This window comes from Perissodus microlepis, chromosome 9, assembly GCF_051167445.1.
Source record: "Perissodus microlepis isolate ML-2025 ecotype Zambia chromosome 9, ASM5116744v1, whole genome shotgun sequence".
NCBI lineage: Eukaryota > Metazoa > Chordata > Actinopteri > Cichliformes > Cichlidae > Perissodus > Perissodus microlepis.
This window is the reverse complement of record NC_140469.1, coordinates 28354676-28498854: the sequence shown is the minus strand read 5'-3', so window position 1 is coordinate 28498854 and position 144179 is coordinate 28354676. Positions and strand designations below refer to the sequence as shown.

Genomic DNA, 144179 nt, shown 5'->3' with positions numbered 1-144179 from the left:
GCTAATTTAAAGAGTCAAGTCGGTAAAAGTAGATAAATGTTTTAATAAATATACATTTTACAGCATTTTGTGAACATACACAAAAGTGGCCATTTTTGGCAACGAACAAGCTGAGAGAGAGTTTTATATTTTTTTCCTCTCCATGAACAAAAATAATAGTTCATGATAATGTTGATGTTAATGAATTAGATGTGCCAGACTCTACTATTAATAATACAGCAGTCCCTCGTTTATCGCGGGAGTGACTTTCTAAAAATAACCCGCGATAGGTGAAAGCTGCGAAGTAGCAAACTGTATTTTTTACAATTATTATAGATGTTTTAAGACCGTAAAACCTCTCACTACACACTTTATACACTTTTCTCAGACAGGCACGAACCTTTTCACACGTTTCTCTTTTGTTTAAACACTCTTAAAGTTCAAACCTTCATAGAAACATAAGTCCAGTATTACCAAATGAAACCATGCAAAACGTTTCGTCGGCATTGTTGTGTTGAGGAGAAAACTTACAAACATACAGTAGGCCACAGCACTTCAGGGTTACACTGCTCGCGATCAAATTCGACAACCTAAAGCATTTTGTACTGTACAGCAGCGGTCTCCAACCTTTTTTGCACCACGGACCAGTTTAATGTCAGAAAATATTTTCACGGACCGGCCTTTAAGATGTCGCGGATAAATACAACAAAATAAAATGATACAGACAAAGAAAAAAACTGTGGTATTTTGTAAATATAATAATAAACGCGCATTCACTGTGTAATTGTGTAACTTTATTAGCAGCGTACTCCTGAAACCAACAACGCTGAGAGTAACATCCTCCTCTCTGCTTCTTGATGCTCTCTAGTCGCTATGGTAACGCGTAAATAGTTCTTTCAAAATAAGACACATGACTACAACACGAGAAAAGACCCAGGGAAACCAACTTAACGATTAAAAACCCTGAAAACCATACACTTCACACCCGAGCCTCAACTCTCGCGGCCCGGTACCAAATGAGCCCGGGTGTTGGGAACCGCTGCTGTACAGGAGACACGGCACTAGATTGATTGACAATGGTCTACAGCAATCAGAACGCACAACACAATGTGCTGTAAAAAATAAATAAATAAATAAAAAACAGCGAGTGACCACTGTACAATAATTTCCAGTAGCACTGCTGATATATGAAATGGTGAGTTTTGAGGTTGTCTTCAAACAAGTGCATTGTACTAGAAAAAGGCGTTTGAAGGATAAAAAATGTAAAAAGTAATGACTATTTTAAATTTATGAAAAAGCCTTTATGTAGAAAAAGTAACAAAAAAACAAAAAGATAAAAAATAACACATGGACACTTTTGGCCACGAACAAGCTGAAGGGATGGTGATGTTTTCTAAATAAACTCAGAGTATTAAAAACACTTAGAACCAAATTTATTTATCAGCAGCATCACTAGTAACAAAAACACAATTTAGTTTTCGCTGTAAAAATCGATTAAACTGAATTTACGTGTTTCCATTTACTGTGGAGGTCACGTGTTTCCTGTTACTGTGGAAGTCACGTGTTTCCAGTTAGTGTGGACGTCGCAATATGGCGCTCCCCGGTGGTTGCAGCCAGGTGCTCTTGTGATTTGCGCAGACAAAGCTGGATTTTCATTCAAAGAGAATAAAGTAGCAGCAACGTTTGGATCGATATCTGCATCGATCTGCCCACCCTTGTCTCCTGGATCGTAGCTGAGATCAGCGTGAACCACGTGGGTCTCTGCTCCCTGATCTGTTTCCTGTGTTTGGAAAGAGTTCCAGCTTCATCACGGAGTTTCTCTCGGTTTGTGGGCTCATCTAAAGGTAAGCACCGAGCTAACTTTACTGTGAGTTCAGTTCATGTTGAGTTTAGCTCCTGAATGAGGTCTTCTGCTGCTCTCCTCGGTGTCTGTTCACAGTTTATTGTGAACACGTTGAGAGAAGAGTGAGAGAGTGTTTGGAGAAAAACACCAACTAATCATTAGCTCAGCATGCTGGGAGAAGTTGGAGCAGAAAAGTCTTTTCATTGTCCCTGCAGCTGTTTTTCTGCATGCACCAAACCTCTACAGCCTCATTTCTATTTGAAGTGATAACAGGAAATGGATGAGAGCGATCTGCTGCAGTATCAGGGTCACAATAAACTTTATTGTCCAGCTGCTGTGGATGAACACATGAGAGGAAGTGAACTCCTACAAAGTCTCATTTTAATGAGTCTGGCTGCTGTAAAGTGATGAACAGGAAGATGTTAACAAAAACTAATGAAACAGAGATGAAAGTGAACAGTGTTCATATTTGAAAGCACAGAGAATAAATATATATTGCGCTGGTTAATGTGCACGAGAGTGTAAAGAATGTAATAATGTCTTCCTGTGTCAAACACAGCTGCAGTCAAAGCAGGAAAGAAAGCTGGTTAAAACTGTTGAGTGTGTGAGTTTAAAGGCCCCATCATTAAAGCACAGGTAGATCTGAGTATAATTACAATTCTTCATTCTATGAAATGAATGTTCAGCATCGAGTGAATTCAGATGTTCTGTTCAGTTTTCTTTCTATAGTGAAAGTTCACAGCAACAGTCGTCTTAAAGGGCTTCATATTGTGATCCACTGTATGGTTTATGATGGAAACACTGAGTCTTGTTCAGCTGCTTTGTTGGGGTCTGTATGTTAAAGAGTCTGTTTACATGGTGGAGGTGGTGGGACTGGGGGGCTGAAGGAGTTGAAAGTGTGGGGTGGGGGAGTAACAGGTCTGTCCCTGTTTGTGGAAACCACAGGAGGAGCTGTTGAGGCTGTTGCTGGGTGTGAATTGTTGATGGAGTCTTTAAACTTGTAGTTGCTGTTTTCCAGACTGAAGCAGAGTCGTTAGCTGAAAACTGGTTTTAGAGGTTCGTTCAGGACACCTTCTCAGGCTCTTACAGCCTTACCTGTATCACAACAAAGTGTATAAACCCCAATCCACCTTTAACATGGTCCTTCTCCCAAACCTTCAAATAGGACTTTCTGGCCCTGTCATAGTAAAGGGCTGCTTAGAATATTAGAGCCAATGTCACAAAGTTCCTCCTGAAGTATAAGTGAGTGAGAGAGTTTCCTCACTTTGCAGCACAACACGTCTCACAAGATTTCTACAAGCAATCAGAGTGAAATTTGTACTTTGTGTTGTCAGATGAACATATGAGACACTTTGACTCTTCAGTGCAGTGTGGAGCCTAACAAAGATCTGTTTTGTGTCCCAGCTGATCAGCAGGAGGAGAAGAGTCTGACGGAGCAGCAGAGGAACATTTTCAGCCATCTGGACTCAGCTGAGTCACTACAGAGGAAACAATGAGCTCAACACAGAAGGTGAGGAAAATATCACAGTTTCACCAAATAATCAGTCACGTCTAAAACTCTCATACTCCCAACCTGTTATATGACTGTGTTGTATTTTATTATATATGCAATCACTTCACTAAATATTCTGCCTCAGATTGTTTTGCAGCATCTTTCAGTTTATGAAAAAACATAATGTCACATGTACAGACCCAATATCTGATTTCCACACATGAGGACTTACATGTAAGCTTTAATCTCCAGTTGATCGAATCCCACTGAGCAGTCCTTCCCTTTAAATCTAACCTCTCTTCTTCCTCTCCTGTCCTGTGTGTCTTATCTTTCTCCATCTCTGAGTGAAGTTAGCTCTCTTTCTTTTCTCTCCCTGTGATGTACAGCAGCTGGACCTTTAGCCAGCAACACACTGTGAGACAAACTGCACACAAACAGTTTGTGTGTTTGCTGATGTTTGTTGATAGAAACGCTGCATTTGAAATGACCTGTTTGTTCAGGTGCTGTGCAAAAAAGAAAGAAGAACAACGTCTCACTTTAACTCCTGACTATGACTCACAGTTTTGCCTCTTTCATCTCTTTTTATGTTTCATACCCTGGTGATTAGTACACGATCAGGATTGTCTTTCATGTGTTACTTTTCCCATTTCTCAAGTTGGTTTGATGTTTGATGCCTGCAGTGATGAAATAAACCCCTCAGATGCCTTAAAAGTAACACATCTGTTTTGTAAATGTAAGGAGTACAAGATACAAATTTCTTTTTCTAATGTAGGGAGCAAAAGTAAAATATTTTCCTTCACTGAATCAACTTTTAAATGTTACATTGTAATTATTAATATTGAAAAATGACAAAATGATAGAAATATATAATAGGAAACAGGAAACATAAAAAAGTATAGACTTGGTAAACATTCATTACCTTTCTGAGTGTGTTAGCATGCTAGCATTAATAACTGTGTACAGCAGGAGGGATGGGCATGATCTTAGAGTTTGAACAGTCATGAATTATTTTTAACACCAGGTTGGATGTAATGTGTTAGAACTACCAGCAGGTGGGGATAAGAGACCTTTGAGGTGTTTGGTGCCACACTCCACCTTCAGGTTTAAAACTAGTGTTAATGGAGGGAGTTTGAAGGTTGAGTTTGTTCCACGACTGCATTTCACTCACTGCCTCTGTTTGTATCTCTGTCACTGCAGGACCAACATGGAGCGAGAAGTCAGCGCTCTCAGGAGGCCGACAAACCTCACAGAAGAAAGGGAGAGAAAACACACACCTGTGACGAGTGTGGGATGGGTTTTACTGGGAAGACTTTACTAAAACGTCATCAGGTCATCCACACTGGAGTTAAAGCGTTCAGTTGTGACTTGTGTGGAAAGTCTTTTACCTGGAAGAGTGGCCTAAAATCACACCAACTCATCCACAGTGGAGTTAAAGCGTACAGCTGTGATCAGTGTGGCAGAGCTTTTACTCACAGTAGGAGCTTACAGAATCATCTAGTTACCCACTCTGGAATTAAGGCATACAGCTGTGACTTTTGTGGAAAAACTTTCAGCCAAATAGAGAGCCGAAATGCACACCTACGCATTCACACCAGACATTATGTGTACTGCTGTGAACAGTGTGATAAACAGTTTATAACGGGCACACAGTTACAACAACACATGTTTACCCACACTGAGGGACGACCTTATAAATGTGACCTGTGTGAGAAGGCTTTTAAATCTCCACGTTACCTGAGACAACACCAACAGATCCACGCCAGAAAGGGACTCTACAAGTGCAGTTACTGTGAGGTATGTATTTATATTTGTATCTTGTCATTTTAGCCTGACTGTTTGGAACAACTCTGCTCATTAAACCGTGTTAGCATGTTAGCATTTCTACTGCATGAAAAAGTAGCTCTGAGTGATTATTCAGATTTTCATTTCAGTTATGATTTTTAACAAAAATTATAATTGCAGTGTCATGAGGGTATTACTTTCTTTCTTGTCCCATTCAGCTGAGTATTATAACTGCAAAGTTACAGTATTGTTAATGCAGTACTAAATTAGTATTATTGCAGAGTTACATTAGTAGTTTAGCACTGTGTTGGTACCCTAAAAATATTAGCGTGGTAGTGCTTCAATGTAAATCAGATGTTACTGTAATATTAAATAAGTATTACTGTAGTATTATGGTGGTAGTATTGTAGTTATTGCAGCCCAGTAAACTGAGTGTGTTAACTGAAACAGTAAAATGTAATTGGACGTCTGCAGAGATGCTCTTTATTTCAGGCGACGTTCAGGATAAAAATGTTGAAGGACTGACTTACACTGTCTTTGTGTCTTTGTTTAGAAGCAGAGCGACACAGATGGATCCAGTTCTCAACCCTGTCCTCGCTGTGGTGGTGGGAAAAACTTTCGTTGTGACCTTTGTGGAAAAACTTTCCGTCGAAAACACACCCTAAAAGTACATCAACGTAAACACACTGGAGACAAACTGAAATACTGCAAAGAATGTGGGAGAAGCTTCACCACATCAGGTAGATTAAAACAACATGAACTCATTCACAGTGGGGTTAAAAAGCAACTCTGTGATCAATGTGGGACATCCTTCATTACTGCAAGTGAGCTTAAAAGACACAAACGAGTTCACACAGGAGAGAAACCATACAAGTGCAGACACTGTGACAAAAGCTTCTCACATTCAAGTAGTCGTAACTATCATGAACGTACACACGTGGAAGGAAACTACAGCTGTGACCACTGTGACAAGAGCTTCAGGAATCTCAGTTCATACTCCGAACACAAACGATCCCACGTTACTAATAAACTGTTTCACTGTTACCAATGTGCCAAAACATTCACTTCATTATCTGCTCTGTGCAAACATCAGTGTGATCACTCAGGGCTGAAAACACTCCCATCACAGTGAATCTGAAGAGACAGAAAGATCCTCTTCTGGTTTCAGGGTCAGACTTAAAACCCTTGAGATCAGGCTCCACAGAGTTCAGATGTAAAAATGTGATGAGGCATCTGTGAATGAAAATGTTCTTCTAGTGTACTGAGAAAAATGAAACAGGTGATGAGTAAGATAAACATGTTAAACTGTGTTATAGACAGGGATGCACCTAACTGCTGCGCAGGTGCGTATGTGTGACAAAAATTACGAATGCGTTGTGACACTTATGTTACCAAGCGCCTTTGCGTACTCGACCATCTCATTTAACCTTAAACATGTTGCTGCAGCTTCTTTGGTGTTTCGCCACCACCTAAGAAACACCAACCAGAGCCGAAGAAAAGACTTTTTTCGAAAAAGTGACTTTGGGGATGCTTTCCGATGGATCTGTGGACATCACAAAAGTCGAGCAGGAAATCATTTACATTGTGTCTGTGTCCAGCAAAGGAGAGTTTAGCCCTGACTTTCTTGGACTGATTGAACTGGGTGCTGACCGCACCGCGTAGGGATGGACTTGTGAGACTTCTTGAGGACACAGGCTTGGATGACTGGACAACAAAGTTGGTCGCTGCGTGCACAAACGAGGCTGCTATCAATGTGGCTATGTTCAGTGGCGTTGTGCCAAAACACCGGCAACTTGCTACAGTTGGAGACTCCCTTGTGCACATTCTGTGCACAGCACACACACTGGAGAATTGCTTAAAATCAGTTGATCACAAGGTTCCTTACTGTGAGACATTTAATCGCTGTGTGGTCAAGCTGCTGCAGTTTTATTTGCAAAAAAAATGTGGAGCAAAAAAAAAAATGCTACACTGAAGAAGCTGTGTGAAAAAAATGGGATCCCCTTTGTAAAACAGGGTATATTTCCTAGTACCAGGTGGTCTTCATGGAGGTCATTTGTTTCGTACCAGGTCGCGAGAGTTGAGGCTTGAGTATGAAATGTATGGTTTTCAGGGTTTTTATCGTTAACTCGGTTTCCCTGGGACTTCTCCCGTGTGTTATGAATAAATTTTAAATATTTACATGTTACCATAGTGACCAGAGAGCATTAAGGGGCAGAGAGGAGGATGTTACGCTCAATGTTGTTGGAGCATTTCAGGAGGAGGCTGCTAATAAAGTTAGTGAATACAGGTTTATTATTATATTTACAAAATACCACAGTTTTTGTCTTGCTCATATCATTTTATTCTGCTGTATTTATCTGCAACACCTTAAATGCCGGTCTGAGAAAATATGTTTTGACATTAAACTGGTCCGTGGTGCAAAAAAGCTGGGGACCGCTGGCTTAATACATGCTAGAAACCAAAGACACAACAAACTCAAAACGCTGGGTCAAATGACCCAGAACCATGACAAGGACATCTATATAGTCTATATCTATACATAGTGTTGCAATGCTACAAAGGAACTGCAGTGTTTGGAGGAGTTAAACATGCCAGCTAACGTTGGTAAATGGTAAATGGCCTGTATTTATATAGCGCTTTACTAGTCCCTAAGGACCCCAAAGCGCTTTACATATCCAGTCATCCACCCATTCACACACACATTCACACACTGGTGATGGCAAGCTACATTGTAGCCACAGCTGCCCTGGGGCGCACTGAAAGAGAACGTTAAAATTCTGATTCAAAAGTTTCCATTTAAACTGAGAGAAAAACGAAACAGGATCTTCAAGAGGACTGGCCAAACAGCATGTTTCCCAGATTTTGGATAACAAATGGAGTTTCAGCTGTGCAAAGGGTCATAGCAAAATGTTTATTCTGTAAACTGTATGGAGGAAAACCCAGCCAACAGTACAGCGTAGTATTGTAAAACGGTATGTAGTAGTGTTCACTTGCATGACAAGCAGAGCCGTGCACTTTGAAGGGATTACTTTTTAGATACTGACTCATGTTTAATGCAACATCACAAAGTTATTGCTTGTCATGAAGTGAAAACCAGCTCTCCCTCCAGGACTATTTGACAAAAAAAGACTTTTTACTCCTAGAAAAAGGTGGAAAGAAATCCATTACATTTCAGACCTCTCTGGAAACTCTGGATTTGAGAATATTTACCATTGCTACAAGAATGACAGAAATGGATAAAAAGGAAATGTTGTTTTGTGCCTGGAGATGTTGTCATGGTTAGATCCCAATGTAAAAACCTCGAGGGTCTTGGGTATTCTGAAAAATTATAACAACCTTTGCAGATAAGAAAGGTCTGGTACGTGTAGTTCGTCTTCACACAAAATCAAACGTGATTGAAAAACCTGTAACAAAAATTACTTTTGTTATGTGAAGCTACAAACTGATGAACTAGATTACTGGTAGAATGATGTATGAATGAAACATGGTTTGCCCTCTTATGCATATTGTATGAATGTATCATGACTTATTATGGCTCCTTTAAGTTAAAAACCACTCCTGCATGTTTTAGTAATAAAATCTTTGATCAGTTTCATAAATTGTAACACTGCTCATTTTAAGTGTTTTTCATTTAGTGCAACAGCTGGATATTAAACTCATAATCAACATAAGCAGCTGTTTGTTTTCATTAGTGTGTTTTCACTATGTTGACAAAACAGAACATAAAATACTTAATATAGCCATGAGATGTGATTTGAGAAGTATTTTGTGTATTGTGTAGGAAAAGCTGCTATGTACCGGAAAAGCTGAGCATCAAAGTCAGTGTCCAGCCAGAGACGTCTACCTCAGATAAAACTGACATATTAGATATCAAATAACTGAAATGGCTGAAACTTTAATCCCAATGTAAAACAGAAGAAAGTTCCTCCATCCCTTTAACTGTGTTTTTTTTCTGTACTGTGTCATAAATCTAGAGTGAGAACAAGAGTCTGATACATGAAAACACCCATTCAAAGGCATTGTGTAGTGCAGATTAGTCTGTGTTAGTCAGATGACTTCAAAACACAAATCTAAAGCAGGTTTTCCATCTATGAAAGTTCCTGTTCTGATGAGTCGAGAGACAAAATAATTTCAGCTGCTAGTTCAATTCCAGATTCTTTGGTTTTGTTGTTTAAGTCTTTTCAAGTTTCTATCAGTGCAGTTTGAGAATATTGGAAAAAACTATTCAGTGACAGGAAAGAACCAGCGAGGAAAATCTGAGAATATCAGGAACAACGTGAGCGTTCAAAGCTGTCATAGAAAATGTTTTTAGTTTAAGGTCAAAAATATATATGAAAAAAATCTAAAGTAAACCATACTCATTAAACTCAACATATTATTACTGCTTTGAGAATTACATGGAAAAAACAATAACAGATGAAATACTAATTCAAGATTAATGTAAAAATGTCAATATAAAGTTGATATTTCATGTAAAACTAGATAGTACAGAATTAGTAAAAGTGCACGTTAAAGTGAGATTTTGTTCATGTTTATCTTGTTTTGTTCACACATACTTGACTCGACTCGAATTGTAATTCCTTTATGATCACGTTGTTCTAAAAATTCCCTAAAAAGCTTCCAGTTAATCCAAAATGCTGGAGTGAGAGTCCTGACAGCAGACAAATCATCTTTCTACCTTGTTAGCTTCTCTTCACTGGCTCCATGTTAAATCTAGAATTGAATATAAAGTCCTGAATAATCAGGCCCCATAATTTCTCAAAGACCTTATACTGTAGTACCGTATGATCCCAACAGAGCACGTCGCTCTCAGACTGCAGTCGTACTTTTGCTCATTCGTTTTGAAAACTAGAATGAGAGCAGAGCCTTCAGATATCAGGCCTCTCTCCTGTTGAACCAGCTTCCAGTTTGGATTTGGGAAACAGACTCTTCTCTCTGCTTTTTCTTCCCACCATCACAAAGTGTTTGCTCATAGGGGGTCATCTGTTTGTTGAGGGTTTTATCTAATACTGCAGCGGTGCAAACTCAAATAGCTGATAATGAAGAGAGAAGAAATACTGATGCAGGCATTACCAACAAGATGGATCGGCTCGTGTGGCGTCAGATGGATTTTTTTTTTCCTCAAAGGAAAACTGGCCTCAGTGATTCCTTGAAAGTCAGTGTTTCTGTTAGAAGACTCTTAAAAACAGTCACATGCTGTGTATTTATTATGAAGCACAACTTCCACAGCTCGTTGACTTTCTATGACATCCTTAAATCAGTTTACTGTTTTATATGGATGGGGAGGAATTCACATGAGCAGAAAGGAATAATTTATTCAGTTATCAAAGTAAAGAACAGCAAGTCTACAAGATGATCGAGGAAAACTAGAAACTAGACTCATTGTACAGAGGAGGTTGTTACTTTACACCAGGGATGTCAAACTTATGGCCCGCAGACCATATCTGGCCCACGATGCAATTACATCCGACCTGCAAGATAAATTCATACATCAGTTATTAATGGCACATCGGTAAATGGGAGCCGCATCTTCAGCCCTGCTGAGAATCCATGCCCATAGACTTTATTTTGATTGGTACACCATGCGGCCATACAAAGGCAAAGACTGTTGGGTCTGTGTTTTCACAAGCCCCGCTGGTTTAGAAACTTATTCTCGTTAGCGACAAAAACAAGACGAACATCTTTTACTTGCTAGCAAGGGAGGCCCCAGCCGGTGTCTCAGAAAGCATTCTGAATCCTACCGCAAAATGACCCCAACGACGGCCTCCGCTTGCTGCCTTTTATTGGGAAAACAGTTCACACAATACACATCACAGCAAAGCACCGCCCACATGGTTCTAAGACAAGGCACTATGTGTGTGTATGTGTAAACATCTGTATGCATGTGAGAATGTGTGTGTGTGTCTCTGTGTGCGTGACTTCCAACTGTTTCTAACAACATCCTTAGTCATAATCTCCCCCACACCCAATATATGGTTCAATTCCTGTATTGGTTCACCATACACAACACAGTGAAGCCATACAAAGGGCAGGAAGCTTACCAAACATCAAACAAACCTTCACAAGGATGTGCTTGTGATAAAACACTACAGCCCCTCCCACCCCACCCCCACACCCCCAGAACCTCGAGAGGCTGGGGAGGGGGACAAAGGAATTCCTTTCATCACAGAGTTGAAACAATGTAGAGATGGCAAGCATAAAAATGACAACATTTAACAATTCACTTTAACAAGACAAACTGGGATCATGTCATTATGAGAAAGAAGGAAGGGGGGGCAGACGCTCCAAAGACAGCAAGTGCAGTGGTACAGGCCAGGTACACAGAGAGAAGACGAGACCGATTTAAATGCAAGCATGTTGGGAAAATGTGAAGAAACAAGTGTTGTAACTTTATTGCAGTTTATTGTTTGATAACAGCATTTTGGTTATTTTGTAAGTGATTTAAGTGTTAGTCGCATGTTTAGTGAGAGCTGTTAATTATAGATTTAATTTTCTGCTAAAGGGGAGCATTTAACAGGTATTTTCATTAGAAAACTGCGTTTCCCAGAATCCTTTGTGCTAGACGAAAGTTATTCTGGGTTTTAGCTAGCAAAGAAAGTTTCGGGAAGCCATTATATGTTGCTCTGATGTCGAGCAGTTTATTTGTTGTACATTCCCCTTTTTGAAGCCTTATATAAAGACTATCGTTTCTACAATTGATGTCCGATCCATTTTTTTGGCTAGTGGATTCGCCACAACAACAAGCAGCATTTCAGTGATATTGGAGGCGGCAAAGCTGAGTAGAGAATTTATAAAATTAGGATCTGAATACCTGTTTTTATTTTTTAGCCATTTTCCATTGTAGACAACAACGTTTCAAATTCATCCAGGCCTTAAAGTTCATGTGTGTTCTGCTTAGCAGTAGGAAATCAACAAAAATAAGGCTTTTATGGTGTAAAAAAGAAAAAATTGCTTTCTTGAAAAGACCAAATTTACAGGTTAGTAGAGGTGCAACAGATCACGGTTGATCCGAAATCCGATCCCACGCCACGATTCGGTACGCACGTGATCCGAAGATTCGAAAAAGAAAAAAAAGGTATGTGTATGGTGTGCGTGGTCAGTCTGTCAAGCAATAGTTATGGTCAGTGCTAGCAGTCCAAGTGCCGGAGCAGAGGAGGTTGCGGCATTTAAGCAGCACCATTCTCTCCTGAAAATATCTTAAAAGTTTATTTTGTGACCCAGACAGAGTAATATTTCAAACTCCGCCACTCTGTGTTCCTCCGCAACTGCCTCGTTTGAGTTTTGGATGAAATGGATTCTGGGATATTGCATTTTGTCATTTCGAGCTGATTGGTACGGAGCCCCGGAGGGGACATGGGAGAAAAAAAAATTAAGACGGACTTTTGCGAGATCTCGCAAAACTAACTCGGGATCTCGCAAAAGTTTTGCGAGATCTCGCAAAACAATCTTGGGATCTCGCAAAACTTTTGCGAGCTCTCGCAAAACAAACTCGGGATCTCGCAAAACAAACTCGGGATCTCGCAAAACTTTTGCGAGCTCTCGCAAAACAAACTCGGGATCTCGCAAAACTTTTGCGAGATCTCGCAAAAGTTTTAGCCGCATTCTTCCCGTTAGCTCGAAGCTAACGGGAGGTCGAGACCTCCCGTTAGCTTCGAGCTAACGGGAGGTCGAGACCTACTACAGCCGGGAGGAACACCGCTTTCCCGGCACATCGTGCCACCGGCACACCGGCACATCGTGCCTCAACCTCCCGGTTGGCTTCGAGCTTCGAGCAAAAGTTTTGCGAGAGCTCGCAAAAGTTTTGCGAGATCCCGAGTTTGTTTTGCGAGAGCTCGCAAAAGTTTTGCGAGATCCCGAGTTTGTTTTGCGAGATCTCGCAAAACTTTTGCGAGATCCCGAGTTAGTTTTGCGAGATCTCGCAAAAGTCCGTCTTAATTTTTTTTTTCTCCCATGTCCCCTGCGGGGCTCCGTAGATTGGCGACCAAAATAGCCAATCAGATTTTTTTGAATCCTAGTCTTTGATTGGCTGGTTTTGTGGCACAAATATAACAGTGTACAGAAAGAGTTGATCGCGCACGGGCTGAAATGTTGAGAGCGCAAGCAACACACTGCGAGCGAGCACAAGTGCAAAAACTGAGCAAGAGGGGCTGCTATTGTGTGTGTGTGTGTGTGTGTGTGTGTGTGTGTGTGTGTGTGTGTGTGTGTGGATAATAGCAAACACTGAAATAAATTTTTTGCACGGAGCAATGAATTTTGTTCACTCAAATTCAGCTTTTCTTCGCACAAAATAAATTTCTCCTCAAAATGCTACACTTGAACCTGCAATTGTTTTTTTTACGTGCGCTCAGAATAGTGGCACAAAAATAACGCCATAGTTGTGGGGATAAAACCAAACCTACACTTGGACCCTGAAATGTGTGAAGATCTAAATATTTATCAAAGTCAGATTTATAATATGTGATGTATAACTGTGTGTTATAGGGGAAAAACCAAAACAAGTGTGCGTATGGAAAGAAACAACAGAGTAACAGAGACTAATGAAACATTGCACAGACATACAGAATCCCATTTTAAAAATCAGTCACTCCTGTTAAAAGATAAGATATTATTAGAATACTTTCAAAAAGCTGAAAATGAAGCTTTACCTTGCAATAACACACCTTGGAAACTCTATATATAAAAGGAAATTCATAAATACATTAATAAAAAATCATCTAAAATCAACTAATCAAACTCAGCCAGCACAATAAAATGCACTGAAATTGATCAAAAACTGAATTGATAAATTCCTATTTAGAGATCTCTTCAGTTCAGTGATGGTGGATTATATTCTCTTTTCAAATCATTCGAAAAAGCTTATGGGATTTCCATCTCACCCAATCCAGAAATTGCAGTTTTTGGCTGTGTACGTTCCAGAACTATCCCTGCGACTGTGCGGGTGCCAATCGACCTCGGAATGATGATTGTGAAAAGACTTATTCTAAAGGAATGGAAGTCCGCTGCTCCTCCCTCCTTCAGTGTCTGGCTCAATGACATGTTATCAGTCATTCAGCTGGAAAAAGTTCGATACCTGCAAACACCTGCAGCAAATGTTTTCTCAAAATCCTGGACTCCGTTTTGTACTCATCTTGAGAAAGCTCACGTTGTATAAACATGTACCATGGCACTGCAATTTCCCTGTTTATTACATATTCATGACATTTAATTCATTATGGATACTGGTAGTTTCCAATTTTAATGTTTTCTTTCTTTTTTTCTTTTGTCTTTCCCTATTGATTATTATTATTGTGCTATTTCTTGTCCTATCATCTCAGCGCCTGAGCTGTATTCGTTTGTTGATGGGGTTTTCTATGCTGAAAAAATTAAAATAAAATATTGAAAAAAAACATCATTCGAAAAAGAGAAGAAACTGTAGAACATGTTATATTACACTGTGAGAAGGTAACTGATCCAAAACCTCAGTAACATAAAAATGAAACTGGATCTTATTGATTTACTGCAAAAGGACTCAAGAAGTGAAATTGATCAGGCCTTATTCCAGTTTTTAAAAGAGAGTAAATTGTTGCTGGTTGACGTTCCAGTTCACACTCCACACCAGTTGGTGGCGGTAATTCAACATTTTGTTGTTTGACAACCACAAATACAATTTCTAGTAGGAAGAAGAAGGGGGGGTGGAACAAAGTGAGGACGCTCCACGAGAGGACGTGTTTGCACACAGAGCTGCTTTTTCATTCAAGGAGAATAAAGTAGTACCAACGTTTGGATCGATATCTGCATCGATCTGCCCATCCTTGTCTCCTGGATCGCAGCTGAGATCAGCGTGAACCACGTGGGTCTCTGCTCCCTGATCTGTTTCGTGTGTTTGGAAAGAGTTCCAGCTTCATCACGGAGTTTCTCTCGGTTTGTGGGCTCATCTAAAGGTAAGCACCGAGCTAACTTTACTGTGAGTTCAGTTCATGTTGAGTTTAGCTCCTGAATGAGGTCTTCTGCTGCTCTCCTCGGTGTCTGTTCACAGTTTATTGTGAACACGTTGAGAGAAGAGTGAGAGAGTGTTTGGAGAAAAACACCAACTAATCATTAGCTCAGCATGCTGGGAGGGCCGCAAACCTTCTCCCAAACCTTCAAACATGAGTTTCTGGCCCTGTCATAGTAAAGGGCTGCTTAGAATATTAGAGCCAATGTCACAAAGTTCCTCCTGAAGTATAAGTGAGTGAGAGAGTTTCCTCACTTTGCAGCACAACACGTCTCACAAGATTTCTACAAGCAATCAGAGTGAAATTTGTACTTTGTGTTGTCAGATGAACATATGAGACACTTTGACTCTTCAGTGCAGTGTGGAGCCTAACAAAGATCTGTTTTGTGTCCCAGCTGATCAGCAGGAGGAGAAGAGTCTGACGGAGCAGCAGAGGAACATTTTCAGCCATCTGGACTCAGCTGAGTCACTACAGAGGAAACAATGAGCTCAACACAGAAGGTGAGGAAAATATCACAGTTTCACCAAATAATCAGTCACGTCTAAAACTCTCATACTCCCAACCTGTTATATGACTGTGTTGTATTTTATTATATATTATGTATTTTTAAATTATGTTTGCAAACATTAAGAAATCAATAGCAATTATTATTCTTTATTATTAGTAATAGTAGTGTTATTAATTAAATTTTCATTCAATTCAGTGTTACTTATACAGCGCCAAATCACAACAATAGTTGCCTCGAGGTGCTTTATATTGTAAGGTAGACCCTACAATAATACATACAGAGAAAACCCAACATTCATATGACCTTCTATGAGCAAGCACTTTGGCGACAGTGGGAAGGAAAACTCCCTTTTAACAGGAAGGAACCTCCAGCAGAACCAGGCTCACAGAGCCTTCTTTACTTAAGTAACAGTGAAAAAGTACAGGCTAGTAAATGTAATTAGAGTAAGAAAGTAAAAGTAGCTTCTTGAAGAACATTTTTATCCAAAACTAACTGAACCTTGTGCTTTATTAATGTAATAATAAAATAAGATTAGTAGATGAAATACAATAAAACATACGTGTATTTATTGTTGCCTACATTGTAGAGGGTGACTTTGCCTCTAAACAGGAACATGAGCAGGGAAGAGGTTAAAGTGGGATTGAGCAGGTGTGAACCCTAAAATCAGCTGTAGTGGCTCAGCGTGGGGAAAAGAATCACAGCTCACAATAATTTCTGTTGAGAGCTCCAGTAGATTTTCTTAAAGTACAGGCTGTGATCAGCTGACCTGCTGCTCTCTGTGGATGTACACAACTGAATTCAACCAGATGTCAGCAGATGTTTCATGAGCTGTCCTGGCTGATTTCCATCCTCTACACTGACAGTACACTGTCTTTATATTAGACACTATACTGTTGGTATGAAGGTGGAACTCAGTGAATGAATGTCAGCATCATGAGCTTCAGTTTAAATGAATCTCTGCTACACTTGATGTAATCTAACTCTGACATGAGCACCACAGTCACTGTGCACCAGTCACACACTGTTCTTTACTTTAAATCCATCACAGTTCAGCAAACGAACCTGTTTATCCTGCACTAACCTGCAGAGGATCTTCATGCAGTCTTTAAATAACACAGTTAATCTGCCTCAGATTGTTTTGCAGCATGTTTCACAACCTGAAAAAACATAATGTCACATGTACAGACCCAATGTCTGATTTCAACACATGAGGACTTACATGTAAGCTTTGATCTCCAGTTGATCAAATCCCACTGAGCAGTCCTTCCCTTTAAATCTAACCTCTCTTCTTCCTCTCCTGTCCTGTGTGTCTTATCTTTCTCCATCTCTGAGTGAAGTTAGCTCTCTTTCTTTTCTCTCCCTGTGATGTGCAGCAGCTGGACCTTTAGCCAGCAACACACTGTGAGACAAACTGCACACAAACAGTTTGTGTGTTTGCTGATGTTTGTTGATAGAAACGCTGCATTTGAAATGACCTGTTTGTTCAGGTGCTGTGCAAAAAAGAAAGAAGAACAACGTCTCACTTTAACTCCTGACTATGACTCACAGTTTTGCCTCTTTCATCTCTTTTTATGTTTCATACCCTGGTGATTAGTACACGATCAGGATTGTCTTTCATGTGTTACTTTTCCCATTTCTCAAGTTGGTTTGATGTTTGATGCCTGCAGTGATGAAATAAACCCCTCAGATGCCTTAAAAGTAACACATCTGTTTTGTAAATGTAAGGAGTACAAGATACAAATTTCTTTTTCTAATGTAGGGAGCAAAAGTAAAATATTTTCCTTCACTGAATCAACTTTTAAATGTTACATTGTAATTATTAATATTGAAAAATGACAAAATGATAGAAATATATAATAGGAAACAGGAAACATAAAAAAGTATAGACTTGGTAAACATTCATTACCTTTCTGAGGTTGTTAGCATGCTAGCATTAATAACTGTGTACAGCAGGAGGGATGGGCATGATCTTAGAGTTTGAACAGTCATGAATTATTTTTAACACCAGGTTGGATGTAATGTGTTAGAACTACCAGCAGGTGGGGATAAGAGACCTTTAAGGTGTTTGGTGCCACACTCCACCTTCAGGTTTAAAACTAGTGTTAATGAAGGGAGTTTGAAGGTTGAGTTTGTTCCACGACTGCATTTCACTCACTGCCTCTGTTTGTATCTCTGTCACTGCAGGACCAACATGGAGCGAGAAGTCAGCGCTCTCAGGAGGCCGACAAACCTCACAGAAGAAAGGGAGAGAAAAAACACACCTGTGACGAGTGTGGGAAGGATTTTACTGGGAAGATTTCACTAAAACGTCATCAGGTCATCCACACTGGAGAGAGACCGTTCAGCTGTGACTTGTGTGGAAAGACTTTTTCCTTGAAGGATTCCCTAAAATCACACCAACTCATCCACAGTGGAGTTAAAGCGTACAGCTGTGATCAGTGTGGCAGAGCTTTTACTCACAGTAGGAGCTTACAGTGTCATCTAGTTACCCACTCTGGAATTAAGGCATACAGCTGTGACATCTGTGGAAAAACCTTCAGCCTGAAACAGAGCCGAAATAGACACCTAAGCATTCACACCAGACATCTTGTGTACTGCTGTGATCAGTGTGGCAAACAATTTACAACAGACTCAAGCCTGCAACAACACATGTTTACCCACACTGAGGGGAGACCTTATAAATGTGACTTGTGTGAGAACACTTTTAAAGCTCGACGTTACCTGAGACAACACCAACAGAGCCACACCAGAAAGAAACTCCACAAGTGCAGTTACTGTCAGGTATGTATTTATATTTTTATCTTGTCATTTTAGCCTGACTGTTTGGAACAACTCTGCTCATTAAACCGTGTTAGCATGTTAGCAATTCTACTGCATGGAAAAGCAGCTCTGAGTGATTGTTCAGATTTTCATGTCAGTTATGATTTTTAACAAAAATTATAATTGCAGTGTCATGAGGGTATTACTTTCTTTTTTGTCCCATTCACTTGAGTGTTATAACTGCACAGTTACAGTATTACTAATGCAGTATTAAATTAGTATTATTGCAGTCAGTGGTACATTAGTAGTTTAGCACTGTGTTGGTACCCTAAAAATATTAATGTGGTAGTACTTCAATGTAAAGCAGATGTTACTGTAATATTAAATAAGTATTACTGTAGCATTATGGTGGTAGTATTGTAGTTATTGCAGCCCAGTAAACTGAGTGTGTTAACTGAAACAGTAAAATGTAATTGGACGTCTGCAGAGATGCTCTTTATTTCAGGCGACGTTCAGGATAAAAATGTTGAAGGACTGACTTACACTGTCTTTGTGTCTTTGTTTAGAAGCAGAGCGACACAGATGGATCCAGTTCTCAACCCTGTCCTCGCTGTGGTGGTGGGAAAAACTTTCGTTGTGACCTTTGTGGAAAAACTTTCAGTCGAAAAGACACCCTAAAAGTACATCAGCGTAAACACACTGGAGACAAACTGAAATACTGCAAAGAATGTGGGAGAAGCTTCACCAAAATAACTGACATAAAACGCCATGAACTGATTCACAGTGGGGTTAAAAAGCACCTCTGTGATCAGTGTGGGTCATCCTTCACCACTGCATGGGAGCTTAAAACACACAAACGAGTCCACACAGGAGAGAAACCATACAAGTGCAGACACTGTGAAAAAAGCTTCTCACATTCAGGTAGTCGTAACCTTCATGAACGTACACACATGGAAGGAAACTACAGCTGTGACCAGTGTGACAAGAACTTCAGGAATCTCGGTTCATACTCCGAACACAAACGATCCCACGTTACTAACAAACTGTTTCACTGTTACCAATGTGCCAAAACATTCACTTCATTATCTGCTCTGTGCAAACATCAGTGTGATCACTCAGGGCTGAAAACACTCCCATCACAGGATCACAGTGAATCTGCAGAGACAGAAAGATCCTCTTGTGGTTTCAGGGTCAGACTTAAACCTCTTGAGATCAGGCTCCACAGAGTTCAGATGTAAACACATGATGACGTAGCTGTCAATGAAAATGTCCACCTAGTTACATTTTAACCCTGAGGGGTCAACGGAGGCGCCAGCGTGTCAAAATCACGTGAACAGTTTAAGATGCAGCAACAAGATTCAGTGACCCAGACTCTCCGTTTCAACTTGGGTTTAAAGTTCAGACTTTAAAGTATATATCAGTTTTTAAATTGTGTTGATAGTAGAGATGGCACAATACCACTTTTTCATGTCTGATACAGATACCAATATCATAAATTTGGATATCTGCCGATACCGACATGAATCTGATATAGTGTGTTTTTTAATTAAGAAAACTGTTTTTTAATACTCAAGTTAAAAATAAAACACTAAAGCTGTTCTGTTATACCTGTATGCAAAAAATACACTGCACCCAAAATATTTCATAGTTCAGCAAAACTGATCAATCTAATATACTTAAACCTACTCCATCCTCCCTATTCATGTATTTTAAAGAGTAAGCAACCTAACTAATAGGGCTCTAAAACTCCCAGCAAAAAAATAATAATAATAGGGAACCACCCACCCTCCACCTCTTGATTTTTAATTGACTTAATCAACTTTAATTTGATGCAGTGTGAAAAAAAATGCACAGAAATCAATTATTTTTCAAGATTAATTAAATAGATTCAACATCTTTCTTCAATAGAACTGCAGACTGCACATATGGTATCTTCCCAAAGGAAAAAGTAGTAGCTTACTAGAGTATATTAGTCTTAATAGTTACTATATACAGTAGTGGACTTCTATACATTTTACATCAGATTAAAACTTTGAGTGTAAGATTCGGATAATTATTTATTAAAAGCTAGACATTTTAAATGAGAATAAGAAAGAAAAGTATGTCTTTGTGCCCCCCTTTTTCCTGTTAATGCCCTATCGGCCCCCCTGGCTAAACTTTGCTAGATCCACCCCTGCACAGTTAGCAGCCAGCAGCTACGTAGAAAAGGATCCTGGTGTAGAACGTAAATAAATTCTAACAACAGCTTATCAAGCTTAAACGTGCTGCAGTTGTTCAGCTGCTGGTTTCCTCTTTCTGGCGCGAAGAGGGCGATAAACAAGGGACGGACTCGCGACAGAAAAGCCGATCAGCTGATCATTTCAATGAACTTTAATGGATCGGATTACATTTTGTTATTTCTCTCCGATATCCGATCCAGTAATTTACGTCAGTATCGGACCGATACGTAATATCGGATCGGTCCATCTCTAGTTGATAGTCCACACAAAACCAGAGTTATGATTTTAAAAAATACGGGCAATGGGGTTTTTTTTCTGAATAGAACAGTGGTATTTAAAGTTGGAAGAAATGGTTTAAACAGCGTTTTCTAAGAATAGCGCTAGCAAACAATCTTCACTTGTGGGCTAAAGGAAACAAATCCCTATGGGATTTGAAGTGTACAATGTTGATCAATCAAAAACATTATATGGCAACATGTGACATTTAGTTGTTTCGGAAGAGGTGGAGGTTTTAGAAGTGATGCCAGTGAGAGACAGAGCAAAGGAAAGAGAGTGAGTTTTAAGATGTGAGAGGTTTGTGACGGTTACTGTGTTTGTAGTTGGTGTGTAGTGTAGTCAATTGTTTTTTTGTTTTGTGTGTCAGAACAGTGAGGCAACTGCTGAATGCAAAAAATGGCACCAAAGGCAGTGTTGTGGATTTTTTTATGACATATTGTATATACCTGTATACACTGGACATATGCTCACAGATATACTATGTAATCATATATACTCGTATACACTATCTGTCATGAACTAGCTGTGTGAAGGCAGATGAGGACCCAAATGCAAAACTCACTGAACTCAAAATCACTGCTTTATTGCAGGCCTTACAAAGAAACAGAACTAAACTGGGAAAACTAAACTAAGGACCGAGGGAACACAGAAAGGCACACGGGTTCGGGGAGGAGACATTGACGACGCGACACTGAACTGAGGGAGACGTGGGCTGTATCCCAATTCAGGGTCTGCAACCTTAAAGTACGCAGCCTCAACGGTCCTCAAGGGCCGCGTACTCAAAGACCGCTAAGGCCAGAAGTGCGAGGCTTGTGAAATGGGATGGTCTAGCCTCCGTCGCGCTGCCCAGGTTGCCTTGCAACCATGACACTAACAGCTGGAAACGTGTGGTTGACAGAAATGAAGGAGAACATATTTTGTTCATTTGTTTGTTTCTACACAAGCTTTGTGTGATTTAATAAGTATCTGAGGCTGAGACCACAGGACTGTAAAACATGATTGTTGGGCTTCATTTCTGTACTGAACAGTCATTTTAAGATTAGCTAGTAAATAACAATTAGCTAATGTTGTTCATGAGACTAAAGTCAGTGTAAATATGAGATGGCCAATATTATAGTTATTATATTAATCATTATTAGTTATTACAGCAGTGAGTTTGAACTCTCAAATCAAATCACTTTTGTCACATCACATGTGCAGGTACACTGGTACAGCACATGTGAGTGAACTCTGTCAAATACTGAGCTTCAGTAAAGATTCAAGTTGCAGTTATTTATATCTCCTATCACCTTAAATCTTCACTCAAAGACAAGTATCTTTGACAGTGTATATATAGATCTATTGTATATAAGAGACAAATGTTGTTCCTTCAGTATGTTGGCATTACTAAATTTGGCTCAATGCTTACATATGTGTAAAAAGAAAATGTACAAGCTGTGATAACTGTTTCTGATAGAATGAAGAGTAGACTGATCTATTAAATATTCCTTCATTGGGTGAGAAAATCAGACCATGTCATAACTGCTTTAAGTCATACAGAATAGATATCAGAGCCTTAAACAGGCTGACTTCTGCTAAATGGGTCAAACTGGGCAGAAAGTACACAAACACATAACATCCTTATAGAATATGATGTAACACTATAGATCAACTTACCTCAGAATATATAAAGCATATAAACAATTACAGCAATATGATGCAACAAACACAGCAGCTACTAATCCAAAATACTCAAAGCTTCATAGAACTGAAACAAACATTTATTTTTAGGTCCATTCTGCTGCTGATACATACTTTAGGTTTCTGGACATTAAACTTGTTGCTGCCTTTCATAGTGTGTAACTTGAAGGCCCTGAGTACTTTCTCCCACACTGAAAACACTGGAATGATCAAATTATTTGAACATTACCTAATAAGACTGATTCAGGACAGACAATTAGTTATTTTAAACTTTTCTAGCAGTCCTTCACAAACAGGGAACAGTCTGTCTATTCTCTCCATCTGTCAGCTGCTGCTGGCTCTTCCTCCTCCTCTTGATCCTGGTGGATCATCAGGGGTGCAAAGCCTCACAGATGATGTGCAGCAGTGGGTCCCTCAATCTGTCCTCACTCTGGACACTTGCAGTTGTCACACATGGACAGTGGCGGTCCTAGCCTGTTTGGCGCCCCGGGCGAACACTCCCTCTGCCGCCTCCCGCCACACACACACTAAGGATTATACATTAACATAAAACTTGTCGGAACCATACTGAATTTCGCCAGAGAAACACACACACAGACACACATATGAAGAGAGAGAGAGTATGCATTGTATGCAAACAGCTACTAAACAGCCATAATTCGTCATACAATGAGAACAGGACAAAACAACAATTGACACTGACTAATTAATATTAAAATCTGTAACATAATGTATTGTTTGGAGTTTAGTCTTTTACTGTTGCTATTTTTACCATTTCTTTTTGGAGCAACTGTAACCCACATTATTTCCTTAGGGATTAATAAAGTATTCTGACTCTGATTGTTTTAGGATGACCTGCCATTATCCAATGACACATCTGCTTACCTGTATCTTTTGCTCGTTTCTCCTCCTCTTCTTTTCTATTTTTTCTAAACTGAGCACCTGATGGCTTTGAACTTTTCTTGTCCATCTTCCATTGGTTTTAATTTTGGACTCCAGCATGAACACAAATCCCCAACCCGAGGATCACCACAACATAACCTAATAGACCTACACCTTAGTTCACAGATTCACTTTGTCTAAGGTTTATTTCTGGGATTTCGCACAACCCAGGGTTCAAATCATGAATACATAATGAGCTTGGATTTACAACATGAATGAAATGTGCTCTATTTGAAAGCAGCGGGTCTCTCTCCCCTTTTGACGGGTTGTGTGTGTGACTTTAAATCATCAAACTGTAAATTATAAATTTTAAATTATTATTTTACAGGGAGATCGTGGCTCAAGAGTTGGGAGTTCGCCTTGTAATCGGAAGGTTGCCGGTTCGTTGCTTCCTGGCTTGGACAGTCTCGGTCGTTGTGTCCTTGGGCAAGACACTTCACCCGTTGCCTACTGGTGGTGGTCAGAGGGCCCAGTGGCGTCAGTGTCCAGCAGCCTCGCCTCTGTCAGTGCTCCCCAGGGTGGCTTTGGCTACAATGTAGCTGCCATCACACAGTGTGTGAATGTGTGTGTGAATGGGTGGATGACTGGTTGTTGTGGGGTCCTTAGGGACTAGTAAAGCGCTATACCAATACAGGTCATTTACCATTTATTGATCCCTTTACCCCTGGTCCTAAAGTGTACATTTATTTTCTTACTCTTCTTATATATATTGTTTCTTTACTTGCACTGCTGTAACTGGAGCCTCGTCGTCTCGTCTCTCTATATACTGGACTGTATGTAGCGGAGATGACAATAAAGTTTACTTTGACTTCAGCAGTGAGCAGGCGCACCGAGGGCTCTCGCGCTCACTTTTCGTGTACAGAATTTACATAATGTCTGGTGTTTTCGTGTTTGTTGTTTTGTTTTTATTTTGCGAGTTGGTTATTAGATGCTGCTCCAGCCAGCCAGAGAATCCCCCACCGCCCCGCCCTCTCCTCCCTGTGCCGCAAGCAGCAGGCGCCCCTCGCAAACGGAGGGTGCCCTTACTCCCAGCAAATGGGCGATAGAAAACCGATCGGTGTCTATGCCATTCCCAATATGCGCTGGCTGACGTCGGGGCAGCATGAGTACGAGCAATTTTTTTTTCCCGATGCCCGTGATGCCGCCCCCACCACGATGCCGCCCCGGGCAACCGCCTGTGTCGCCCGTATCAAAAACCGCTACTGCACATGGAAATCAAATGTGTGATAAGCTGCAGGATTCAAACACAAGTGTAACTTATAAATACATGTTCATACTTTTATTCCACAATCAGAGAGAAAGAGAGAGAGAGTGCAGGACAGACAGACGACAGTCTCAGGTGTATACACTGATACAAAACAGCACAAGAGAAGGACAAAGCCTATGCCGACATGTGGCCAACAGTAATGTTTTAATGTTCTCCATTATTAAACATTTGCACATAAATAAGTGACATAATATTCAGTACTTACTTTTAACAGTTTACTCTTCGGCCGCTCTGCTTCTGCCGTCTGCGGCAAAATTATCCACACCGACTGCCGCGCTATGAATTGTGGGATATGTTGGGCCACGAAGTCTACACCGCCACAGCCTTAAAATTCAGGGAAATGAAGGACGCATTTGAGGGCCGCATTTCGAGCAGCCTTTGAATTGGGACAGCCTTCGTCGCGTCGCTGTGACGTAATCGGCCTTAAAATGCGGCCTTTAAGGCTGCAGACCCTGAATTGGGATACAGCCGTGGACATAACTACACAGAGTGTTAACGAGGGAAGCACACGGGAAACACAGCTGACACAGATTATCATAATGAGACAGGGCAGGAGCAAACACAACATGATGCATACTGACGAGAGACTATCAAAATAAAACAGCGTTAATTCAACTTGGCCCTGCTGAGTGTGCACCTGGGACTCTTTCTGTCTGCTCATCTTTATTGCCCCATGTTGTGTCCAGTGTTTCCAAAGCCTATTTGATAAACAAACCTGCCTGTGGGGGATACATCTAGGATTGTTTTTCTCACCTCAACTGCCAGACGAATTCTGTGTTTTTCCGGAGGATCTTTTTGAGTCTCTTGATTGTAATGGGATCTAAAAAAGCTGGATCTCCACATCGTTGGGGGAATAAGGTTACCATGATGGCTTAAAATTAGAAATTAACTAAATTCAGACGTGAGATTGTGCTGAAAAGAATGATACCAAACAAGATAAAGTAAAACGTTTTTAGAGGTGAAATAGAGATGTAAAATCCAAAGTTGTCAAAAACGGACGATCATACCCTGGACTCCAGAGGGTTAAGCTTTCTAAAGTGTTCTGCTTAAGTGTTCATGTCGAGTGCTTCACTTTTTTCCAGCAGTTGAATGACAAAATCTTTTGTCATGTTATCAAGTTTTTATTGAATGTATCTTAAAGCATGTCCTGCAGAATATCCAGCAGATGCTTTCTTGTTTGGTTTGTTTGCAATGGTTAAATAAACATTTAAAATTTTAAACAAAGAAATAGTTTGAGCTGTGATTTCATTTCCTGTATTTCAGAGTAAAAACTGAAATGACAAATGGAAACATGTTTACAGTCAGTCCCTCTCACTGAACAGGGTTCCTGCAGCTTATTAAAAACTCTGACCGTAAATTTAAGAAAAATAAGATCTTGAAAATCTTTTTTTAAATAATCACTTTTTATTTAGTTTTATACAATAAAACAAAGTAAAAAATCACTGCACAGACACAAAGACACACACAAAACAAACGGAAGCAGTCTGAGCAAACAAAAGTTTATAATTGAAAAATTTTTACATCACAATTTTAATCTCTAACATCGATTGTGCCAGGTAAACGTAGTGTGGAAAAAGACATTAAGGTGTGGTGTTGTTGAACTAAATGTACAATATGGTACCTCTTTTTGTTTAAGTACAGGGTCAGGAATTCACTATTAAATAATATGAACAAACATATGGAAGTGCGGTAATGCTTTCTGATCTTTCAACAGGCATTTTGACAGCAACCACAAGTTGATTAGATGACGCTTTGTCCTGCATGGCTGTGTTTATGGCTTCAGCCGAGCTTATCCAATAACAGTGTTGGGTCTGTGTTTCCACAAGCCCCGCTAATTCTAGAGACTTATTCATCATGAAGAAAGCAAGACAGTTGATCGATCAATCACTTGCGCAAGGGAGGCCTGTGTCCACCACGAAAATGACCTCGACGATGACCTCCCTTGCTGCCTTTTTATTGAGAGACAGTTCACACAAAAAACATCAGAGCAAAGCCACGCCCACATGGTTCTAAGACAAGGCATTGTATGTATATGTGTGAACTTCTGTAACAATGTGTGTGTGTGTGTGTGTTATGTGAGAATGTGTGTGTGTGTGTTATGTGAGAATGTGTGTGTGTGTGTGTGTGTGTGTTATGTGAGAATGTGTGTGTGTGTGTGTGTGTGTGTGTGTGTGTGTGTGTGTGTGTGTGTGTGTGTGTGTGTGTGTGTGACCTCCTGCTGACCAAAAGGGTCATAAAAGCAGGAAGCTTACATCAAAAAGCACAAGGATGTGTCTGTAATAAAACATTACAGCCACCCCAGAACCTCGAGAATCTGGGGGGAAGGACAGTGGAATCCCTTTCATCAGAGTTGGCAAGCATAAAATGACAACATTTAACAATTCACTCTAACAAACAGAGCCTTAAGTGTCTTGTCATTATTTTTGGAAGGAATACAAAACTTTGGTTTGCCCCTAAGGGTCAGGTGTGATCATGGTATGGAAAATATACAGGTTGCCCGTTTTATGTTACAGAGAAGAGGAGTAGGCAGTGTTATTACAGGTGTTTCAGTACATAACCAAAGAATTGAAAGACTGTGGGCAGAACTCAACAGAGTTGTATCAAGACACTTTATAAATATCTTTAACTTTATGGAAGAACAGGGTATGTTGGATTCACTGAATGAGCTACATCTTTTTTGTCTGCATTATGTTTATTTGCCAAGGATTGAAAGAGCATTAACAAATTTGTCAATCAGTGGAACAACCATGGTCTTTCTACACAAGGAGGACAGATGCCTCTTCAGCTGTGGCATCCAGGTGTCACAAACAATGTGGGAATCCAGTCGTTTATAAATGACATGTTTCATGTTGATAGCTATTATGGCATTGATGAAGAAGGGCCATTACCAGAACTTCAAACAAACAATAATGCCATCATTCCAGATATTGACATCAACATAAATGAGACTGCAATGAACATTATTCAACAATTAAATCCATTAGAAAATGATGGAAATCATGGGATAGATGTTTTCTTCACTTTTACACCTTCTACATTGAATCAATTGAAGGGCATACCTTCTCTTATAGTTTTATGGTAGGATAAACGTATCTATGTCAGAATGAATTTTACAAAAACAAAGAAAGTGAGCCTTTATTATTGGCTGGACACAACGCTACACAGTAAGCAGCAAACAGGGAACTGAAGGAAAACCTAAACTGGAAACAGCTAAACAAAGGAACAAGTGAAACATGGAGAACATAGCAAAAACCTGACAACCAGGAACAAGGAGCATGAGACAAACACTAAGGAGGAAATGCAGAGTGAAATACCAGGATGACAAACAGACGATCCGACAGGGAGCAGAAGGAAACACACAGCAAATATACACAAAGAGGACAATGAGAGGATGGAGAACAGGTGGGAACACAGCTTTAATTAATCAGATGTGACGAGGCGGGGAGCAGAGCTGAAGACATGACACAAGACACAGACTGTCAAAGTAAAACAGAAAATACAAGACAGACAAGACACCTCATGTTTCCATGTCTCATGTTTCCATGTCTCAACACTGAGACATGGAAACATGAGGTAAGGAAGAGAACAGAAACCAGGAACAATAAATAGAACAGAAAACCAGAATTTGAAGAACAGAATTAACCCAACGACACAAAACACAGGGACACAGACCCAGGACCGTGACAGAAATGTGTGCCTGTAACACAGAGTCATGGCTCACTGAGTGTCTGAATGAGTCTCACAGGCCTGAGTGTGTGTTTGAAGCCAGTTATAATTCTTAACTTGTTTGATCTGCTGCTCACTGCAAACAAGCACAAGCAGACTTTAAAGTTTTACAGCATTTCCTACAGATAAAAACCGTCCTTATACCTATTCATACTACACAAAGTAATTAATGACAGAAAAGTTTCTGTTTTCAGTTTGTGCAATAAGCTACAAAAACTTTTTCTGTAATCTTGCACATTTTTCCCCACTTTGGTTCAGAGTCATGCTGACAGCAGCTTTTTCTTCATCATGTAGAAAAACAGTTAAATATGTAACTTCTTTACACTGATGGAAAATGAGTTTGACACCCCTGCTTCACACTGTTCATAGAGAGCTGCTCTGTGTTTTCACATGATCTAAATATTTATCAAACTAAGATTTATAATATTTGATGTATAAGTAAAGTAAAGTTTATTTATTAAGCGCTTTTCATAGACAGGTAGTCACAGGATCTGTTATAGGGAAGACAAAGTTAAGTATGGAGAGAAATAACAGAGTAACAGAGATTAATGAAAAATTACACGGACATAAAGAATCCCATTTTTAAAATCAGTCACTCCTGTTAAAAGATTATTAAAATATGTTTACAAATCTCTAAATGGTAAATGGCCTGTATTTGTATAGCGCTTTTCTAGTCCCTAAGGACCCGAAAGTGCTTTACACAACCTGTCATCCACCCATTCACACACTGGTGATGGCAAGCTACATTGTAGCCACAGCCACCCTGGGGCGCACTGACAGAGGCAAGGCTGCCGGACACTGGTGCCACCGGGTAAGGTAAATTGTCCAAAACACAACTTGGAAACTCCCATTGTAAATTTGTGCTATATATAAAAGGAAATACATACATGCATTAATAAAAAATAAAAAACTATTTAATGACATTAATATAACCACTAAGAAAACCTATTTCATCTAATCAAACTCAGCTTGCACAGTAAAATACACTCAAATTGATCAAAAACTGAACTGATGACTTCCTACTTAGAGATTTATTTCAGTTCAGTGATGTTGGATTATAACCTCCATTCAAATCATTCAAAAAAGAGAAAAGAAAACTGTAGAACATGTTATATTACACTGTGAGAAGGTAACTGATCCAAAACCTCAGTAACATAAAAATGAAACTGAATCTTATTGATTTACTGCAAAAGGAGTCAAGAAGTGAAAGTTATCAGGCCTTAATCCAGTTTTTAAAAGAGAGTAAATTGTTTGGAAGAATTTGAGGGTCGATGTTCCAGTTCACACTCCACACCAGTTGGTGGCGGTAATGCACCATTTTGTTGTTTGAAAACCGCCAAAAAAAACAATGTCAAGAAGAAGAAGAAAGGGGCGGAGCAAAGTGAGGACGCACCACAAGAGGAGGTGTTTACACAGAGAGCTGCTTTTTTGTTCAAAGAAAGTAAAGTAGTACCAACGTTTGGATCGATATCTGCATCGATCTGCCCACCCTTGTCTCCTGGATCGTAGCTGAGATCAGCGTGAACCACGTGGGTCTCTGCTCCCTGATCTGTTTCGTGTGTTTGGAAAGAGTTCCAGCTTCATCGCGGAGTTTCTCTCGGTTTGTGGGCTCATCTAAAGGTAAGCATCGAGCTAACTTTACCGTGAGTTCAGTTCATGTTGAGTTTAGCTCCTGAATGAGGTCTTCTGCTGCTCTCCTCGGTGTCTGTTCACAGTTTATTGTGAACACGTTGAGAGAAGAGTGAGAGAGTGTTTGGAGAAAAACACCAACTAATCATTAGCTCAGCATGCTGGGAGGGCCGCAAACCTTCTCCCAAACCTTCAAACATCAGTTTCTGGCCCTGTCATAGTAAAGGGCTGCTTAGAATATTAGAGCTAATGTCACAAAGTTCCTCCTGAAGTATAAGTGAGTGAGAGAGTTTCCTCACTTTGCAGCACAACACGTCTCACAAGATTTCTACAAGCAATCAGAGTGAAATTTGTACTTTGTGTTGTCAGATGAACATATGAGACACTTTGACTCTTCAGTGCAGTGTGGAGCCTAACAAAGATCTGTTTTGTGTCCCAGCTGATCAGCAGGAGGAGAAGAGTCTGACGGAGCAGCAGAGGAACATTTTCAGCCATCTGGACTCAGCTGAGTCACTACAGAGGAAACAATGAGCTCAACACAGAAGGTGAGGAAAATATCATAGTTTCACCAAATAATCAGTCACGTCTAAAACTCTCATACTCCCAACCTGTTATATGACTGTGTTGTATTTTATTATATATTATGTATTTTTAAATTATGTTTGCAAACATTAAGAAATCAATAGCAATTATTATTCTTTATTATTAGTAATAGTAGTGTTATTAATTAAATTTTCATTCAATTCAGTGTTACTTATACAGCGCCAAATCACAACAATAGTTGCCTCGAGGTGTTTTATATTGTAAGGTAGACCCTACAATAATACATACAGAGGGGGGGAAAACCCAACAATCATATGACCTCCTATGAGCAAGCACTTTGGCGACAGTGGGAAGGAAAAACTCCATTTTAACAGGAAGGAACCTCCAGCAGAACCAGGCTCACAGAGCCTTCTTTACTTAAGTAACAGTGAAAAAGTACAGGCTAGTAAATGTAATTAGAGTAAGAAAGTAAAAGTAGCTTCTTGAAGAACATTTTTATCCAAAACTAACTGAACCTTGTGCTTTATTAATGTAATAATAAAATAAGATTAGTAGATGAAATACAATAAAACATATGTGTATTTTCTGTTGCCTACATTGTAGAGGGTGACTTTGCCTCTAAATAGGAACATGAGCAGGGAAGAGGTTAAAGTGGGATTGAGCAGGTGTGAACCCTAAAATCAGCTGTAGTGGCTCAGCGTGGGGAAAAGAATCACAGCTCACAATAATTTCTGTTGAGAGCTCCAGTAGATTTTCTTAAAGTACAGGCTGTGATCAGCTGACCTGCTGCTCTCTGTGGATGTACACTACTGAATTCAACCAGATGTCAGCAGATGTTTCATGAGCTGTCCTGGCTGATTTCCATCCTCTACACTGACAGTACACTGTCTTTATATTAGACACTATACTGTTGGTATGAAGGTGGAACTCAGTGAATGAATGTCAGCATCATGAGCTTCAGTTTAAATGAATCTCTGCTACACTTGATGTAATCTAACTCTGACATGAGCACCACAGTCACTGTGCACCAGTCACACAGTGTTCTTTACTTTAAATCCATCACAGTTCAGCAAACGAACCTGTTTATCCTGCACTAACCTGCAGAGGATCTTCATGCAGTCTTTAAATAACACAGTTAATGTGCCTCAGATTGTTTTGCAGCATGTTTCACAACCTGAAAAAACATAATGTCACATGTACAGACCCAATGTCTGATTTCAACACATGAGGACTTACAGTGGCTTGCATTTTTGGCTCCCTTTAACTTTTTTTCACATTTTGTTACATTACAGCCACAAACATGAATCAATTTCATTGGAATACCACGTTTTCAAGAGATGTATTCGAAGACATTTCTTCAGCTGAGAATCATAGAGGAGAAACACACAGTTTTACTTGCAGCAAGGGCAGTCACAGAGCACTCGCACGGGAGTGAGGGCTCTGAGACTGCCCTGGTCTTTATTTATATACATCAGTGGGTGCATTACACTGGAATGTGTGTGTGTGTGCGCGCGTGACAAAGGAACGACTCCTCTGCCTGGTACGAAGCGAAGATAAGAGTGTCCAGCTGTCACTATCGCTGTGGGAAGAAATTTATAACAAGTCTTGTAGTGAACAACAAGTCATCAAAAGGTCAACATGCAGTACTCTACCATATGCAAACTTATATCATTAAAAGATTATACTGACTACTAAGTACAATTTTCTGTTGACACACGTGAATGACCAATACAAAGTGGTGTAGACGTTAGAAGTGGAACGCAATCATACATGATTCCAAACATTTTTTTTTTTACAAATAAATCATGTTTTGTAAATTAAGCAGATAGAAATACAGATGTTTTTTTTTTCTTTTTTTAGGTAGTTAGTATGTTTTATAAAAGAAATCCCTCGGGTAGCAATCAGACTCTGACATTTTCCTTCACTAAACCAAGCTAGTAACTGTTACATTGGATTTATTATTGTTAAAAAAATGAGAAAATTATATAAATATCTAATAGGAAACAACAAAAGGAAATATAAAAATAAGTATAGAGCTGGTAAACATTCATTACTTTTCTGAGTGTGTTAGCATGCTAGTATTAATATTTGTGTACAGCAGGAGGGATGGGCATGATCTTAGAGTTTTAACAGTCATGAATTATTTTTAACACCAGGTTGGATGTAATGTGTTAGAACTACCAGCAGGTGGGGATAAGAGACCTTTAAGGTGTTTGGTGCCACACTCCACCTTCAGGTTTAAAACTAGTGTTAATGGAGGGAGTTTGAAGGTTGAGTTTGTTCCACGACTGCATTTCACTCACTGCCTCTGTTTGTATCTCTGTCACTGCAGGACCAACATGGAGCGAGAAGTCAGCGCTCTCAGGAGGCCGACAAACCTCACAGAAGAAAAAGAGAGAAAAAACACACCTGTGACGAGTGTGGGAAGGGTTTTAATAGGAAGGATTCACTAAAACAGCATCAGTTCATCCACACTGGAGAGAGACCGTTCAGCTGTGACTTGTGTGGAAAGACTTTTTCCTGGAAGCTTTCCCTAAAAACACACCAACTCATCCACAGTGGAGTTAAAGCGTACAGCTGTGATCAGTGTGGCAGAGCTTTTACTCAAAGTAGCAGCTTACAGAGCCATCTAGTTACCCACTCTGGAATTAAGGCATACAGCTGTGACATCTGTGGAAAAACTTTCAGCCACATAGGGAGCCGAAATATACACCTACGCATTCACACCAGACATGATGTGTACAGCTGTGATCAGTGTGGCAAACACTTTGCTAAACACACACACTTACAACACCACATGTTTACCCACACTGAGGAACGACCTTATAAATGTGACCTGTGTGAGAAGACTTTTAAAGCTCCACATCACCTGAGACAACACCAACAGATCCACACCAGAAAGAGACTCCACAAGCGCAGTTACTGTGAGGTATGTATTTTTATTTTGATCTTGTCATTTTAGCCTGACTGTTTGGAACAACTCTGCTCATTAAACTGTGTTAGCATGTTAGCAATTCTACTGCAGGGAAAAGCAGCTCTGAGTGATTATTACGTCCCGTATTAATTACTGTAATTCCCTCCTATTTGGTCTGGCTAAAAGGTCCCTTCGTAAACTTCTTCAAAAATTCTGCAGCTCGGGTCATAACTTGCACTCTGTCAAGAGCTCATATTACCCCAGTTCTTCAGCACCTTTACTGGTTGCCCATAGAAGCCAGGATACATTTTAAAATCTTACTTCTTACATACAGGTGTATCCATAAATCTGCTCCTTCATATTTGTGTGACCTGCTCCATATCACCACTGTTTCCTGCCTTCTCAGATCATCATCTGCTATTCATCTTACTGTTCCGTCCTCACACCTTAGTACTATGGTGAACAGAGCTTTCAGTCGCTCTGCATTCAGTTATGATTTTAGTATTAATGTAGTATTATGGTGGTAGTATTGTAGTTTTTACAGCCCAGTTCAAACAAGCGCCCTTCCGACAGCCAAACCCATCTGTTCTCTGATTGGATTGTTACATTTGTGATTGACATGACATTGACCAATCAGATGAAAGGAAGAAAAATAGGGTCAAAATTCGTACTTGTAACGTTTTTTTGTTTTTTTTTTTGCTAAGTCCACACATACAAATCTTTTTTACGCACACACAAATTCTTTTTACACATACAAAACTGATTTACATGACTACACTTTGAGCCCATAGATATTAATTAAATTTTCAGTTCAATTCAGTGTTATTTATACAGCACCAAGTCACAACAATAGTCACCTCAAGGTGCTTTTTATTGTAATGTGGATCCTACAATAATACATACAGAGAAAAACCCAACAATCATATGACCCCCTTTGAGCAAGCATGTTGGCGACAGTGGGAAGGAAAAACTCCCTTTTAACAGGAAGAAACCTCCAGCAGAATAAGGCTCACAGAGGGGCGGGGCCACCTGCAGAGAGCGGTTGGGATAAAAGACATGCTGTGGAAGTACATTATTATTATTATTATTATTATTATTATTGTTTTTATTATTCTGATTACTATTAATAATAATATTATTATTATTGGTATTATTGTTGTTCGAACAGACTTAATATTGGTTTATCACTGCAAAAAAACACGTTCAAAGCACTACAACGGTAGCCCGATATCAGGCAGTAAACACATTAAGTGTGTATATTTTCCCTTTTTTGTGTGTTTTTTTTTTTTTGCTCATACAAATAAAATGCGATTAATATAGATTGAAAATGAATGGCACTTAATTGCCTTTAATCAAAAATTAATCCAATGTTTTCTACAGTGAAACGTTTGAACAGTCATTAATTCTTTTTAACACCAGGTTGGATGTAATGTGTTAGAACTACCAGTAGGTGGGGATAAGAGACCTTTAAGGTGTTTGGTGCCACACTCCACCTTCAGGTTTAAAACTAGTGTTAATGGAGGGAGTTTGAAGGTTGAGTTTGTTCCACGACTGCATTTCACTCACTGCCCCTGTTTGTATCTCTGTCACTGCAGGACCAACATGGAGCGAGAAGTCAGCGCTCTCAGGAGGCCGACAAACCTCACAGAAGAAAGGGAGAGAAAACATACACCTGTGACGAGTGTGGGAAGGAGTTTACTCTGTATGACCTAAAACTTCATCAGGTCATCCACACTGGAGAGAGACCGTTCAGCTGTGACTTGTGTGGAAAGACTTTTTCCTGGAAGAATGCTCTAAAAGCACACCAACTCATCCACAGTGGAGTTAAAGCGTACAGCTGTGATCAGTGTGGCAGAGCTTTTACTCAAAGTGGCCACTTACAGAGTCATCTAGTTACCCACTCTGGAATTAAGGCATACAGCTGTGACATTTGCGGAAAAACCTTCAGTCGGATAGACAGCCGAAATATACACCTACGCATTCACACTGGACATGATGTGTACTGCTGTGATCAGTGTGGCAAACAGTTTACAGGAGACGCACAGTTACAACGCCACATGTTGACCCACACTGAGGAGAGACCTTATAAATGTGACCTGTGTGAGAAGACTTTCAAATCTCCACATAACCTGAGAGAACATCAACAGATCCACACCAGATAGAGACTCTACAATTGCAGTTAGTGTGAGGTATGTATTTTTATTTTTATCTGTGTTAACTGAAACAGTAAAATGTAATTGGACGTCTGCAGAGATGCTCTTTATTTCAGGCGACGTTCAGGATAAAAATGTTGAAGGACTGACTTACACTGTCTTTGTGTCTTTGTTTAGAAGCAGAGCGACACAGATGGATCCAGTTCTCAACCCTGTCGTCACTGTGGTGGTGGGAAAGGGTTTCGTTGTGACCTCTGTGGAAAAACTTTCAGTTGGCAAGGGTCCCTAAAAAGACATCAACGTAGACACACTGGAGGCAAACTGAAATACTGCAAAGAATGTGGGAGAAGCTTCACCACATCAAGTTACTTAAAACAACATGAACTGATTCACAGTGGGGTTAAAAAGCACCTCTGTGATCAGTGTGGGTCATCCTTCACCACGGCAAGTCAGCTTAAATCACACAAACGATCCCACGTTACTAATAAACTGTTTCACTGTTACCAATGTGCCAAAACATTCACTAAATTATCTGCTCTGTGCAAACATCAGCGTGATCACTCAGGGCTGAAATCACTCCCATCACTGGATCACAGTGAATCTGAAGAGACAGAAAGATCCTCTGGTTTCAGTGTCAGACTTAAAACCCTCCAGATCAGGCTCCACAGAGTTCAGATCGAATCTCCTGTAAAGATCTGATGAAAATGTTCCACTGGATGGATGGATGTATAATTTCTTTTTCTGAAGGTTGCTCTCTTCCTGTTTCTGCAAGTGCTGACTGCACAGATGTAATATAGATCCATGTCACTGTTTGGAAGTATCAGAGAACTACTGATGCTGTAAAGCTGCTGCTCAGTCTGATGGGCTGTTGTGTTTTTGTTGGTGATGCTGGATGAAGGGCTGGTGGACCAGGTGAGCTCAGGTTGAGGGTAGATCCCGTCTGAGCTGCAGGTGATCCTTTGTCCTACTTGTTGGAGACACAGACTGGAGCTAGAAAAAATCTAAGAATAAAAAAAACAAAAGAAAAATATATTTCTAAACAAGTCAGAACACAATTTTCCTTTTCTGTTTATTTCATGTTAACATGATTTAATTTAACAAAAATCATGTAAACATGGTGAATGGACTGCTGAGGACTGGGGCAAAGTCATTGTTGGGTTTAGATTTTATTATTGTCATTTGTATTAGGAAATATTTAACCATATATGCTTAGAGGTGTATAATCAATTGTGTAGTGATAGGATGTGTGATCTTTAGCAGGCTGCAAAGGCTTGGTGTGCATTCCAGTGTGGAATGCACACCTACATCCTGGGAGCATGGGAAGAGGTCGTACCTTGTTTTATTGTTTTACGGTAGGATTAACGTAGCTATGTCAGTTTTAGTCTAAGTGCTTTTTTACATATAGATGAACTGTTGGATTTTCCAGACCAGCAGGTTAAGGGAAGTCGTTTATGGGGTCACACTCTGACCACACACACACACACACAGTATTCTTTGTTCACATGTATACCTATGTAAGATGTTATATGTTAATGACCCTATGCATATTCATGTAACCACAATAAAATGAGTGCTATGGGGAACCTGGCTGAGAGTCTGACGGAGGTCAAGTGGTGGAACGACACTTGGCTCCAGGCAGGTCTCCCTCATGCATGAGTAACACGAAGAACTTTGGTGCCTTGTGTCTTGCTTTTTGCTGTGTAGCAAGTTGTCCTTAACGTTCCAGCGAATAGGTTTGCAGCATAAACCTATCAGTCATATTCTCAGATGAAGCCTCTTTCCGATTGTTTGAAGCATCTGGGAAAAAGGCTTGTGCGGAGAAGAAAAGGTGAGCGCTACCATCAGTCCTGTGTCATGCCAACAGTAAAGCATCCTGAGACCATTTATGTGTGGGGTTGCTTCTCATCCAAGGGAGTCTGCTCACAATTTTGCCCCAAAACACAGCCATGAATAAAGAATGGTACCAAAACACCCTGCAACAGAGCTACAGATTAAAAATGCCCAAGGCGAAGCACTCAAAAGTCTGGCTGTACTTCACAGCATCTGATGAAGCACCTGGTGGTGCATAGCGTTTTTGTAAAAGCTAGAGAATGCACCGTATTTGATAGCTTGCTGCAAGACCTCACACTGAGCACATCTACTGCGGATGTGGTGCCTGTTATCGGACCCGGAGTTAGTAATATCCCCCAAGAACTCGAAGAGTGGAGTCCTGGCCTCTAGCCCTGCCAGTGTAGCACCGGTTCCAACCAAAGGAGGTATGTTGTATCAACAGAAAAGGCTAACTTGGTTATCATTTTGCAGAAAAAAAGAGACTGCTAAAAATAAAAACACAAGAGGTTTTTGTACAAAGTTTGTGTTTTCCATTCTTTAACCACCGGTTCGAGCACCGTTTCAGCACCGGCACGGTTTCAAAATTTCCGGTTTGGCACCAGTATCGGATAAAACTTAAAGGATTCCCATCCCTATTTGTTACCATGTTTCCATTGTGTAGTGTAGTCGATAGGTTAGTTTTCTTTGTCAGAACAATGAGGCCACTGCAACTGTATGACATATATACCTGTATACACTTGACTTATACTGACATGTATACACTATACATACACTGGAGTGGTTATATAATGGAATCACTGTGATAAGCTTCTAACCTACATGTTTAAAATCACAAGACCCGCATATTTAGGTCAAATATTATCTACAATTATATTAATGAAGTTTTTGCCACCTGGGATTGTTTTTTCTCGCCTCAGCTGCCAGAAGGCAAGAAAAAGTGTATTTTCTTCCTGTTATAATTCTGTGTATTAAACTCTGTTCCAAGAATTTTAATCTTTTCCAGAGGATCTTTTTGAGTGCCTTGATTTTAACTGAATCTAAAACAGCTTGATCTCCACATCGTTGGCGGAATAAGTGCAACCTGTGGGAGGTACCTATTGAAATAGGTACCTACCTGGATGATTGAGCACGCGTCAAGACATTATTTTATTAATATCTTTAAAATGATAGCAGCACAAACGTAGCACAAATGTTTGACATCATTCTTATAGATTTGGGTAATGTGGGGGGGCTGGTTGACCTTTTGACCTTTACATTTTCGTTAATATCCTGTAAAACAGAGGCAGCACAAACGTAGCACAGTTGATTGACACCAGTTTTGTTTGTTTCCATTATTGTGGGGGGACTGGTTGACCTCTGATGACCTCTAGAAATTTTCCTGAATATCTTTAAAATGATAGTAGCACAAATGAAAATTTTTGCAGCATAAACCAGCACAAAAGTTTGATACCACTTTTGTTGGATTTGAAGAAGGTGGGGGGGCCAACTTCACTCACATTTAAGGAACCTAGGATCTAATGCCAAAAGGACAAACTATAAACAAAAGAAAAGAGCGCTGTGTCATACGATCCAGGACTGTGACACCGTATTTTATAAAATCAAGTTTTTAAATTGTTTTTAGGTGCTACTGTTACGTGTTTGATTCTATTTTGATATAACATTAAACCCTTGTGAACTGAATATGCCTACGGCTCCACCCTCGCTCTGGGGGGGGAGAAGCAGAGAGTGCTTGCTGGCGCTGTCCTTACGTGACGAAACTATTGAGGAAAAAACGCCGCGTATATATTGTTTATCATGACTCTGGTTTTACGTGGCCTATCAACACAATTTAAAAACTGGTATATACCACCTTGTTGCTTCGTCTTTAATTGGTCATGGGATTGGCTTACCACGACTACTTTATTCTTCCTCAGTCAAACAGCTCCAGGTGTTGTGCTAGACAGTGATCGTGATTACCGTCCGCGGGAGCGCCCAGCTGCTTAAAGCTGTAGCGTCCAGATTACTTACGTAGTCAGCTACTTCCGTGCAACTGATATAAGATGCGGTAAGCTGAACACAGCTTCAACCGTCTGTTTGTTGAAAAATAGTAACGGACCGCGTTTCCTTGCTAGTAACTGTAACGGCGTTGTAACGATAGGAATAGTAATTAGTTCGATTACTCGTTACTGAAAGAAGTAACGCCGTTACTTGTAACGCCGTTATTCCCATCACTGATCCTCACCAGCTGCATCACTGTGTGGTATAACTCCTGCACTGGGTCCTGCAGGAAAAAAATGACAACGGGTAGTGAGAGCAGCAGAGAGGATTGTGGGGACCTCTCTTGCCTCCCTCTCTAGGAGATCTACTGCGCCTGCCTCATCCGGAAGGTCCTCTTCATTACAGGTGACTCTCCTCATCCCTTCAACAGCTTCTTCAGTTTGCTGCCATCAGGAAGGATACTGAAGAGCCTCCGGGCCAGAACCCGCAGACTGAGAGACAGCTTCGTCCATCAGGCTGTCAGGATGCTGACCATCTCTGAATCGAGAAGGGGGGCCCAAGGGTACATCTTTTGCCATCTTACAATGCTGTGATTGCAGCCATTCCCCAACTCTCTGTGAATGGTACTCATGGCCATTTGAGAATCTGTGTCTTTGATTAGTAATCGTTGATGAATGGTCATAAGAATTTGCATACTAACAATCATGGAACTAGCCCCCCAGCCCATTGTTCATTCAGTGGTGCTAGTTTCCTTCGCTGTGCAAATGTACTGTTTATAAGGTTGGGGAAACCTGCAGTCAGCTGAGACTGAAGAAGTCACTTGGATGACTGACAAAACGTTTCTCCCACTGAAAATGTCCTGGTGAACAAAATCAACTTTTGGAATTTACTTACCTGGATGATTGAGCACACATCAAGACATTATTTTATTAATATTTTTGAAATGATAGCAGCACGAACGACAATTTTTGCAGCACAAACCAGCACAAACGTAGCACAATTGATTGACACCGGTTTTGTTTGATTCCATTAATGTGGGGAGGGCTGGTTGACCTCTGATGACCTCTAGAATTTTTTATTAATATCTTTAAAACGATAGCAGCACAAACGAAAATCTTTGCAGCACAAACCAGCACAAACGTTTGATAACACTTGTTGGATTTGAAGAAGGTGGGGGGGCCAACTTCACTCACATGAATAGGGAGGATGGAGTAGGTTGAAGTTTATTAGATTGATCAGTTTTGCTGAACTATGAAATATTTTGGGTGCAGTGTATTTTTTGCATACAGGTATAACAATAATAATAACTTTACTGTTTTTTTTAACTTGAGTATGAAGTTATACAAAAAGCAGCAAGATATTTAAAAAACAGTTTTATTGATTAAAAAGCACACTATATCGGATTCATATCGGTTTTAGCAGATATCCAAATTTATGATATCGGTATCGCACATAAAAAAGTGGTCGACCCCTCAGGGTTAAAATGTAACTAGGTGGATATTTTCATTGACAGCTACGTCATCATGTGTTTACATCACATAAGGTTTCTCCTCAGTGTGGGTAAACGTGTTGTTGCAAGCTTGAGTCTGTTGTAAACTGTTTGCCACAGCAGTACACAAGATGTCTGGTGTGAATGCATAGGTGTCTATTTCGGCTCTCTATGTGGCTGTATCACGCTGATGTTTGCACAGAGCAGACAATGACGTGAATGTTTGGGCACATTGGAAACAGTGAAACAGTTTATTAGTAACGTGGGATCGTTTGTGTTTGGAGTATGAACTGAGATTCCTGAAGCTCTTGTCACACTGGTCACAGCTGTAGTTTCCTTCCATGTGTGCACGTTCATGATTGTTACGACTACCTGAATGTGAGAAGCTTTTGTCACAGTGTCTGCACTTGTATGGTTTCTCTCCTGTGTGGGCTCGTTTGTGTGTTTTAAGCTCCCATGCAGTGGTGAAGGATGACCCACACTGATCACAGAGGTGCTTTTTAACCCCACTGTGAATCAGTTCATGTCGCTTTAAGACAGTTATTGTGGGGAAGCTTCTCCCACATTCTTTACAGTATTTCAGTTTGTCTCCAGTGTGTTTACGCTGATGTACTTTTAGAGTGTCTTTTCGACTGAAAGTTTTTCCACAAAGGTCACAACAAAAGTCTTTCCCACCACCACAGCGATGACAGGGTTGAGAACTGGATCCATCTGTGTCGCTCTGCTTCTAAACAAAGACACAAAGACAGTGTAAGTCGGTCCTTCAACATTTTTATCCTGAACGTCGCCTGAAATAAAGAGCATCTCTGCAGACGTCCAATTACATTTTACTGTTTCAGTTAACACACTCAGTTTACTGGGCTGCAATAACTACAATACTACCACCATAATGCTACAGTAATACTAAAATCATAACTGAAATGAAAATCTGAATAATCACTCAGAGCTGCTTTTCCATGCAGTAGAATTGCTAACATGCTAACACAGTTTAATGAGCAGAGTTGTTCCAAACAGTCAGGCTAAAATGACAAGATAAAATTATAAATACATACCTCACAGTAACTGCACTTGTAGAGTCTCTTTCTGGTGTGGCTCTGTTGGTGTTGCCTCAGGTAACGTGGAGCTTTAAAAGTCTTCTCACACAGGTCACATTTATAAGGTTTCTCCTCAGTGTGGGTAAACATGTGTTGCTGCAAGCTTGAGTCTGTTGTAAACTTTTTGCCACACTGATCACAGCAGTACACAAGGTGTCTGGTGTGAATGCGTAGGTGTGTATTTCGGCTCTCTATGTGGCTGAAAGTTTTTCCACAAATGTCACAGCTGTATGCCTTAATTCCAGAGTGGATCACTAGATGCCTCTGTAAGCTGCTACTGTGAGTAAAAGCTCTGCCACACTGATCACAGCTGTACGCTTTAACTCCACTGTGGATGAGTTGGTGTGTTTTTAGGTAACCCTTCCAGGAAAAAGACTTTCCACACAAGTCACAGCTGAACGGTCTCTTTCCAGTGTGGATGACCTGATGCTGTTTTAGTGAACCCTTCAAAGTAAAACCCTTCCCACACTCGTCACAGGTGTATGTTTTCTCTCTCTTTCTTCTGTGAGGTTTGTCGGCCTCCTGAGAGCGCTGACTTCTCGCTCCATGTTGGTCCTGCAGTGACAGAGATACAAACGGAGGCAGTGAGTGAAATGCAGTCGTGGAACAAACTCAACCTTCAAACTCCCTCCATTAACACTAGTTTTAAACCTGAAGGTGGAGTGTGGCACCAAACACCTTAAAGGTCTCTTATCCCCACCTGCTGGTAGTTCTAACACATTACATCCAACCTGGTGTTAAAAATAATTCATGACTGTTCAAACTCTAAGATCATGCCCATCCCTCCTGCTGTACACAGTTATTAATGCTAGCATGCTAACAACCTCAGAAAAGTAATAAATGTTTACCAAGTCTATACTTTTTTATGTTTCCTGTTATATATTTCTATCATTTTGTCATTTTTCAATATTAATAATTACAATGTAACATTTAAAAGTTGATTCAGTGAAGGAAAATATTTTACTTTTGCTCCTTACATTAGAAAAAGAAAATTGTATTTTGTACTCCTTACATTTGCAAAACAGATGTGTTACTTTTAAGGCATCTGAGGGGTTTATTTCATCACTGCAGGCATCAAACATCAAACCAACTTGAGAAACGGGAAAAGTAACACATGAAAGACAATCCTGATCGTGTACTAATCACCAGGGTATGAAACATAAAAAGAGATGAAAGAGGCAAAACTGTGAGTCATAGTCAGGAGTTAAAGTGAGACGTTGTTCTTCTTTCTTTTTTGCACAGCACCTGAACAAACAGGTAATTTCAAATGCAGCGTTTCTATCAACAAACACACAAACTGTTTGTGTGCAGTTTGTCTCACAGTGTGTTGCTGGCTAAAGGTCCAGCTGCTGTACATCACAGGGAGAGAAAAGAAAGAGAGCTAACTTCACTCAGAGATGGAGAAAGATAAGACACACAGGACAGGAGAGGAAGAAGAGAGGTTAGATTTAAAGGGAAGGACTGCTCAGTGGGATTTGATCAACTGGAGATCAAAGCTTACATGTAAGTCCTCATGTGTTGAAATCAGACATTGGGTCTGTACATGTGACATTATGTTTTTTCAGGTTGTGAAACATGCTGCAAAACAATCTGAGGCACATTAACTGTGTTATTTAAAGACTGCATGAAGATCCTCTGCAGGTTAGTGCAGGATAAACAGGTTAGTTTGCTGAACTGTGATGGATTTAACGTAAAGAACAGTGTGTGACTGGTGCACAGTGACTGTGGTGCTCATGTCAGAGTTAGATTACATCAAGTGTAGCAGAGATTCATTTAAACTGAAGCTCATGATGCTGACATTCATTCACTGAGTTCCACCTTCATACCAACAGTATAGTGTCTAATATAAAGACAGTGTACTGTCAATGTAGAGGATGGAAATCAGCCAGGACAGCTCATGAAACATCTGCTGACATCTGGTTGAATTCAGTTGTGTACATCCACAGAGAGCAGCAGGTCAGCTGATCACAGCCTGTACTTTAAGAAAATCTACTGGAGCTCTCAACAGAAATTATTGTGAGCTGTGATTCTTTTCCCCACGCTGAGCCACTACAGCTGATTTTAGGGTTCCCACCTGCTCAATCCCACTTTAACCTCTTCCCTGCTCATGTTCTTGTTTAGAGGCAAAGTCACCCTCTACAATGTAGGCAACAGAAAATACACATGTTTTATTTTCCTTCATTTTCTACTTAACTGATTCAAACAGAGAACCTTTATTAGAAATAAATAGTTTGTATTTGATCTACTAATATTATTTTATTATTACATTAATAAAGCACAAGGTTCAGTTAGCTTTGGATAAAAACGTTCTTCAAGGAGCTACTTTTACTACTGTTCCTCAGCCCTCAGCCTCAACACCGGCTCTCCACAAGGCTGTGTACTGAGTCCCCTACTGTACACTCTGTACACACATGACTGTGTCAGTTCCCACCCAGACAACGCAGTCATCAAGTTTGCAGATGATACCACTGTGGTGGGGCTCATCAGAGCTGAAGTTCAGAGGCTTTCAGATTGGTGTGTAGATAACAACCTGGACCTCAATACCAACAAGACAAAAGAACTGGTAGTTGATTTCAGAAGGAGGAAGTCTGAGCTGTAGCCTGTCAACATCAACGGGAAGTGTGTGGAAAGGGTCTCCAGTTTCAAGTTTCTGGGTGTGCACGTAGACACAGACCTGCAATGGAGCTCTAACATCTCTGCGGTTTTAAAGAAGGCCCAACAGCGTCTCCACTTTCTGAGAATCCTCAGAAAAATGGACCCGAAGAAGGAGCTGCTGACCATCTTCTACCGCTGCTCCATTGAAAATGTGATGACATATTGCATCGGTGTGTGGTTCTCCAGCTGCACCACAGCACAGAGAAAGGCACTCCAGAGGGTCATCAATATGGCCCACATAATCATTGGACATCCTCTTCCCTCCCTGAAGGACCTGTACAGCACTCGCTGTCTCAAGAGGGCACGCAGCATCCTACGGGACGGTACACACCCAGGACACGGGCTGTTTAAGCTGCTACCATCTGGCAGGAGGTTCAGGCTGCTGTGGTCCCGAACAAATAGACCCAAGGACAGCTTTTACAACAGGGCAATAGCCCTAAGCAGTGCTAACAGTTGACCTGACTGGCTACCTACCTGGACTTTTTTCTTTTGGGGGGGTGGGGGGTTACAACGGTAAAAACAGTATCATATATATTATTATATTTCTAACAAGGTGCAATAGTAACAGTGTGCAATGCAAATACACTTGTTCTTCTTTTTTTATTACTAAGTTATTATACTGTGTTGTGTTGTTTGTGTTTCGTTGTGATGTTTGTGTTTCGTTGTGATGTTTGTGTTTCGTTGTGATGTGTCAAATCTTGTCGTGTTGTGTTACATGTAGTGCAGATGTAGGACAGTTTTCCAATTTCATTGTACTATTGTACTATGTATGACTGTGCAATGACAATAAAGAGTTAACTTAATAATAAAGAATAACAATTGCTTGTTACTTCTTAATGTTTGTAAATACAATTTAAAAATACATAATAAAATGCAACACAGTCATATAACAGGTTGGGAGTATGAGAGTTTTAGACGTGACTGATTATTTGGTGAAACTGTGATATTTTCCTCACCTTCTGCGTTGAGCTCATTGTTTCCTCTGTAGTGACTCAGCTGAGTCCAGATGGCTGAAAATGTTCCTCTGCTGCTCCGTCAGACTCTTCTCCTCCTGCTGATCAGCTGGGACACAAAACAGATCTTTGTTAGGCTCCACACTGCACTGAAGAGTCAAAGTGTCTCATATGTTCATCTGACAACACAAAGTACAAATTTCACTCTGATTGCTTGTAGAAATCTTGTGAGACGTGTTGTGCTGCAAAGTGAGGAAACTCTCTCACTCACTTATACTTCAGGAGGAACTTTGTGACATTGGCTCTAATATTCTAAGCAGCCCTTTACTATGACAGGGCCAGAAAGTCCTATTTGAAGGTTTGGGAGAAGGACCATGTTAAAGGTGGATTTTTATACACTTTGTTATGATACAGGTAAGGCTGTAAGAGCCTGAGAAGGTGTCCTGAATGAACCTCTAAAACCAGTTTTCAGCTGACGACTCTGCTTCAGTCTGGAAAACAGCAACTACAAGTTTAAAGACTCCATCAACAATTCACACCCAGCAACAGCCTGAACAGCTCCTCCTGTGGTTTCCACAAACAGGGACAGACCTGTTACTCCCCCACCCCACACTTTCCACACCTTCAGCCCCCCAGTCCCACCACCTCCACCATTCCCCAAAGTTTGAATCTTTTCATCTTGACGTAGCTTTTTGTGGGAGAAACGTTTCATCACTCATCCAAGTGACTTCTTCAGTTTCAGCTGACTGCAGCTTTCCCCAATCTTCAACGGTGCATTTGCATAATGTCTGAAACTAGCACCACTGAAGGAACAATGGGCTGGGAGGTCAGTTATTGAGCATTAATATGCAAATTCTCATGATCATTGATCAACAACCACTGATCAAAGCTCATTGATCAAATGCTGTGATTGCAGCGACTCTCCAATTCTCTGAATGGTACTCATGGCCATTGATCAGCAGTCTTTGATTAATGAGCTTTGATCAGTGGTTTCAGTGCTTTCTTTCCTGCTTTGACTGCAGCTGTGTTTGACACAGGAAGACATTATTACATTCTTCACACTCTCCTGCACATTAACCACCACAATATATTTTTATTCTCTGTGCTTTCAAATATTAACACTGTTTACTTTCATCTCTGTTTCATTAGTTTTTGTTAACATCTTCCTGTGCATCACTTTACAGCAGTCAGACTCATTAAAATGAGACTTTGTAGGAGTTCTGACTGATAAAAACGATAACACAGTGGTCCCCATCCCCCGGGCCTCGGTCCGTGAGTCGTTTGGTACCGGGCCGCGAGAGTTGAGGCTCAGGTGTGAAATGTACGGTTTTCAGGGTTTTTTATCGGTTTTCAGCGTTATTTTGTTATCGTTTTTATCGTTAACTCGGTTTTCCTGGGTCTTTTCACGTGTGTTATGAATAAATCTTTTTTTTCAGTACCGGTACTAGTTTTATTTTGTTGTATTTATCTGCGACACCTTAAAGGCCGGTCCGTGAAAATATTGTCGGGCATAAACCGGTCCGTGGTGCAAAAAAGGTTGGGGACCGCTGTGATAACAAAATAACGCTGAAAACCGTACATTTCACACCTGAGCCTCAACTCTCGCGGCCCAGTACCAAACGACTCACGGACCGTTACCGGTCCAAGGCCCGGGGGTTGGGGACCGCTGTTATACATGGTTATGCTGAGGATATGTCGGCCAGTTTCCACTGGAAATGCCTTTTTGTTAAACTGTCAGCAAGGAATTTGCATTTGCACTGTTACATTTTTATATAACTTTAATGCACATAAAAAACAGCTGCTTGTTTAAGTGAAAATACATTGATGGTTTTTTTTGCACTAATAAAGTTGTGGAGTTGTAAAGTATTTTGTCTTGTGTCAATTATATCGTCAGTTATATCGTTATCGCAAATTTTCAAATGTATATCGTGACGAATATTTTTGGTCATATCGCCCTGCTCTACTCCACCATGTAAACAGACTCTTTAACATACAGACCCCAACAAAGCAGCTGAGCCAGACTCAGTGTCTCCATCATAAACCATACAGTGGATCACAATATGAAGCCCTTTAAGACGACTGTTGCTGTGAACTTTCACTATAGAAAGAAAACTGAACAGAACATCTGAATTCACTCGATGCTGAACATTCATTTCACAGAATGAAGAATTGTAATTATACTCAGATCTACCTGTGCTTTAATGATGGGGCCTTTAAACTCACACATTCAACAGTTTTAACCAGCTTTCTTTCCTGCTTTGACTGCAGCTGTGTTTGACACAGGAAGACATTATTACATTCTTTACACTCTCCTGCACATTAACCAGCGCAATATATTTTTATTCTCTGTGCTTTCAAATATGAACACTGTTTACTTTCATCTCTGTTTCATTAGTTTTTGTTAACATCTTCCTGTGCATCACTTTACAGCAGCCAGACTCATTAAAATGACACCTTGTAGGAGTTCACTTGCCTCTGTCAGTGCGCCCCAGGGAGGCTGTGGCTACAGTGTAGCTTGCCATCACCAGTGTGTGAATGTGTGTATGAATGGGTGGATGACTGGATGTGCAAAGCGCTTTGGGGTCCTTAGGGACTAGTTAAGCACTATACAAATACAGGCCATTTCACTTCCTCTCATGTGTTCATCCACAGCAGCTGGACAATAAAGTTTATTGTGACCCTGATACTGCAGCAGATCGCTCTCATCCATTTCCTGTTATCACTTCAAATAGAAATGAGACTGTAGAGGTTTGGTGCAGGCAGAAAAACAGCTGCAGGGACAATGAAAAGACTTTTCTGCTCCAACTTCTCCCAGCATGCTGAGCTAATGATTAGTTGGTGTTTTTCTCCAAACACTCTCTCACTCTTCTCTCAACGTGTTCACAATAAACTGTGAACAGACACCGAGGAGAGCAGCAGAAGACCTCATTCAGGAGCTAAACTCAACATGAACTGAACTCACAGTAAAGTTAGCTCGGTGCTTACCTTTAGATGAGCCCACAAACCGAGAGAAACTCCGCGATGAAGCTGCAACTCTTTCCAAACACAGGAAACAGATCAGGGAGCAGAGACCCACGTGGTTCACGCTGATCTCAGCTACGATCCAGGAGACAAGGGTGGGCAGATCGATGCAGATATCGATCCAAACGGTGGCACTAGTTTATTCTCTTTGAATGAAAAAGCAGCTCTCTGTGCAAACACCTCCTCTCGTGGAGCCTCCTCACTTTGTTCCGCCCAATGACTGTAGAAAACATGGACGACGCGACAGCGCCTTCTTCTTATTCTTCTGTATAGGGTTTATTGGCGGTTGGCAAACAGCAAAATGGTACATTACCGCCACCAACTGGTGTGGAATGTGACAAAATAAAATAATGACAAAATAAAATATTCAAATTCTCCCGAATTCTTCCCCTGGAGCACCTTCCTTGGAGGGCTCAACCCGGGGTTGTGGTCATGGCCTATTAAGGGCTCTGTTGGCTCTTAGGTGACGGTTTCCTCGTGGCTGCGTGCAGCAGGGCTAGGGGAGGGTCTGTGCTGACGGACGTGGGTTACTGACCTGGTAGCCTGGCTGCCCCTGGTTGGATCCGGGACGGGCGTGGGGTTCTGGGGGTGCTCCGTTTCTGGGCTGGGGCCCTTGCTGGGCCTTGGGGGCTTGGGTCCTGGTTGGTGTGTTGCCGGGGTTGTGGGCGGGTGGATGTATGGGGGCCCAGCCCTGGCGCAGGGTCCGCTAGTGCATCAAACCACCTGGGGGGCTCTTCAACTGGTGGGGGAGGTTGTTACATCTTGCAGGAGGTCTCCTCTCTTCAGGAACTCACTCTGCAGGAGGGGGAGATACAGGAGAGGTGGAGGAAGATCTCAGCCTGGGTGTCGATTGTCTTGTGTAGTCTGGAAGATGAGTGGATGACGGGTTGGGTGCAGTTTTCTCTGTGGTGGGGTCAGGTGGACTGTCCCGGGCTCTGTGGGGCCAGACGGCGCTGTTGAACTGGGCCCTGGTCCGGATGGGCCTGGGCCCCCTTTCCCTAGCGGGTTGCAGAGTATGGGGGTGGCTACTGGGGTCAGCGGGGGAGCTGGCCCCAGGGAGGGGTCACTTGCCCCTCCCTTCCTTCCCTCCCCATACCCAGCTGCCTCCATCTTCCCGCTCCACCACAATCACCCACACATGCAGGGCCTTGGGGTAAAGGTGTGTCACCAGGGTGCAGGGGAGGCATCCCCCCCTCTGTCCCCTTCTGGCTGCCTGTGCCTCAATTTTATCGCACAACTTAGACATTCACATTACTCACACTCTCATAACACATACATATAGGATCTTGGGGGTGGGCACGCTACACGGACTCCAAAAGACCATCAGGGTGTACAACCTCCCCCCTGGCGTCGTTGCCCACCTCTCAATTTTAAATACACGTAGACATTGAGGGCTATCAGGAGGGACTATGCGCTTACCTGCTGCTCTCTGGCAGGTAGCTCCATGCACTCCTACATATGAGCAGGCGGAGGGAGGTTTGGAGTCTTCACACGCCCCCGTTCTCTGCGGCCTGCTGGAGCGGGGGGCCAGGAGGAGGAGTTGGCCATCCGACTGGGGTCTGGAATGTGGGGCCTCCCTGCTGCTGCGGCGGTCTGCTTCTCCCCACCGCAGGGAAACACCACCTGGGTCTGGGTGCATTTTCCCCCTCCAGGGGGACCTGGGGCTTAGAGTACGCTTGGGGAGTGTGATTGTGTGTACAGTGTCTCTCTATGTCTGTCTCCACGTTGGTTGAGTGCTGAGTAATTGCATATGGGTGGAAATGGATGTTTGTATCTGTGTGTGCCTGTATGTCTGTGTCTATATGTCAGGTTGGGTATCAGACATCACCTCTCTGGGGAGATCTCAGGCCCTCTAAGGTATGGAGGCCTATCTCCCCCCACGACTTCCGCTGCCAGTGGCAGACGCCCTCAGACATCGGTGCGTTGGTGGTTTTTTGTGTCTGGGGATGGGCGTCCAGGTACCCACCGGCTCAGTCCTTGGTGGATGCTTATCGGGGCCTGGAGCCTGGGGCTCACTCGGGCCACTTCGGGGGTGGGGTGCCCTCGGCCTCTGGGCCTGGGGCTCGGTCACTCTGGCACAGCTGGCTGCCGGCGGAGCTCACGGGCACGTCACTGCAACCCCCCCCCCTGGCTTCTGCTCCGCGGCTGCTGAGTGACCCCTCATCTGGGACTCTCCTCATCTCTTTCTGGGATAGTGGCGCGGCTGCCCCTCTGTTGGTCTTCCTTGGTCTCTTGTGTTCTGGGGGCCTCTGGATGTCTGGAGTTTGATCTCCTCCATACCTGCTTCATGCCCTGGAGGACAGGGCTGTGGCTCCTCACACCCTCTAGCAGATCATTACATGAAGGAACCTTTTAAATACAAGTGCGTTCATGCTCACAGGTGTACACACGGGTGCTCACACACACAAACTACACCCTTTTTGGCTCCTCAAAGTACACTGTGCGCTGTCGATCTTACGCGCTGCACAATAATGTTTAATATTTAGTATTTACTGTTATATTCCCATAGATCATCATGATGATCGTCACTGATCCTTTTCCCCACCTTGATATTAAATTCAGGAACTATAAATGCTATCCCACTTTGGTTGGCTGTATTCTTTGATGCAACTGTGTAGATTTTGACATAAATCTACACAGTTGCAGGAATATACTGATTAATATATTCCTGCACTGTATGTGAATTTAAGATAACACCCTTCTCCTTGGTCTTTTTGTTTAACAATGTGAAATCTACTACTGCATCAGGGAGCATCCATGGTGGTATTGTAGGCAACGGTACTGTTTGACGTATGTTTATCTTGTCCAGATTAAGTTCAGCTGTTTTCTGTCCCACTGTCCACCCAAAGCTCTTCAATTGCGTTTTCTCTTTTTCCCAGCATGGTTGGAAAAGAGGTTTTGTCAGATGATCGTGACCATGTCCTTGTAAACTTGCCCAGTAATTCAATATCAGTTGCTCTCTTCTTATTTGAAATGGCATTTCCCCCATTTCAGCCTGTACTGCTGCTGCAGCTGTTGTTTTGAATGCAACTGAGCAAAGTCTAGTATTTTAAAAGGTAATGAAATCTTTCATCAGCTTCATAACCTTTAACCCTGTATTAGTGTTATTGTTTTTAAAACTGACCTGTAATGTTGTCTGTCATCACTGTCAGTGCTGTATGTTTAATATCATTGTGGCTTCTGTGAATCTGTTCTGTTTTACTGTTTCTAAACTTTTATGTTGTGCATTTACAGTCTTTGGTTAGAGAAGTGCTTTTAGCTGCTTATCAGAGCAGAATGTACTTCCTGAACAAAAATTCCCCCTAGAGGCTGAAGACAGTAATGCATATATCATGTTTTAGATTTTTTTTGTTTCTGTTTATGCATAACAGTAAAATGTTTAGGATGTTGTGGGGATAAAAACAAACACTTCAGTCAATCCACACTGGGACCCTGAAATGTGTGAAGATCTAAATATTTGTCAAAGTAAGATTTATAATATTTGATGTATAACTGTGTGTTATAGGGGAAAAACAAAATCGAGGTTGAGTATGGAGAGAAATAACAGAGTAAAAGAGATTAATGAAATATTACACAGACATAAAGAATCACACTTTTAAAATCAGTCACTCCTGTTAAAAGATATTATTAGAATATGTTTACAAAGCTCTAGATGACATTTACCCTGCAATAATACAACTTGGAAACTTCCATTGTAAATTAGTGCTATATTTAAAAGGAAATACATACATGAATTAATAAAAAATCAAAAACTATTTTATGACATTAATATAACCACTAAGAAAACCTAACTTATCTAATCAAACTCAGCCTGCACAGTAAAATACAGTCAAATTGATCAAAAACTGAACTGATGACTTCCTACTTAGAGATTCATTTCACTTCAGTGATGGTTGTAGCATCCCTGGCTGAATGATGGTCTCTTATACTGATGCTTCACAGAGGTTTTATTGGAAATGTTTTTATTGAAACATTCAGTGAAGACACCGTAAGAGCTAGGAGCAAAACAAAACCAGCAATATTAATACCATAACAACAAAGGAAACAAATTTCTCCTGCTCACATATAGCATATACATCAAATTTACATCACTCAATTCATTATATCACCTCACTAACTTACAACTATACATAAAGGTCAAGGTCAAGGTTAACAACATAAACTCTATTAAACGACATTTTGATTGCATGTAACTTATTCCGTTAAAGGAAACATTAACAAACCTTGTGCCACTGTCAGCCAGGTACTAATTGGCAAAGGAAACGTACATATTTTTCACTTTAAGGCACACTATTTACCATATCCTAAAAGAAACGTTACTAACAGCCCTTTAACGGTTTTACGCCAGCTTCCTGTTTCAAAAATAAAAGCATGGATTTCAAAATAAAACCGAAGTACCTTTCAAACAAACATAAAAATATTTACCAAATTTAAAGGTCATTTACACTCCCACCAAATCATGGGTGTTTTAACAAAAGGGAGAACTATAACACGAATGATTTTTAAAAACAAATGACCTTAACCACAAGGCCTTTTACATAACGAAAACAAAGAATTATCCATGCATGAGCCTGCAGGTAATGTCCACAAGTCTTCATACAATAAAGGATATAGTCGTTGTCTTAGACAGCCTCTAAAAGCAAGATCAGTTTCTGAATGGGCCGTTCAACAATAGATGGCTTGCCAGAACATTGACCCTCCCTTTTCATTTTCTGGTCTCCAAGACGAATCTTAACTTTCCTCACAAGCCCATCTTTATCAGCGACTGTTTCTTCAACTCTGGCTAATCTCCACTCGTTCCGTGGCAGATCATCCATCCTTTCGATGACTATGTCACCAACTTTCAGATTCCTTCTAGAAATATGCCAACGTTGTCTAGTGGCAATATTAGAGAGATACTCTCTTCTCCAGCGGTTCCAGAATTGCTCTGCTAGATACTGGATATGACGCCATCTCTTACGAGCATACATGTCTTCTCTGATGAACGTCCCAGGAGGTGGTAAGGCTCCAGTGGGTTTCATAGTGAGTAGGTGATTAGGAGTCAGCGGTTCTGGACCATTTGGATCATTCAGGTTATCCACAGTGAGTGGACGGCTGTTCACAATAGACATTGCTTCGTAAAACAATGTCCTCAAACAGGCATCATCTAATCTTCCAGGTGAGAGTGAAAGAGTGGACCGAAGTACATTTCTTACTGTTCTGATCTGTCTCTCCCAGACACCTCCAACATGGCTTGAATGGGGAGCATTCATAATGAAGTCGCACTGCCTCTCAGCCAAGAATGCAGTCAGACGATTGACATCCATCTGTTTCAGCGCATTATACATTTCATTCTTAGCTCCAACAAAATTGCTTCCTTGGTCACATCTTATTTTTCGTACTGCTCCTCTTATGGAAACAAAACATCGGAGGCCATTAATGAAGGCATCTGCTGACATATCATTCACCATTTCAATGTGAATTGCTCTACAACAAAGGCATGTGAAAAGCAGACCATAACGTTTATTCACCTTACGCCCTTGCTTTGTAAAAAATGGCCCAAAACAGTCCATTCCGCAATAAGTGAAAGGTGGAGATGGATCCACCCGCTCAGATGGCAGGTCTGCCATTCGCTGCTCTTCCACTGATCCCCTGAGTTTCCTGCATTTGACACACTGATGCACATAAGATGCAACAGCTCTGTTCATTCCTGGGATCCAGTATCCATTTGATCTGATCTCGTTGATGGTTATACCCCTTCCTTGGTGTTTAACCTGTTCATGATGATGAGCTATTATCATCCTCGTTATGTGGTGGTCCTTTGGAATGATCATTGGATGTTTCTGAGAGGCAGGGAGAGATGCATTTTTCAGTCTTCCTCCCACCTTGAGGATTCCATCTTTGTCAAGAAAGGCATCCAGTCGAAACAGTTTACTCTGGCGTGAAAGTTGTAAGCCATTACTAAGTAGCTGGATCTCATCTGGATACACTCGTCTCTGTAAATCTCTTATAATGATGCACTGTGCATCCTCTCGCTCCTGAACTGTGCTGTGACTTGTTGACTTGTCCCTCTTGGCTCGGCGAAGAAGTCGCGCAACAGCTTGTTTGACCTTACACCATGAAGAAAACTTTGACAAGCGGTCTGAAAGAGTCACTTGTTCTGCAGACTCCAAATTTAGTGCTCGAACCCTTTTAACTTCAGGGTCCCCAACTGGGATTTCTGGGATTACCTCTACCTCTGGTGATACCTCTTTCTCCCATAAGAACTTGGGTCCAGTAAACCAGTTCGATGTCAGAAGCTTGCTTGCACTAGAACCTCTCGATGCAAGGTCTGCAGGATTCTTGTCAGTAGAAACATATCGCCACTGCTGAGGAGTTGTACTGAGATGTATTTTCTGAATCCTATTTGATACAAATGTGTGGAAGCGGCGTGCCTCGTTGTTAATGTACCCCAGTACAACCTTGGAGTCTGTCCAGAAGTATTCATCAATCCCTGAAATTCCCAGTTCTTCCTTTAGAGTATTGCTTGCTGCAACTGATACAACAGCAGCAGTCAGTTCTAACCTGGGGATGGTCACAGCTTTGATTGGAGCAACTCTGGACTTTGCCATAATCAGAGCACAATGAACAGTTCCATTTTCATTCACATGTCTCAAATATGAGCACTGGCCATAACCATACGTGCTTGCATCAGAGAAGTGATGTAGCTCTCTCTTTGTGACCTTTCCAAAGTCAGCTGGTACATAGCATCGGGGTATGGTGATTTTATCCAAATTTGCCAGATCACTCTTCCAGGATCTCCAGACTGGTTGCAGTTTACTGATGAGTGGGTCATCCCAACCTGTACCATGCCTACACATTTCTTGAAGAACCCTTTTCCCAGTTAGCAGGAAAGGAGCAATAAGCCCAAGTGGGTCATAAAGAGAGGCAACAGTGGATAGTATACCACGCCTGGTTTCTGGTTGGTCCTTCAAACGGGCATGGAACCTGAAACTGTCTGACTCAATGTGCCAGTGGATTCCTAAGGCTCTTTCCAGCGATGAATCACTAAAGGCAAGATCAAGAGCCTTTACTTCAGTGGCACGCTCAGATGGTGCTATACTCTCAAGCACCTTCGCATTGTTACACACAAATTTGTGTAGTCGCAGACCACCCATAGCACAGAGCCTTTGGGCTTCTTTTGCAAGCTGAATAGCCTCATCTACATCTGCTATGCTTGTGACACCATCATCCACATAGAAGTCCCTCATAATGAATTGGGAGCCCAGAGGAAACAGGCTCTCGTTCTCCTTAGCGAGATGTTTCAACCCATAGTTGGCACATCCCGGTGAAGATGCAGCACCGAAAAGGTGAACTTTCATACGGAATTCCTGCGGCTCCACACTGAAGTTTCCATCCTTCCACCACAGGAAACGTAGGTAGTCTCTATCCGCTTCGCACACATGAAACTGATGAAACATCCTTTCGATGTCGCACATCAGAGCAACATGGTTCTGTCGAAATCTGATAAGAACACCAGTTAGAGTATTTGTCAAATCGGGGCCCGACAGGAGATGATCATTTAGGCAAGTTCCCTTGTACTTAGCCGAGCAATCAAAAACCACTCTGAGCTTCTCTGGTTTTTTGGAATGATAAACTCCGTGGTGTGGAATATACCATGTTTCGCCTTCCTTCTCTTCACAGAGAACTTCTTCAGCATCATTGTTTTTAATTACCTCATTCAAAAACGTTACGTAGTGAGTCTTGTAGTTCTTGTTGTTCAGCAGCTTTCGTTTGAGATGGTTGAGCCGGATGATAGCTAACTGCTTGTTGTTGGGAAGGTAGGGTCTCTCTTTAAAAGGGAGAGGCATCTCATAGTGACCATGGGTGTTCATGTAAATGCTTTCCTTTAGCATATTCAGGAAGAGGATGTCATCTTGAGACACTGTTCTGCTGTCCTTGCTGATGTCCTTAAAGTCAGACTCAAGTACTTTAATGGCATCGGATGGCGTCACTGGAGGAAGCTCTTTGACAGTTACTTTATGGCATATGTTGGCAACAGGAGGAGATTCAAGGTGAGGTGGTGAGCAGCCTATGATGCTCCATCCTAGGTCTGTGCAGACTGCATAAGGTTCATTATCTCTTCCTAGGATGACCTGTCTTGGTGCTAGTGCCTGTGAGCAGTTATAACCTATTAGAAGACCAACTTCACAGTCTAAATGTGGCGGAATATCATCTGCTATTGCTTTGAGATGATTCCAATGCCTCGCCGTTTCACTGGTAGGAATGTGCCTTCGATTCACTGGTATGCAGTCTTTGGTATAGGCAGGAGGGAGATCAATGTGATTTGTGGAGGTATAGCCACGCACTCTGAGACCTGAGACTCTTTCACTGTGTGTTACTGTGTCCTTTCCGATCATGGTGGTTAGCTTTAGCCTTACAGGATAGGTCTTGGTTGTCAAGCTACGACTAACATCTTCATCAATAAACACAGTGTCACTCTGGGTGTCAAGCAGAGCATAGACAAGCCTTTCTATTCCTGGGTTGTTGGAAGAGGAAACCCAGACTGGCAAAATCATGGATGTAGTCGTAGATGTGTGCTCAGTCTCTGTATTGAGAGACAATCTCGTAACTGCTTCGTCTGTATTCTGATTAGGGGCTAACACAGGATTCATGTTGGAATATCTGTCGTCATGAAGGAAAGTTGGGTGTCGTCCCTTACAGATATCACATAAGTGTCTGTGGCGGCAGTCTTTAACATTATGGCCTGGTTTCAGACAACCATAGCAGAGTTTGTTTTCCCTTACATACTTTCTTTTCTCTTCCAGAGGCGTTCCTTTAAACTCTGGACAACTATGTAGGCGGTGTTTGTTATCATGACAGAATGTACAAGGGGGCTTTAAACTTGTCTTGGATGGTACATTCTTCTCATTCTCTGTAAGTGTCTGTGTATGAAGAACAGTAGATTTATTTTTCCTTTCTTTCAGATGATGTTTCTCTGCAGGTAAGTCTGATAAACGTAATGCATGGAGGGAAGTTACTGGGTTACAGGCAATCTCTGCTTCTAATGACATGAAGTTGACAAAGTCCTGAAAGGCTGGAAATTCCTGTCTGTCCTTCATAAACTGGGTCACCTTGCGGTTCCACCTTGAAGCTGCCCACTCAGGTAACTTTTGGACCAGCTTTTGGTTCTCTTCACAGTCATTCAGAATGTCCAGCCCTTTAATATGAGGCATGGCTTGCTGACATGCATGTAAGAAGTCGGCAAATGCTCTGAGTTGTTCTGCATCCTTTGAGTGGATCTTTGGCCAGCTAGCTAGTTTTTCTCTGAAAGCTCTCTGCAAGACGAATGGTTGACCGTACCTGCTATTAAGGCGATCCCATGCATCCTTATACGCTTCATCATCCTCCCTGTAAAAGATACCATCAAGTGTCTTTCGTGCAGGACCTCCCACATATCTTCTCAAGTAATGCAGTTTGTCAGCTGAACATATGTTCCTTTTATCTATGAGAGATATGAATGAAGATTTCCATTCAATGAACTGGATTGGGTCGCCGGTGAATACAGGTGGCTCTGGCATTGGAAGTCTGTTCATGGCTATGCTGTCTTGTACTGCTTGAGCTAAGTGGGACACATCTGTTTGTGGAGGTGAAGCTGGAAATTTTATGAGATGCTGAACTGGAGCCAGAGACACAGCTTGATGTGGGTGCATATGTTCCTGGTTCCTTAGTTTGCTGTTAGCAGAGCATAAGCTGCCCTCCTGCATTACGTCTTGGTTGTAAATTGACAATCTTGCTCGTGCTGCTCTTATATCCTTTTCAGCTCTTAGTCTTTCTAGTTCATGTTTTTGAGCTTCAAGATCCCTTTTCTGTTGCTCTACTAAGAGCTGGATCCTTTCTTTTTGTTTTCCTTCCGCCAATAACAACTCATATTCTGCTTCCTTTGCTGCTAATTCTGCTGCAGCATCTGCTCTTTTTACTGCGACAATGGAGTCTATAGTGTGTTGACTTGGAGGTGAAACTGTGGATCCATATATGGAATGAGCATAGTCTCTGTTAAGGAGCTCACGAAGGCGTTCTTTGACTGCTTCACTATCATAGTCTTCGTCTATGCCTGATATTCTTTCATATGCAATTTTAATAATGTCCTTTGTTACGGCCTCACATGCATCAACACGACGTCTCGTTTCACTGGATGGTGTGAGGTGATCTCTGATTTGTACATAAATGTCCGTAATATCATTCATGCATTTCTCTAAGATATCAATGAGAGCTGCGATTTCACTCTCTGGAATGTCTAGCTTTAGCTGATTTCTTGCCTTACGTGCCTGGATCTTCCATTGATCATAAAGGTGCATGAGCCGCTTCTCCCTTTTGTGTGCCTCCTCTCTCTGAAATGCAAGCATCTTCTCCGTGGGATTTCTTGGGCGATCAGATCTGCGAAGTTCCTCATCCTTGCTTGCTTGACAGATGTCTTTTATTTGATCTGAGCCTTCTGCTTCTGCAGTTAATATCTGAGATGCTTCCATTTTGAGCGAGTGTCACATTTAGACCATCACAATGAATCCCTCTTCTTTCATCATAGACTTTGGCAGTCAGGTGAAACTCGTGAGGCTAAGCTCTTACTGTAGCATCCCTGGCTGAATGATGGTCTCTTATACTGATGCTTCACAGAGGTTTTATTGGAAATGTTTTTATTGAAACATTCAGTGAAGACACCGTAAGAGCTAGGAGCAAAACAAAACCAGCAATATTAATACCATAACAACAAAGGAAACAAATTTCTCCTGCTCACATATAGCATATACATCAAATTTACATCACTCAATTCATTATATCACCTCACTAACTTACAACTATACATAAAGGTCATGGTCAAGGTTAACAACATAAACTCTATTAAACGACATTTTGATTGCATGTAACTTATTCCGTTAAAGGAAACATTAACAAACCTTGTGCCACTGTCAGCCAGGTACTAATTGGCAAAGGAAACGTACATATTTTTCACTTTAAGGCACACTATTTACCATATCCTAAAAGAAACGTTACTAACAGCCCTTTAACGGTTTTACGCCAGCTTCCTGTTTCAAAAATAAAAGCATGGATTTCAAAATAAAACCGAAGTACCTTTCAAACAAACATAAAAATATTTACCAAATTTAAAGGTCATTTACAATGGTGGATTATAACCTCCATTCAAATCATTCAAAAAAGAGAAGAAGAAACTGTAGAACATGTTATATTACACTGTGAGAAGGTAACTGATCCAAAACCTCAGTAACATAAAAATAAAACTGGATCTTATTGATTTACTGCAAAAGTACTGAAGAAGTGAAAGTTATCAGGCCTTATTCCAGTTTTTAAAAGAGAGAAAATTGTTGCTGGTCGACGTTCCAATTCACACTCCACACCAGTTGGTGGCGGTAATTCATCATTTTGTTGTTTGACAACCACAAATACAATAAACGATGTAAAGAAGAAGAAGAAGAAGGAGGAGGCGGAGCAAAGTGTAAACGTTCCAGGAGAAGAGGTTTTTGCACAGAGAGCTGTTTTTCATTCAAGAAGAATAAAGTAGTACCAACGCTTGGATCGATATCTGCATCGATCTGCCCACCCTTGTCTCCTGGATCGTAGCTGAGATCAGCGTGAACCACGTGGGTCTCTGCTCCCTGATCTGTTTCCTGTGTTTGGAAAGAGTTGCAGCTTCATCGCGGAGTTTCTCTCGGTTTGTGGGCTCATCTAAAGGTAAGCACCGAGCTAACTTTACCGTGAGTTCAGTTCATGTTGAGTTTAGCTCCTGAATGAGGTCTTCTGCTGCTCTCCTCGGTGTCTGTTCACAGTTTATTGTGAACACGTTGAGAGAAGAGTGAGAGAGTGTTTGGAGAAAAACACCAACTAATCATTAGCTCAGCATGCTGGGAGAAGTTGGAGCAGAAAAGTCTTTTCATTGTCCCTGCAGCTGTTTTTCTGCATGCACCAAACCTCTACAGCCTCATTTCTATTTGAAGTGATAACAGGAAATGGATGAGAGCGATCTGCTGCAGTATCAGGGTCACAATAAACTTTATTGTCCAGCTGCTGTGGATGAACACATGAGAGGAAGTGAAATGGCCTGTATTTGTATAGTGCTTAACTAGTCCCTAAGGACCCCAAAGCGCTTTACACATCCAGTCATCCACCCATTCATACACACATTCACACACTGGTGATGGCAAGCTACATTGTAGCCACAGCCTCCCTGGGGCGCACTGACAGAGGCAAGTGAACTCCTACAAGGTGTCATTTTAATGAGTCTGGCTGCTGTAAAGTGATGCACAGGAAGATGTTAACAAAAACTAATGAAACAGAGATGAAAGTAAACAGTGTTCATATTTGAAAGCACAGAGAATAAAAATATATTGCGCTGGTTAATGTGCAGGAGAGTGTGAAGAATGTAATAATGTCTTCCTGTGTCAAACACAGCTGCAGTCAAAGCAGGAAAGAAAGCTGGTTAAAACTGTTGAATGTGTGAGTTTAAAGGCCCCATCATTAAAGCACAGGTAGATCTGAGTATAATTACAATTCTTCATTCTGTGAAATGAATGTTCAGCATCGAGTGAATTCAGATGTTCTGTTCAGTTTTCTTTCTATAGTGAAAGTTCACAGCAACAGTCGTCTTAAAGGGCTTCATATTGTGATCCACTGTATGGTTTATGATGGAGACACTGAGTCTGGCTCAGCTGCTTTGTTGGGGTCTGTATGTTAAAGAGTCTGTTTACATGGTGGAGTAGAGCAGGGCGATATGACCAAAAATATTCGTCACGATATACATTTAAAAATTTGCGATAACGATATAACTGACGATATAATTGACACAAGACAAAATACTTTACAACTCCACAACTTTATTAGTGCAAAAAAAACCATCAATGTATTTTCACTTAAACAAGCAGCTGTTTTTTATGTGCATTAAAGTTATATAAAAATGTAACAGTGCAAATGCAAATTCCTTGCTGACAGTTTAACAAAAAGGCATTTCCAGTGGAAACTGGCCGACATATCCTCAGCATAACCATGTATAACAGCGGTCCCCAACCCCCGGGCCTCGGACCGGTACCGGTCCGTGAGTCGTTTGGTACTGGGCCGCGAGAGTTGAGGCTCAGGTGTGAAATGTACGGTTTTCAGCGTTATTTTGTTATCACAGCGGTCCCCAACCTTTTTTGCACCACGGACCGGTTTATGCCCGACAATATTTTCACGGACCGGCCTTTAAGGTGTCGCAGATAAATACAACAAAATAAAACTAGTACCGGTACTGAAAAAAAAGATTTATTCATAACACACGTGAAAAGACCCAGGAAAACCGAGTTAACGATAAAAACGATAACAAAATAACGCTGAAAACCGATAAAAAACCCTGAAAACCGTACATTTCACACCTGAGCCTCAACTCTCGCGGCCCGGTACCAAACGACTCACGGACCGAGGCCCGGGGGATGGGGACCACTGTGTTATCGTTTTTATCGTTAACTCGGTTTTCCTGGGTCTTTTCACGTGTGTTATGAATAAATCTTTTTTTTCAGTACCGGTACTAGTTTTATTTTGTTGTATTTATCCGCAACACCTTAAAGGCCGGTCCGTGAAAATATTGTCGGGCATAAACCGGTCCGTGGTGCAAAAAAGGTTGGGGACCGCTGATGTATAACATCCACAAAACTTAAGGAGGTTATATACACACAATACGGTAATATCACGTTGAAGCACAGTACGTATCACTCCGCGAGGCTCCTGCCTACGATAGCCGTAATGCTCTGTATTTTAGCAAAGTCGTACTGAAACATTTGACAGATTTTCGAGCGCCGTGTACGTAAAATTGTTTCCAGGTCAGTAAACACAACCAGAATTCATACATAAGGCACACGGGGTTATAAGGGGCACTGTCGATTTTCAGAAAATAAAAGGATTGATTTTAAGTGTGCCGTATTATCCAAACAACACGGTAATAACGACGGCCCGCTAGCATGCTCTACCAAAAATAGTGCTTTGTTGTGTATCTGACGGACGAAAGCTAAACCAGTTCCACGCCACTGAAGTTGCAGCATTTTTACAAACCAGTTCTGTTTCATACGTTTCATTTAACGATCCACTTTCGCTCTTCTCATTCGCTGCCATGCTTTTTCCGCCATGTGCGTATGAAAACAAAGCCACTGCGCATGCGCGTTTTACCCACATTCTATCGTGATGTTTCACTTCCTTATCGTTGCCCAACATTATACCGGTACTACCGTGAACGGTATGATATGGCCCAGCCCTATGGTGGTGGGACTGAATGTGTGGAAAGTGTGGGGTGGGGGAGTAACAGGTCTGTCCCTGTTTGTGGAAACCACAGGAGGAGCTGTTCAGGCTGTTGCTGGGTGTGAATTGTTGATGGAGTCTTTAAACTTGTAGTTGCTGTTTTCCAGACTGAAGCAGAGTCGTTAGCTGAAAACTGGTTTTAGAGGTTCATTCAGGACACCTTCTCAGGCTCTTACAGCCTTACCTGTATCATAACAAAGTGTATAAACCCCAATCCACCTTTAACATGGTCCTTCTCCCAAACCTTCAAATAGGACTTTCTGGCCCTGTCATAGTAAAGGGCTGCTTAGAATATTAGAGCCAATGTCACAAAGTTCCTCCTGAAGTATAAGTGAGTGAGAGAGTTTCCTCACTTTGCAGCACAACACGTCTCACAAGATTTCTACAAGCAATCAGAGTGAAATTTGTACTTTGTGTTGTCAGATGAACATATGAGACACTTTGACTCTTCAGTGCAGTGTGGAGCCTAACAAAGATCTGTTTTGTGTCCCAGCTGATCAGCAGGAGGAGAAGAGTCTGACGGAGCAGCAGAGGAACATTTTCAGCCATCTGGACTCAGCTGAGTCAATACAGAGGAAACAATGAGCTCAACACAGAAGGTGAGGAAAATATCACAGTTTCATCTGTTCTGACCGGCTGGGGTGAAACAGGGAAGACAGGATAAAAGACATGCTGTGGAAGTACATTATTATTATTATTATTATCATTATTGCCAGCTGAACTCTGTAGAGTGGGAAATTATAATGAAACTCTTCATTATAATTTGTAGATTCAAGCTGTTCTTCATATTTTTGGCCAGCAGATGTCACCAAATAGGACTGTGTTGAAATGCTTTGAGGAACAGTGATGGGAATAACGGCATTACAAGTAACAATCGCATGAGTGCTTAGTGTTTGACTGAGGAAGAATAAAGTAGTTGTGGTAAGCCAATCACATGACCACTTAAAGACAAAGCAACAAGGTGATATATACCAGTTTATAAATTGTGTTGATAGGCCACGTAAAACCAGAGTCATTATAAACAATATATACGCGGCGTTTTTTCCTCAATAGTTTCGTCACGTTTACTGTCTAAGGACAGCGCAGCGAGTCTCTGCTTATGAGGAGAAAAACAAACAAAAAAAGGGAAGTTTTAAGAGTGACAGAGAGAGAGAGAGAGAGAGGCAGCAGAAAAAGAGAGATGTTTGTAGTGTGTAGTTAATGTGTTGCCTTGTGTAGTTAGTGTGTAGTGTTGTGGATAGTTTTGTGTTGTGTGTCTGAACAATGAGGCGACTGCTGTCTCCAGGTAGAAACAGGAGTGATACACCTGCTGCTGTCAGACCTGCAGGTATCAGGCTGTGATGTTCTCCTTTATAGTGGACAGAAATTTATTTTTTGGAGTGGCACAAATAATTTGTGTGGCATCTTATTGAATGCAGAACAGCCAATTGTTCTGTAAATAGTTTGAAATGGTTATTTTTAAAAAAGGGTAAAAAGTAAATGGATGTGAATAACTTTGTTGTTTGCAAAACTTTTGCATATGATTTTAAAATTGATGATTTATATTTGCATTTAAAGTTATGAAATATGATTCATTAAACATGTTTGTGGTTGTTACAGTAAAAAAAAATCACTTTTTCTACTCTGATTTTATATTTTTTGTCTGATTTTAGATCAGTTGTGTTAATACAGTACGTCAAAATGAAAACATAACTGTAAATTCAGACACGTGAGGTTGTGCTGAAAAGGATGATACCAAACAAGGCAAAGTAAATAGTTTTAAAAGGTGAAATGTGGAGGGAAAATCAAAAGTAGTTCAAAATGGCCAATTATACCCTGGACCCCAGAGGGATAAACGTTTTTTTGTTTGTTTTTTAAGTAACGCAATAGTTACTTTTCAAGTAATTAATTACTATTAGAATATTGTAACTCAGTTACTAACTCAGTTACTTTTTTGAAGTAGTAACTAGTAACTATAATTGAATTACTTTTTCAAACTTGCCCAACACTGGTGAGTAATGAATAGGACTGGGTATTGTCACTGATTTCTAGATTTGAGGATTTGGGAAATTTTGCCTCAGATAGTCAGAAATATTATAATTCAGATCATGCATCAGTACATTTCCATTTTTTTATATCTATAAAAACAAAGCTGACACTTGTGAGACTTTATGAAAGGTGTAAGCATCACAGCAGATGCCTTTGTGTCAAAGTAACTGACGATAAAACACAGAGAAACCTGAAGGTGATTTTCCTCGCCTGGGATTTTATAAAAATATTCTGCAGTACATCAAAAACGAAAGAAAACCATATGAACATTACCTGATGCTGCTGAAGTGAAGCAGAGCAAAGTTACAGAGGTTTTATTAGAGACACAGCTAAGTGTTTTGCAGTTTTGTCAGCGTGGGGAAAGGAGTCACAGCTCACAATTGTTAGGTTTTTGCTAGCAGCCCTTGCTGACTCAGAGACTTATTCCGTGAACAAAGGGAGACAAACGGAGATCGATCGGTTTTAACTTTTGCAAGTGAAGCACAGTCGGAATCTCACAGCTGCAAACTCTCTATTATAATGGAATACATTAGAAAATTATACATATTTATTATAGGAAAGAGGAAATATAAAAAAGTATAGAGCTGGTAAACATTTATTACTATTCTGAGTGTGTTAGTATGCTGGCATTAATATTTGTGTACAAGCAGGAGAGATGGACATGATTTTAGGCTACGTTCACACTGCAGGCGAAAGCGCATCAAATCTGATTTTTTTTGGCCCTATGCGACCCATATCCGATCATGGTTTGACAGTGTGAACGGCACAAATCCTATATTTTTAAGTCCAATCTGGGTCACTTTCGTATGTGGTACTGAATCCGATACATATCTGATGTTGTAGAAAGCGACTGCTGTTTGAATGGTCATGTCGCATTAAATCCGTCTTTTACGTCACTGACACAAGACAGACGCCGATTCTCAATGCCAGAGAAGCGCCCAAGAAGACATTGCGAACGCTTCCTGGCCATCCAGTGTAGATGTTAGCGAAACTGATGGGAAGACAACGTGAACATTTTATTTGTACTGTGTAATCTGCAGCTTCTGACAGAAATCTGCAACTATCCTTTGCTGTTTTAGAGAGGGGCTTCAATAAGGATAATTAATAGGCCATATGTAAATAACAAAATAACTTTATGACTTAAAGCAAAATTGGGAAACGTAAAGTCCAAAACAAGTCTTTACATTAAGGGCCATCAGTCAAACAATACTGGTCTGGGTCTAAACGGAGCGTGTTGTGTGTGACGTCTTCTTTTGCGCATGTCGGCCCATTTGAGGGCCGTGTACCATTCACACTAGAGCGCGTTTGCTGTCACATTTTATTTGTAGTGTAAACAACCAGACAAAAAAAATTTGATTAGATCAAAACATCGGAATTAAGCATTAAGACTTGCAGTGTGAACATAGCCTTAGAGTGTTTGAACAGTCATTATTATTTTTTTAACACCAGGTTGGATGTAATGTGTTTCTACTACCAGCAGGTGGGGATAAGAGACCTTTAAGGTGTTTGGTGCCACACTCCACCTTCATGTTTAAAACTACTGTTAATGGAGGGAGTTTGAAGGTTGAGTTTGTTCCACGACTGCATTTCACTCACTGCCTCTGTTTGTATCTCTGTCACTGCAGGACCAACATGGAGCGAGAAGTCAGCGCTCTCAGGAGGCCGACAAACCTCACAGAAGAAAGAGAGAGAAAAAACACACCTGTGACGAGTGTGGGAAGGGTTTTACTTTTAAGGCATTCCTAAAACGTCATCAGGTCATCCACACTGGAGAGAGACCGTTCAGCTGTGACTTGTGTGGAAAGTCTTTTTCCTCCGTGGGTTCCCTAAAAACACACCAACTCATCCACAGTGGAGTTAAAGCGTACAGCTGTGATCAGTGTGGCAGAGCTTTTAATCGCAGTAACGGCTTACAGAGGCATCTAGTTACCCACTCCGGAGTTAAGGCATACAGCTGTGACATCTGTGGAAAAACTTTCAGCCAGAGTGGAAGCCGAAATGCACATCTACGCATTCACACCAGAGAAGATGTGTACTGCTGTGGTCAGTGTGGCAAACACTTTGCTAAAGACACACACTTACAACGCCACATGTTTACCCACACTGAGGAGAGACCTTGTAAATGTGACCTGTGTGAAAAGACTTTCAAAACTCCATATTACCTGAAACTACACCAACAGATCCACACCAGAAAGAGACTCTACAAGTGCAGTTACTGTGAGGTATGTATTTATATTGTTATCTTGTCATTTTAGCCTGACTGTTTGGAACAACTCTGCTCATTAAACTGTGTTAGCATGTTAGCAATTCTACTGCATGGAAAAGCAGCTCTGAGTGATTATTCAGATTTTCATTTCAGTTATGATTTTTGTTTACACTATTGTGAAAAACGAAATGTGCTGAACACTGATATGATTCTGTTATTTAATGTTCAGGCAGTGATATTATTTCTGCATAAATGGTTTACAAAGTTGTATTGTTACGTAATGGTATTGTAGTATTTTAGCATTAGTATCATTGCTTCCTTATAACTTTAGTACTTTCAGACATTAGTGTTAAAATACTCATTTAGTATTATAATTGCAGTGTCATGGGGGTAGTAGTGTTTTTCTTGTCTTGGTCAGCTGAGTGTTTTAACTGCACAGTTACAGTGTTATTAATGCAGTATTAAATTAGTATTGTTGGAGTGTTACATTAGTAATTTAGTACTGTGTTGGTACCCTTCAAATATTTGCATGGTAGTAAGTCAGATGTTATTGTAACATGAAATAAGTATTACTGTAGTATTATGGTGGTAGTATTGTAGTTATTGCAGCCCAGTAAACTGAGTGTGTTAACTGAAACAGTAAAATGTAATTGGTCATCTGCAGAGATGCTCTTTATTTTAGGCGACGTTCAGGATAAAAATGTTGAAGGACTGACTTACACTGTCTTTGTGTCTTTGTTTAGAAGCAGAGCGACACAGATGGATCCAGTTCTCAACCCTGTCATCGCTGTGGTGGTGGGAAAGAGTTTCGTTGTGACCTTTGTGGAAAAACTTTCAATTGGCAAGTCTCCCTAAAAAAACATCAACGTAAACACACTGGAGACAAACTGAAATACTGCAAAGAATGTGGGAGAAGCTTCACCACATCACGTGACTTAAAAAACCATGAACTCATTCACAGTGGGGTGAAAAAGCACATTTGTGATCAGTGTGGGTCATCCTTCACTACTTCAAGTCACCTTAAATCACACAAACGAGTCCACACAGGAGAGAAACCGTACAAGTGCAGACACTGTGACAAAAGCTTCTCACGATCAGGTCATTGTAAACTTCATGAACGTGCACACATGGAAGGAAACTACAGCTGTGACCAGTGTGACAAGAGCTTCAGGAATCTCAGTTCATACTCTGAACACAAACGATCCCACGTTACTAATAAACTGTTTCACTGTTTCCAATGTGCCCAAACATTCACTTCATTGTCTGCTCTGTGCAAACATCAATGTGATCACTCAGGGCTGAAATCACTCCAATCACAGTGAATCTGAAGAGACAGAAAGATCCTCTTCTGGTTTCAGTGTCAGACTTTAAACTCTTGAGATCAGACTCCAGAGTTCAGGTGAAATCTCCTGTAAAAATCTGATGAGGCAACTGTGAATGAAAATGTTCCAGTAGTTACATTTTAACCCCCAGGGGTCGATGGACGCGTCGGCGTGTCAAAATCACATGCCCAGTTTAAGATGCAACAATAAAGGTGCAGCGACCCAGAGTCTCTATTTCAACTTAGGTTGAAAGTGTGGACTCAAACTTTATACCAGTTTTTAAAATGATAGGCCACGTAAAAACAGAGTGATGATTAAAAAAAAAAATATGCGCAATGTTTGGGTTTTTCCTGAATAAAACAGTGTTATTTACAGCAGGAAGAAATGGTATGAACTTTTAGGGTTTTTTTTTATAACATGTACATACTGGACTGGACATACTCACAGATATACTATGTAATCATATATACTCGTATACAACACACACACACACACACACACACACACACACACACACACACACACACACACACTCTGAAGTGTTTATATAATGGAATCACTGTGAAAAGCATCTAACCTACATGTTTAAAACCACAAGACCAACATATTTAGGTCAAATATTATCTACAATTATATTAATGGTGTTTGCACGACTTGTTGTATGAACACATGTTGATCAATAACATGAGATAATTGGGATCAACGAGTAACCTTTGTGCTATGGCCAACGATGATAAGTGCAAACATGGAACTAATTCAACTTTCTCTTTCTCTCTGCTCATCTTTATTGCCTCATGTTGTGTCCAGTGTTTCCAAAGCCTATTTGGTAAAGAAACCTGGCCTGCGGGGGATGCATCTGGGATTGTTTTTCTCGCCTCAGCTGCCAGAAAGCGAGAAAACCATTTTCTTATCATAGATAGTAATCTACTTCTGGCACACACACTTAAAAAATGGTCAAAAGGATTAACTGTCAAATGCCGTTTTGCAGACTCACTTTGGCCATAAAACTGACAAAGGGACAGAATTAAAAATAATGGATTCTCGGACTGGCACTCAGAAAGTCATGAAATAGTGCCATAAAGTTAGCGGAAAAAAAGACAGTTATGTAACATAAGTGTAAGATTAAAAGAAGCAAAGCACAAGTATGATTAACAACTGATGGAAAATATTGATGAGCATATCACATTGATAATTGGGTTTATAGGACATTTTTGAATTTGAAACTTTACTTATGAGGTAAAAACTTCATATCGACCTTGAGAGAACAAAGGATGAAAGGGTACCCAACGGCAGGAGGAGGTTGATATTCCCCGGGTTGCTATTTTTCGTGTCGGTCATGTTGTGGGTCTCTGCTGTTTGTGCTTAAATGCATTTCACCACAGGGTTTGCTTTGCTTTCTGCCATGTAAATGTCTCGCTATACTCTGTATGTATTTTCTTGCTGTTCATATGATTTTGTGTATTAAACTCAGTTCCAAGAATTCTAAACTTTTGTTCAAAGGTTCTTTTTGAGTGCCCTGATTTTATCTGGATGCAAAGTGTACAGAAAGTTTTACATAATCCAAAGTGATATTTTTTCTATGGGCCCTCAAATTCCTCATGGCACCCCTGGGTAGAGTTAACCTTAAAGGTGTGTTCGAGAGCATATAATGCTTATGTAATCAGTACAGAACATGTGCTGTTTTTCTTATTATTGCAGGGTTGGCAACCAAAGTAAAACTTTCTGGTACAACGCTGCGCCCTGGTGGGTAAGGTTTTAATTACAAAATAGTTTTAGTTACTAAATGTTGAAGTAGAAAGGATAGACACAGTATCCTGTCATGTCAGTGCTATTATAAGACGTTGTGGGTTTACTTGCATTAAACATTTAAACAAGTATCTCTGTGCTTCTAAAGCACTTGATACATTTCAGCTCCACAGAAACACGAACCGCAGCACAACATGCATCTTTGCCAGCAGCCATTTGATAGCAGGAAGCTTCAGCTGTGACTAACCTCTAAAGCAGTCTTTCTAAATCATCTATGATGCAGTTTTCTTTTTAATACTGCTTTTAGGTTCAGTCAGGAAAGATATCTGGTGTGAAAATACTTCTGAATCAAGCGTGTGAATAAAGGAACAATAGTTGTTTTTGTATTTAATACTGCAAGTGTTTTATCTTTATTTTAGATTTTTTCTTTCATGAAGTAGCCTCAGGTCACAGGATGGAATAGATGGGTGTAACTTTATGTTTTTAATCATTCTTGCACGGGTTGCTGTGTTTTATCATTTTTCATCATCTTTTAATAATGTACAGTGTTTTGTTCTTATGGTTTTATTGCATGCTTTTACTGTACTTTTTGTTGAATTGTCCCAGAGAGATTCCTCACCCTCCTCCTCATCCCTAATTGGACACATGCCCTGACAGATCACAGGGTACTGCAATTAATCAGGGCTCCCTTTTTGGCCGTGAAAGGCCAATGAGTGCCTGGCAGGACAGAGACGGGGCAAAAAAAAAAAGAAAGGAAGGAAATGTGAGTATTCTTTCTACTCTCCTCCTCATAACGTTTATACTGGAGTTGACTACTTTCTTATATCGGAAGCCTTAGCAAATAATTCTGTAAATTCAAGTATTGGTAATATAGTAATCTCAGAACATGTGCCAATTTTTCCTATTTCTTTGAAATATTTTGCAGACACCTCGAATCTGCAGGTGGCATTTAAATGTGGCCTTAATTAAAGACCTGGAGGCAGAGTTAACAGCTCTTGAGGCAGTACATTCTCATACAAAAGACGGAGTTATATTGAATAAAATTGATAATGTTAAATATAAGTTGAATGGCCTGTATAACAAAAAGACAAAATATTCTTTATTTCGTATAAATCAAGCATATTGGGAAATGGGAGAAAAGCCGAGCCATTTATTAGCATATGGTCTTAAAAAGACAGTATGAACCACATCCCAGGCATACGACAATCGAAAGGGGTTATTTCAACTTCTACCAGACAGATAAATGATGGATTCAGGGCCTTTTACAACAATCTTTACTCTACACAAGGTAGTTTCGATGAACAGCAATTTGAAGCATTCTTTACTGATCTAAATCTGCCACTGCTTTCTATTACTGATCAGCAGATTGCAGAGGCTCCAATTACAGTAGAGGAGATTACCCACACAATTAACAGTATGTCACTTAATAAGGCTCCAGGATTAGACGGGTTAACGTTGGATTTCTATAGAGCATTGGAGGATATGTTGAGTCCCCATGCTGTTCGATGTTTATAATGAGGCGTTTAAAGTGGGTTCATTACCTCAGTTAATGCACTCTGGACTTATAACCTTTATCCCTAAAACTGTGAAAGATCCTCTAGACCCAAGTGGTTACCGTCCCATATCTTTGCATACAAAGATACATGCAGAGCAATCTGGTTTTGTTCTGAACCGGTATGGTTCAGATAATATTAGGCGGCTGGTCAATTTACCAAATTACGTATCCTACAGTTGCCTTATCGCTGGATGCTTCTAAAGCCTTTGATTGTGTCGAGTGGGAAGATCTGTTTAAGACATAAGAAAAATTTGGTTTTAGTGACAATTTTATTAGGTGGATAAAAACATTATATGATTCGCCTTCAGCACGCGTATTGACAAACGGATTTATATCTAATCTCTTCTGTCCCCTTTGCCCCAGGCTGTTTGTAATTGCTATAGAGCCTTTTGCACAAAAACGAAGAAATAACGTAAACATATTTGGGATTTCGATGGGTAAAATCAACATAAACATCTACAAAATGCAGATGATATGTTGTTACTTATGACGCAGCCTGGGAAGTCTATTCCATCCCTATTACAATGTATAGAAAGTTTTACATCACTTTCAGGGTATCATGTTAATTGGGATATATGCAATGCCTATGTCAGGACACTGCCCTCATAGTATATTTAAACAATTTCGATGGTCCGTGAATGGTCTGAGGTATTTGGGGAAACAAATTACTTCGGAATATACTAATATGCAGGGGCGGTCGTAGTCTGTTTGTTGCCCTGAGCGAGTATATTAGTGCTATTTCTTAAATTTGTCAAATCTGTAACATAATGTATTGTTTGGAGTTTAGTCTGTTACTGTTACTATTTTTTTTTTAATTTCTTCTTGGAGCAACTGTAACCCACATAATTTACTTAGGGATTAATAAAGTATTCTGATTATTTCAGGATACATGACCTGCCATTATCCAATGACACATTTGCTTACCTGTATCTTTTGCTCGTTTGTCCTCCTCTTCTTTTCTCTTTTTCTAAACTGAGCACCTGATGGCTTTGAACTTTTCTTGTCCATCTTCCATTAGTATTTAATTTTGCACTCCAGTATGAACACCCATCCCCCAACCCGAGGATCACCACAACATAACCTAATAGACCTACACCTTAGTTCATAGTTTTTTTTCTGGGATTTTGTACAACCCACGATTCAAATCATGAATACATGATGGGCTTGGATTGACAACATTATGAATGAAATGTGCTCTATTTGGGAGCTGCCGGCCCCTCCCCTTTTGACGGGTTGTGTGTGAGACTTTAAATCATCAAAATATAAAATATAAATTTTAAATTGTTATTGATCCTTTTACCCCTAGTCCTAAAGTGTAGATTTATTTTCTTACTCTTCTTATATTTATTGTTTGTTTACTTGCACTGCTGTAACTGGAGCCTCGTCGTCTCGTCTATATATTTGAATGATACGGTTATCACCCAGTTAGCTCATAGCATTTCTCAACAGTTCTGCCTCCTTTTCGACTATCGGGACATTTAAACAAAATAAATAATCCGTATACAAACAAATTCATGCTTTTATCCTCAACAGAGAGCGTTCTCCGATTGAACAACAGCGCCGTAAAATAAGAAGAATGGCGCCTAATTACAGAGTTAATAATACAGACTTTGTAATATGTCACGTGTAGATTCATCAGCCAGATGAAGTGTTTCCTGACAACTGACAGTGATAGTGGACATCATCATCACTATTCCAACAATCCTCTCCACACAGACAAGCATAAACACACTCGACTATCACTAAATCAAGTTTAACACACGTTTGTAATGACGCTAATTCAGTTTACAATAGGGTTCATTCGCTCGGTCAGCAGGTGGCAGTGTCCTCGTACACTAGGGAGTAAACTGCCATTAAACGAACAGAAGAAGAAGAAGAAAACCCCCTGCGCATGAGCGGTAGGGATCGGGGAGTCCTGATCCGTAACTATCTTTTAATTTTTCGTTTTTGTCTACATTGTATTGAAATGTTTCATTATTGGAAACATTTTAAGAGATTCTTATTATTCTTAACATCTTAACAGATACTCTGACCCGTAACTATCGTAAAACGCTTTGACCGGAAGTAGACACCTTTCGCGCATGCGGGGTACCGATTCGGTTTCCGGTACGGATTGGGTAGTGACAGAGGTGCACAGAGAGAGCTGCTTTTTAATTCAAAGAGACTACAGTAGTACCAACGTTTGGATCGATATCTGCATCGATCTGCCCACCCTTGTCTCCTGGATCGTAGCTGAGATCAGCGTGAACCACGTGGGTCTCTGCTCCCTGATCCGTTTCCTGTGTTTGGAAAGAGTTCCAGCTTCATCGCGGAGTTTCTCTCGGTTTGTGGGCTCATCTAAAGGTAAGCACCGAGCTAACTTTACTGTGAGTTCAGTTCATGTTGAGTTTAGCTCCTGAATGAGGTCTTCTGCTGCTCTCCTCGGTGTCTGTTCACAGTTTATTGTGAACACGTTGAGAGAAGAGTGAGAGAGTGTTTGGAGAAAAACACCAACTAATCATTAGCTCAGCATGCTGGGAGAAGTTGGAGCAGAAAAGTCTTTTCATTGTCCCTGCAGCTGTTTTTCTGCCTGCACCAAACCTCTACAGCCTCATTTCTATTTGAAGTGATAACAGGAAATGGATGAGAGCGATCTGCTGCAGTATCAGGGTCACAATAAACTTTATTGTCCAGCTGCTGTGGATGAACACATGAGAGGAAGTGAACTCCTACAAAGTCTCATTTTAATGAGTCTGGCTGCTGTAAAGTGATGCACAGGAAGATGTTAACAAAAACTAATGAAACAGAGATGAAAGTAAACAGTGTTCATATTTGAAAGCACAGAGAATAAAAATATATTGTGGTGGTTAATGTGCAGCTCTTGGTGATTTGGTAGAAAAAAAAATTAATCATGTTTTGGTTTGAATGTTGGGTTTTATTTTATTTTATCTACAGAAGTTTTTCCCACCTGTGATCGTTCGGATTGATTTGTTGTGTTGACTTGAATCATGTGAAGGTTTAAAGCTGCACTTCCCCCAAAAAGAATAAAGTATAATCGTGAAGAATGTAATAATGTCTTCCTGTGTCAAACACAGCTGCAGTCAAAGCCAGGAAGGAAAGCACTGAAACCACTGATCAAAGCTCATTAATCAAAGACCGCTGATCAATGGCCATGAGTACCATTCACAAAGAGTTGGGGAGTCGCTGCAATCACAGCATTTGATCAAAGAGCTTTGATCAAATGCTGTTCTACGCATTCTTTTGCGCATGCGGGCCGCTTTGAACGTTCACACTAGAGAGCGTTTGCTGTCGCATTTTATTTGTAGTGTGAACAAGCAGATAAAAAAATCGGATTTGATCAAAAAATCGGAATTGAGCATTAAGACCTGCAGTGTGAACGTAGCCTGAGCCAATGTCACAAAGTTCCTCCTGAAGTATAAGTGAGTGAGAGAGTTTCCTCACTTTGCAGCACAACACGTCTCACAAGATTTCTACAAGCAATCAGAGTGAAATTTGTACTTTGTGTTGTCAGATGAACATATGAGACACTTTGACTCTTCAGTGCAGTGTGGAGCCTAACAAAGATCTGTTTTGTGTCCCAGCTGATCAGCAGGAGGAGAAGAGTCTGACGGAGCAGCAGAGGAACATTTTCAGCCATCTGGACTCAGCTGAGTCACTACAGAGGAAACAATGAGCTCAACACAGAAGGTGAGGAAAATATCACAGTTTCACCAAATAATCAGTCACGTCTAAAACTCTTATACTCCCAACCTGTTATATGACTGTGATGTATTTTATTATATATACAATCACTTCACTAAATAATCTGCCTCAGATTGTTTTGCAGCATCTTTCAGTTTATGAAAAAAACATAATGTCACATGTACAGACCTAATATCTGATTTCAACACATGAGGACTTACATGTAAACTTTAATCTCCAGTTGATCAAATCCCACTGAGCAGTCCTTCCCTTTAAATCTAACCTCTCTTCTTCCTCTCCTGTCCTGTGTGTCTTATCTTTCTCCATCTCTGAGTGAAGTTAGCCCTCTTTCTTTTCTCTCTCTGTGATGTACTGCAGCCGAACCTACAACAGCAGCTAGCAACACACTGAGAAAAATTGCACACAATGTTGAATAAATTAGAAAAAACATAAAAATATATGATAGGAAATGGGAAGTATAAAAGTATTCACTTGGTAAACGTGTATTACTATTCTGTGTGTGTTAGTATGGAGGGATTAATATTTGTGTACAAGCAGCAGGGATGGGCATGATTTTAGTGTTTAAACAGACATGAATTATTTTTAACACCAGGTTGGATGTAATGTGTTAGAACTACCAGCAGGTGGGGATAAGAGACCTTTAAGGTGTTTGGTGCCACACTCCACCTTCAGGTTTAAAACTAGTGTTAATGGTACGGAGCCCCGCAAGGGACATGGGAGAAAAATATTGAGATGAACAAACGTTTTCCAAGAACTTGCAAAATAGACTGCATCCTTCACAGGTTGCATTTGAAGGCTTTTGCAAAATCTCGCAAAAGTTCATCTTTATTATTTTTTTTCCTCTCGTGTCCCTTGCAGGGCTCCATACTATGTTGGGAATTTCAAGGTTCAGTTTGTTCCACGACTGCATTTCAGTCACTGCCTCTGTTTGTATCTCTGTCACTGCAGGACCAACATGGAGCGAGAAGTCAGCGCTCTCAGGAGGCCGACAACCCTCACAGAAGAAAGAGAGAGAAAACATACACCTGTGACGAGTGTGGGAAGGATTTTACTTTGAAGGCTAATCTAAAACAGCATCAGGTCATCCACACTGGAGAGAAACCGTTCAGCTGTGATTTGTGTGGAAAGTCTTTTTCCTGGAAGGATACTCTAAAAAGACACCAACTCATCCACAGTGGAGTTAAAGCTTACAGCTGTGATCAGTGTGGCAGAGCTTTTACTCACAGTAGCACCTTACAGAGGCATCTAGTTACCCACTCTGGAATTAAGGCATACAGCTGTGACATTTGTGGAAAAGCTTTCAGCCAAATAGGGCACCGAAATAGACACCTACGCATTCACACCAGACATGTTGTGTACTGGTGTGATCAGTGTGGCAAACAATTTACAACAGACTCAAGCTTGCAACAACACATGTTTACCCACACTGAGGAGAAACCTTATAAATGTGACCTGTGTGAGAAGACTTTTAAATCTCCACGTTACCTGAGACTACACAAACAGATCCACACCAGAAAGAGACTCTACAAGTGCAGTTACTGTGAGGTATGTATTTATATTTCTATCTTGTCATTTTAGCCTGACTGTTTGGAACAACTCTGCTCATTAAACTGTGTTAGCATGTTAGCAATTCTACTGCATGGAAAAGCAGCTCTGAGTGATTATTGTACTTTTGGACATTCATATTAAAATACTTATTTAATGTTATAATTGCAGTGTTTTGGGGTTAGTAGTGTTTTTCTTGTTTCAGTCAGCTGAGTATTATAACTGCGTTATTAATACAGTATTAAATTAGTATTACTGCATTGTTACATTAGTAGTTTAGTTGGTACCCTCCAAATATTAGCATAGTAGTACTTTAGTGTCAGTCAGATGTTACTGTAATATTAAATAAGTATTACTGTAGTATTATGGTGGTAGTATTGTAGTTATTGTAGCCCAGTAAACTGAGTGTGTTAACTGAAACAGTAAAATGTAACTAGACGTCTGCAGAGATGCTCTTTATTTCAGCCGATGTTCAGGATAAAAATGTTGAAGGACTGACTTACGCTGTCTTTGTGTCTTTGTTTAGAAGCAGAGCGACACAGATGGATCCAGTTCTCAACCCTGTCATCGCTGTGGTGGTGGGAAAGACTTTCGTTGCGACTTCTGTGGAAAAACTTTCAGTCACCAAGCCAACCTAAAAAAACATCAACGTAGACACACTGGAGACAAACTGAAATACTGTAAAGAATGTGGGAGAAGCTTCACCATAACAAGTGACTTAAAACGACATGAACTCATTCACAGTGGGGTTAAAAAGCACCTCTGTGATCAGTGTGGATCATCCTTCACCACTGCAATCAACCTTAAAACACACAAACGAGTCCACACAGGAGAGAAACCATACAAGTGCAGACACTGTGACAAAAGCTTCTCACAATCACATAGTCGTAACAATTGTGAACGTGCACACATTGAAGAAAATTACAGCTGTGACCAGTGTGACAAGAGCTTCAGGAATCTCAAATCATACTCCGAACACAAACGATCCCACGTTACTAATAAACTGTTTCACTGTTACCAATGTGCCAAAACATTCACTTCATTGTCTGGTCTGTGCAAACATCAGCTTGATCACTCAGGGCTGAAATCACTCCCATCACAGGGAATCTGAAGAGACAGAAAGATCCTCTTCTGGTTTCAGTGTCAGACTCGGGCTCCACAGAGTTCAGGTGAAATGTCCTGTAAAAAAAAACTGATGAGGCAGCTGTGAATGAAAATGTTCCACTAGTTTGCAGACTCACTTTGGCCATAAAACTGACAAAGGGACAAAATTAAAAATAATGGATTCTCCGACTGGCACTCGGGAAGTTATAGAGTAGTGTCAGAAAGTTATGTAAAAAAAAGAAAGAAAGAAAAAAGACAGTTATGGAACATAAGTTTAAGATTAAAAGAAGCAAAGTACAAGTATGATTAACAACTGATTGGGGAAAATATTGATGAACATATCACATTGATAATTGGGTTAATATGACGTTTGTGAATTTTAAACAATACTTATTAGGCAAAAACTTAATATGAACCGTGAGAGAACAAAGGATGAAAGGGTACCCAACGGCAGGAGGAGGGGTGATATGCCCCGGGTTGCTATTTTTCCTGTCTGTCAAGTTGTGGTTCTCTGCTGTTTGTGCTTAAAGACTGTTCGCCATAGGGTTTGCTTTGCTTTGCTTTATGCCATGTAACTGTCTCGCTATACTCTGTATGTATTTTCTTGCTGTTCATATGATTCTGTGTAATAAACTCAGTTCCACAAATTCGACTTTCCCAGATTATCTTTTTGAGTGCCCTGATTTTATCGGTCTCCAAAGTGTATAGAAAATTTTACATGCTCCAAAGTGATATTTTATATGGGCCCTCAAATTCCTCATGGCACCCCTGGGTAGAGTTAACCTTAAAGGTGTATTTGACAGCATATAATGATTATGTAATCAGTACAGAACGTGCTGATTTTCTTATTACCGGATTTTCCGCACTATAAGGCACACTTAAAATCCTTTAATTTTCTCAAAAATGAGCAGTGCGCCTTATAATCTGGTCTGCCTTATCTATGAATTCTGGCTGTGTTTACTGACCTCGAACCAATTTTATGTGGTACACACGCTCAGAAATCTGTCAAAAAATGTTTTAGTGGGACTTTGCTAAGCTACGAAGCCGCACCGCTTGATGGATTGTCTGAGTGTTATGGCTACCGTAGTCAGGAGCCTCGCGACTCATAGTAATCTTGGTCCAAAACTCTGTCCGCTTCTGGTCCCAAAGTGAAACGAACACTGCAGCGTCACTGAGAGTTAAAAACTCTAAATTCTTTCATCTTTAATAAAATGATCAGTGATGCTGCTTCACCAGGTGTAACAATTAAGTTTAACATCCAGGCATCCATGAAAGCAAAAGTTATTCAATTTAACGGACTTCGAAGTTGGCAGGAAGTTAGCAGAAAGTTAGCTCGCTAGTTTCACTAGTTACCTAAACATGATATAGCATCTTTCTGACTGAGAGATTTCTGGGCAAAAATAAAACGTACAGCTTTGCTATCACTTCCAACATAAATGAAGACAGAAAACTACACAGCAGTGACGTTTTTAGGGTTACTGAAGTTGGGCTAGCTGGTATATAATGCTGTGCTAGTGATCGCTAGCGACACAGCTATGTTAGCATAACACAGTGAACCTGGAGAATGAACGATAACTTTTTTCCACTTGATAAAACTTCCTGATGGGGGTTTTTTAGACAAGTGCAGTCACATGGAAATTTGCTGTAACCGGACCAAACTCCAGTAGGGGAGAACAACTGAGATAATCCCGTCACAATATGAGGTTAATCATTAATGTAAGATAAGATAACCTTTATTAGTCTCACACATAGGAAATTTTGTTTTGTTACAGCAGAAAGTGGACAGTTCAAAGTTACATAACAAAAATTAGAAAAACACTGGAACAAGAAACTGTTGTTCCAGTGTGTTGTTCCACGGATTTAATGCGACATGACCATTCAAACAGCAGTCGCTTTCTAAAACATCAGCTATGTATCGGGTTCAGTACCACATACGAAAGTGACCTAGGCCGGATTTGAAAATATCGGATTTGTGGTGATCAAACTGTCATACCATGACCAGACATGGGTTGCATTGGGTCAAAAAAAAGTTGGATTTGCTGCACTTTTGCCTGCAGTTTGAACATAGCCTAAATGTTGAAGTAGAAAGGATGGACAAAGTATCCTGTCATTTCAGTGCTATTATAAGATGTTGTAGGTTTAGACTTTAAATCATCAAACTGTAAATTATACATTTTACATTTTTATTGATTCCTTTACCCCTTTTCCCTGTCTTCTTATCTGCTACTATGAAGCTGTCTAGGGTGCTTATAGTTCGGGACTTGAACATACACGTTGATGATGACTCCAACCCATTCGCCAGAGACTTTACATTATGGATTCTTTTCATTTTACTCAGCATGTGTCCGGTCCTACACACAGCAAAGGCCACACACTGGACCTTGTTTTTACTTTGGGTTTAAATATTTGCTCTGAGGACATTTATATTTCTGATCACTATGTTATTATTTTTAATTTGTCTTTTAATGAGCCTTTGTCCCCCGTTAGATGGATGGTTAGCTCTCGCATCTTAAACTCCTCCACAGCGGAGCAATTAGTGGATGCTATTAACTTACAGCTATCTCCTTAAAATGGTGTTGATTTCTCAACCAGTCTTTTTAATAATTATTGCCTTTCTATTTTAAATGAAATTTGTCCGGTTAAGACGAGGAGTGTTTCTGCCTCCGAATCTCCTTGGCTAAATGACAGTATTCGTTGTCTAAAACGTGATTGTCGTAAAGCGGAGCGCAGGTGGAGGCAGTGTTGGTCAAGTTACTTGAAAAAAGTAATCAGTAACTAATTACCGATTACTCCCCCCAAAAAGTAATCCCGTTACTTTACTGATTACTTATTTTCAAAAGTAATTAATTACTTAGTTACTTAGTTACTTTTTAAAAACACGCTTTACAACCTGAATAGGTGATAAAGCGATAGATCTTTCAGCCCAATTCTACTTTTTCTGCATAATCCATCATACAAAATGTAATCAAATGGAAAAGTCTCTTTTTAAAACTTGTTTTATTAGTTTTAACTTTATGCATCAAGCAAAAATGTAATTATATGCAACATTCTCTGACTGGAAGAAATTTGTTTAACATTTAAACTTATTTTCTGCACATTCCAGCACATAAAATATTTTTTTGTGTGTGTTTACACTCACTCTTTCAAATAGATGCAAGTAAAACACAGCAGAAAACAAATAACATCAAAGACTAGCGGTCCTGTTGCTCTATTTTCACCTGTAAAGCAGGAGTAGGGTAGGCGGAGGTGTGCTCTGGTGCAGGTGTGCCGCAGCGGTCAGTGGAAGAATCCGCGAGTTTCTCTGTGAGTTTCCCATTACGTGGTAGCGCACTCCCGGTGCTTGCTTGGAAGTTTAGGGGGTTTTTTTTTTCGCTTTAAAAAGAAGTTTTCTTCCCACGCACAACGGACACAAATGTTTTTGTCAGTACTTCCACGCTTTAAACGCTGCACGCTCATACTCTCTCCCGCACTCGATAAATGATGCACTGTTGATCTGCAGACAGCTGTTGTCACGAACGTCGCACTCGCTTACGTCACTGTCATGAGACACTCTCGCAAAAAAATCACGGTTTTAGTAACGCAGTAACGCAGCGTTCCTACGGGAAAGTAACGGTAATCTAATTACCGTTTTTACAATAGTAATCCCTTACTTTACTCGTTACTTGAAAAAAGTAATCAGATTACAGTAACGCGTTACTGCCCATCTCTGGGTGGAGGAAAACTCATCTAAATGTTCACCTCCTCTATCTTAGGGACCTTTTAGCTTCTTTTAATAATGTGATCAGAGATGCGAGGGCTGCCCATTTCTCACACTTGGTTACAAAGAGCAGAGGCAATCCTAAGGTGCTATTCAACACCGTTAGTGACATTGTTACTCCTGCTCTACCTGTGGCCCCTATTTCTTCTAACTAGGACTGTGAAAATTTTTTGATTTTCTGCCCCTGATAGATTTTTATCGCAGATAGTGAAAGCCCTCGGTCCTCTCTTACTCTCTGTTAAATCCTCTATCAGGAATTTAGGTGTCACTTTTGACGCGACTCTCACATTAGATGGCCATGTGAAATCTCTGGTTCGGTCTTGTTTTTATCATTTAAGAAATGTGGCTAAGCTAAGCCCGATTTTATCTCGCTCTGAATTGGAGATTGTCTCCCCCAAACATTAAGAACTGCGGACTCAGTAGCTGTTTTTAAACGAAAACTCAAAACTCACCTTTTAAAAACTACTTTTGGTTAATTTTTTGCCTGTTTTATTTTGTCTTTTTAAAATCTTTTTATGACTTATAATTTTATGTGCAGCACTTTGTGATTCTGTCTTGAAAGGTGCTATATAAATAAAAATGTATTTATTTATTTATTTATGCAGGGTATACTAGCAGACAAGTGCTTCTAGCAGCTTAGAGGCTGAAGACAGTAATGCATATATCATGTTGTTTTTGGTTTTTCATTTGTGCTCATACGCAACAGTAAAAGTTTAGGATGTTGTGGGGATAAAACCAACCACTTCAGTCAACCCACACTTGGACCCTGAAATGTGTGAAGATCGAAATATTTTTCAAAGTCAGATTTATAATATATGTGATGTATAACTAGGGCTGGGCGATATGACCCAAAATTCATATCTCGATATTTTTTAGCTGGATGGCGATATACGATATATACATATATATATATGTATGTATGTATATATATATGTATGTATGTATATATATATATATGTATGTATATATATATATATATATATATATGTATGTATGTATATATATATATGTATGTATGTATATATATATATATATATATATATATATATATATATATATATATATATGTATATGTATGTATATATATATATATATATGTATGTATGTATATATATATATATCGATATATATTTTTTAAACCCATGAGGTAAGAACAAAAAGAGAGTTCTTAGTCAAAGCTGTGTCCCAGATGTCACACAGGCACTTTTATTAACATACAGCATAGATGTAAATGAAGAAATTACTCAAAAATAAATTATCAGCATTTACTAAATAATAATGCTCCATAAATAAAAGAAAAATTTTTGTTTTTGTGCATAACAAAAAGCTCACAATTGTGCAGTCAGAATGTTAACTAAAAGACAATGAGCATAATAACAAAGACAGACAGATTTCAGTGTGAAGATCTAAATATTTATTATCAGATTTATAGTCAGATTTATAATATTTGATGTGTAACTGTGTGTTATAGGGGAAAAACAAAAGCAAGTATGAGTATGGAGAGAAACAACAGAGTAACAGAGACTAAAGAAATATTTCACAGACATAAAAAATCCCACTTTTAAAACCAGTCACTCCTGTTAAATTAAAAATATTTTTACAAAGTTGAAAATGACCTTTAGCCTGCAATAACACACCTTGGAAACTCCTATTGTAAATAAGTGCTATATATAAAAGGAAATACATGCATACATTAAGAAAAAATAAAATCAAAATTGAAGTGAAATGAATATAATATTCACGGCTGTGGCAGGAGTTGTGTGGTGTTGTAAGGAAGGACCAAAGATGCAGATCAAGGCAGAGATATGAGTGAATTTTAGTGCAGGAGGGTAAAACAACAAAAGCGAGGACAAAACTGAAACATAACCTAAACTGGGGAAAAGTAGTAAACAAACCTGAAATCATATGAACACGGGAAAACTACACGGAGAATGTTGGGGTTAGAGACACAGCGATACACAGACGAACCAACGACAAGCAGAGATAGACACACTATAAATACACAAGGTAATCAGGAAAGACACACAGGAGGGATGTACAGCTGAACATTGTCAGCAGTTGCAGTGCGGATGAGGGAAGGAGGACCCAAACGTTGGACTCATAGGTGGGTGAAGGTTGGTGTTTATTGTAGACAGAGTGAACAGAGCAGAAGTAGGAAATGGCTGGCTGGACGACTGACTGACAGAACTTGGACAACCTAACAGCGACAACATAACATCAATGACGCGACAGTGAACAGGGGTCTGTTTCAGAAAGCGGGTTTAGAAAACTCAGAGTTAAAAATGATACTCAGGGTTGAGTAACCCCGAACTGTCCAACTCGGAATATTCGGTTTCAGAAAGGCTGATAACAATTAGTTCAATCAACGCGGAGTTGCTTTAACCCCAAGTTAAGCGCGCGCACGAGGATACATAAAGCCCTGATTAGTGGAGCACAGATTAAGCGAGTCACCATGGAGATGGAGGGAAAGAAGGTGCGGTCAATGTATTTTACAGCGCTTGAGGCCGAAATTCTGATGGCAGCATATGCTGATAACATGCAAATTTTGCGGAAAAAAAGTAACACAGCCTCAGCTGCAAAAGAAAGGGAGCATGCATGGCAAAACATAGCCGACAGAGTCAATGCGTGAGTGTTAATTTAAACATTGATCTAGGGATTTCCACCCATTTAACACGTTATTTCATTATATATATATATTTTTTTTATTTTATACATTTTATTTTGTGATGTGATGTAAGCGCAGGTGCAACCCAACAGGCCCCAAACGTTCCTGGCAGCAAGTAAAAATGAAATATAAAAATATAGTCCAAACAGGTAAGGTGTAATTGTATTATGAGCCATAGTGCTTGGTCTGTTTGTCCTATGTAAATCAATTGCAGTTAGAGGCTACATTAATTTTCTTTCTGTAAGCACTTATTGAAATTATCTGAGCACATTACAAGTACATATTTGCTTACTCTGTATGCTCAAATGTGACCCGTTATAGCCAACAGAAAAAAAGCGGAGGCCCGAAAAACAGGTGGGGGTCCTCCACCACCACCACTCACAGAGGCTGAGCAGTTGGCCCTCAGCCAAAACAGTGGGCGCCCTGTGGCTGAAGGCATCTCTGCGGGGACATCCTCTGAGTCAATAACCCCGCAAGACACAAGTGCCTACATAAGAGGTAAATCCAAAATAATACATGATGTGCATACATCCTTTCTTCACAGTCACCTTTGCAGTGCTACTCATTCATTTGATGAACTCTTTACCATAATGAATTATTTTGTAGTGAAGTTATTTTCCTACTGATTTTGCCTTCCCTCAGTCTTGGTTGTCTTTGAGAGCATAATGACAATGAAGTGTAAGGTGATTGGTATATGTTTGTTAATTGCCATTTAGTCCCTTGTAAGTTATAAGTGACCTGTATAAACCTCATATTCTATCAGTTGATGGTGATGGTGTACTGCATCTGGTGCAGCGTCCTGTTGAGCCAGACCAACATGCAGTTGTGAGTACTCTTAATACTCCACAGATTATATGAGTTTACAGTAGAACAGCAATGTTGTTAATTTCTTTACTACAGGAAAATAATGAAGAAACATTGACAGCTGTTACAGAGGAGGAAGCAACAGAGACACTTTATGAGGTTTACATCTTACAATGGAAAATATAACAATTGAATAAAATGTGGTACTATAATAAAACCATGGACTTTCTATGTCTCTAACAGAGTGATGATGGAAATGAAGAGGAAGAGGGTCCAGCCACTTCTCCAACAAACCTTTCCTCAGTAAGATGTTCAGCACTGATTTACAACCAACCTAAGTAGGCATGTACTATGAATGTCAATGCTATTTTCTGTGTTTCAATAGCTCCCTGTAAAGCAGCTGTACAAGACCTATTTGATCAAGAAAATAAAAAAAATGCAACTTGGAAATGGAACACTTCAAGCAGCAGATCCAAAAGACCAAGATTGAGATTTTACTGCTGGAACATCAGTTAAGGGTGGGTGAAGTGGTCAGAGATGGACGAATTATTTCAGTGTTTGAACAACATAATAATATACTTATTAATACTTTGTGTACAGGAAATACAGGCGACCAATAAAGCCAGTTGAACAAAAAATCTGTTTATTCTTCTTTCAACATGTTGAGGTGATGGGTCAAAGGAAATGATTGTGACATATGGTGTCTCTGACTGCTCTTCCATCTTGTATGTCCGTGGGAGGGTCAGGATGTTCATGGTTTGGATCACTGCTGATGTTTGGTTCAGAAGGACAGTGTTCTCCTCTAATTGTGGCAATGTTGTGAAGAATCATACATGCCACAATAATGTCACATGCCCTTTCTGGGGTGACCCTGAGTCTTTGAAGGCACTGGAACCGGGCCTTAAGCATTCCGATAGTCATTTCAACTCTGGCTCTTGTCCTGCAATGAGCCAGATTATATCGCTGCTGTGGGCCCGGTTCAGGGTCAGGGTAAGGGGTAAGCAAATAGGGTAAACATGGATACCCCCTATCACCAAGCAAGTAGCCAGTGAACTCTCCTAAGACAGAAGGATACACTTCAGTTCAAATGTCCCTGTAGCAATCGGTCTTTATATATTTTAAAGTATTTTCAACTCACCATGTCCAAATTTTGTGCTCAGTGTACATTCACGAAAAATTTGTGAGTCATGAACAGAGCCTGGCCACTTGGCTTCCAAATTTGTGATAATGTTGGCAGCATCACATATGATCTTCACAGTGCAGAGAACACAAATTAGCATCCATTACTATAATGAAATAATTTGTTAGTTTGAAATGCTACAGGGAACTATGTACCTGTACATTAATGCTGTGGAAAGACTTCCTGTTCACATAGTCTCCTTCATTTACTGAAAGAGCAATGATTGGAATGTGAGTGCCATCTATACAGCCAATCACGCCTGGGAACCCTGAAAATAAATGTAAAATTTAAGTAGTAGTTCAAGTATCACCACATCATGAATTAAGTTTTGTTCATCCTGATACCTGCAATTTTGTGGAATCCCTCTTTGATAAATCTTGTGGGTCTATGACCGGGGAACACCACAAACGAGTACAGGAGACGTTTCAGTGCAACTGTAACATTCCTGACTGCCCGACAGACGGTAGCCTTGGAAACGTGCTCAGCGTCACCAATATTATACAGAAAGCTCCCGTTTGCAAAAAAAAACGAAGTGCAATACAAATAATATGTACAGAACTGAGAGAATGTCCGCGATGTGTCACATGAGCAATATTAGGCCTGAGGATGTTATTCAAATGAATTATAGATTGTGCTGAAAAACTGTAACGTTCACACAGAAAATCATCAGGAAATGATAAAATGTCCAAACGCGCTCTAATCACTCTCTCCCGGCGGAGAGCTCTGCGGAGGATTTGGGCTTCAACATCTACTGGCTCTTTAAGGAAGGGGCACGCCATGTCTGACACTTCCTACAGTCAGGTTTCCGACAAAGAGGCGGAGAAAGTCAGGGTTAGTTGAAGTAAACCTGCTAGGGGGCAGGTTAGCTTCACGGAGTGTGTCGTCATAGTAACTCACTCAGAATTAATCTAAACTCGCTTTGTGAAACCGAAAACCCAGAGTTTTCGTTAACTCAGGGTATACTTACTCAGAGATTGCACTAAACCGGCTTTCTGAAACAGGGCCCAGAAGGAAACTGAGGACTTAAATACTCTGACTGATGATGACAATTGGAGACCGGTGAGTACACAGCTGAACTTAGTCTGACTAATGATACATGGAAATAACTGGAACACAATACACAGGTGGTATGCTGGCACAGAAAACAGGAAGTGAGAAAACTGAATGTGGTAAATAAACTGAACATGACAAAACTGAAAACGCTGGGTCAACGACCCAGGAAACCTGACAAACATAACACGAGCCTAGACACAGACCTTCAAAATAAACAGAAAAATTCAAAAACACAAACTCGGGGACATGAACAGAGCAATGGGGGAGGACATGGGTAAGTATAGAAAACACAAAAACCCCAAGAACAAGAAAACAAGAAATAACCTGAAACATAAGGTGATACCAATATTAAACACAAAACTCTGGGTCTAAGGACCCAGGACCATGACAATAACCACTAAGAAAAAATGACCTCCTATTAAGAGTTTAATTTCAGTTCAGTGATGGTGGATTATAACGTCCATTCAAAGCATTCAAAAAAGAGAAGAGGAAACTATAGAGCATGTTATATTACACTGTGAGAAGGTAACTGATCCAAAACCTCAGTAACATAAAAATGAAACTGGATCTTATTGATTTACTGCAAAAGGACTCAAGAAGTGAAAGTTATCAGGCCTTATTCCAGTTTTTAAAAGAGAATAAATAGTTTGGGAGGATGTGAGGGTCGACGTTCCAGTTCACACTCCACACCAGTTGGTGGCGGTAATGCACCATTTTGTTGTTTGACAACCGCGAATGAACGATATAAAGTAGAAGAAGAAGACGCGGGCGGAGCAAAGCTAGGACACTCCACAAGAGGAGGTGTTTACACAGAGAGAGCTGCTTTTTCATTCAAAGAGAATAAAGTAGTACCAACGCTTGGATCGATATCTGCATCGATCTTTCCACCCTTGTCTCCTGGATCGTAGCTGAGATCAGCGTGAACCACGTGGGTCTCTGCTCCCTGATCTGTTTCCTGTGTTTGGAAAGAGTTCCAGCTTCATCGCGGAGTTTCTCTCGGTTTGTGGGCTCATCTAAAGGTAAGCACCGAGCTAACTTTACTGTGAGTTCAGTTCATGTTGAGTTTAGCTCCTGAATGAGGTCTTCTGCTGCTCTCCTCGGTGTCTGTTCACAGTTTATTGTGAACACGTTGAGAGAAGAGTGAGAGAGTGTTTGGAGAAAAACACCAACTAATCATTAGCTCAGCATGCTGGGAGAAGTTGGAGCAGAAAAGTCTTTTCATTGTCCCTGCAGCTGTTTTTCTGCCTGCACCAAACCTCTACAGCCTCATTTCTATTTGAAGTGATAACAGGAAATGGATGAGAGCGATCTGCTGCAGTATCAGGGTCACAATAAACTTTATTGTCCAGCTGCTGTGGATGAACACATGAGAGGAAGTGAACTCCTACAAAGTCTCATTTTAATGAGTCTGGCTGCTGTAAAGTGATGCACAGGAAGATGTTAACAAAAACTAATGAAACAGAGATGAAAGTAAACAGTGTTCATATTTGAAAGCACAGAGAATAAAAATATATTGCGCTGGTTAATGTGCAGCTCTTTGTGATTTGGGAGAATCATGTTTTTAATCATGTTGTGGATTGAATGTTGGGTTTTATTTCATTTTATCTACAGAAGTTTTTCCCGCTTGTGATCGTTCAGATTGATTTGTTGGGTTGACTTGAATCATGTGAAGGTTTAAAGCTGCACTTCCCCCAAAAAGAATAAAGTATAATCGTGAAGAATGTAAAAATGTCTTCCTGTGTCAAACACAGCTGCAGTCAAAGCAGGAAGGAAAGCACTGAAACCACTGATCAAAGCTCATTAATCAATGGCCATGATTACCGTTCACAGTGAGTGAGTCGCTGCAATCACAGCATTTGATCAATGAGCTTTAATCACTGGTTGTTGGGGAATGGTGGAGGTGATTGGACTGGGGGGCTGAAGGTGTGGAAAGTGTGGGGTGGGGGAGTAACAGGTCTGTCCCTGTTTGTGGAAACCACAGGAGGAGCTGTTCAGGCTGTTGCTGGGTGTGAATTGTTGATGGAGTCTTTAAACTTGTAGTTGCTGTTTTCCAGACTGAAGCAGAGTCGTTAGCTGAAAACTGGTTTTAGAGGTTCGTTCAGGACACCTTCTCAGGCTCTTACAGCCTTACCTGTATCATAACAAAGTGTATAAACCCCAATCCACCTTTAACATGGTCCTTCTCCCAAACCTTCAAATAGGACTTTCTGGCCCTGTCATAGTAAAGGGCTGCTTAGAATATTAGAGCCAATGTCACAAAGTTCCTCCTGAAGTATAAGTGAGTGAGAGAGTTTCCTCACTTTGCAGCACAACACGTCTCACAAGATTTCTACAAGCAATCAGAGTGAAATTTGTACTTTGTGTTGTCAGATGAACATATGAGACACTTTGACTCTTCAGTGCAGTGTGGAGCCTAACAAAGATCTGTTTTGTGTCCCAGCTGATCAGCAGGAGGAGAAGAGTCTGACGGAGCAGCAGAGGAACATTTTCAGCCATCTGGACTCAGCTGAGTCACTACAGAGGAAACGATGAGCTCAACACAGAAGGTGAGGAAAATATCACAGTTTCACCAAATAATCAGTCACGTCTCAAACTCTCATACTCCCAACCTGTTATATGACTGTGTTGCATATTATAATGTAGTATGTATTTTTAAATTATGTTTACAAACATTAAGAAGTCACAAGCAATTATCATTCTTTAATATTATTATTAGTAGTAGTGTTCTTAATTCAATTTTTATTTAATTCAGTGTTACTTATACAGCACCAATTCACAACAATAGTCTCATCAAGGTGCTTCATATTGTAAGGTAGACCCTACAATAATACATACAGAGAAAACCCAACAATCAAATGACCTCCTATGAGCAAGCACTTTGTTGACAGTGGGAAGGAAAAATGCAGAACGAGGCTCACAGAGGGGCGGGGCCATCTGCAGTGACCGGCTGGGGTGAAAGAAGGAAAACAGGATAAAAGACATGCGGTGGAAGTTTATTATTATTATTATTATTATTATTATTATTATTATTATTATTATTATTATTATTATTGTCAGCTGAGCTCTGTAGATTGGGAAATTATAATGAAGCTCTTCATCATAATTTGTAGATTGAAGCTGCTCTTCATATGTTTGGCCAGCAGATGTCACCAAAGAGGACTGTGTTGAAAAGCTTTGAGTAATGAACCGTTTTCAATACAAGCTTCAGTGTTTCAGAAAGCTTCATTTGGCCATCACTGATATAAATAATATTATACCAATTATCAGAGGAGGCAAAAGTACATTTACTCCATTTACGCTCTATATTAACAGTTACACACTATATAGAACAACTTTATAGGATTATATTTGTTCGCAGATGTTGGCAGCTGTCAGCGAATAGTTATCAGCTATTTTGAGAAAAAAAAAAGACTTTTTTTTATCCATAACAGCAAATGAACGTCTTGATGCATTCTCAATCATCCAGGAAAGTATATCCCCAAAAGTTGATTCTGTTCATCTGTTGTACGTCGGAAACCACCGCAAAATACGGAGCGTGTCCTCAGTGACCAGAAGAGACAAGGATGCGACACAGAGGATGTGGACAAGTGGGTGAAGAATTTGTCTGACAGACAACGCTACGTCCAGATGAACAGAATCAGCTTTTGGAGAACAGCAAATGAACTGTACAAAAGAAAATGCAAATGCTATTTATAGTCTCCTCAAAACAATGATAAGAAAAATAAACTGGGCCAAACTGGCATGTTTGTTAATACAGGGATACACGTGTTAATGTGATCTCTGGTCTCCCACGCAGAGACACAGGTCTCCGAGTGTCCAGCGTTCAGACGGCTACCTGAGGACTCTTTGTGTGAGAGAAAATCTTCTCACACAGATTTTTAGAGCCAAGTACTGTCAATAAGGCCTCTGCAATGTTCTGAAAACAGTTAAACTTGTCAGGCAGTGATGTCAAGCAGGTGAAAATGCAAGCTCCATGAACACACAAAGATTTTAACCGTAACCTCCGGCAGAACCAGGCTAAGGGAGGGGCCCCCATCTGCCGTTAAACCCCAAAGAAGAAGAAGCAGTGTCCGGTATTGTAGCTGTTTCCAAATTCAGGAACCGCATCCTCCTGTGCCCGCATTAATAGGCCAATTACGTTACAGCGACACCACAAAGACCGTCCAAATTCGAAGACTCTGACAAATGAGGCCGACAAATGCGCCCTTCATTTCCCCAGATTTGAAGGATGGGTCGGGTGCATACTTCATGGCCCAACCTATCCTATAGTGCGGCCCTGCTCAGTTTCCTGCAATGACAGCAGCTAGTTAGTTGTAATATTACTCTTATTATTCTTTCTGGGTCACAAAATAAATGTATAACATATTTTCAGGCGAGAATGTAGCTGTGTAAACTTCAAATATCTGCTCAGTTTATGAAGACACCACATATTTTCAAAAGCGCTCCGACATTTTCGGAGACATCTGTTACCCACCAGCTCGATAGCGAGCCGGAGTTCAAGGCTCACTAGAGCCGGTGAGAACACCGGACTCCCGGCAAAACGTTTTCAAACCTACCGCGGTCTTACACTGCTCAGGTTAAACATGATATATAAGTCACTCAGTGTTTCATATATTATGATTTTTCTCAATGAAATACAAAGCATCAAGTAAAAGTAAAAGAGGAGAGAAAAATTAAAGTAAAAACCCACCGTAACAAACAACACCCCTGTTCGCTGTCAAGTAATCAAAAGTTTAAAAGGAAAAACTTTCAATCAGTGCAAAATAACACCAGCCAAGGTATACAGAATAAGAAGGAAGAAGGAAAAAAATATAATTAAAAATAAATAAATAAATAAAGGTCACTCCTGAACCTGTGTAGATGGTTGGTCAAAAAATATCAAAAAAGGTTTCCAGACTTCATTAAATTTATTTACAGAGCCTCTCAAAGTTAAGATGAAATATTACATCCTTAACCCAATGCGAAACTGTGGTTGGGGCCGCGTCCTTCCACTTCAAAAGTATTAGACGTCTTGCCAATAGTGTAGAGAAGGCAATAAGTCTTTGACCCCCTGCCGGTAGTGCCAGACCATCGGAATTAACCCCAAATAAAAATAAAAGTGGATTGAGTGACCCTCTCATTCCAAATATGCATGGCAAAGCCCCACAGACATCCGTCCAGAACTTTTGTGTTTTGGGACGAGACCAAAACATATGGATCAAGGTGGCCTCTGCCAATTTACATCTTTCACACGTTGGGTCAATCTGAGGATACATCAATGCCAATTTTGATTTGCTGAGATGGACCCTATGCACTATTTTAAACTGCAGAAGGCAATGTCTTGCACACATGGAGGACGAGTGAATATTACTTAAAACATTGCCCCAGTCTGCTTCAGTAATACAGATTCCAAGATCCTCTTCCCAGGATCGCTTAATTGCAGACGTAGAAGAAGAACCCAGGCGGAAAATCAGAACAAGTATTGATGATATGGCCTTTTTCTTAACTGTGTTAAAACACATAATGTCATCCATTACATCATTAGGGGGGACTTTTGCAGATGGTCTTTTCGCAAACGTGGTTTCTTATTGTTCTAAAGGTATGATGTAATTACAGAGTCCAATTTCTTAAAATAAGCATTTGGAATGTATATAGGGAGGCTTTGAAACAGATAAAGATATTTGGGTAATACAGACATTTTAACCACATTCACTCTCCCAACTAACGAGAGAGGAAGCGGCGACCATTTTGACAAGTCTTGTTGCATATTGAAGTGTAACTTCAAGTTTTTCGTCACAGTTATGCCTTTATAGACAAAACTGTGCGTTGCAAACTTGAAGGGAACAGTAATGTTTGCTAATGTGGAGAGAGGCATATTTAGAGGCAGTAATTCACTCTTGTGTAGATTTAATGTATAGCCTGACACAAGCCCAAATGTATCAAAAAGTTCAAGAATGGAGGGAATTGTTACCTCAGCCTTGGATACAAACAGCAGGAGATCATTGGCATAGAGAGATAATTTATGCTCCGTTCCATATTGCGAAATGCCTTGAATAGCATTATTACGTCTTATAGCTATTGCCAACGGCTCAATAGCTAATACTAAAAGGAGGGTGCTAAGGGGGCAGCCCTGACGGGTTCCACGATGTAAGCGGAACAGTTTAGAATAATGGTTATTAGTGAGTACCATAGCTGAAGGACAGGCATAGAGTAATTTCACCCAGGATAAAAAGGAACTTCCGAACCCAAATCTTTGCAAGGCCTCGAAAGATATTCCCATTCTACTCTATCAAAAGCCTTCTCCGCATCCATGGAGAGAAGGCATTCGGACGCAGCTTGGCTGGGGTGTACATTATATTAAGTAGTCGACGAATACTAAAAAAGGAGTGCCTGTTTTTAATAAAAACCAGTCTGATCTGAAGAGATTATTTTGGGTAAAACTTTTTCCAATCGGTTGGCCAAAACCTTCGCTAGTATTTTATAGTCTGAATTCAGGAGTGAAATCGGCCTGTAGGATCCACATTCCAAAGGGTTTTTATCTTTTTTGAGAAGTAATGTTATACAAGCTTGATTTAGGCTATCAGGCAAAACACCTTTGGCAAGAGAGTCAGTATATACTGTAGCTAACACAGGGGCTAGTTTTCCAGCAAAGGCGGCATAAAAGTCGTTCGGTAAGCCATCAGGGCCTGGTGATCGGCGAGACTGTAATAATTTTATTGCCGTTATGATCTCCTGCTGCAGCAGAGGTGCATCCGGGGTGGAAACCTCCTCTGGGGACAATGTTGGAATCTTTAAGTCTCTAAAAAAATCAGAGGAGGTTAGAATCATTGGCACTATATATAATAGATACCATATAATACGGTATCTAACCAGATTCCTACTCTGGATGGCATTACCTTGTCCTCCAGTAACACTGTGAGGAACCTTGGAGTCATTTTTGACCAGGATATGTCCTTCAACGCATATATTAAACAAATATGTAAGACTGCTTTCTTCCATTTGCGCAACATCTCTAAAGTTAGAAATATCCTGTCGCTTAGTGACGCTGAAAAACTAGTTCATGCATTTATTATTGCAATTCATTATTATTAGGATGTCCAAAAACTCACTGAAAAGCCTTCAGCTAATCCAAAATGCTGCAGCAAGAGTGCTGACAGGGACTAGAAGGAGAGAGCAGATTTATCCTGTTTTGGCTTCCCTTCATTGGCTTCCTGTTAAATCCAGAATTGAATTCAAAATCCTGCTCCTCACATACAAGGTCTTAAATAATCAGGCCCCATCTTATCTTAATGACCTTGTAGTACCATATCACCTTATTAGAGCACTTTGCTCTTGCACTGCAGGCTTACTTGTTGTTCCTAGAGTATTTAAAAGTATAATGGGAGGGAGAGCCTTCAGTTTTCAGGCCCCTCTTCTGTGGAACCAGCTTCTAGTTTGGATTCGGGAGACAGACACTATCTCTACTTTCAAGATTAGGCTTCAAACTTTCCTTTTTGCTAAAGCATATAGTTAGGGCTGGACCAGGTGACCCTGAATCCTCCCTTAGTTATGCTGCAATAGACGTAGGCTGCCGGGGGATTCCCATGATGCATTGAGTTTTTCCTTTCCAGTCACCTTTCTCACTCACTATGTGTTAATAGACCTCTCTGCATTGAATCATATCTGTTATTAACCTCTGTCTCTCTTCCACAGCATGTCTTTTATCCTGTCTTCCTTCTCTCACCCCAACCGGTCGCAGCAGATGGCCCCGCCCCTCCCTGAACCTGGTTCTGCTGGAGGTTTCTTCCTGTTAAAAGGGAGTTTTTCCTTCCCACTGTCGCCAAAGTGCTTGCTCATAGGGGGTCATATGATTGTTGGGTTTTTCTCTGTATCTATGAAGCGCCTTGAGGCGACTTTTGTTGTGATTTGGCGCTATATAAATAAAATTGAATTGAATTACGTCACATGTACAGACCCAATATCTGATTTCAACACATGAGGACTTACATGTAAGCTTTAATCTGCAGTTGATGAAATCCCACTGAGCAGTCCTTCCCTTTAAATCTAACCTCTCTTCTTCCTCTCCTGTCCTGTGTGTCTTATCTTTCTCCGTCTCTGAGTGAAGTTGGCTCTCTTTCTTTTCTCTCCCTGTGATGTACAGCAGCTGGACCTTTAGCCAGCAACACACTGTGAGACAAACTGCACACAAACAGTTTGTGTGTTTGCTGTTGTTTTTTGAGCTGATAGAAATGCTGCATTTGAAATTACCTGCCACTTAAAAATATTACTCCATTTATGCTCGCTCATCTTCTGCATGGATAGCTTGATGCTGAAGTATTGTTACTGCAACTTATGAGCACCTGCAGTCGTTCAGGTGCTGTGCAAAAACAAAAAGAAGAAAAACATTGGCTTACTCATAGTTTTGCCTCTTTCATCTCTTTTTGTATTTCACTCCCTGGTCATTAGTACATGATCAGGATTGCCTTTCATGTGTTACTGTTTAGGTTCATATTGGTTTGATGTTTGATGCCTGCAGTGATGAAATAACTCTCCTTAAATTCCTCAGACCAAAAGTAACACATCTGTTTTTTAAATGTAAGGAGTAAAAGTAAAAGTAAAAACCCTCAGGTTACAAACAGATATTTTACTTCATTAAACCAAAATAGTAACTGTTACATTGAGTTAATTATCATTGAAGAAATTAGAAATTTATGGAAATATATAAAAGGAAACATAAAGAATAAATGAATCCACAGTAACCCTGTGATGAATATGATTAAACATTTTAATTGTTTGACAGCATATATATTATATATTAATGTATACTTACATATTAGTAAATAGGCTTTTTAAAAAGTTCTATTTCACAGGAGAGAACCTGTGTTAAAACATTGAAGCAAATATTCTTTTTGTTTATTCTTTTTTTTATTTCATTATATTGGATGAATGTCTGTTACATGCTTAAATATAAAGTTCAAAAAGTGTAATTGCATTCAGGCATATTGATCAATTGATTGCGATTAAATACAGAAAATTGAGCGATTTATTAGATTATTTATGAGGTTATTATTATTAATCTATTGACAGCGCTACTTTAAATGTATCAACAAAAGAGCTGCAGCTTTCACTGACTGTTTTCATCAATTCATTTTGCAGTTAACATGTGAACATGTTGGATGATCTGTCTGCTGTCACTGGGTGGTGCTGAGGTCTGAATCTGAGGGCAGCTCCTGGAATCACAAAGAGAACAGAATCATCACAAACTGAAAAATAAAGTTTATCCCTCAAATCTGAAATAAAGCTGATCCTCTCTGTCCTCACACACTCGGGATCTGAAGTTCTTCTCTTACATATTTTCCTTTCTACAGCTCTGCTGACAGCTGACATATGAGCTGTTTATTAGATAAGGACAAAGCCTTATATACTAACAGATTTTGCAATATGTTTACCTTTGAGTTGTTGGTGCTATGTAAATTGATAAAAATGAGATGGAGCAGGTTTCAGTCCTTGTTCAGTCTGCTGCTGCATTGTGGTCACCAACATACGCAGGTATTATAACTGGTGTTTCAGCGGTTGCCTGGGTATTGGACAAGAAATATTAAAGCTTCAAATTATTTCTTTCAGAGCATGTAAGCTGTACAGAGTAATGTCCATGTAACTGTGAACAATAACTTATTAAGAATCATCCAGACTGTTTCTTTTAACCAGAATATTTGAAACAAACTTTATTTTAACGTAAGCTACCAAACAGCTGTAGTTGGTTTCAGTGCATAAATATTGGGCTTTACTATTTTAATCTATAGTTAATGATTGAAAAATTATCTGAGCAGATTTCTTTCTTTTTTTTTTGTCTGACCCCACTCCCGTCTGCTAACATGGAAGAGGCGGGGCTTATGATCTATACCGGAGCCAGACACCAGTGAGCGATAGAGACAATGTTTTCTACAGTCATTGGTTTGAACAGTCATGAATTATTTTTAACGCCAGGTTGGATGTAATGTTTTTGTACTACCAGTAGGTGGGGATAAGATACCTTTAAGGTGTTTGGTGCCACACTCCACCTTCAGGTTTAAAACTAGTGTTAATGGAGGGAGTTTGAAGGTTGAGTTTGTTCCACGACTGCATTTCACTCACTGCCTCTGTTTGTATCTCTGTCACTGCAGGACCAACATGGAGCGAGAAGTCAGCGCTCTCAGGAGGCCGACAAACCTCACAGAAGGAAGAGAGAGAAAAAACACACCTGTGACGAGTGTGGGAAGGATTTTACTGAGAAGTCTAATCTAAAACATCATCAGGTCATCCACACTGGAGAGAAACCGTTCAGCTGTGACTTGTGTGGAAAGTCTTTTTCCTGGAAGGATACTCTAAAAAAACACCAACTCATCCACAGTGGAGTTAAAGCGTACAGCTGTGATCAGTGTGGCAGAGCTTTTACTCACAGTAGCAGCTTACAGAGGCATCTAGTTACCCACTCTGGAATTAAGGCATACAGCTGTGACATCTGTGGCAAAACTTTCAGCCATATAGGGAATCGAAATAGACACCTACGCATTCACACCAGACATGATGTGTATGGCTGTGATCAGTGTGGCAAACAGTTTATAACAGATGCAAAGTTACAACAACACATGTTTACCCACACTGAGGAGAGACCTTATAAATGTGACCTCTGTGAGAAGACTTTTAAATCTCCACTTAACTTGAGCCTACACCAACAGATCCACACCAGAAAGAGACTCTACAAGTGCAGTTACTGTGAGGTATGTATTTATATTTCTATCTTGTCATTTTAGCCTGACTGTTTGGAACAACTCTGCTCATTAAACTGTGTTAGCATGTTAGCAATTCTCCTGCATGGAAAAGCAGCTCTGAGTGATTATTCAGATTTTCATTTCAGTTATGATTTTAGTATTACTGTAGTATTATGGTGGTAGTATTGTAGTTATTGCAGCCCAGTAAACTGAGTGTGTTAACTGAAACAGTAAAATGTAATTGGACGTCTGCAGAGATGCTCTTTATTTCAGGCGACGTTCAGGATAAAAATGTTGAAGGACTGACTTACACTGTCTTTGTGTCTTTGTTTAGAAGCAGAGCGACACAGATGGATCCAGTTCTCAACCCTGTCATCACTGTGGTGGTGGGAAAGACTTTCGTTGTGACCTTTGTGGGAAAGCTTTCAGTCACCAATACACCTTAAAAGTACATCAACGTAGACACACTGGAGACAAACTGAAATACTGTAAAGAATGTGGGAGAAGCTTCACCACATCAAGTAGATTAAAACGCCATGAACTGATTCACAGTGGGGTTAAAAAGCACCTCTGTGATCAGTGTGGGTCATCCTTCATTACTGCAGGTCAGCTTAAAACACACAAACAAGTCCACACAGGAGAGAAACCATTTAAGTGCAGACACTGTGACAAAAGCTTCTCACAATCAGGTCATCGTATTTTTCATGAATATACACACATGGAAGGAAACTACAGCTGTGACCAGTGTGACAAGAGCTTCAGGAATTTCAGTTCATACTCCGAACACAAACAATCCCACGTTACTAATAAACTGTTTCACTGTTACCAATGTGCCCAAACATTCACTTCATTGTCTGCTCTGTACAAACATCAGCGTGATCACTCAGGGCTGAAATCACTCCCATCACTGGATCACAGTGAATCTGAAGAGAAAGAAAGATCCTCTTGAGGTTTGAGGGTCAAACTTAACGTCAACGCTGACATCACGATTACGTGCTTAAAATTTTTTACACAATTAATTCGTTCTGGAGCGCAGAATGACTCAAAATCCCTGAAATGTCTCTGTCAATGCATTTTGGACAGTTTGTCCAAAGTTCGTGCATTCTGCGCTCCAGATGGGTTAAAAATTGTAATTGTGTCAATCTTTATGACAGCGTTAACGTTGACAGCATATATGTAAAAACTGAGTGCGAGGGCCCTCGGTGCGCCTGCTTGCTGCTGTGCTGAAGTCTCACACACAACCTGTCGAAAGGGGAGGGGGCGGGCTGCTTGATTATGATTCATATTGTCACTCCAAGCCTATTATGTATTAATTATTTTTCCTGGGTTGTGTGAAATCCCACAAAAATAAACGACACATCTGCTTACCTGGTATTGTCCTGAAACAAGATAACATTCGTTAGTAGGAATTGAGAAAACTGCTGTTTACCTACAGTAGACAGACAGTAGAGACTGATGTGACTTATTGAATCTTTTGGACTGTGTTCAGCATAATATTAACGAGCCGCTAATTGGAAGAGCTGTATTGTTGATTTGTCTGATATTTCAATGTGTGATGAATTATAATGACTGTTTGTTATCCATTTGCAAATTTGTTATGTTTGTGCTTAAAGGCTCTTCACCATGGGGTTCGCTTCACTTTGCTTTTCTGCTAACTGTCTCGCTATATTCTGTGTGTAATTTCTTGCCGTCAATATAATTCTGTGTATTAAACTCTGTTCCAAGAATATTACTCTTTTCCAGAGGATCTTTTCCAGTGCCTTGATTTTAACTGAATCTAAAGAAAGCCGGATCTCCACAGACATCCATGATGGCTTTGCAACCAAAGCAGACAGCGGTATAAACGCTCAGGCGGACGCACCTGAGCGGAGAGGTTCTGCTCCTGAACCTCTGCGCACAGCATCTGCAAATCGGGGCTGTACCAAGTCCCTTTCATCTTTACGCAGGACTGTAAGCTGTCATCTGTGAGGCGTGAACGGTGTTTGTTTTTAACATAGTTCACGGTTGAGAACAGCTGCTGACATAATGTGGATCCGAAGATCCATAATTGGCCTACCTGGGGTTGAGAGTCTCGATAAATTGCACGGCGTTTCAACTGGTTTACCGGCCTGCGAGTGTGACGCTTATTTTGAGCGATGAAAAAATAATATGATATAATTGTATTTTTTTTATATTTCAATATGACAATAATCTTCCAATTTAGAACTACAAGTTAAAAAAGAACTAACATAAATAAAATACACTTTAGCTAAATACTTCTAATTTATTTTCCCAAACCACGCAGAGCCGCAGTATAAGGACTAAAGAGCTGCATGCAGCTCCGGAGCCGCAGGTTGCCGTCCCCTGGTCTAGGTGAATTGTAAATATTTAATGAATATGATAATCATTTAATCCTCACATTAAACTGTGCTGTTCCTCAGAAGAGCAGAGAGCTAACAGTCTGACAGACAGATGAGGAGACCAAATGAGCAGCTGGAAAGGAGAAAACTCAAATTGTGAAAACCAGCCTCATACCGGATGCACTGTGTCTGTGTATTAATTTGGTTAAAATGGTTCAACTGTGGATAAGCGTAAAGATTTTCACTTGACTTTGGGGAGCTCCTGACTGAATATACAGGGAGTGCAGAATTATTAGGCAAATGAGTATTTTGTCCACATCATCCTCTTCATGCATGTTGTCTTACTCTAAGCTGTATAGGCTCGAAAGCCTACTACCAATTAAGCATATTAGGTGATGTGCAACTCTGTAATGAGAAGGGGTGTGGTCTAATGACATCAACACCCTATATCAGGTGTGCATAATTATTAGGCAACGTCCTTTCCTTTGGCAAAATGGGTCAAAAGAAGGACTTGACAGGCTCAGAAAAGTCAAAAATAGTGAGATATCTTGCAGAGGGATGCAGCAGTCTCAAAATTGCAAAGCTTCTGAAGCGTGATCATCGAACAATCAAGCGTTTCATTCAAAATAGTCAACAGGGTCGCAAGAAGCGTGTGGAAAAACCAAGGCGCAAAATAACTGCCCATGAACTGAGAAAAGTCAAGTGTGCAGCTGCCAAGATGCCACTTGCCACCAGTTTGGCCATATTTCAGAGCTGCAACATCACTGGAGTGCCCAAAAGCACAAGGTGTGCAATACTCAGAGACATGGCCAAGGTAAGAAAGGCTGAAAGACGACCACCACTGAACAAGACACACAAGCTGAAACGTCAAGACTGGGCCAAGAAATATCTCAAGACTGGTTTTTCTAAGGTTTTATGGACTAATGAAATGAGAGTGAGTCTTGATGGGCCAGATGGATGGGCACGTGGCTGGCTTGGTAAAGGGCAGAGAGCTCCAGTCCGACTCAGACGCCAGCAAGGTGGAGGTGGAGTACTGGTTTGGGCTGGTATCATCAAAGATGAGCTTGTGGGGCCTTTTCGGGTTGAGGATGGAGTCAAGCTCAACTCCCAGTCCTACTGCCAGTTTCTGGAAGACACCTTCTTCAAGCAGTGGTACAGGAAGAAGTCTGCATCCTTCAAGAAAAACATGATTTTCATGCAGGACAATGCTCCATCACACGCGTCCAAGTACTCCACAGCGTGGCTGGCAAGAAAGGGTATAAAAGAAGAAAAACTAATGACATGGCCTCCTTGTTCACCTGATCTGAACCCCATTGAGAACCTGTGGTCCATCATCAAATGTGAGATTTACAAGGAGGGAAAACAGTACACCTCTCTGAACAGTGTCTGGGAGGCTGTGGTTGCTGCTGCACGCAATGTTGATGGTGAACAGATCAAAACACTGACAGAATCCATGGATGGCAGGCTTTTGAGTGTCCTTGCAAAGAAAGGTGGCTATATTGGTCGCTGATTTGTTTTTGTTTTGTTTTTGAATGTCAGAAATGTATATTTGTGAATGTGGAGATGTTATATTGGTTTCACTGGTAAAAATAAATAATTGAAATGGGTATATATTTGTTTTTTGTTAAGTTGCCTAATAATTATGCACAGTAATAGTCACCTGCACACACAGATATCCCCCTAAAATAGCTAAAACTAAAAACAAACTAAAAACTACTTCCAAAAACATTCAGCTTTGATATTAATGAGTTTTTTGGGTTCATTGAAAACATGGTTGTTGTTCAATAATAAAATTATTCCTCAAAAATACAACTTGCCTAATAATTCTGCACTCCCTGTATGATCCAGCAGTTACATAAACATGACTCTATGATCGAGCTCACCTGCTGTGCATCTGTGTTCAGCAGCCTTTCCTCTGTTTCTCAGGTTTTATACTTTAAATAGTACCTGCTTCTGGGGTTCATTATTCAGTCATCATGTTTGATCTCATATATTTAGGATGTTGTGAATAAGTATTTTGGTTGTATCCTGTAGTTGTTTATTGGATAAAGCACTTTAAACTCGGGTTAACATCACCCTCAACTTGTGTTTGGATCCTTTCTACGATCAGCCTGACTCAGCATTCATGCGTTCAAATGTTGTTGTTTCACAACAGCAGAGCGCACACACACTGTAAGTAAAACTGGTTCAATAACTGCAAACACTGAGCTGTGCTGACTGCCATAGTGGAAAGTAAAGAAGTACTAAGTTTAATCGGGTTGGTTAAACATGTTTGTACATTTTGTTTTATCACTGTATACTTTTTTACAGTTTATTACTTTTGAGACTCAGACTTCAAATACAATATAATCAGCTTTAAGGAGACATAAATCATTCTTAATAATAATGGATTGCATTTATATAGTGCTTTTCGAGGCCCTCATAGCGCTTTACAATTCCACTATTCATTCACACACTGGTGGAGGCAGCTACAGTTGTAGCCACAGCCCCCTGGGGCAGACTGACAGAGGCGAGGCTGCCATATCGCACCATCGGCCCCTCTGACCATCACCAGTAGGCGGTAGGTGAAGTGTCTTTCCCAAAGACACAACGACCGAACCGGCAACCTTCTGATTACAAGACAAACTGCCAACTCTTGCCACCCTATATCGAAAACCATATAGATTAATTAAATATGAAAATAAAACTTATAATCTAAAAGTCACTGATGCACCATTTAATTTGATCATTTAAAGTCATCAGTGAACACGTCCTTGGGTTCTTTAAAATGTGCTGTAGAAACATTTCATCCAGTGACTGTATGGAAGACATATGGATCCTCTGTTATTCAGTGCTCATTAAAACATCATTGTTTCTCATCCTCCTCCTGTTACTACAGTATTCACCCAGAGATCATGCTTCCTTCCAACTTTGAACAACTTGTGTAATTGCTAAAATATATTTAGTTTTGTTGCCACACCTTCATTTTCCACAAATATTTTATTTTAAAAACACTCCTTAAGTTTTTAGTAATAAAATCTTTCATCAGTTTATAATATTTTATATTATATTTATTCGACAGGCGTGGACTGTTTTGGACCCTTTGAGGTCAAAATTGGGCGCCGTGTGGAGAAGAGGTGGGGCATCATCTTTAAGTGCCTAACTAGCAGAGCGGTCCACCTTGATGTCCTAACCTCCATCGATACAGATGCCTTTTTTTTTTTTTTTTGCCTGTCCCGTTTGGATCTTTAGCCATCACAATTGTTGTCTGAAGGCCAAGAAAGATGCCAAGTGGATTTACTTTACCAAGTGGATCATCATGGCCTTGCCATGTTGGTCCAATTGATTGACCTTTATTATAATTATGTATTTATTTTATTTTCGTTTTTTTTTTAAAGACGGGACAGACATGACTGGAGGATAGGACAGGGAGAAAGAATGAAAGAAAGAGAGGGAGAGAAAGAAAAATAGAGGGGAGAAGAGATGGTGAGAAAGGGGGGAAGAAAAACAAAGAAAAACAAACAAAACACCTGGATCACCACGATCACCAAAGAACAACATAATAAAAAACAACACCATCACAATAAACTAGCTAATAATAGATAACAGTAGATACTTTTTTAATTTCACCTCTTGAGAATGAAAAAAGAAAACAAGCAGAAGAAAACGAGAGCAATAGAATAAACAACATCACGATGATATATGGGAATATAACAGTAAATACTAAATATTAAATATTATTGTGCAGTGCGTAAGATCGACAGCGCACAGTGTGCTTTGAGGTAGGAGCCAAAAAGGGTGTCGTTTGTGTGTGTGAGCACCCGTGTGTACACCTGTGAGCATGAGCGCACTTGTATTTAAAAGGTTCCTTCATGTAATGATCTGCTAGAGGGTGTGGGGAGCCATAGCCCCGTCCACCAGGGCATCAAGCAGGTATGGAGGAGATCAAAACTCCAGACATCCAGAGGCCCCCAGAACACAAGAGACCAAGGAAGACCAACAGAGGGGCAGCCGCGCCACTATCCCAGAAAGAGCTGAGGAGAGTCCCAGATGAGGGCTCACCCAGCAGCCACAGAGCAGAAGCAAGGGGGGGTTGCAGTGACGTGCCCGTGAGCTCCGCCGGCAGCCAGCTGTGCCAGAGTGACCGAGCCCCAGGCCGAGAGGCCGAGGGCACCCCACCCCCGAAGTGGTCTGAGCGAGCCCCAGGCTCCAGGCCCCGATAAGCAGCCACCAAGGAGTGAGCCGGTGTGTACCTGGATGCCCATCCCCGGACAGAAAGAACCACCAACGCACCGAAGTCTGAGGGCATCTGCCACTGGCAGGGGAAGTCGTGGGGGGAGATAGGCCTCCATACCTTAGAGGGCCTGGGATGTCCCCAGAGAGGTAGCGTCTGATACCCGACCTGACATATGGACACAGACATACAGGCACACACAGATACAAACATCCATTCCCACCCTCATGCTCTCATATGCAATTACTCAACACTCACCCAACGTGGAGACAGACATAGAGAGACACTGTACACACAATCACACCCCCCAAGCGTACTCTAAGCCCCGGGTTTAGGTACCCTTGCCCCTGGAGGGGGAAACTGCACCCAGACCCAGGTGGTGTTACCCTTTTCCCTGCGGTGGAGAGATGCAGACCGCCCCGACTCCGCAGCAGCAGGGAGGCCCCACATTCCAGACCCCAATTGGACAGCCAACTTCTCCTCTTAGCCCCCCGCTCCAGCAGGCCGCAGAGAACGGGGGTGTGTGAAGACTCCAAACCTCCCTCCGCCCGCTCATATGTAGTGTTGATGCATGTGTGTTCTAAGGTGCATTTAAAACCCAGGAGTGCATGGAGCTACCTGCCAGAGAGCAGCAGGTAAGCGCATAGCCCCTCCTGAGAGCCCTCAATGTCTACGTGTATTTAAAATTGAGAGGTGGGCAAAGACGCCAGGGGTGAGGTTGTACACCCTGATGGTCTTTTGGATTCCGTGTAGCGTGCCCACCCCCAAGATCCTATATGCATGTGTTATGAGAGTGTGAGTGATGTGAATGTCTAAGTTGTGAGATAAAATTGAGGCACAGGCAGCCAGAAGGGGACAGAGGGGGGGATGCCTCCCCTGCACCCTGGTGACACATCTTTACCCCAAGGCCCTGCATGTGTGGGAAGAGGGAGGCAGCTGGAGATGGGGAGGGAAGGAAGGGAGGGGCAAGTGACTCCTCCCTGTAGGCACCCCCATAGTCTGCAACCCGCTAGGGAAAGGGGGCCCAGGCCCATCCGGACCGGGGCCCAGTACAGCAGCGCCGCCCGGCCCCACAGAGCCCGGGACAGCCCACCCGACCCCACCTCAGAGAAAATTGCACCCACCCCGTCATCCACTCATCTTCCAGACTACACAAGACAATAGACGCCCAGGCTGAGATCTTCCTACACCTCTCCTGTATCTCCCCCTCCTGCATACTGAGTTCCTGAAGAGAGGAGAGCTCCTACAAGATGTAACAACCTCCCCCACCAGTAGAAGAGCCCCCCAGGTGGCTCGATGCACTGGCGGCACCCTGTGCCAGGACTGGGCCCCCATACACCCACCCGCCCACAACCCCGGCAACACACCAACCAGATGCCTCCCTAATGGCACTTCAACGTTTCATTGCCATGAGTGGAACCCCAGCTGAGCTGTACTCAGACCAAGGGACCAACTTCCGTGGGGGAGAAAGGGAACTCCAAGCAGCTTTTGCAGCCATGACCTCTGACCTGCAGAAGCTCCTGGCTCCCCAGAAGATCGTCTTCCACTTCAATCCACCAGCGGCTCCTCATTTCGGGGGAGTGTGGGAGTGGGAGATTAGATCTGTCAAGACCGCACTCTACACTACAGTAGGATCCCAACCCCTTCAAGAAAAGGTCCTCCGCACGGTCCTTGTGGAGGTGGAGGGCATCTTGAACTCCAAACCTCTAGGTTATGTCCCATCTGACATCAGTGATCCTGATCCAGTGACCCCCAACTGCTTTCTGATGGGGCGGCCTGACGGAGCACTTCCTCAAGTGGCTTATCCCAAAGAAGATCTCCTGAGTCGCCGGAGGTGGAAGCACTCCCAGGTGCTGGCTGAAATGACTATGTTTCTGTCTGTGCCGCTAGCAGGTGCTAAGCTAATCAAAGCTAACACTCCTGCCGTGTGGTTGGGTACAACTGTGTACTGTGTTAGTTCTCTCAGTGGGTCTATACGTGAGTCGTGGGTAATATATGGCCTATGGCACAGGTGTCGAACTCCAGGCCTCGAGGGCAGTGCATTTATTGCAGCATATAATGTGTTTTCTGGATACACTGTGCTTTTTCAACGTTCAAAGATTGATGGCACCGTGTCAGAGCACTGGCTATGAATTTCAGACGGATCAGGCCAGGCCTTTTCATCTTTTCTTATTACCCACAGCTACATCCACTTCTGTCGTGCCTAGGCTACTCACTAGGGCTGGGTATCATCACTGATTTCTATAATCCGTATATAATTCGATTCCGGTTCTCAATGTCCTGATTCGATTCAATTTAGCCTCAGACAGTCAGAAATATTATAATTCTGATCATTTATCAGTACTGATACATGTGAGACTTCATCAGAATTGTGAACATCACAGCAGATGCCTTTGTGTGAAAGTAACTGAGAATAAAACACAGAAAAACATGAAGATTTTTCTGGCCTGGCTTTTTATAGCAGATAACCTTAAAAATATTCTGCAATATTCTGCAATTTTGCATAATTTTAAAAAGTTTAAATTTCTTCAGTATTGAACAACAGAAAAAAATAGGCTTTCTTGTCCAAGGTCATTTAAGTGAAAAAAAGAAAAAGAAAAGAAAAAGACAGCAGCCGACAGCGCTGTAAACAACGGTAGACTGATGGGTAATAAGCAAATGAAAAATGCAGAAAACAGATTTGAGACGGGAAACTGTTCTTGAAGTACAGAGAGAGAGAGCTGTGCATGAAGTGTGATTTTTATCGTGGTGGAAGCAAAACAGCAAAACTCAGAGGGAATTCATGACAACATTTATTAAATGTGAAGCGTAGTTTTCTGCTTCTTTTGCTGCTGGCTCAGTGAATTTTGGTTGGAGAGAGACAAAACCTGTAGCTCAGAATCAGCGCAAAAAGACATAAACACAGAGCTCCGACAGCGTGTCCGTCTACGGGCCGTCGGGTGAGAAAGCCGAGAAAGACAAAGCTGATTCTGATGCGTCGGTTCCGTTCTGTGTTTACGTCTTTGTGTGGAATCCGTGTACCTGCTCTCATTTGCTGTTTGGTGGTTGTTGAAATAGGTTTGTGAGCTTTACTCTGAGAATCTGCCGTTTCTGGCAAAACACAGTTATATTTAAAAGTCGATTCAGGATTAAATGAATCGATATCGCTTTATTCAAGCTACTCACCTCTCTCTTCCAACTGCACTTTCAACTGGACCACGGCCTATCAGAGAGTTCCCTCCCCTGACTATCTCTGATTGGTTTAGTCCATGATAGGGGCATAACGTGTGTCTGTTGTTGACCACACAGAGAGTTGCAGAGATTTTTTTTTTTGTTTTTGTTGTTACCCGAACAGTTGCGACCAAATATTTTTTTAGTCACACCACTGAAAAATTTGGTCGCATTTGTGACCAAATTGTTCGCACTCTAGAGCCCTGTGTTGTCTGTCATCACTGTCAGTGCTGTATGTTTAATATCACTGTGGCTTCAGTGTATCTGTTCTGTTTTACAGTTCATAAACTTTTATGTCTTCTGTTTACAGTCTTTGGTTAGACAAGCGCTTTTAGCAGCTTATCAGAGGAGAATGTACTTCCTGAACAACAATGCCGCCTAGAGGCTGAAGACAGTACTGCATATATCATGTTGTTTTTGGTTTTTCGTTTCTGCTCATACATAACAGTAAAAGTTTAGGATGTTTTGGGGATAAAACCAAACACTTCAGTCAACCCACACTTGGACCCTGAAATGTGTGAAAATCTAAATGTTTATCAAAGTCAGATTTATAATATGTGATGTATAACTGTGTGTTATAGGGGAAAAACAAAAACAAGTGTGAGTATGGAGAGAAACAACAGAGTAACAGAGACTAAAGAAATATTACACAGACATAAAAGAATCCCTTTTTAAAACCAGTCACTCTTGTTAAAATATAAGATATTAGTAGAATATTTTTACAAAGTTGAAAATGACCTTTACCTTGCAATAACACACCTTGGAAACTCCTATTGTAAATAAGTGCTATATATAAAAGGAAATACATACATGCATTAATAAAAAATAAAATCAAAATTGAAGTGAAATTAATATAATTGTCACGGCTGTGGCAGCAGTCGTGTGGTGTTGTAAGGAAAGACCCGAGATGCAGATCAACGCAGAGATGCGAGTGAGTTTTAGTGCAGGATGGGAAAACTGAAACATAAGCTAAACTGGGGAAAAGTAGTAAACAAACCTGAAATCATACGAACACGGGAAAACCGCACGGAGAATATTGGGGTTAGAGACACAGCGATACACAGACGAACCAACGACAAGCAGAGATAGACACACTATAAATACACAAGGTAATCTGGAAAAGAACACAAACCTAGACCGAGACCTTCAAAGTAAACAGAAAAATTCAAAAACAAACTCAGGGACATGAACAGAGCACTGGGGGAGGACATGGGTAGGTATACAAAACACTAAACACAAAAACCCCAAGAACAAGAAAACAAGAATTAACCCAAAACACAAGATGATACCAATATTAAACACAAAACTCTGGGTCTAAGGACCCAGGACCATGACAATAACCATTAAGAAAAAAATTACCTCCTATTAAGAGATTAATTTCAGTTCAGTGATGGTGGATTATAACCTCCATTCAAATCATTCAAAAAAGAGAAAAGAAAACTGTAGAACATGTTATATTACACTGTGAGAAGGTAACTGATCCAAAACCTCAGTAACTTAAAAATGAAACTGGATCTTATTGATTTACTGCAAAAGGACTCAAGAAGTGAAAGTTATCAGGCCTTATTCCAGTTTTTAAAAGAGAGTAAATTGTTGCTGGTCGACGTTCCAGTTCACACTCCACACCAGGTGGTGGCGGTAATTCACCATTTTGTTGTTTGACAACCACAAATACAATTTCTAGGAAGAAGAAGGAGATGGGGCGTGTCACTACCCGATCCGTACCGGAAACCCGATCGGTACCCCGCATGCGCAAATCATACGTCACTTCCTCTCTTTGCCAACATTGCGACATTCAATATACAGTGTTGGGAAGGTTACTTTTAAAATGTATTCCATTACAGAATACATGCCTCGAAATGTATTCTGTAACGTATTCCGTTACGTTACTCAATGAGCGTAACGTATTCTGAATACTTTGGATTACTTAATATATTATCATGCTGTTTACAACTACGTGAATGTACTATTGCTGTGATTTATTACTGTTACTGAAGGTCCGCGGCTTCGAACCTTAGTAAAGGGACCTCTGGCTAATACGGTGGGTTCTGTGTCGGGCTCGTAGCCGAAAAATAGCTTTACTTTGTTGTGTGGGTCAACTTTGCCCAGCGAGAGACAGAGAGAGGAGTTGAAAGGCTGCTCCAACGGAACTTATTGTTTTTGGAGGAAAACACGAACACAGCGTACAGCTGAGTCTTAATAGCTTACTTACAACTGGGCTCGTCAGACACTCTTCTTGGCTGCAGTGGTTATTATTATATTTACATGCTTCCAGCTCCAGTTTTTGCTCGATGACAGCTCGTACTTTTCCTTTTTCTCCCTCCCTCGCTCACAGACACATAACGGATATGGCAGTCCATTCTCCCTGCAGCACGGACTACACTGCCTATGATGCTACATTCTTTAGAGCTATACCTGTAGCATTCTGCCTATTAGCTTAGCACAACAACAACAAAAAGGCGCTCTCTCACCCAGGAAACACGCAGAGAGAGAGCGTCACCCTGTAACCATGGCAACCGTAATGCTGCCGCCTGGAACCTAAGAACATAGCTGTCAAACAAAACCCAAACAGTCCTGACCCGCGACAATATGAAACAGGGAAGTACCGCCGTGTAATCCATTTATTTCAACAAAGTAACTGTATTCTAAATACCACCTTTTTAAACGGTAACGGAATACAATTACTCATATTTTGTATTTTAAATACGTAACGGCGGTACATGTATTCCATTACTCCCCAATACTGTCAATATATTTGAATGATACGGTTAGCGCCCAGTTAGCTCCTAGCATTTCTCAACAGCTCTGCCTCCTTTTCGACTACTGGGACATTTAAACAATGGATAATCCGTATACAAACAAATTCACGCTTTTCTCCTCAACAGAGAGCGTTCCCCGATTGAACAACAGCGCCGTAAAATAAGAAGAATGGCGCCTAATTACAGAGTTAATAACACAGACTTTGTAATATGTCACGTGTAGATTCATCAGCCAGATGAAGTGTTTACTGACAACTGACAGTGATAGCGGACATCATCATCACTATTCTAATCAATCCTCTCCATACAGACAAGCATAAACACACTCGACTATCACTAAATCAAATTTAACACACGTTTGTAATAACGCTAATTCATTTTTTCAATAGGGTTCATTCGCTCTGTCAGCAGGTAGCAGTATCCTCGTACACTGGGGAGTAAACTGCCATTAAACGAACAGAAGAAGAAGAAAACCCCTGCACATGCGCGGTACGGATTGGGTAGACCCTGTCACTACCCGATCCGTACCGGAAACCCGATCGGTACCCCGCATGCGCAAATCTTACGTCACTTCTTCTCTTTGCCAACATTGCGACATTCAATATATTTGAATGATACGGTTAGCGCCCAGTTAGCACCTAGCATTTCTCAACAGCTCTGCCTCCTTTTCGACTGCCCGGGACATTTAAACAATGGATAATCCGTATACAAACAAATTCATGCTTTTCTCCTCAACAGAGAGCGTCCCCCGATTGAACAACAGCGCCGTAAAATAAGAAGAATGGCGCCTAATTACAGACTTAATAATATTGACTTAGCAATGTGTCACGTGAAGATTCATCAGCCAGATGAAGTGTTTACTGACAATTGACAGTGATAGCGGACATCATCATCACTATTCCAACAATCCTCTCCTCACAGACAAGCATAAACACACTCGACTATCGCTAAATCAAATTTAACACGTATTTGAAATCACGCTAATTCAGTTTATAATAGGGTTCATTCGCTCGGTCAGCAGGTGGCGGTATCCTCGTACACTGGGGAGTAAACTGCCATTAAACGAACAGAAGAAGAAGAAAACATCTGCACATGCGCGGTACGGATCGGGTAGACCCGATTTGTACGGTCCGACTTTACACATGCGCAGTAAGGATCGGAGAGCCCTGATCCGTAACTATCTTTTTATTTTTCGTTTTTGTCTACATTGTACTGAAATGCTTCATTATTGCAAACATTTTAAGATATACTTATTATTCTTAACATCTTAACAGATACGCTGACCCATAACTATCGTAAAACGCTACGACCGGAAGTAGACACCTTTCGCGCATGCGGGGTACCGATCAGGTTTCCGGTACGGATCTTTTTTTTTTTTTTATTGAAACAAATTTTCATATACAAAACAAGTCAAGGAAACAGACCAGAATTGTAACAATTTACATTATAAAGATGGTGAAGCAAGTCATCATAACTTTACAGGAAGAAAATAAAAGTTTCTAGGGTAAAGTAATAAGGAACATAGACCTTTTGACACAGGCAGGAAAATTAGAATAGCAAGTATTTTGTGATTTTACAGTATAGTACAGCAGTTTTTTTGTTCATATTTGAAATAAGCTTAAGTGACTTAAAATATTGACAAAAGTAATTCAAGAAGACGGTAAACATAGGAGAGGCATTCTTCCACTTACATAAATGAATAAAAAACTTACATAGCACTATTACAAAATTGACAACATCTGAGATTTCAGAATCCAGATTGTCCATAAAGTAAAGAATATCCTTAGATGTAAAGGCAGGTACATTGGAAATTCTGAGTGAAACCCAACAGTGTATTTCAAACCAAAAAGCATTAACATACTGACAAGTGAAAAATAGATGCTCTAGTGTTTCTGGATCGGAAGAACAGAAAGCACAAGAGTCGGCCTCAAAATTAAACCTTTTATGCAGGAATTCTCCAACTGGATAAATGCCGGATATGATTCTGAAGTGTGTTTCTTTCATTTTAGGCGCAAGTGGGTATTTTAGGTAAAAAGAAAATGACTTTTCTTTCAACATGCTATCAAGGTCATGTCTGACATTGACATTGTAGTTGCAGAATACTATTTGCTTAAAGGTATTAGAGATGAACTTATTATTAAATTGTTTGTCCTTTATTGAGGTAGTACCTATCGTCAGTGAAGGTAAGCATGTTCTTATTAGTGAATACTTTAAAGTATTTACGATAAGATTTAACAACGGTGTGGGTATCGCTTTACAAACCTTATTATAATTATTAAATGAAATCTCTATTTTATACTTATCAATAAATTCTTCATAAGATAGCAAGTTTCCATTTTTATCAAGCAGATCAGCAACAAAACATACACCGTTATCATACCAGTCTGATTTAAATAAGGACTTCTTATTGATGACTATAACCCTATTATTCCACAACACAGAATTGTGAGGTGAAAAATTGTGGGTGAAAATTAGTTTCCCAAAATTCAAAGCTTGCTTATAGAAACTAGACAACTTAAGAGGAATCTTAGATATTTCATAATCACATCTGAGCAAAAAATCTAACCCCCCGACCTTATTAAAGAGTTTGTTTGGAATATGGTACCACATAGATTGAGGATAGGAAATGCAGTCTTTTATCCATCTGAGCCTGAATGCAGCAATAATGGATTCAAAGTCTAAAGCTTTCAAGCCCCCATTTTCATAGTCTTTAACTAATTGTGATTTGCGTATATAATGTGTTTTATTCTTCCAGATAAAGCTGAATATAATAGAATTGGACAGTTTAATCATTTTAGGAGATGCAAAAATTGAATAACAGGGGTATATGAGTCTTGAAAGTCCTTCTGCTTTAGACAGTAAGATACGACCTAATATGGATAAATCACGTGTTAACCAATGATTAAATATTTTTTTAACTACATTTAATCTAGGAGTTATGTTATTATTCTCTCGATCATTAGTATTTTTACTGATTATTAAACCAAGGTATTTTACTTCCTCTTTTACTGGAATATTGTTAATAGTATTTTGATTACAACTGTGTACAGCTAAGATTTCACATTTTTTAAGGTTTAGTGTTAAGCCGGATGCTTTTGAGAATGAAAGGATTTTATTAATTGCAGTAGAGACCATATTTACATTCCTTAGAAATAAGGCAGTGTCATCAGCAAACTGACTAATTCTAAATTCTTTATCAAGAATGTTTATGCCTTCCAGATCTGAAGAGAGTTTGATATAAATGGCAAGCATTTCTGCTGCAACAATAAACAATAATGGGCTAATAGGGCATCCCTGCCGAATGCCACGATTAATTTTAAAACTATTAGAAAACCCTTGATTGAGTGCAATACTACTTGTTATATCTCTGTACAACATTTTCACTACACTAACAAATCTGGGACCAAAACCCACAGCCTCCAGAGCTTTAAATAAAAAATTATGCTCCAAAGAATCAAAAGCTTTAAAGAAATCAAGAAATAAAATAAGGCTATCAAGAGGAATTAAATGATTGTAATCCAACATATCTAATACTAAACGGGTATGATGATGGATATGACGTCCTTTTATAAAGGCTGACTGTGTCTCATCTATTATTTGAGTTATTCCTGTTTTTAATCTGTTGGCATAGACATGAGCTAATAATTTGTAATCACAGCAAAGAAGTGTGATAGGTCTCCAGTTATCTAAAAGGATAGGGTCCTTGTTTGGTTTAGGAAGTAAAGAAATTATTCCTCGTTTCATAGTTGGAGATAGCATCTGATCATTTATACATTCATTAAATACCTCTAGTAATAGATCTTTAATGTCACTCCAGAAATATCTGTAAAATTCAATCGTGATTCCGTCGGGACCTGGTGATTTACCACTCGCCATTTGGGAAACAGCAGCATCCAATTCAGTTAAAGTGATTTCAGACTCATTGAGATTTTTAAAGTGTGTGTCAATTTGAGGAATTTTTTCATGGATAGAGCTAAAAAAAGAATTAGTCTCCGAACTGGAATAGTTTGTAGTGTAGAGGGCTGAATAGAACTCTGTAATATAGTTGTTTATAGTCTGTTGGTCATCAGTCAGGGTATTATTAATTTGTAACTTCATTATAGTTTTTTTTGTTTGTCTAGTTTTCTCCAGGTTAAAGAAATAAGAAGAATTCTTTTCCCCCTCCTCAATCCATTTAGCCCTTGAACGAATGAAGGCACCTTTTGCTTTGTCTATATAAAGTTCATCTAGTTTGTACTGCAACTGGTTTAGTTCTATAGAGTTTTCCTCTGTCAGATGTGATAAATTGCACAATGAACTTATTTGTGCAGTGATTTCAGCCTGTTTCTGTCTCCTTTTATTAGCCATTAATTTTCCTTCTTCACTGGCAATTTTTCTGACATTAAACTTCAACCATTCCCATTTGCTAGTAGAAGAAAAATCCTCCATTGCTTTTACCTCTCCTATAAATGATTTAATTTTTATACAAAAAGATGAGCTTCTTAAGAGGTTACTGTTAAACTTCCAGTGAGAATTCTTCGGTTCTGATAATCTATTATCCGGGGAGATTGAAAGTGTTATGGCACAATGGTCAGTAACAGGGGAGTGAAGAATCTTACAGTTGGATGATAGGGGGAAGAGACTACCAGTTATTAAGCAATAATCCAGTCTTGAGCATTGAGAGCGCTCAGAATTACTCCAGGTGTATTGCAGTTTTTCTGGGTTTAAGTTACGCCAGATATTGATTAGGTTGAGGGTGCAGGAGAAATCCATTAATATTTGGTTAAAATGAGAAGAGTTATATTTAGTTGGAAATCTATCCAGTTTTTCATCTGGTACCATATTAAAGTCACCTGCAACAACGACTTTTTCAGTTGAATAAATGATCTTCCATTCTTCTATCATTTTTTTCAAATCAGAAATTAATTTCCGGTTTTTAGCTCTATTGTTGAACCCATAAACATTTACTAAAATGTACTTAGTATCATCCAACTCTATGTTAACCATTAACCAATGACCTTCCTCATCACCTTTATGATCAATAACTCTTCCATTAAAACGATGTAGAAAAATAGCCACTCCTGCTGAATGAGAGGTACCATGAGATAAATAAATATCACCGCTTCCCCACTGCTTTCTCCAAAATATATGATCATCTTTACTACTGTGTGTCTCTTGAAATAAAAAACAATTCGTGTTAGGCTGTTCCTTACAAAAAAGAAAAATCGCTTTACGCTTTATGTTACTTCTTAAACCTCGAACATTTAAAGAAAATATTGAAAGAACCATTGAATATAGCTTGAAAGTGCTGTAATAACTAGAGTAGGGCAATGGAACATTTTACCTCCTATTAACTAATAAACCCAGTCAAAGTCAGGGACCATTGAGCAAGTTACCGGCTTAAATTTAGTTGAACAGTTATACCTTCTTATCTAGGTCGTTATAAAGTTCTTTCATTCTTTGATTTGACGACCATCGATGACAGCATATCCGTCCTTCAGGAAAGCTTTGAGCCCTCTGCTCCTTGCCTCCTCCACCCTCGGCCACAGACGTTTGCGGGCTTCTCTGTCTTCCTTACAAAAGTCCTCTCTAAACCGAATCTTCATCTCCTTGCAGAACTTCGCCTCCTTGGACATCTTCCACACTAGGTCTCGAACAGTTCTCATGGCAAACTGTATGACAATCAGCCTGGGTTTGTCACCAACTCGTCCCTTCTGACCCAGCCGGTGCACTGTATCCACTGTGTTGTACAGCTGCTCGGCGTTCGCAGGAATTATCTTGGTCAGAATTCTGATTATTTCTTCTCTCGTGTTCTCCCCCTCCTTCTCAGGAACGCCAGTTAGCAGCAAAGACCATCTCCGTTTGTATCTAGCATGCTCCAGACACATTTCACGAAGAGTCTCGTTCTCTTTTTTCAGCGTCGCCATCTGCGTTTTAATACGTTTCACATCTTCCACCACAGATTTAACAGCTTCCGTATTAGCATCCACGGACTCCTTTACTTTTCTTACAGCGTCGGTGTTTTCTTGCAGCTGGAATTCATAATTCTTTAAATGTTCACTTTGGGTGTCGAATTTACATACCAGTTTTTGGATAGCATTGAGGAGAACTGTGTTTGAAACTTCGTTTTGCGTCTGCGATTCGTTAGCCTTCATTTTTTTAGGATTTGGACTTTTAACTGGTGTGTGGTGACGATCAGCTTGCGGTTTGTCTTGTGATAAGTCGTGCTGCTGTTCCATCCATTCAATATCTTCTTCGTCGCACGCCTGTCGAAGAGCCGCTAGGTGGTAGCCATGATCTTTGTTGATGTTAGCCATTTCGCCGCTTCGGAGAAGGTGGCCGAGAATGACGGAGAGAAACACAGGGAGGAAGTTTTTGAGTTTTAGAGATGAAGTATAACTAGTCTGCTTCTAATTCCAGTTTACTTGATTGCGGTCAAGACATAAAGGAGGTTCTTTTCAGGAAAAGCCTCGGAGCCCACTCAAGTTGAACCGCTCACTCCGCCATCTTCCCAGAATCCCGCCTTCCAGTACGGATCAGGTAGCGACAGACCCGATTTGTACGGTCCAACTTTGCACATGCGCAGTGAGGATCGGGGAGTCCTGATCCGTAACTATCTTTTTATTTTTCGTTTTTGTCTACATTATAATGAAATGTTTCATTATTGGAAATATTTTAAGAGATACTTGTTATTCTTAACAGATACTGACCTGTAACTATCGTAAAACGCTTCGACCTGAAGTAGACACCTTTCGCGCATGCGGGGGGGTACTGATCGGGTTTCCGGTACGGATCGGGTAGTGACACCCCGCATGCGCGAAAGGTGTCTACTTCCGGTCGAAGCATTTTACGATAGTTACAGGTCAGAGTATCTGTTAAGATGTTAAGAATAACAAGTATCTCTTAAAATGTTTCTGATGATGAAACATTTAATATAATGTAGAGAAAAACAAAAAAATAAAAAGATAGTGACAAATCAGAACTCCCGATCCTTACTACGCATGTGTAAAGTCGGACCGTACAAATCGGGTCTACCCGATCCGTACCGCGCATGTGCAGGGGTTTTCTTCTTCTTCTGTTCGTTTAATGGCAGTTTACTCCCCAGTGTACGAGGATACCCCCACCTGCTGACTAAGCGAATGAACCCTATTGTAAACTGAATTAGCGTCATTACAAACGTGTGTTAAACTTGATTTAGTGATAGTCGAGTGTGTTTATGCTTGTCTGTGTGGAGAGGATTGTTGGAATAGTGATGATGATGTCCGCTATCACTGTCAATTACCAGTAAACACTTCATCTGGCTGCTGAATCTTCACGTGACATATTACAAAGTCTGTATTATTAACTCTGTAATTAGGCGCCATTCTTCTTATTTTACGGCGCTGTTGCTCAATCGGGGAACGCTCTCTGTTGAGGATAAAAGCATGAATTTGTTTGTATACGGATTATCCATTGTTTAAATGTCCCGGTATTCGAAAAGGAGGCAGAGCTGTTGAGAAATGCTAGGTGCTAACTGGGCGCTAACCTTATCATTCAAATATATTGAATGTCGCAATGTTGGCAAAGAGAGGAAGTGACGTAAGATTTGCGCATGCGGGGTACCGATCGGGTTTCCGGTACGGATCGGGTAGTGACAGGGCGGAACACAGTGAGGACGCTCCACGAGAAGAAGTGTTTGCACAGAGAGCTGCTTTTTCATTCAAGGAGAATAAAGTAGTACCAACGTTTGGATCGATATCTGCATCGATCTGCCCACCCTTGTCTCCTGGATCGTAGCTGAGATCAGCGTGAACCACGTGGGTCTCTGCTCCCTGATCTGCTTCCTGTGTTTGGAAAGAGTTCCAGCTTCATCGCGGAGTTTCTCTCGGTTTGTGGGCTCATCTAAAGGTAAGCATCGAGCTAACTTTACTGTGAGTTCAGTTCATGTTGAGTTTAGCTCCTGAATGAGGTCTTCTGCTGCTCTCCTCGGTGTCTGTTCACAGTTTATTGTGAACACGTTGAGAGAAGAGTGAGAGAGTGTTTGGAGAAAAACACCAACTAATCATTAGCTCAGCATGCTGGGAGAAGTTGGAGAAGAAAAGTCTTTTCATTGTCCCTGCAGCTGTTTTTCTGCCTGCACCAAACCTCTACAGCCTCATTTCTATTTGAAGTGATAACAGGAAATGGATGAGAGCGATCTGCTGCAGTATCAGGGTCACAATAAACTTTATTGTCCAGCTGCTGTGGATGAACACATGAGAGGAAGTGAACTCCTACAAAGTCTCATTTTAATGAGTCTGGCTGCTGTAAAGTGATGCACAGGAAGATGTTAACAAAAACTAATGAAACAGAGATGAAAGTGAACATTGTTCATATTTGAAAGCACAGAGAATAAAAATATATTGCGCTGGTTAATTTGCAGCTCTTTGTGATTTGGGAGAATCATGTTTTTAATCATGTTGTGGATTGAATGTTGGGTTTTATTTCATTTTATCTACAGAAGTTTTTCCCGCTTGTGATCGTCCAGATTGATTTGTTGGGTTGACTTGAATCATGTGAAGGCTTAAAGCTGCACTTCCCCCAAAAAGAATAAAGTATAATCGTGAAGAAGGTAATAATGTCTTCCTGTGTCAAACACAGCTGCAGTCAAAGCAGGAAGGAAAGCACTGATCAAAGCTCATTAATCAAAGACCGCTGATCAATGGCCATGATTACCGTTCACAGTGAGTGAGTCGCTGCAATCACAGCATTTGATCAATGAGCTTTAATCACTGGTTGTTGGGGAATGGTGGAGGTGATGGGACTGGGGGGCTGAAGGTGTGGAAAGTGTGGGGTGGGGGAGTAACAGGTCTGTCCCTGTTTGTGGAAACCACAGGAGGAGCTGTTCAGGCTGTTGCTGGGTGTGAATTGTTGATGGAGTCTTTAAACTTGTAGTTGCTGTTTTCCAGACTGAAGCAGAGTCGTTAGCTGAAAACTGGTTTTAGAGGTTCATTCAGGACACCTTCTCAGGCTCTTACAGCCTTACCTGTATCATAACAAAGTGTATAAACCCCAATCCACCTTTAACATGGTCCTTCTCCCAAACCTTCAAATAGGACTTTCTGGCCCTGTCATAGTAAAGGGCTGCTTAGAATATTAGAGCCAATGTCACAAAGTTCCTCCTGAAGTATAAGTGAGTGAGAGAGTTTCCTCACTTTGCAGCACAACACGTCTCACAAGATTTCTACAAGCAATCAGAGTGAAATTTGTACTTTGTGTTGTCAGATGAACATATGAGACACTTTGACTCTTCAGTGCAGTGTGGAGCCTAACAAAGATCTGTTTTTTGTCCCAGCTGATCAGCAGGAGGAGAAGAGTCTGACGGAGCAGCAGAGGAACATTTTCAGCCATCTGGACTCAGCTGAGTCACTACAGAGGAAACAATGAGCTCAACACAGAAGGTGAGGAAAATATCACAGTTTCACCAAATAATCAGTCACGTCTAAAACTCTCATACTCCCAACCTGTTATGACTGTGTTGTATATTATTATATATACAATCACTTCACTAAATATTCTGCCTCAGATTGTTTTGCAGCATCTTTCAGTATATGAAAAAACATAATGTCACATGTACAGACCCAATATCTGATTTCAACACATGAGGACTTACATGTAAGCTTTACATTTCCAGTTTATTAACCCTTTAAAGCCGGTCGGAGCGGGCACGCTCCGTTTTGCGTAACTATTTTTAAATCCCCGTAGCACTGCAACCACGTAAGCTAGCGCAATACTTTTTGAAAACCGGAGGAGTTGTACTTACATCTTATGCCATCAGCTTGTCCTAAGTCCCAGTTTCCTTCCACATGAACCTTTGCAAAAACTGCATAAAAAGCACTTGCAGCAACAAAGACATAATATTCCAGAAACACGTTTTGCCGATCCGATCAGCTGTTCGTAACACTTCATACTCCATCAGCGCGAACTATCGCATGTCCTCCATGTCCTGCCCGAAAGCGGAAGTGACGTCATTTTGCGGAAATGTAGCTTTTTACCATCAGGGCCTTGTGAGCCTATACTGGTGTTTTTAAAAGTTATGTTTGACTTCATGACTTTCTGTGTCGTTTCTGGGATGCTTAGGACTCATATTGCACTGCTGGAAATAGTTTATTTTAATTTTTGCAAATTTGCATTATAATATTTATTTTCGTTTTTCCTGCAGTATATAAAAATTGGTGTATTTCAAAAATAAAACTATGAAGACACTTAAAATAAATTTCCTGTGGTGGGAAACTATTTTGTGCAACTTTTTTCTGAGTGCTTCCCCCTGACTTCCGGGTGAGCATACGCTGGCGTGTCTTTCTGCCGCTGCTCTCCGTGCGTAGCTCTGTTTTAATCTTTCACTAAAGTATTTACTTTTTACAGTCTTAGCCTCCGAGCACGGCTTTTATTTGACCCTGGAAAGCCTGAATTTTATCGTTTTTTCTGTGATCGACTCTCCTGGGGACCTGTTTCATCAGCCTAATGCGAGCCCTCGCTGCCCCCTGCACGTACTACTGTTCGCCTGTCATCGCATCAAGTATTTGTCTTCTCAAGCTGCCGACATTGTGCACAGTGCCAGGTAGGTAATCACAGTTACGTTTCTGGCACTGGGCTGTAATTCGTGGCTGTGGCATGCTGGCTAACGTGGTTTTAACTTGGCTGTGTGAACAAATGGAGAAACTATGATTCCCCTTTTAACCATACGATGGATTTGCCTACTGTTGCTTGGTTTTATCATTGGACTATGCAGTGTTTTTTATAGCCATATTAAAGGCTCGGACCTTTATGCAAATGACGGAATGCAGTATTCAAAATTGGAACTGCTACATCTTAACACAAGGACTCTGCTGCCTCCCCAAACTTATGCGCGCTGTGTTGCTTTGGGGATAGCTCGCTGTCCACACTATATTCACTGGGGCTGCCGTCATAATCTGCATGTGTATAATCATCCTGTGGGAAACGGACTTTCTCACCAAATACCATCTATTTGGTCAGCTTTCCGTCGTAACCCAACTAGACTGGACAGGAAAAACAGAGGTGCCAACACCACCAATTTTCAGCATCTGGAATTTGTACCATCTGGTGCTGTCACACATTCAGTCTCGGATTCTTCACCACTTAAATTGGCATTAATCAATGCAAGGTCCGTGGTGAACAAGACTTTCATATACCGTGACTTGTTTGTTTCTCATGGCTTGGACTTTCTCTTTATTACTGAAACTTGGCTACCTACTGATGATCTAGCTGCTTTTGTGGAACTGACTCCTGAAAACTGTAACTTCTTCAACACACCTAGGACCTGCTGTCGTGGAGGCGGCCTGGCAACAGTCTTCAGAGATCACTTTAAATGTAGAATGCTACCTAGAAGTGTCTACACCAGTTTTGAACTGCAACTGTTTATGCTGGATCTGTCCTCTCCTGTACTCTGTGCTCTAGCTTATAGGCCTCCTCACCTTAACAAAGACTTCATTAAGGAATTTTCGGATTTTCTATCCAACCACTGATAGGCTTCTAATCCTTGGCGACTTCAATATCCATATGAGTTGCCCCTCTAAACCTTTGGTTAGGGAGTTTTTACAACTCTTGGACTCATTTAACCTGACCCAGTCTGTCAACGGCCCTACACACAAGCAGGGCCACACTCTTGATCTCATCTTGTCATCTGGGCTCTCAGTGATTGGCGTTGAAGTGATTGATGTGTGTCCGTCTGACCATAATTTCATTTTGTTTAATATTCCAATTCCTCACTCATCCCCCAAACAAACCCAGGCCCCCTCTCTTATACGCCCTATAACACCTGAAACTGCTCCCCAATTCTCAGCTGCCTTCGCTGCATCTCCTTTAGCCACCTTTAATGAAAGTTCTCCTCATAGCAATAATCCTGATGAGCTTCTTGCATGTTTTAATTGTGCTTGTACCAACATAATGGACTCAATTGCTCCTTTAAAAAGTAGACGGCAAAAATTTAAAACTCAGCCTTGGCTAAATAAGGTCACTCGTGCCGTCAGGCAGGAATGCAGGAAAGCAGAACGAAAATGGAAGAAAGATAAGCTCCACGTTTCTTATCAAGTGTTTAGAGATTGCTTAAATAACTATCAGCGCACCATCAAGGTAGAAAGAGCAAATTATTTCTCCATGATCATTAACAAGAAGTCTGGTAATCCTAAAGTTCTATTCAATACAATCAACTCTGTCTTGCATCCCACCACATCAGTCATATCTGAGACTGCCCCACACACGTCTGAGGATTTTCAAAAATTCTTTACTGAAAAAATTAATGCTACCCGAGCACATATCCCGCTCCAATCCCAAGACCCCTCTGAACCACCTACATGTTCATTCCTTTTTTCAGAATTTAAACCGGTTTCATTATTCCATCTCACTGATATAATAATGCACATGAAACCAACTACGTGCCCCTTGGATATGTTACCTACACCATTTCTCAGAGATGTGCTGAAGACAGTCGGCCCCAACATCCTTGCTATTGTAAATGGCAGTATCTCATATGGAACTGTTCCTGACTTGTTTAAACAAGCTGTTGTCCAGCCGCTTCTAAAAAAAACCTGGTTTAGATCCGTCAGTTCTTGGCAATTTTAGACCAATCTCTAAGCTGCCTTTTTTGTCTAAGGTTCTTGAGAAGATTGTCCTCCACCAATTATCCTCATTCTTAGACACGCATAATATTCTGGACAAATATCAGTCTGGTTTCAGGGCCTTCCACAGCACAGAGTCTGCTCTACTAAAGGTGTTCAATGATGTGCTTCTAGCTGCTGATTCTGGAAAAAGTACCGTTTTAATCCTTTTAGACCTGAGCGCAGCATTTGACACTGTCGACCACACAATCCTATTAAACTGTCTAAAGACATGTGTCGGCATTCAAGTCTCTGCTCTAAAATGATTTGCCTCTTACCTAGAGAGCAGAACATATTCTGTGATGCTGGGTAACAAATACTCTTCCCCAGCTACACTCACTTGTGGAATACCTCAGGGCTCTATTCTGGGCCCGGTCTTATTCTCCTTATACATGCTCCCATTAGGCTCCATTTTTCAGAAACAACAGATCTCTTACCACTCTTATGCAGACGATACACAGTTCTACCTTTCTCTAAAACCAGGTGCTGATAGTACACTGCAGAAAGTCTCAGAGCGTCTTAGCGACATACATTGCTGGATGCCCACCAGCCCATTTTAACCCATGACTAAGGCACACAGTTTTGCCTCTTTCATCTTCATCTTAGCTTTCATGTGTTAATGTTTAGGCTCAAATCGGTTCGATGTTTGATGCCTGCAGTGATGAAATAACTCCCCGCAAATGCCTTAAACTAAAAGTAAAAAGCCTGTTTTGTAAATTTAAGGAGCAGAAAAAAAAAAATAAATAAAATAAAAAAAATAAATAAATATATATATATATATATATATATATATATATATATTTATTTATTTATTTATTTATTTATTTATTCATTCATTTATTTATTTTTTAATGTAGGGAGTAAAAGTACAAAATTCCTCAGGTTACAATCAGACTCTGACATTCTCCTTCACTGAACCAAGCTAGTAACTGTTACATTGGATTTATTATCATTTAATAATTTAGAAAATTATAAAAAATATCTAATAGGAAACAGCAACGGGAAATATATAAAAAGTATAGACCTGGTAAACATTTATACTTTTCTGAGTGTGTTAGCATGCTAGTCTTAATATTAGTGTACAGCAGGAAGGATGGGCATGATTTTAGTGTTTAAACAGTCATGAATTATTTTTAACACCAGGTTGGATGTAATGTGTCAGAACTACCAGCAGGTGGGGATAAGAGACCTTTAAGGTGTTTGGTGCCACACTCCACCTTCAGGTTTAAAACTAGTGTTAATGGAGGGAGTTTGAAGGTTGAGTTTGTTCCACGACTGCATTTCACTCACTGCCTCTGTTTGTATCTCTGTCACTGCAGGACCAACATGGAGCGAGAAGTCAGCGCTCTCAGGAGGCCGACAAACCTCACAGAAGAAAGAGAGAGAAAAAATACACCTGTGACGAGTGTGGGATGGATTTTACTGTGAAGGGTTCACTAAAACGTCATCAGGTCATCCACACTGGAGAGAGACAATTCAGCTGTGACTTGTGTGGAAAGACTTTTTCTTGGAAGGATGTTCTAAAAAAACACCAACTCATCCACAGTGGAGTTAAAGCGTACAGCTGTGATCAGTGTGGCAGAGCTTTTACTCAAAGTAGCCAACTACAGAAGCATCTAGTTACCCACTCTGAAATTAAGGCATACAGCTGTGACATTTGTGGAAAAACTTTTCGCCACATAGAGAGCCGGAATACACACCTACGCATTCACACCAGACATCTTGTGTACTGCTGTGATCAGTGTGATAAACAGTTTATAACAGGCACAGATTTACAACAACACATGTTTACCCACACTGAGGAACAACCTTATAAATGTGACCTGTGTGAGAAGACTTTTAAATCTCCACGTTACCTGAGACGACACCAAGAGATCCACACCAGAAAGAGACTCCACAAGTGCAGTTACTGTGAGGTATGTATTTATATTGTTATCTTGTGGCTTTAGCCTGACTGTTTGGAACAACTCTGCTCATTAAACTGTGTTAGCATGTTAGCAATTCTACTGCATGGAAAAGCAGCTCTGAGTGATTATTCAGATTTTCATTTCAGTTATGATTTTTGTTTACACGATCATGAAAAACTAAAAGTGGTGAAAATTAATATGATGCTGTTATTTAATGTTTAGGCAGTTTCCTGGTATATCATGGTATTGTTATTATTTCACCATAAATGGTCTTTTGTTTACAGAGCCTGATTCCTCTGTCAGGAGTACATGGAATAAAATAAAACACAAATGAAAATAAGCATAAAACCAAACATTCAGTAATCTTCTCTTATGGTTAACAAAGTTGTATCATTACGTAATGGTATTGTAGTATTGTAGCAGTAGTATCATTGCTTATTTATAGCTTTAGTGCTTTTAGACATTAGTGTTAAAATACTTATTTAATATTATAATTGCAGTGTCATGGGGGTAGTAGTGTTTTTCTTGTGTCCCAGTCAGCTGAGTGTTATAACTGCACAGTTAGTGTTATTAATGCAGTATTAAATTAGTATTACTGCAGTGTTACATTAGTAGTTTAGCACTGTGTTGGTACCCTGCAAATATTAGCAAAGTAGTACTTTAGTGTAACTCAGATGTTACTGTAACATGAAATAAGTATTACTGTAGTATTGTAGTTATTGTAGCCCTACAGTAAACTGAGTGTGTTAACTGAGACAGCCAAATGTAATTGGACGTCTGCAGAGATGCTCTTTATTTTAGGCGACGTTCAGGATAAAAATGTTGAAGGACTGACTTACACTGTCTTTGTGTCTTTGTTTAGAAGCAGAGCGACACAGATGGATCCAGTTCTCAACCCTGTCATCACTGTGGTCGTGGGGAAGAGTTTCGTTGTGATCTTTGTGGAATAACTTTCAGTCGAAAACACACCCTAAAAGTACATCAACGTAGACACACTGGAGACAAACTGAAATACTGTAAAGAATGTGGGAGAAGCTTCACCACATCAGGTAGATTAAAACAACATGAACTCATTCACAGTGAGGTTACAAAGAACCCATGTGATCAGTGTGGGTCATCCTTCACCACTGCAGTCAACCTTCAAAGACATAAACGAGTCCACACAGGAGAGAAACCATACAAGTGCAGACACTGTGACAAAAGCTTCTCACAATCAGGTAATCGTAACAATCATGAACGTACACACATGGAAGGAAACTACAGCTGTGACCAGTGTGACAAGAGCTTCAGGAATCTCAGTTCATACTCCAAACACAAACGATCCCACGTTACTAATAAACTGTTTCACTGTTACCAATGTGCCAAAACATTCACGTCATTATCTGCTCTGTGCAAACATCAGCGTGATCACTCAGGGCTGAAATCACTCCCATCACTGGATCACAGTGAATCTGAAGAGACAGAAAGATCCTCTTCTGGTTTGAGGGTCAGACATAAAACCCTTGAGATCAGGCTCCACAGAGTTCAGGTGTGAATGAACATGTTCCTCTAGTGTACTGAGAAAAATTAAACAGGTGATGAGTAAGATAATCATGTTAAACTGTGTTATAGACAGGGATGCATCTAACTGCTACACAGGTGCGCATGTGTGACAAAAATTACGAATGCGTAGTGACACTTATGTTACCAAGCGCCTTTGCGTACTTGACCATATCATTCAACCTGACAGGTGTTCCTACAGCTTCTTTGGTGTTTCGCCACCACCTAAGAAACACCAACCGGAGCCAGAGCTGAAGAAAAAACTTCTTTCGAAAAGGTGGCTCAAAGTGCCGTGGCTTGAAGCTAACAATGAGTGCACTGAAATGTGGTGCAAGTCATTGCTAATAAACAAGCTAGCTGAGAAGAAATGTCCATATTTATATTCTGAGGATATTATTATTGTAGCGGCTAAGAGTAAATGTCAGACGTGCATATCATTCACGTGAAGGGGGCACGGATCGTGCAGAGCATCATACCATCAGCGGGGAGTTAGGAGCCAAATTGCAGTCTGGCGAATTTTGGGGGATGCTTTCCGATGGATCTGTGGACATCATTTACATTGTGTCTGTGTCCATCAACGGAGAGTTTAACTCTGACTTTCTTGGACTGATTGAACTGGGTGCTGACCGCACCGCACAGGGATGGACTTGTGAGACTTCCTCAGGACACAGGCTTGGATGACTGGACAACAAAGTTGGTCGCTGCGTGCACAACCGAGGCTGCTATCAACGTGGGTATGTCCAATGCGTTGTGCCAAAAACTCCGGCAACTTGCTACAGTTGGAGACTTTCAAAATAAAAAAATAAAGCTTTTTGTTTGCTATCGACATTAGTTTACTATCCGCCCTGTTGAGGTATCAGACGGTCCATCTCACTGTGTTCCTGCAAGTGTTTAAAGCTTCCAGCCTTCTGAAGATAAACCAGTCCTTCAGCATTAGGGGCATAGTGTCTTATAACAACCATATAAATCCTCAGATACAGTGGTGTAAAGTTTTAGGTATTTGTGCCACATCCCAAGCCATTTGCATTTCATGTGATAGGTTTTTTTGTTTTTTTAAGAGGTAGTCCGATTTCAGTTCAGAACTTATTTTGTTACTGTTGGGTTCATCAACACAGTTTGCACTGCTGGAGGTATGGATATTTCTGTGTTGCTGTAGATCTTGTATACTCAAAAAGTCACATCTGGAGGACTGGATTTGTATTTTATTTTTTATTTTTATTTTATTTTTTTGTCAATGGGTGCAATGAGATTCACGGCTTTCTCCTAAATTTTGATGCTACCATTTTGTTCTCGTGTGTCCTATTGAAACTCCTTTGAATTCATCTTTCCAAGTCACCCTTGCATGCAGGGGATGCTATGAATGTACAAATAGCAGCACATGCCACAGAATATATAACATTGTCTAACAAAGTACACTGTTTACAGACTGGCACAAGAATCGTGAAATAATTTATGTTGTAGCTCAAATGAAGCTCAAATGAAGTCAGGATACCTGAGTGGTCTAAGGTGCCAGACTCAAGGATGGGCTCCTTCCAGACAAAAGGGACTTCTGGTCTCCACATGGCGCGTGTGTGTTTTAAGCAATTCTCCACACACTGGAGAATTTCTTAAAATCAGTTGATCGCAGTTACTGTGAGACATTTAATCACTGTGTGGTCAAGCTGCTGCAGTTTTATTTGCAAAAAAAGTGGAACTAAAAAAATGCTTGAAGACCACCTGCCAGCCATTATAATGCAACTGGCTACAAGTGATAACAGTGACTTGGAGCATATCTGCAATAGAGCGTTTTCAATGCGTACTAAAAACCGTCTCCTGGGACTGACCTGAGTAGCTCACTAAAAAGTTATGTGCACCCCTGGTTAGAGTCTGACAGCTGCTGGTAAGAATGACCTGCAGTAACACTCCTTCCTGCACTGTGGGTGTAAAAGTCTACTGCTGAACGAGCTGCTCAGTGCTTGTACCGTCTCATGCAGAGGTGGGAGGTGTTGTCCATGATGGATGTGAGCTTAGACCAGCGGTCCGTCATTTGTTTCCTACCAGGTCGCAAGAGTTGAGGCTCAAGTATGAAATTTATGGTTTTCAGGGTTTTTATCATTAACTCGGTTCCCCTGCGACTTCTCCCGTGTGTTATGAATAAATTTCAAATATTTACGTGTTACCATAGCGACCAGAGAGCATTAAGAGGCAGAGAGGAGGATGTTACTCTGTTGTTGGCGCATTTTCAGGAGGAGGCTGCTTTCCCGATCCGGGAAAATATTTTTTGACATTAAACTGGTCCGTGGTGCAAAAAAAGGTTGGGGACCAGACACCAAAGACACAACAAACTCAAAACACTGGGTCAAATGACCCAGAACCATGACAATGACATCTATATTGTCTATATCTATACATAGTGTTGCAATGCTATGAAGGAACTGCAGTGTTTGGAGGAGTTAAACATGCCAGCTAACATTAAAATTCTGATTCAAAAGTTTCCATTTAAACTGAGAGAAAAATGAAACAGGATCTTCAAGAGGACTGGCCAAAGAGCATGTTTCCCAGATTTTGGATAACAAGTTTCAGCTGTGCAAAGGGTCATAGCAAAATGTTTATTCTGTAAACTGTATGGAGGAAAACCCAGCCAACAGTACAGCGTAGTATTGTAAAACGGTATGTAGTAGTGTTCACTTGCATGACAAGCAGAGCCGTGCACCTTGAAGGGATTACTTTTTAGATACCAACTCATGTTTAATGCAACATCACAAAGTTATTGTTTGTCATGAAGTGAAAACCAGCTCTCCCTCCAGGACTATTTGACAGAAAAGAAGGTGAAAACAAATCCAGTACATTTCAGACCTCTCTGGAAACTGTGGATTGAGAATATTTACCATTGCTACAAGAATGACAGAAATGGATAAAAAGGAAAAGTTGTTTTGTGCCTGGAGATGTTGTCATGGTTAGATCCCAATGTAAAAACCTCGAGGGTCTTGGGTATTCTCAAAAATTATAACAACCTTTGCAGATAAGAAAGGTCTGGTACGTGTAGTTCATCTTCACACAAAAACAAACGTGATTGAAAAACCTGTAACAAAAATTACTTTTGTTATGTGAAGCTACAAACTGATGAACTAGATTACTGGTAGAATGATGTATGAATGAAACATAGTTTGCCCTCTTATGCATATTGTATGAATGTATCATGACTTATTATGGCTCCTTTCAGTTAAAAACCACTCCTGCATGTTTTAGTAATAAAATCTTTGATCAGCTTCATAAATTGTAACACTGCTCATTTTAGGTGTTTTTCATTTAGTGCTCCAACAGCTGGATATTAAACTCATAATCAACATAAGCAGCAAACATAATATAACCATGAGATGTGATTTGAGAAGTATTTTGTGTATTGTGTAGGAAAAGCTGCTCTGTACCGTAAAAGCTGAGCATCAAAGTCTGTGTCCAGCCAGAGACGTCTACCTTAGATAAAAATGACATATTAGATATCAAATAACTGAAATGGCTGAAACTTTAATCCCAATGTAAAACAGAAAAAAGTTCCTCCATCCCTTTAACTGTGTTTTGTTCTGTACTCATAAATCTAGAGTGAGAATAAGAGTCTGATACATGAAAACACCCATTCAAAGGCATTGTGTAGTGCAGATTAGTCTGTGTTAGTCAGATGACTTCAAAACACAAATCTAAAGCAGGTTTTCCATCTATGAAAGTTCCTGTTCTGATGAGTCGAGAGAGAAAATTATTTCAGCTGCTAGTTCAATTCCAGCTTCTTTGGTTTTGTTGTTTAAGTCTTTTCAGTGCAGTTTGAGAATATTGAAAAAAAAATTGGTGACTGGAAAGAACCAGCGAGGAAAATCTGAGAATATCAGGAACAACGTGAGCGTTCAAAGCTGTCATAGAAAATGTTTTTAGTTTAAGGTCAAAAATATATATGAAAAAAATCTAAAGTAAACCATACTCATTAAACTCAACATATTATTACTGCTTTGAGAATTACATGGAAAAAACAATAACAGATGAAATACTAATTCAAGAGGAATGTAAAAATATCAATATAAAGTTGATATTTCATGTAAAACTACATAGTACAGAATTAGTAAAAGTGCATGTTAAAGTGAGATTTTGTTCATGTTTATCTTGTTTTGTTCACACATACTTGACTCGACTCGACTTTTGTAATTCCTTTATGATCACGTTGTTCTAAAAAGCGTCCAGTTAATCCAAAATGCTGGAGTGAGAGTCCTGACAGCAGACAAATCATCTTTCTACCTTGTTAGCTTCTCTTCACTGGCTCCATGTTAAATCTAGAATTGAATATAAAGTCCTGAATAATCAGGCCCCATCATTTCTTAAAGACCTTATACTGTAGTACCGTATGATCCCAACAGAGCACGTTGCTCTCAGACTGCAGTCGTACTTTTGGAGGAGAGCAGAGCCTTCAGATATCAGGCCTCTCTCCTGTCGAACCAACTTCCAGTTTGGATTTGGGAAACAGACTCTTTTCTCTGCTTTTCCTTCCCACCATCACAAAGTGTTTGCTCATAGGGGGTCGTCTGCTTGTTGAGGTTTTTATCTAATACTGCAGTGATGCAAACTCAAATAGCTGATAATGAAGAGAGAAAATACTGATGCAGGCAATACCAACAAGTGTGGCGTCAGATGGATGTTTTTTTTCCTCAAAGGAAAACTTGCTTCAGTGATTCCTTGAAAGTCAGTGTTTCTGTTAAAAGACTCTTAAAAACATTCACATACTGTGTATTTATTATGAAGCACAACTTCCACAGCTCGTTGACTTTCTATGACATCCTTAAATCAGTTTACTGTTTTATATGGATGGGGAGGAATTCACATGAGCAGAAAGGAATAATTTATTCAGTTATCAAAGTAAAGAACAGCGAGTCTACAAGATGATCGAGGAAAACTAGAAACTAGACTCATTGTACAGAGCAGGTTGTTACACCAGGGATGTCAAACTTATGGCCCGCAGACCATATCTGGCCCACGATGCAATTACATCCGACCTGCAAGATAAATTCATACATCAGTTATTAATGGCACATCGGTAAATGGGAGCCGCATTTTCAGCCCTGCTGAGAATCCATGCCCATAGACTTATTTTGATAGAAACACCATGCGGCCATACAAAGGCAAAGACAAACTGGGATCATGTCATTATGAGAAAGAAGGAAGGGGGGCAGACGCTCCAAAGAACGCAAGTGCAGTGTTACAGGCCAAGTACACGGAGAGAAGAGGGCTGTATCCCAATTCAGGGTCTGCAGCCTTAAAGTACGCATTTCAAGGCCGATTACGTCACAGCGGCGCGCCGAAGGCTGTCCCAATTCAAAGGCTGCTCGAAATGCGGCCCTGAAATGCGTCCTTCATTTCCCTGAATTTTAAGGCTGTGGCAGTGTAGACTTCGTGGCCCAACATATCACAGAATGCATAGCGCGGCGGTGCGTGTGGATAATTTTGCCGGACAAAAAACGGCGGATGAGGGGCGCCCGAAGAGTAAACTTTAAGTACTCAATATTATGTCACTTATTTATGTGCAAATGTTTAATAACGAAGAACATTAAAACATTATTGTTGGCCACATGTCGGCAAAGTTATGTGACATTAGTGACATTTGTACTAACTTGGTTTTAAAGCCTTTACTTTAAAATATACGCCGTTCAATAGCTGAGCTTAATCTTACAGAGAATGATCAAAGCTCATGTAGAAAGAAACAAACAAATGAACAAAAGATTTTCTCCTTCATTTCTGTCAAACAAAGCTGTATGACACGTTTCCAGCTGTTAGTATCATGGTTGCTAGGCAACCTGGGCAGCGCAACGGAGGCTAGACCGTCCCATTTCACAAGCCTCGCACTTCCGGCCTTAGCGGTCTTTGAGTACGCGGCCCTTGAGGATCGTTGAGGCTGCGTACTTTAAGGCTGCAGACCCTGAATTGGGATACAGCCGAGGAGCCCGATTTAAATGCAAGCATGTCGGGAAAAAGTGAAGAAACAATTAACAGCATCTGGTTACATTTCGGTGATATTGGAGTGTGAGCGTGTGTTTTCCAAAGCTGGGGAAATGGTCTCAACTAAACGCAATAGACTGAATGCAAAAACATTGGATAAAATTATTTTTCTGAATAAAAGTTTAGAATAAACTCTGAGTCAATTACATTAAAATGGGTAATATTACATTCACTATACTTTTATACTACTAATACTAACCCTACTTTTATTTTAATTTTTAATTAATGTCTTTCACACTATATTTTAAATATGTCTACAATATGTGAAATCTAAAAGATATAAAATGATTGCATGGAAAGTACAATACCTACAGTGTATACACGTATGACTACGTCATTGAATCAGCATCTGTTGTGAGTCTCAAGTCAGTTGCCTGCAATGATATTTAAGACCCAGCAGGTGTCAGTATGGAGCAAAACAGCAACACTGTGTCGACACAGTATCGATACAGTTTGGGGAATGTGCTGAAACGCTTCACGAGGACTCATCTACCCATCAGAGGCGGAGCCAGACATTTGAAACACCTGGGGCTTAGCCCTAAAGGGTAGTATGCATGTGGGATTTTTTTTTTTTTCGGGGGGGGGGGTTAGAAATGACTGAAAGATTAATTGGCTCTGTTTTGAGTTTTGTTCAAAAAAGAATGACTTCATATAGGGAAAAATATATATCACATATGCAGGACACCTTAAACTAGTTTTTTAATTAAGCAGCAAGGCAGAACAAAGTCGGGGCTGTATCAAGACACGAGGACTAAACCCCAATTCAACCAGACCCAGAACTGATCCAGAATTAAAACAGGACTACAACAGTTCAAAATCAGGACTACTTAGGATTTAACCAAAACAGAACCAGAATCAGAACTAGATGATAGTAGCACTAAAAATCATCATAGACCTGCACTACACTTATTTTTTTAATTCTACCAAAGTCCACTATTTAGATTGAGAAATGTTTATATAATTATTTAGCCTTGTTGTGCAAACAAGCCTGCATAACTTAATAAATGTAGAATTTGAAAAATAGCAAACCTAAAAAGAAACAGGTACGAGATACATGAGTACCTATGATACGGTGATACTTTTGGTAAACAACCATTTGACTAACATGTGTGTCTCACCTGCTCTTGTTCCGTCTCTGTTCTGTCCTCATTCTCCATCTCCCTCTTTGTTCCTCTCTCTCCCTCTTTGTGCTGACAATCATCAAATATACAGTTGAAACCAGATATTTACAAACTCTTCAGATCAAAACACAAACACTTTTTTAATTGTAACATCAAATCAGACTAAATGTTTATTTTTTTAGATTGATAAATATAAAATAAACATATTTGTTAACTTTATTTAATCTGTATTTCTTAATTATAAATGGCACCAAATTGTATTCAAAATTGAGCCACACTTATGGAGCTCCACAGTTCTTTTCCTGGTGTTTTGGTTGACATCTCTTGATTTTCCCATTTCAAAGAAACAGGCTCTGTGTTTTGCCTTATATGCATCCACAGTTGTGCCACCAATTTACTCACATGGACTCTACTAACCTATCAGAAGCTTCTTCAGCTCAGAATGGAATCGTCTGGAGTTTCTTATTAATTAACAATAAACTTAGTGTATATGTACTCCTAAATTTGATGAAAGTGATAAAAACAGCTCTGTCTCTCTTTATTCTGACATTTAACTAATTCAAAAGATATTTCAATATTTATTTAACCAAAACAAAACAAGTTTACTCTAAATTGATGTTGTGCAGTAAAAAAAAATGTTCTTGTGTTTTCCATAAAGTGTATGTAAATATCTGGTTTCAACTGTGAATATACTGCTGTGTATTGAAGTTCCTCTTGTTTTGCATAGAAATATACTGAACAACATACAAAGCATAATATATAAAATACTACCAGAGTTTTTTCTTTGAAAGAAGCTCCTTATGTCCATTCTTGTATATCAGTGCATTACTGAAACCGATTTATTTAGCCGTGGAGGGTAACAACTGAAAATATGAAATAAACACACATGTAAGCTGAGACTCTCTAAAGAAACAGCGTTGTTGTTGTTCGGCTTTTCATTTCGCCATTTGTTGATTCACTTGAAGAACGAGTAACGTAATATGGGTCAAGTGATCAGTTTGATATCAATCTTTCGTGATACACCGTCATATTTACATTATTTGTACAGTACGAATGATTTGCTTTGGTACCTGGTCAAACTTCAGCTCTCCTCTGTCTGCCTGGCTCCGTTTCTCCAACAGCGCACTCGTAGGCAGCAGCTGCCCCGCCCCGCTTAGTGCCTGAGCTCGGATCATACCAATATTAGGGGGGATTTACGCACAGTCGTAAATTCCCACAGTGTGCACTATGTGCTTCGAATACTGTGTGTAGTTTTTTGCTTTATACAGTTGTCAGCCAGGCATCTAACTATGAAAAAATTACACTCCAAAAGACCCCGGGCTTCTGAAAAAACAACCCGGGCTTAAGCCCAGTAAGCCCCCCCTGCTCCGCCACTGCTACCCATCACTACTCTGATCTAGGGCTTGATCAGTTCTTCTATTAAAACTCGTCACACGGCAGAATACCCACTCGTACCCGAGTGAATTAATCGCCTCTGTTCTTTTCCACAGAAGAACACTGACTTCACCCCCCACACTCACTACCTTTTCACAGCTCTTCAGCCAATCACCTGGCAGAGAGCAACAAACTGCCAGGTGACACTTGTTACACAGTGTGAACGCTGTTCCCACATGGAAAACTGGACTGATCCACCTCCTGCTGTCAGACCTGCAGGGTTTAGGCCTGTGGTGTTCTCCTCTGTCTTATACTGAACACAAACTATTTTTTTGGACTGGCACAAAAAATTGTGTTCCTTCTTATTTGATGCAGAACACCTGTTTGTTCTGTAAATAGATTTAAATTTACAGATTTAAATAGATTTAATTTAAATTGTTATATAAAAACACCTGAGGCACTGGCTGCATTTTAAAGCGAATAGTACCAGATAACTGTTTTAAACAATTTCTATTTGCATTTCAAGTTATGAAAATGATTCTTTAAACATTTTTATGGGTTTTACAGTAAAAAATATAACCTTTATATATATATTTATATATAACTTTTTCTACTGGGATTTTGATTTTTTGCTTGAACTTGAAATTGTGCTAATATAGTAGCCAAAATGAAAAAATAACTCAAATTTCAGATATTTGAGGTTGTGCTGAAAAAATGATACCAAACAAGGGGAGATAAACTGTTTCTAAAGATGAAATATAGAGGCATATTCTGCACCACATCTCTGGGCGATCAAAGAGAAGAGGAAACTATATTACACGGTGAGAAGGCAACTGATCCAAAACCTCAGTAACATAAAACTGAAACTGAATCTTATTGATTTACTGCAAAAGGACTCAAGAAGTGAAAGTTATCAGGCCTTATTCCAGTTTTTAAAAGGGAGTAAATTGTTTGTGTGCATTTGAGGGTCGACGTGCCAGTTCACACTCCAGACCAGTTGGTGGCGGTAATGCACATTTTTGTTGTTTGAAAACCGCCAATAAACGATGTAAAGAAGACGAAGCGCCTTCCGGGATGACAGACGGAGCTAATTTTTCATCCAAAGCGAAGAAAATAGTGAATTTGGATGATAAAACAAACTAAACCAACGCTTGGATCGATATCTGCATCGATCTTTCCACCCTTGTCTCCTGGATCGTAGCTGAGATCAGCGTGAACCACGTGGGTCTCTGCTCCCTGATCTGTTTCCTGTGTTTGGAAAGAGTTCCAGCTTCATCACGGAGTTTCTCTCGGTTTGTGGGCTCATCTAAAGGTAAGCACCGAGCTAACTTTACTGTGAGTTCAGTTCATGTTGAGTTTAGCTCCTGAATGAGGTCTTCTGCTGCTCTACTCGGTGTCTGTTCACAGTTTATTGTGAACACGTTGAGAGAAGAGTGAGAGAGTGTTTGGAGAAAAACACCAACTAATCATTAGCTCAGCATGCTGGGAGAAGTTGGAGCAGAAAAGTCTTTTCATTGTCCCTGCAGCTGTTTTTCTGCCTGCACCAAACCTCTACAGCCTCATTTCTATTTGAAGTGATAACAGGAAATGGATGAGAGCGATCTGCTGCAGTATCAGGGTCACAATAAACTTTATTGTCCAGCTGCTGTGGATGAACACATGAGAGGAAGTGAACTCCTACAAAGTCTCATTTTAATGAGTCTGGCTGCTGTAAAGTGATGAACAGGAAGATGTTAACAAAAACTAATGAAACAGAGATGAAAGTAAACAGTGTTCATATTTTAAAGCACAGAAAATAAAATATATTGTGCTGGTTAATGTGCAGGAGAGTGTGAAGAATGTAATAATGTCTTCCTGTGTCAAACACAGCTGCAGTCAAAGCAGGAAGGAAAGCACTGAAACCACTGATCAAGGCTCATTAGTCAAAGACCGCTGATCATTGGCCATGAGTACCATTCAGAGAGTTGGGGAGTCGCTGCAATCACAGCATTTGATCAATGAGCTTTGATCAGTGGTTGTTGATCAATGTTCATGAGAATTTTCATATTAATGCTCAATAACTGACCTCCCAGCCCATTGTTCCTTCAGTGGTTCTAGTTTCAGTCATTATGCAAATGTACTGTTGAAGATTGGGGAAACCTGCAGTCAGCTGAAACTGAAGAAGTCACTTGGATGAGTGACGGAACGTTTCTCCCACAAAAAGCTACGTCCAGATGAACAGAATCAAAGTTTGGGCAATGGTGGAGGTGGTGGGACTGGGGGGCTGAAGGTGTGGAAAGTGTGGGGTGGGGGAGTAACAGGTCTGTCCCTGTTTGTGGAAACCACAGGAGGAGCTGTTCAGGCTGTTGCTGGGTGTGAATTGTTGATGGAGTCTTTAAACTTGTAGTTGCTGTTTTCCAGACTGAAGCAGAGTCGTTAGCTGAAAACTGGTTTTAGAGGTTCATTCAGGACACCTTCTCAGGCTCTTACAGCCTTACCTGTATCATAACAAAGTGTATAAACCCCAATCCACCTTTAACATGGTCCTTCTCCCAAACCTTCAAATAGGACTTTCTGGCCCTGTCATAGTAAAGGGCTGCTTAGAATATTAGAGCCAATGTCACAAAGTTCCTCCTGAAGTATAAGTGAGTGAGAGAGTTTCCTCACTTTGCAGCACAACACGTCTCACAAGATTTCTACAAGCAATCAGAGTGAAATTTGTACTTTGTGTTGTCAGATGAACATATGAGACACTTTGACTCTTCAGTGCAGTGTGGAGCCTAACAAAGATCTGTTTTGTGTCCCAGCTGATCAGCAGGAGGAGAAGAGTCTGACGGAGCAGCAGAGGAACATTTTCAGCCATCTGGACTCAGCTGAGTCACTACAGAGGAAACAATGAGCTCAACACAGAAGGTGAGGAAAATATCACAGTTTCACCAAATAATCAGTCACGTCTCAAACTCTCATACTCCCAACCTGTTATATGACTGTGTTGTATATTATGTTTTTTTTTAGAGACACAGCACATGTTAAAATAAGGAAGGTTTATTCATCAAAATTATTAATAATCAAATGGACATTTGTCAGAGTTTTACCCCTGATACTGCTGGATAAACAGAAACTCACTCAGGAACGAGGTCACACAGAGCTCAAGTTTTCACTCGCGAGGGGGAAGCAGTTGTCTCCAACCCACTTCAACTTGCTTTCCCCCTGCAGGTTGTTTTCATTGGTTACACACATGAATATTAATAAATCTTGTTGCTGTATTACCTATGAGAAACTACTATAACTGGTTACAAAGTGATTGTACTGTGCAAGCGTGATTATACATTGTGTCAGCATCATGAGCTTCAGTTTAAATGAATCTCTGCTACACTTGATGTAATCTAACTCTGACATGAGCACCACAGTCACTGTGCACCAGTCACACACTGTTCTTTACTTTAAATCCATCACAGTTCAGCAAACGAACCTGTTTATCCTGCACTAACCTGCAGAGGATCTTCATGCAGTCTTTAAATAACACAGTTAGTCTGCCTCAGATTAGGGCTGTTCGATATAACGATATATTTCGGATGACGATATAAAAACGTCTATCATTTGTTTCGTGGTGCCGCAAAATAAACTGTTTACGGCAATATTTTTTCATTATTTTGATGGTCACTGTAGTGGCTATATTAATTTCTTAAAGTTCTCTCTTTCTCTTATATTTAATATAACCACACTACAGACAGACAGGCTTGTTTTTATGCGTTGTCGTTAGCAACAACGACGGTAAAACCACTGCGTGTCCGCTTATTTATTTTCCACATAAACCTTTCACAATAAAACTGAAGACCCTGTTGAGACTTTTCAAAATAAACTGAATCACGTGAAATATAAAGAGTATTTACGGATGAGAAGCAAAAAAGAGGCGTCAGGTGCTAAAAAATAAACCTTAGACTCAAACGTTAGAACAGGCTTTTCCTCGCAGCGCGCCGTGTAATAAATACTCACAAAGAAAACGGCGGCCGTTACAACTTATGTCTAAAAATGTATCGTTTCATGCATCAGTTAAAACACTCGACTCCAGGTACACAACGCGCAGCTGGAAACACTTCACGCAAGTCGAGCTGCCCAAGATTCACAGAATTTACAGAAAATGTTACATTTTTGTGATTTATATCGTTATCGGGCAATAGCTGTCTTATATCGGGATATAAGGTCTCTCTTGGAAATGAGATTTTTAATCTCAATGAGATTTTTTACCTGGATAAATAAAGGACTAATAAAAAAAATAAAAATATGAGATTTTGGTCATATCGCACAGCCCTACCTCAGATTGTTTTGCAGCATGTTTCACAATCTGAAAAAATATAATGTCCATGTACAGACCCAATGTCTAATTTCAACACATGAGGACTTACAGTGGCTTGCAAAAGTTTTTGGCTCCCTTTAACTTTTTTTCACATTTTGTCACATTACAGCTACAAACATGAATTAATTTCATTGGAATACCACGTGAAAGACCAATACACGTTAGAAGTGGAACGCAATCATACATGATTCCAAACATTTTTTACAAATAAATCATCTGTTTTATAAATTAAGCAGTTTTTTTTTATGTAGTTAGTATGTTTTATAAAAAAAAATCCCTCGGGTTGCAATCAGACTGACATTTTCCTTCACTAAACCAAGCTAGTAACTGTTACATTGGATTTATTATTATTGAAAAAATGAAAAAAAATATATAAATATCTCATAGGAAACAACAACAGGAAATATAAAAATAAGTATAGAGCTGGTAAACATTCATTACTTTTCTGAGTGTGTTAGCATGCTAGTATTAATATTTGTGTACAGCAGGAGGGATGGGCATGATCTTAGAGTTTTAACAGTCATGAATTATTTTTAACACCAGGTTGGATGTAATGTGTTAGAACTACCAGCAGGTGGGGATAAGAGACCTTTGAGGTGTTTGGTGCCACACTCCACCTTCAGGTTTAAAACTAGTGTTAATGGAGGGAGTTTGAAGGTTGAGTTTGTTCCACGACTGCATTTCACTCACTGCCTCTGTTTGTATCTCTGTCACTGCAGGACCAACATGGAGCGAGAAGTCAGCGCTCTCAGGAGGCCGACAAACCTCACAGAAGAAAGGGAGAGAAAAAACACACCTGTGACGAGTGTGGGAAGAATTTTGCTTTGAAGGATAAACTAAAACAGCATCAGGTCATCCACACGGGAGTTAAAGCGTTCAGCTGTGACTTGTGTGGAAAGTCTTTTTCCTCCGTGGGTTCCCTAAAAACACACCAACTCATCCACAGTGGAGTTAAAGCGTACAGCTGTGATCAGTGTGGCAGAGCTTTTACTCACAGTAGCAGCTTACAGAGGCATCTAATTACCCACTCTGGAATTAAGGCATACAGCTGTGACATCTGTGGAAAAACTTTCAGCCTGAAACAGAGCCGAAATACACACCTACGCATTCACACCAGACATGATGTGTACTGCTGTGATCAGTGTGGCAAACACTTTGCTAAACACACACACTTACAACGGCACATGTTTATCCACACTGAGGAACGACCTTATAAATGTGACCTGTGTGAGAAGACTTTTAAAGCTCCACATTACCTGAGAGAACACCAACAGATCCACACCAGAAAGAGACTCTACAAGTGCAGTTACTGTGAGGTATGTATTGATATTTTTATCTTGTCATTTTAGCCTGACTGTTTGGAACAACTCTGCTGTGTTAGCATGTTAGCAGTTCTACTGCATGGAAAAGCAGCTCTGAGTGATTATTACGTCCCGTATTAATTACTGTAATTCCCTCCTATTTGGTCTCCCTAAAAGGTCCCTTCATAAACTCCAACTTCTTCAAAAATTCTGCAGCTCGGGTCATAACTTGCACTCTGTCAAGAGCTCATATTACCCCAGTTCTTCAGCACCTTTACTGGTTGCCCATAGAAGCCAGGATACATTTTAAAATCTTACTTCTTACATACAGGTGTATCCATAAATCTGCTCCTTCATATTTGTGTGACCTGCTCCATATCACCACTGTTTCCTGCCTTCTCAGATCATCATCTGCTATTCATCTTATTGTTCCGTCCTCACACCTTAGTACTATGGGGAACAGAGCTTTCAGTCGCTCTGCATTCAGTTATGATTTTAGTATTACTGTAGTATTATGGTGGTAGTATTGTAGTTTTTACAGCCCAGTAAACTGAGTGTGTTAACTGAAACAGTAAAATGTAATTGGACGTCTGCAGAGATGCTCTTTATTTCAGGCGACGTTCAGGATAAAAATGTTGAAGGACTGACTTACACTGTCTTTGTGTCTTTGTTTAGAAGCAGACAGACACAGATGGATCCAGTTCTCAACCCTGTCATCACTGTGGTGGTGGGAAAGGGTTTCATTGTGACCTCTGTGGAAAAACTTTCAGTTGGCAAGCTGCCCTAAAAAGACATCGACGTAGACACACTGTAGACAAACTGAAATACTGCAAAGAATGTGGGAGAAGCTTCCCTACATCACATCACTTAAAAGAACATGAACTCATTCACATTGGGGTTAAAAAGCACCTCTGTGATCAGTGTGGGTCATCCTTCATTACTGCAGGTCAGCTTAAAAAACACATACGAGTCCACACAGGAGAGAAACCATACAAGTGCAGACTCTGTGACAGAAGCTTCTCATGTTCAGGTAGTCGTAGCCGTCATGAACGTGCACACATGGAAGGAAACTACAGCTGTGACCAGTGTGACAAGAGCTTCAGGAATCTCAGTTCATACACCAAACACAAACGATCCCACGTTACTAATAAACTGTTTCACTGTTACCAATGTGCCCAAACATTCACCTCGTTGTCTGCTCTGTGCAAACATCAGCGTGATCACTCAGGGCTGAAATCACTCCCATCACAGTGAATCTGAAGAGACAGAAAGATCCTCTTCTAGTTTGAGGGTCAGAATTAAAACCCTTGAGATCAGGCTCCACAGAGTTTAGATGTAAAAAATCTGATGAGACAGCTGTGAATGAAAATGTTCCTCTAGTAACGTTTTAACCCTCAGGGGTCACCGGCATGTCAAAATCACATGACCAATTTAAGAGCAACAAGATGCACTAACCCAGAGTCTCCATTTCAACTGGAGTCGAAAGTGTGGACTTCAAACTATGTACCAGTTTTTAAATTGTGTTGACAGGCCACGTAAAACCAGATTCATTGGCATTTGGTTGTTTAGGAAGATGGGGAAGTTTCAGGAGTGATGCCAGTGAGATGGAGAGAGTGATCAAAAGAAAGAGAACAAGTTTTGAGATGTGAGACATTTGCTACGGTTACCGTGTTTGCAGTGTGTAGTCCAAAGGTTTGTTTTGTGTGTCAGAAGAATGAGGCAACTGCTGAATGCAAAAAAGCCACCAATGGCAGTGTTGTGGACTTTTTATGACATATATACCTGTATACACTGGACTTACACTGACATGTATACACTATTGTTGCATTGAAATTGTTAAATGTTGTCATTGTTTTACTTACATTTGCAAACCTTGTCTTAACCTGTGTGTTTAGAGACAAGAGTTAATTAAACTTACTGAGTGTGCACCTGGGACTCTTTCTCTCTGCTCATCTTTATTGCCTCATGTTGTGTCCAGTGTTTCCAAAGTCTATCTGGTAAACAAACCTGGGCTGCGTGGGATGCACCTGGGATTGTTTTTTCTCACCTCAGTTTTTTCGCCTTCTGGCAGCTATGTTTTTTCTTCCTGTTCTTATGAGTCTAAATATTAAACCCTGTTCCAAGAATTCTACCTTTTTCCAGAGGATCTTTTTGAGTGCCTTGATTTGAACTGAATCTAAAAAAGCTGGATCTCCACATTGTTGAGGGAATAATAGAATAGAATTCAACTTTATTGTCACTGCACAAGTACAAGTCAACAAAATGCAGTTTGCATCCATCCAGAAGTGCTTTAGCGATGATATAGATATATTACAAATATATATATTAGCAATAATGTAGATATATAAATATATTACAGAAATGGGTCTGTTATAGGTATGAGGGTACAAAATATGGGTCTATTTTGGGTATGTTATAATGTTCACGGTATGAAGGTATGTTATGAATATGCTATAACTATAGGTATGTACAGGCTGTAGTGGTGTACAAGCTGTGAACAGGATATAAATATGAGAACTATACAGAAATATGAACTATGCAAGTTATAAACAGTTGTAGAATTAAAATTATTGTATTATACAGAATGATTATTTATACAGAATTATACAGTAGTGCAGTTAAGATAAGTGAAATATGTGGATAATTTCTACAGAGGCTATATAAAGTGCTAGTGGTTGTGAGTGGTGGTTCAGTCCATGTTATTCTTGTGTGTATGAGGGTACAGTTGTCCATTGTTTTGTTTTTGTCCATTGTGTGTGTTTAGGTGGTTGTGTGTATTTTCAGTCCATGAGTTTAACGTGGGTCAGATGTCAGGAAGCAGAGTTCAGGAGTCAGGTGAATAAGGTTACCATGATGAGTCTGTGAAGGTTCTCAGTCATCCAGGTCATTGTCATCTAAGGAGCTTGGAAAGAAAAGTGTCTGGACTTCTTTAAGTTGTTTGAAGATGTTTCACCTCCCATCCGAGAAGCTTCTTCCGTTCTAAGGTCAAATGGCGGAGAGTCCCAGATTTAAACCCAGTGGGAGTTTACCCCAAAGAGTGACAAAAGGACCCCCTGATGATCCTCTACCTAATCACA

At 40.4% G+C, this 144179-nt stretch overlaps 5 protein-coding genes, 1 long non-coding RNA gene and 1 pseudogene across 10 annotated transcripts; 5 read left to right on the top strand and 2 right to left on the bottom strand.

Annotated features, from left to right (window-relative positions):
• The first annotated feature begins 2932 nt into the window (after positions 1–2932).
• LOC146380700 (uncharacterized) lies at positions 2933–25950 on the top strand. Its single transcript, XM_084939954.1, has 7 exons — positions 2933–3332; positions 4512–5108; positions 5650–6224; positions 14013–14157; positions 15553–15570; positions 17763–18359; positions 18905–25950. Exons 1-7 carry the CDS (start codon positions 3315–3317, stop codon positions 19574–19576), a joined length of 2622 nt encoding a protein of 873 aa, XP_084796080.1. The 5' UTR covers positions 2933–3314; the 3' UTR covers positions 19577–25950.
• A 3874-nt stretch (positions 25951–29824) lies between these two features.
• On the top strand, positions 29825–36321 carry LOC146380699 (uncharacterized). 3 transcript variants are annotated; one of them, XM_084940146.1, is made up of 5 exons: positions 29825–30068; positions 30517–30622; positions 32953–33549; positions 35130–35723; positions 35865–36321. In XM_084940146.1, the coding sequence occupies exons 2-4, from the start codon at positions 30605–30607 to the stop codon at positions 35694–35696; spliced, it is 1182 nt and encodes a 393-aa protein (XP_084796272.1). In that variant the 5' UTR covers positions 29825–30068; positions 30517–30604; the 3' UTR covers positions 35697–35723; positions 35865–36321. The 3 variants fall into 3 exon arrangements, with proteins under 3 accessions (XP_084796272.1, XP_084796273.1, XP_084796271.1); XM_084940147.1 differs by lacking the exon at positions 29825–30068 and having other exon boundaries at positions 30333–30622; positions 35868–36321; XM_084940145.1 differs by lacking the exon at positions 29825–30068 and having other exon boundaries at positions 30333–30622.
• A 4533-nt stretch (positions 36322–40854) lies between these two features.
• LOC146380698 (uncharacterized) lies at positions 40855–48957 on the bottom strand. The gene is made up of 4 exons (XM_084940149.1): positions 48671–48957; positions 45689–45794; positions 42036–42632; positions 40855–41710 (listed from the first exon to the last, which is right to left on the bottom strand). The coding sequence occupies exons 2-4, from the start codon at positions 45704–45706 to the stop codon at positions 41153–41155; spliced, it is 1173 nt and encodes a 390-aa protein (XP_084796275.1). The 5' UTR covers positions 45707–45794; positions 48671–48957; the 3' UTR covers positions 40855–41152.
• Positions 48958–60162: 11205 nt separating this feature from the next.
• LOC146380697 (uncharacterized) lies at positions 60163–78301 on the top strand (annotated as a pseudogene). Its single transcript, XR_014801349.1, has 5 exons — positions 60163–60412; positions 63495–63600; positions 66655–67251; positions 76509–77105; positions 77632–78301. The product of XR_014801349.1 is annotated as an uncharacterized LOC146380697 (transcript).
• Positions 75226–100096, top strand: LOC146380695 (uncharacterized). 2 transcript variants are annotated; one of them, XM_084940136.1, is made up of 4 exons: positions 75226–75545; positions 90109–90214; positions 97790–98386; positions 98712–100096. In XM_084940136.1, the coding sequence occupies exons 2-4, from the start codon at positions 90197–90199 to the stop codon at positions 99324–99326; spliced, it is 1230 nt and encodes a 409-aa protein (XP_084796262.1). In that variant the 5' UTR covers positions 75226–75545; positions 90109–90196; the 3' UTR covers positions 99327–100096. The 2 variants fall into 2 exon arrangements, with proteins under 2 accessions (XP_084796262.1, XP_084796263.1); XM_084940137.1 differs by lacking the exon at positions 75226–75545 and adding an exon at positions 88442–88687.
• On the bottom strand, positions 86057–87291 carry LOC146380696 (uncharacterized). The gene is made up of 2 exons (XR_014801377.1): positions 86574–87291; positions 86057–86493 (listed from the first exon to the last, which is right to left on the bottom strand). It is a non-coding gene; the product is annotated as an uncharacterized LOC146380696 (long non-coding RNA).
• Positions 100097–118464: 18368 nt separating the features above from the next.
• On the top strand, positions 118465–143228 carry LOC146380694 (uncharacterized). The gene is made up of 5 exons (XM_084940221.1): positions 118465–118764; positions 120191–120296; positions 124832–125428; positions 140521–141117; positions 141778–143228. The coding sequence occupies exons 2-5, from the start codon at positions 120279–120281 to the stop codon at positions 142354–142356; spliced, it is 1791 nt and encodes a 596-aa protein (XP_084796347.1). The 5' UTR covers positions 118465–118764; positions 120191–120278; the 3' UTR covers positions 142357–143228.
• Positions 143229–144179: the final 951 nt, after the last annotated feature.

Bases quoted from the DNA above. Each gene is read 5' to 3' on its own strand.
- LOC146380700 (XM_084939954.1), top strand. The intron at 6,225-14,012 runs GTGAATCTGAAG...TGTACGTTCCAG, and splicing joins CTGAAAACACTCCCATCACA to AACTATCCCTGCGACTGTGC. The intron at 18,360-18,904 runs GTATGTATTTAT...GTCTTTGTTTAG, and splicing joins ACAAGTGCAGTTACTGTCAG to AAGCAGAGCGACACAGATGG.
- LOC146380699 (XM_084940146.1), top strand. The intron at 33,550-35,129 runs GTATGTATTTTT...CTGTCACTGCAG, and splicing joins ACAAGCGCAGTTACTGTGAG to GACCAACATGGAGCGAGAAG.
- LOC146380698 (XM_084940149.1), bottom strand. The intron at 41,711-42,035 runs GTATGTATTTAT...GTCTTTGTTTAG, and splicing joins ACAAGTGCAGTTACTGTGAG to AAGCAGAGCGACACAGATGG.
- LOC146380695 (XM_084940136.1), top strand. The intron at 98,387-98,711 runs GTATGTATTTAT...GTCTTTGTTTAG, and splicing joins ACAAGTGCAGTTACTGTGAG to AAGCAGAGCGACACAGATGG.
- LOC146380694 (XM_084940221.1), top strand. The intron at 125,429-140,520 runs GTATGTATTTAT...CTGTCACTGCAG, and splicing joins ACAAGTGCAGTTACTGTGAG to GACCAACATGGAGCGAGAAG. The intron at 141,118-141,777 runs GTATGTATTGAT...GTCTTTGTTTAG, and splicing joins ACAAGTGCAGTTACTGTGAG to AAGCAGACAGACACAGATGG.